This window comes from Triticum urartu, chromosome 7A, assembly GCF_056163025.1.
Source record: "Triticum urartu cultivar PI428250 chromosome 7A, HENAU_Tu73, whole genome shotgun sequence".
Lineage (NCBI taxonomy): Eukaryota > Viridiplantae > Streptophyta > Magnoliopsida > Poales > Poaceae > Triticum > Triticum urartu.
In genome coordinates this window covers 496,906,457-497,050,635 of record NC_141879.1, presented here as the reverse complement: position 1 = coordinate 497,050,635, position 144,179 = coordinate 496,906,457, and the positions used below count along the sequence as shown (strand labels likewise).

Genomic DNA, 144,179 nt, shown 5'->3' with positions numbered 1-144,179 from the left:
TCGCTTCACTCCACCTCCAGCCGCCTCGATGCCACCACCCGACGCCCCTCGTCGCGCTGCACCCGTAGAGCCCAGCCGCGCATGCTCTCGTCGCCAGAATCTCTCGGACAAGGAGCGCCGCCGCGTCCTGCTTAGCGCCGGCGACTAATTGCCGGTTAGGTGACGTGGCGGGCTCATTAGCACTAATCCCCGCCAGCTGGACCAGCCCTAGACACTGACAACGGGCCCCAAAGGGGGTCAAACTGCAAGTCAACGCGGGATTAGCCCTAGTCTCACTGACCGGTGGGTCCCGCTGGTCAGTTTTGACCCTGGCTGGCCCATTGACTCGCTGACGTAGTGCTGCCGTCATGCTGACGCAATTAATCTTTTCATGGGTTTAAATAATTCAGGAAATAGCAAAACTTCTAAAAATCATAGGATTTAAACCATAACTCCAAATGAAATAATTTATATGTGAAAAATTATCAGAAAAATTCAAGGAATCCATCTGTACCATTTTCATGCATGTTTGAGCAAGTTGACCTCATTGTTTAGGATGAAACATGATTAGGGCAAAATTCATAATAGGTTTGGAGTTGGAATTTGATGTAGTTTTGAATTCCACTTCAATTAAAATGACTTTCTGTTGCATTAGCCAAAATCACAGCATATTGCCATGGCATGATCATGCATCATATTGTTGCATTGCATTGATTGTATTCTTACTTGTTTGCCGGTAATTGCCCCCTCTCAGTAGACGATGTTCCGACGACGTGATCGATGACACCGATGAAGAGCTATACTATCTTCAGAAGTGCCAGGCAAGCAAAACCCCCTTGTTCATTCCGATACAATCCCACTCTCTCGCTCCTGCTCTCTTTTACTACATTAAGACAACAACGATTCAACTGTTACATGCTGCAGTAGTTGAACCCCTTTCCTTTGCATGACCTGTCATTGCTACAGTAAATAGATGAAACCCACTAGCACGAGTAGGAGTTGTTTGAGCCCTGATGTGCCTACTCATTCATGCTTGTTTGTCATGCCTGTTATTGCTTAGAGTTGAGTCAGGTCTGATTCATCGGGAATGAATTGGAATGGTGATGAACATGTCCTACTGTGTGTGAGCTAAGTGTGTGAACACGATTTGGTAAGGGTAGCGGTGAGAGGCCATGTAGGAGTACATGGTGGGTTGTCTCATTGCAGCCGTCCTCGGGAACTGAGTTCTGTGTTTGTGATCCATGAACAGTTATGACCACACATTGGGCTCCGGGCGCTCCAAGCTCTCTCGACTTATTAATCAACCTGATCTCTATCTAGGAGTTGCAACTAGTTTCTGGTGTTTGTAGGTAGTGTTAGTAGTCTACCAAGTGGCACCTGGTATAGGTGGGCTTGGGATAGACTAGGCACAGTGGCACGGTGTACCAAGTGGCACCCAGATGGTGGGCTTGGGAACCCTGCTCACATTGTTTGGGGCCGTGAGCGACACCCCGGTCGGATCTCCTTGCGGATGGAACCCGAATAGGCGATAAACCTGGACTAGAGACTTGTTGGTTAGTCAGGTCATGGCCGACTCCCTCGCCAGGCTTCCGCTTGAAGGTTGCCGAGATACACGATGTGTACATGGTGGTAAGTGGCGAGAGCGTGTGTGAAGAAGTACACCCCTACAGGGTTATCATTATCTATTCAAATAGCTGGATTCCTCGGATATGGAAACTTGGACCCCTTGCACCGTTCATAGAAAAGTGAAAGTGAATACTCTAAAATGCGCAAGATAAGCGTGAGTGCTATGGATGGCGTTCTCGTAGGGAAACGGGAGCGGATCCATAGTGGTGTATTGATATGGTGAATATGTGGACTCGTGTGTGCCACCTCAAAAGAGTTACTTGCAGTCATAGTAGAGGATAGCCACTGGGTCAAAGCTGGCTTGCAGCAGTTAAACCCCACCACCCCTTTGTTGATACCGATGCATATGTAGATAGTTCTGATGTAAGTCTTGCTGGGTACATTTGTACTCACGTTTGCTTATTTTATGTTTTGTAGAGAGACTTGAGTCTCGCTAGTAGTTCCGCGTGGACTTCAACGTTTAGCTTGTTACCTCAGCTACGATCTTGTACCCTTGGGAGGGTCTTGTAGATAGTCAGGCTTCTCAGCCTTCTTCATTTGTAGTTGTCTATACTCAGACAAGTTAAGCTTCCGCATGTGCTTGTTGCTTGTATGCTCTGTATGTTGGGTCATGAGACCCATGTTTGTAATATCTGACTCTTTGGAGTCTTATGAATAAATACTTTGAGTCGTAGAGTTTTGTTGTGATGCCATGATGTATTTACACATATCGAGCATATTGTGTGTATGATGGAAATGCTTGGTATGTGTGGGATCCGACAACCTAGTTGTTTATCCTTGGTAGCCTCTCTTATGGGGAAATGTAGTCTTGTGTTTCCATGAGCCATAGTAGTCTGCTACAGCCCGGTTCACCGGAGTCCTGCTAGCCCAGCACTACTGCTCGGGAACACTTGACTGGCCGGCATGTGATTCACTTCGTTCCTGTGTCTGTCCCTTCGGGGAAATGTCACGCGGTGACATCCGGAGTCCTGCCTGGCCTGCTACAGCCCGGTTGACCGGAGTCCTGTTAGCCCAGTGCTACAGCCCGGATTCGCACGCTGCTGACCGACATGCTCGATGTTGATTCATGTATGCCTGTCCCCGTAAGTTAGTGCCACTATGGGTTCACGACTAGTCATGTCGGCCTGGGTTCTCTGTCATATGGATGCTAGCGACACTATCATATACGTGAGCCAAAAGGCGCAAACGGTCCCGGGCCATGGTAAGGCGACACCTGTGGGAATACCGTGCGTGAGGCCGCAAAGTGATATGAGGTGTTACAGGCTAGATTGGTGTGACTTAGAATCGGGGTCCTGACATGACCAAGTCAAATGGGCCGGCCTTTTCACCGGAATGGGCCTCTGTTGGGCCGTGCCACGTGTCGACGTATCATAGGCGCCTCCTGCCCATCGAATGGATGACATCTGTCCTAACGGTGAACCAACACGTGTTTCCTCCGGCCAATGAGAATTTTACACATGGAAAATCCTCATTGGTCCGGGCTGTTAGGGGGTTACCGGATCCAAAACCGGACCCGATAGCTTAACAGCATTCCGTTATGGTGGATGGCACGTGTCGGTCATCCTTGACAAAAGCACTTCCATGACGCGCGATTTATCTTCATGGAAGTGGACACTTCCATGATGATAATTTTGGTAATGTCATGGAACACTTCTACGACAGCACGGGTATGACTATGTTGATTCCGTCATAAATTTGTATGGATGTACATGCATGACAGAAAATGTGACCTACTGTGACAAACATGTATCATCACGGAAGTGTATTTTTTTGTAGTGTCTTCGGTGGAGGTAATACCCTACTCCTGTGGTGCTCTTTGCAATTCAACCCTCAGCCTGGTGCCCTCCTCCCTGCTTATGTAGAGTGCGCTAGGAGGGGTGTCATAATAGGCTGGTAATAAGTGATATGGCTGGTCTAAGGCATGACCAGCTATTTTATGGTCATTACTTGTTAGTAACTGATGTATTTAACTAGATTACTCTATCGTCGGGAGTGCTATTGATGACATTGTGGAGGCTATGGAATCTGTTGGGGATATAACTTTGAGGTATGAGCCACCCAGGAGGGGCTGGGTCACACCGTTGGAGGCTTAAGGTGAGAAGGCCCAAGATGTCTGAAGACCCAAGACCTGGAGATGACCTAGGGCCCGAAGGTGTGAACCACCACATGATAGCTTGTTCTATAAGGCAGGTTTAGTTAGAAATCGAGCTGGTCATATTTGTGTGAGCCGGCCAGGACTCTGTAAGCCGCCGGGCATCAACATATATATAAAGGGGTGGCCCGGCGGTGAGTTAACTAGAGAAGGATACAATCGAGAACTAGGTCAAGCGTATTCGCTCCCTTGTAATCGAAACCCAAGCAATACAACTAGAAGCAGGACATGGGCTTTTACCTCATTGAGAGGGGCCGAACCTTGGTAAACTCCTTGTGTCCTTTGTCCCGTTCAACCCCTTTAAGCTAACCTAGTGTGATGGCTCCACACCTAAGTCCTCTCACTAGGACATCTGTCGTGTTAAATCCACGACATTTGGCACCCACCGTGGGGCCAAAGCACGATGGTTTCCAGTTCTTGAAGGGCAATTTCGCAGGGATCAAGGAATACGCCATGGGCCGGATGACCAAGAGCCACCGCGGCAAGCTCTACATCGACGATGTTGGCTGGGGCCCCAAGGCCGGCTCAATTGAGTACGGGTACCGGGTCCCCTTCGGCGGGATTCATGTCTTCATCAGCAAGATTGGGGGGTCGGAGCCTGAGCCGGACTTCCACACCAACACGATCGAGACGGCTCAGCACGCACGATCCGCAGATTCAACCCGCCAAGAGGCCGGCCTTTGTTGCTTTTGTTCATGGGGCGGATCTTGAAGAAGGTTATATGTCAGGTGGAGAGACAGTCATCTATTCAGGTGATGAGTCCTCAACCGGCGAAACTGAATCGATCTACCAATTGCAAGATGGTGGGATTGGGGGCTGTTCCGATGGTGACAGTATTCCGGACTCCTATGAGCCGCGAGCAGGGCTACTATTTCCATGGCTGGTACGAAACAAATAATGAATTCATCAACTGTTGCGGCTATAACTTCTGCTTCAACAGCTGCTGCGACGGCCGGGGCGAACAGCCCTTTGCGCCCGCCGGCTCAGGTTTTATCTGAACTTTTGGATGCTCTGGCAACTCTTTTAGCTGCAGAGGTGACTCTGGCGACTCAAGCACAGCACAACACTGATGTTGCAAAGCTGCTGGATGAGATAGCTCAGGCCAAGGAAGCACTTAGCGCTGAGAATGCTAGGATGGTAACAGAGCGAGCTGCACTAGAAGCTGAATCACAGCGAATCCAAGCAGAGTCTTTCCGGCTTACTTTGGACCAGAACGCTTCAAACGCCGTTATGAGGAGAAGGCACCAGATCCGTCTGCCCATAGAGTTTGAGGCAAGAAATCTTTTCAACACACCCGGGGCAGGAACGAGTAACCCGCCCGACATAACCCGGGTCACAAAACCGCCCGTGGCTAGGACGACGGCTCAACCGCACATAACAGACTTGCCTCGTTTGAATTTAACCCCGCCTCAGCAAGTGTTAACACCATTGGGTCGTTTTTACAACCCCCTGGATAATATGATTGCCGCTGCTTCGCGGTTGGCGGCTCTTCCCATTCAAGGTGAGTCTCCTACCGTGATGGAGATACGAAAGGCAGGGGAGCTTCTTCAGACAGCAGTAGCTCAGCAGGCAGCTTACTTGTATAGTCGTGATCGGATTCATTCAACCCTCGTCAAAGTCGAAGTTATAGCAGGCATATTGAGTCGCCAGCGGTTTCCAGCAGCGAGCGGCATCGGCGCCAGCCACGTGGGCATGACCTGCCGCGTGATGATAATGCCAGGCTTTATTAGATCATGCCAGAGCACGTCAACAGGCTGAGCTGGCGGCTCATCAGCAACTCCAACGTAACCCATTAGCATCTATAGAAGTCGGGATGACTTCTAGGATAGTAGGTGTGTCGTGCTCAGCGCCGGCTCTACGCAATGAACGTTTGACCAAGGATTTCAAGGGCCCTCGAAAGGTACCCAATTACACTACGGATCAGCCTCCGGATGCTTGGATTGAGAGCTACGAGCTGGCTATGGAGATGTTTGATGTCAACGATGATGTGTGCGCCAAATATTTCACCATGATGTTAGATGGGCCGGCTCGTACCTGGCTAAAAGGATTGCCCCCTAATTCCATCAACTCATGGACTGAATTAAAGACGTGTTTTATTCATAATTTTAAAGACACATGTAAGCAGCCTCTGTCAATCATTGACCTAGACACTTGCATCCAACGCGAGGATGAGTCAACCGCCCAGTGGGTTCACTGGGTCTCAACTATTATCCACTCGTCGGACAGCATCAATGTTGGTTCTGTTGTTCTAATTTTGGAGAAAAATTGTTGGTTTGTTCCCCTCAAACAGAAGCTGGGGCGGCTTAAACGTCATTGCAACAACATGGGAGAGCTCATGGCGGCTCTTATCAAATACACCGACTCAGACAACACTAAGGATCCTAATTCAGACGAGGAAAAATCTGGTAAGGCAAAGAAAAACAGCAAGGGGCAGCAGCAGAATACGGCAGGTCAAAGCCAAGGTAACAATGGTAAGCGCAAGCACGCTGACGGTGGGTCAAACTTTGTGGCTAATGCTAATGCACAGCACAATGATCGTCGCCGCAAGGGAAGTCCACAACACCAGTTTGAAGAGCCGAAAATTAACTTAGAAGCGATGTTGAATGCACCATGCCCCGAAGCATAGCCATCACGATAAGCCATCGACTCACCTGTGGAAAGATTGTCATATCATGAGGGAGTATAAGAATTTTATCTTTCTCCAGGACCACAATAATGGTAATTGCCCGCACGGCGGGTCAGGATCCGGCTCTCATGGGCCCGGTTTGGGAGGTGGTAGCTCAAACTCTGGTTTTCAAGGCCAGGGCAATCAAGGAGGTTTCAGTCAGCAGCCCGGTCAGGGCAATCAGCAGTAGTAGTCCGGGTATCAGAGTAATCCAAAGTAGTTGAATAGTGGCCAATATCATGTTTTTACCACAAGCCTGTGCAAAAGATATTAGAAGGTTCATAAACGAGCGATGAGCGCGGTTGAGCCGACAATCCCTCGATACTTACGATGGTCAGAGCAGCCCATTGTATGGAGCCGTGAGGATCACCTGCCCCGGATTAACAACCCAGGTCAGCTAGCGTTGGTGGTGGCTCCTCAGGTTGCAGGTTACAAGTTCACTAAAGTGCTTATGGACGGAGGTAACAATATTAATATCCTTTATTATGATACTTTTCGCCGGATGAAATTAACTAACAAAGATCTTAAGCCGTCCTCTATAGTCTTTCATGGGGTGGTGCCTGGTAAGTCGGCCTATTCGGTGGCAAGATAGCCTTGGAAGTGGCTTTTGGCAATGAACATGATTACAGGGCTGAGACATTAAATTTTTAAGTGGTTAAAATCAAGAGCCCTTATCATGCTTTGTTTGGACGGCCGGCTTATGCCAAGTTTATGGCGCGGCCTTGTTTTGTGTATTTGCAGCTGAAGATGCTGGGTCGTAAGGGAACCATAATGGTTCATGGTGATATGAAGATAGCCTTGGAATGTGGGGAAGGTGATGCTGCTTATGCTAACTCTGCTTGTGCGACGGAGGGGCTTAAGTTTTACAAAGACAGCATTGACCCGTGTAAGTGCATCTAGTGCCACCCCTAGTTGGTTTTGGAGTATTGACGACAAACCTAGTTGAGGGACTAATGTGTTTGTGAGAATTGCAGGATAACACAGGTAGAAGTCCCTCATTGATTCGGTTTTCCTACCAGAGATGACCCCTAAAAATGTATGAAGACATTGAAGTCAAAGGTGGTATATGAAGATATTCAAATTGAAGACTATGACAAGAGAAGACACCACATGAAGCCTATGGAGCTCGAAGACTTAGATCTTTCGTAGTTCTTTTTATTTTGTGTTGAGTCATAGGAACCACGGCACTGTTAAGTGGGGTCCAAGAGAACCAGTCAGAATGACTGAAGTGGTGCCTAACCAAAAACACCTATGTCTTTGAGTGAAGACTATGAGAGCGAATCTTGTCCAGAGTTGGACAAGTCAGCTTTGCTTGTAGCCCAAGTAAAGTTGCCGTGTGAGTTTGAAATCTGACTGTTGGAACACGTGTCAGTTCCTTAGTGACCCAGGGTCATTTCAGACAAATCAGGTCGGGTTGCCAAGTGGCTATAAATAGCCCACCCCCCACAACCATAAACAGTTGGCTGCTCAGATTGAGAGTACGGCTTTTGTCGTTTGAGAGCAACCCACCTCGAAGCCTTTGAGAGAGAATTCCTTGCGAGGATAAAGCCCTAACCACCCAGAGCCAGAGAGAATTGGGCATCACTTAAGTCTTCTTGTCTGTGTGATCTGAAGACTTATTACACTTGAGGACTGTGCATCCTCCAGCCGGTTAGGCATCGCGTTCTAAGCATCCAAGAGACATTGTGGATTGCCGGTGAATGAAGTCTGTGAAGGTTTGGGAGTCTACCTTGAAGACTTACCAGAGTGATTGGGCGAGGTCTGTGTGACCTTAGCTCAAGGGGAATACGGTGAGGACTGGGTGTCCTGAGCTGCGTGTTTAGGACTGGGTGTCCGGGACTGTGTGTCCTAAGGTTTAAATACCTAGCCGCCCCAACCAGACGTACAGTTGTCACAGCAACTGGAACTGGTCCAACAAATCATTATCTTCAACGAGTCACTGGTTTCATCTTCCCTTCCCTTTACTTACTGTTGCTCCTTGTGAAGTCATTGTATGTTTGCACTATCTTTTGTCTTCACTGAGTGACTGCATGTTCTGTATGGCTTCATAATATCTTCCTACTTGATCCTTACTACATTGCTGCTATTAAGTCATTGTGCTTTCACTTCATTGAATACTTGACTATGGCTTGCCCAGTGTAGTCTACCTTCCGCTGCATGGTAATAGGTTTATTTCTATCGTTTGTCTTCATAACTTCCACGTTTTGAAGACTTTCATAAAAATCGCCTATTCACCCCCCTCTAGTCGATATAACGCACTTTCAATTGGTATCAGAGCAAGGTGCTCCCTTGTTCTGTGTGATTCGGTTTAACCACCTGGAGTTTTAGCTATGTCGACTGCAGGGATAATTAAAGTCTCCGCTGCGTGCCCCGTCTTCGATGGAACTGAATATCCCTACTGGAAGAATAAGATGCGCATGCATCTTGAAGCCATTGACGTCGACCTATGGTATGTCGTCGAGAACGGCGTTCCCAAGGCTGGAGAAGGTGTCACTGCTGCTGATGTCAAGAAATTCGTTCAACTGGACTCTACTGCCAAAAATATCATCTGTGGTCATCTGACCAAAGGATAGTATGGCCGTGTGAGTGCTTTGAAGACATCTAAGCTGGTCTGGGACTGGCTCTCCAAGGTCAATGAAGGCATCTCAACCCAGAGAGATCAGAGAATCAGTGTCCTTCGCAACCGCTTCAAGCGAAATGACAATGAGAATGTCCAGCACACATTTGACCGACTCACTGACATCACAAATGAGCTTCAAGCCCTCGGTGCTACTGAGATCACCAAACATGAAGTCGTCAAGACACTACTGAGATCACTTGATAGTTCGTTTGACATCCTAGCCCTGATGATTCAAGAACGTCCTGATTTCAAGACACTCGATCCATCTAACATACCTGAGAGGCTCAATACACATGAGTTTCAGCTTTCTGAGAAAAGAGATATCTACGGTCCAAACTATGGGCGAACTCGTGCCTTGAAGGCAAAAGTTGTTTCCTCATCTGAAGAAGAATCTGACAGCAGTTCTGATGATCCTGAAGACATTGGAAGGGAACTTGCTATGCTTGTGAAGAAGTTCCAAAAATTCACCAAGAAGAAAGGCTTCAGAAAGTCTTCCCGATCAAGCTCAAGGAATGATGAAGCTTCTACTCGCAACTACAAGAAGAAAACATGTCACAAGTGCAAGAAACTTGGCCACTTCATCTCTGAGTGTCCACAGTGGGACAATGAGAACAAAAAGAAGAAGAAGAGCAAAGAATATGACTCTGATGACAAGAAGAAGAAGAAGAGATACTCAAAGTCTTCGTCCAAGTCTTCCTCAAAGTCTTCATCACACAAGAAGAGCTCATCTAGCAAGGCACGTGCGTTTGTTGGCAAGGAAATGGATTCAGAGGAGGAGTCCACTTCTGAGGAGGCGGAGGTGGAGTCTGAGGAGGAGTCCGATTCAAAACCCAGCTACAAAACACTTGCTAAAATTGCAACTGAACAGCAGAAAGCTATGGAACATATTCAAAAACTGTTAGACAGAAGCGATGATCTGTTAGGTGCTGAAATGACTCGATCTGAATCCTTAATTGAAGACATAAAAATCTTCACGTTAAGTATCAGGAACTTGAAAGTCGTCATGAAACTCTCTCAACAACTCATGAAAAGCTTTCCTATGATTATCTTCAAAGGAAGCAAGATCTTGAGAAATTGAGAGCGGTTCATGAAGATCTTCAAAAGGAAAACGAGTCACTTCACTCCAAACAGATCAGTCCCGCTCAGGAAGGATTTGAACCACCATGTCTTAAATGCATTGAGCGTGATAATGCTACTTCTGTTGCTGAATGTTCTACTGCTACTACTGTTGCAATATCTTCAACTGTTGATGTGGTAACTAACCCCTCTGCTGAGGATACCACTGCTATTGCTGATGAGAATGCTAGGTTGAAGACATTGCTTGAAACAGGGATGTACAAAAGTCTTAAAGGGCATCAGACACTATGTGATGTCCTCAAAAAGCAGATTTTGAACCGAAACCCGAGGAAAGAGGGTGTTGGGTTCGTAAGGAAAATGAATGCTGATGGCTCTTACTGGAACCTGAGCAGTACCCCAAAACCATGTGGGTTGGTGCAAAGGAACCTTCAGCAGACCCATCCAATCTATCTGGCTTCACCTATGCTAACCCCATTATCATTGATGAATCCTTTGATGCAAACTATATACTATTTAAGAATCAGAATGGTGAAGTGTTTGCCAGGTACATTGGTACTAACTGCAGGAATGGACCGCCTATGAAGAAGATCTGGGTTCCGAAAAGGTGTCTGGAGAATCTTCCTATGAATGTCATCATGACACCTCACGTGAAGAAGACAAACCTCAGACCAAAGGCTTCATACGGTCCAAAGGCTTCATACAGACAGAGGACTCACCTGAGTCGCACTAACGCAAATGTTTTGCAGGGAAACCATACTCAGGCATATGAATATGAGAGCGGTTCATCAAACCGCCATGTTCATAAGACCAAGAACTATTCTGCTTATTCTTATGAGTACTATTGTCCGCCTGCAAGACTGTTTGCTAGGGCTCCAAAGCCAAAATTCTCAGATGCTGCACTTAGACTTATTGCTTCTCAGCCACCCTTGAAGATGTGGGTGGCTAAGAAAGCCTAACTCTCTTTTGCAGGGAAAGGTCCCCAGTAGAAAACCAAAATCGTCTGACGCCATTGCTGGGGACCTTAAACATCTTGTAGGGCGCAAGATCAAATGCCCAAATGGTCTTACTATGTACTTCGTTCCTGAATTGCTTGCTACTCTCCCTATTAGTCCTAATATGGATCTAAGCTTTCATAACCCACTGGTTCGTCAAATGTTTTTGCTTCACAATGCTCTTGGTGAAGCCTATCCCCCTAACTGCACTGTAGGGTACAACACCAGCGTCTTCAGAATGGATTATTGATAGTGGGTGTACAAATCACATGACTGGCAAAAGAAGTCTTCTTATGGACTCAACCTTACGTCCATCCGACAAGAGCCACATCAGATTTGCTGACACTGGTAAAAGTAAGGTATTGGGTCTAGGTAGAGTTGCAATCTCAAGGGATCAACACATGGACAAAGTCATGCTTGTTGAATCCCTTGGCTTCAACTTAATGTTTGTCTCAATGCTTTGCGATTTGAACATGATCGTAATATTTGGAAAATATTGTTGCCTTGTACTAATGGAATCTGACAAGTCTCTAGTGTTTGAAGGGTATCGAAAAGATGATCTGTATGTAGTAGATTTCTCAGCAGGACCACAGCTTGTCGTATGTCTTCTAGAAAAAGCTTCAGAATGCTGGCTCTGGCATCGGAGGCTTGGGCATGCTGGCATGAGGAACCTCCACACCCTTGCGAAGAAGAAGCATGTCATAGGCATCGAGGGCGTCAAGTTCAAGAAAGACCACTTATGCGGTGCCTGTGAAGCAGGGAAGATGACGAGGGCCAAACATCCTTCAAAGACAATCATGACCACTACTCGACCCTTCGAACTGCTTCACATGGATCTTTTCGGTCCCACTCATTACTCAACTCTTACTACTACTGCATGCCTCTATGGCTTCGTTATTGTTGATGATTACTCTAGATACACTTGGGTGCACATAATCCTTTACAAGACTGAAGTGCAGGATGTCTTCAGACGCTTCGCCAATCGAGCTATGAACAATTATGGCGCCAAGATAAAGCACATCAGAAGTGACAATGGCACTGAATTCAAGAACACTGGCCTTGATACATATCTTGATACCTTGGGCATCACACATGAATTCTCAGCCCCGTACACGCCACAGCAGAATGGCATCGTCGAACGCAAGAACAGAACACTCATTGAGATGGCCAGAACAATGCTAGATGAATACAAGACCCCAAGAAAATTCTGGCCTGAAGCCATTGATACTGCATGCCATACAATCAATCGTGTTTATCTTCACAAGCTTCTGAACAAGACATCTTATGAGCTCCTTACTGGCAAGAAGCCAAATGTCAGTTACTTCAGAGTATTTGGCGCAAGGTGCTGGATCAAGGACCCACATCACACCACAAAGTTTGCACCAAAAGCACATGAGGGTTTTATGCTTGGATATGGAAAGGATTCGCACTCCTACAGAGTCTTCAATCTCTTTCATTACAATGTGGTTGAAACAGTGGCTGTGCGGTTCGATGAGACCAATGGTTCACAAAGAGAGCAACTGCCAAATGTGCTAGATGAAGTTCCATCCAGTGAATCAATCAAGCTAATGGGAACTGGAGAAATTATACCTTCTGAAGCTCATCCTGAAGAAGAACTTATCATCTCAGCACCTGATCAACATGAAGACAATGCTCAGCCTGAAGACATTCCTTCTAACAACGACAATGATCAGCAAGAGCAAAGTCTTCACCCTGTACATCCTCGCGTTGCCAATGAAGTGCAGATTGAAAGAATAATTGATAGCATCAATGCACCCGGTCCACTCACTCATTCAAGGGCAACTTAGCTAGCAAATTTCTGTGGGCACTTTGCATTCGTCTCAATAACAGAACCCAAGAAAGTTGAAGAAGCGTTCATGGAACCTGAATGGATTCAAGCTATGCAAGAAGAGCTTCAACAGTTTGAGCTGAATAATGTATGGGAACTAGTTAAGCGTCCTGATCCATGGAAGCACAATATAATAGGCACCAAATGGATATACCGCAACAAGCAAGATGAGCATGGTCAAGTTGTCAGAAACAAAGCTCGTCTCGTTGCTCAAGGATATACTTAAGTGGAAGGCATTGACTTCGATGAAACATTTGCTCCTGTGGCTAGACTTGAAGCCATACGCATACTGCTGGCCTATGCAAATCATCACAACATACTTCTATATCAAATGGATGTGAAGAGTGCTTTTCTCAATGGCAAGGTTGAAGAAGAAGTGTATGTTGCACAACCGCCTGGCTTTGAAGATCCAAAACATCCTGACATGGTATACAAGCTCAACAAGGCACTGTATGGCCTCAAACAAGCCCCTCGGGCCTGGTATGACACACTCAAATACTTCCTGAAGAGCAAAGGCTTCATACCTGGTTCCCTAGACCCCACTCTCTTCACGAAGACATATGATGGTGAACTATTTGTGTGCCAAATATATGTGGATGACATTATCTTCGGCTGCACCAATCAGAAGTACAGTGAAGAGTTTGGATATATGATGCAAGAGCAATATCAGATGTCCATGATGGGAGAGCTGAAGTTCTTCCTCGGTCTTCAAATACGACAACAACGCAATGGCATCTTCATATCTCAAGAGAAGTATCTCAAAGATTGCCTGAAGAAGTTCGGTATGCAAGACTGCAAAGGCTTCACAACACCAATGCCAGCCAAACATCATCTGGGTCCCGACGATAATGGTAAAGAGTTCGATCAAAAGGTATACCGCTCCATGATTGGTTCTTTACTTTATCTATGTGCATCTAGGCCAGATATTATGCTTAGTGTTTGCATGTGTGCTCGATTTCAAGCGGCACCGAAGGAGTCGCATCACTTAGCTGTGAAGCGAATTCTTCGATATTTGGCTCACACCCCAACTCTAGGATTATGGTATCCAAAGGGCTCAGAGTTTGATCTGGTTGGATTCTCGGATGCTGATTATGCTGGTGACAAAGTTGATCGCAAGTCTACATCAGGCACATGTCACTTTCTGGGACGATCACTTGTATGTTGGTCTTCAAAGAAGCAGAACTGTGTATCTCTCTCCACTGCTGAATCTGAATACATTGCTGCTGGATCTTGCTGCGCTCAGCTTCTGTGGATGAAGCAAACACTCAAGGACTATGGCATTCATCTGAAGCAAGTGCCACTTTACTGCGACAACGAAAGCGCCATCAAGATCGCCAACAACCCAGTTCAGCACTCGAAGACAAAGCACATTGAAATTCGTCATCACTTTCTCAGAGATCATGTTGTGAAGGAAGATATTGATATCATACACGTCAACACTGAAGAGAAATTGGCAGATATCTTCACCAAGCCCTTGGATGAGAAGAGATTTTGCAAGTTACGGTGTGAGCTAAATATCCTGGAATCCTCAAATGTCCTGTGATCAGGCACACATCCTAACCCTTATGCATATTGATGACTTAGATGTGCAACACACGAAGTAAAGTATATCTTCAATCAATGAAGACATACATTCTAAGTGTGAATACATTAATGTGGAATTTGACTTCGGAGCGCCACGATAATTATGCGTCGTGTCTGGGTCTAATACTTCCTATACGGTGGGTAACGCCACCACCAAATGTTCTATTTTGAAGTGTTTCACTCATGACGTTACCTTGCAATGTCTTCACATTTGGTTTGGCTTCAATCTCAACATATCTTCATGATTATCTTCACTATGTTGATTATATATATATATATATTAGTGTTCTGTCCTCTACAGCATTCACTTATAGCTATGTCTTCATTGTTGAATCTTTTGAACTAAGTGAATGTGATCGGACCCTAACCTCTCTATGCTTTCTATCTCAAATTCTATCTCTCCAAATCATATGCATTCTATTGAAACTATCGAATGTCTTCTCTGCGTCCTTGTCAGCAGAAGATACAGAGACAACCATTAAGTCCGTTTTCAATGCTCATTCCTCCACATGAAGTAGGAACGACCACCCGACAATCAAGGCGTGCGTGGGACGTGGAACAAACCCCAAAATTCTGCATAATGGCCACGTATTCCTCAGATGAGAATCGCGAGGGGCACCTGTGTAATAGCACAGTGCCTCCCATGTACCTATAAATACGCACTTCACAGCGGTCATTATCTCTTCTTCCACTCTCGCACGAACCCTAGCACCACCGCTAGCCCTCGATGACGCCGGCGACGAAGCGCTTCGCTGCCGCAACCTCTCCGACGCCATCTTCACGCCGACCGCGGACATCGTCCTCTCCGCCGTCGCCGTAGGTGTCCTCCATCGCCAAGTTAGGGCACGGAAGATCGAACTGCTCGGCCTCATCTTCCACTCCGTCTAGCAGTTCTTAGTGTGGTAAATAAAACTTCCTTTCTACAGCACTGTTGATCCTATGGATTTGTCACTTTCTACCACAAGCAGTTTCTATTCACACAAGTTAGATCTCTCTCATACTGCATCTCATAACATGCCTAGTATATTCACTTATGCTTCACAAAGTAGTTAGATTCCTCACTTGTACTGATCTGTGGATTCGTACAAATCTGGAACCAACTCCTTATCTATGAGTGAATGTCTTCGCAAAATGAGGTCAATGTCTTTTAAACTGATTTATCTTCAAAATCTTCTGAGAATGCATATGACCTCTTCCCCTTCCCTCGCACCTTAATGCTGTCACAGGTACATGTCCGTGGGAGAATCCTTTGGTTCTCATAGTCTGCATTCATTTGCAGAATTCTTACAGCATCACATTAATTCTCTCGAAGCCAGTTCCTGTTCGTCCAGCAAGCGAAAACCTTTGAAGCCTTTGAACGTGTTGAAGCCTTTCAAGTTAAAGTTTATGGCTTCAGAGAAAGCAGCAAGGAAGGGTGGCAGAAAGCGTCGTGGAGAAACATCCAGAGATCTGCCAAATGAACTCTCAGAAATGTACAAGACAGATCCTGAAGAGGATTACAATCAGCGCAAGACCCGAATCCAATGGATTCGAAGATATTGGGCAGAACAATGGTTCAAATACCGATTTGTAACCCAAGAATATGCTGAGAAAATGCCATCAAGAGACCGTGGGGAGACATCCAATACAAGAATCTTCTACCCAGGTCCAGAGATGAAGCCATTGCTCAAGGCTTCTATCCCTGCATGGTACGTGGGCCACAGCCAGCTGATGCACACCCATCGTCACTACTATGGTGTCGTGACGACAATCTGTTCAAGCGCAACTTCCAGTTTGCCCAGAACTCAGCGAAGCAGAACAAGAAGACTTTGGGGCTAGACTTCAACCCTGGTCCCTCAGCACCAAGGGCAGATGGCACACGAGATGCAGAACCCAATGTCATCGGTCCTTTCTCCAACCTTGAAGGCCTCATCACCCGCATCTTAGTTCAAGGGACTGCAGTGAATGAGCCTGCAGCTGACGCTGAATCAGAAGAAGCTCCTGCAGCGCTAAAGACAAAGAAGATGAAGAAGGCTAAAGCTTCAAAGCCTGCCCCCTCACCAAAAATCTCAAGGGCGAAGCCACTGGCAACTGCACCTCCTGAAGACAGTGTGCAGTCCGAAGACTTATCTCGCATCTCCAAGCCCCAGAAAGTCAAGATGCCTCTGCCTCACACCGGACAAGAGCTAACTGCTGCTGCCATTCTGCGCAATGACGACATTGATCTGTCAAGTGATGAAGATCTAGCAGATGACGCTCTTGAGCAACTCATCAAGAGCAAAGAAGAAGCAGAAATCTTCAATGATCTGCCTCTCTTTGATGTGACCATCATCCACAACTTCATTGACAAGTGGTTTGACATGCCAAACATCAGCTTTGAAGATCTGCAGCTACCAATTGGCCTTAGTGTCGCCTTCCAAGGCGCCATTGCTTCAGAACTTGCTATTGCCCAGCGCATTGTTGAACTGAAGCAAAAGATTGACTATGAAAAGGCTCAGTTCAAGAAGCATATGGCCAAGCTCAGCATGCAGGAAGTGAAGAACTTCAAGAGTATGATGCACAAGCTCAAGGAAGCCTTTGTGAAGAAGCGTGCAGAAGCTTAGGGTTCGCATGAGCGCATGAAGACTCTGGCTGACAGATGTGTGCAAGCCTATAATGAGGCTGAGAAGCGCAAGGCCCTTGGGCATCCTGGCATCGACCCCAGGATGGCCGCAAAGAAGAAGAAGAAGTCTGCTACGACTGAACCTGACGCACCAAGGCAGGAAGCAGTTCCTATTGTCTTCCCAACTAAAATGACTGGCTCGAAGCCAAAAAGCCGGTCAACAGCTTCAGAGCTCAAGAAGACAAGGACTGCTGAGGCTGAAGCTAGGAAGAGGAAACATTCTGAAGCCTCTCCAACTGCCCCCTCCAAGAAGAAGAGGAAGACCAAGAAAGATCGGGCAGCTCCCATAGAGCCCTTGATAGTTGAACCCATTTCTATGGTCTATCCTAAAGCTGAACGCCAACTGACCATCCATGAGCCTGCTTCCATAGAGGCTCATGAAGCTGAAGACTTTCCAGCAGCTGATCCCATCACTGCTGAAGACATTGGTCAACATGACAATGTAGAAGATGGTGCAGTCCTTCCTCAGAACAGCGAACTCATCAGCATTGGTCGTCCACTGACGCCAATTGCACAGGTTGCTTCATGGGCGGATCGCCCACAAGAGGAAGAAGACTTTGAGGCCCAGCCCACTCCAACTCCACAGGCGTCGCCCGCGTTGTGCAGGCTTCGCAAAGGTCCAAGGCCTCAAGTCTCTGCTGAAGACAATCCGGCTGCATCAGCCGCGGAAGATGAAGTCCCACAAGTTGCCACTCCACTGTCCCACCAAGAAGCAGTTCTCAAGGAGAACGTGCCTGTGACCGACCCTCCAGCTCGTCAAGTGGAGGATGAAAATCTTGCGGCTGCCACAACCACCAATGAAGCTAATGTGGAGCCCTCCCCAACGGAAGAAGAAGACAGCGAAGCCACTGATCCCGTCACTTCTATTCCTGAGTCTGCTGCCGGTCCCTAGTTCGACTATCATGTTGAGCACAGGCCTCAGGTACAGAAGCCAATCCCAAGATTGCCAAGGTTCCCAGGTCCTGCATCGGCACCTGGCTCCTTCAATATCAATGGCTTCAGGGCAGACAACACGTTCTTTGATAGCTCCAGGAACCCCTACTCAAGGGAAAGGATATCATCTGATCGGTTCTGGAGCTATCCTCAGCGAAGCTATTACTCATGCATTCTTTACAACCAAGGTCACATCTTCCCACACAAGCGCCTTGATATTGAAGCCATAGCTGGTCTGCCCTGTCTGGAAGAAGCTTTGGATTGCTTCAAGGAAGTTGGACTGCTGCCGTTCGTTACTGACCAAGAGCATTGGAATGAAGAGCTGCTGCTCCAATTCTATGCCACACTTCACATCCGCGGGTACAGCAGAGATCCGAAGACTTGGGTCCTGGAGTGGATGACCGAAAATGTTCATCACGAAGCCAATGCATTTGACATCATTGAGCTCACTGGTTTGCCCACTCCTGGCGATCTCTACGAGCATGGCTATCAGCTTCATAGTGAAGCTATCGAGAGCATCTTAAAGAGGCTGGAACCTGATATGAGTCAGATGCTCAGCATGATGAAGCCATTGCCCCGAGATGCTGCTTATCCAACGGAGTTCTTCGTTGAAGACCTTGAGTATCTGCCACGAACCATCTATCACATCATCAAGCGAACTCTCTGGCCCATCAAAGGGCACTCTCCAAATGCCAAGCTTGAGGGTGCAATGAAGACTTTGGTCTTCTATATTCTTCATGGAAAATGCTTCAATGCACAGGACTTATTCATCCGCCAACTTGCTGCCTCGGGCTCTGATCTGTTTGGCTTGAAGTTCTACGCCCCATGGGTAATGCGGCTAATTAAACTTCACTCCGATATCTCATATCAGCCATCTGCTCGCAATCATAGGGTTTTTCTGCCTGATGTGGATATCTCTACTGAAGCCATCTATCCTGAGCCTGCAAAGGAACCTCTAAGTCTTCAGAATGCAGAGCATCAGAGTTTCTCACAGAACATTGAAGGAGTTGAAGCAGTCACTCGGGTGTATCCTTTGGCTGGCACTACACGTGCACCACACCCTGCGTCTACTGAAGCCACTGATAGTACAACTGCTCCAAGACCCAAGAAGCGCACTCGTGTTCTCAACAACCGAGAGCTTCTTGTGGCTCTTCATCAGAAACAGGATAGGCATCATGACTGGCTGAAGCGTCAGATGAAAAGCCTCTTGGTGGAAGTTAATCGCATTCGCAATCTTGCCACCTTCGTTGCCCATGAAACCTGTCGCCGTACATGGGAAGGGCTAACGATGATGTGTTCTGAAGATGATCTCCAAGAGGATGGCTTCACTGAGCGATTCAAGTTTGACTCCACACCTCCTCGAAGAGCTGTGCTGCTAGGAACTCCATCCCTTGAAGACTCTGAGTTCTCTTCATCTGCTGCAACAGTGACTGCCAGAGTTATCGAGGATGAAGATGATGCTACTTCACCACCACCTCCTTCAGCACGCGTCAACTCTGCTCCAAGCTCTTCAGTACCGCCAAACACCACCAACGACCCTGCTACTTCACCTACTCCGCCTGGGAACGAGTAGATGCTCTATGTCTTCAAACCTTTTTGGTCCTTACTGATAAAAGGGGGAGAAGCATATGAGGTTGATAGTCTTCAAGCGGGTCCATATGGGCGGGTGCTTTATATTTTGCTTCGTGCTTACAACTCTCATTTTGCTACATTTGGTTCTTTGAGTTGTAACACTTAAACTCGATGGTCGTCTACTACTTATCTGCCACTTTGTTTTGCGATGATAAATTCCACATGTGCGACGATAAATTCCGCACTTAGATCATTCTGCAGATGTCCATTTTCCATTATGCATGTCATTATCTTCATATACTTTCACAAGCATAGTGGATTGTCATCATAAGTTGAAGTGGATCTCCACAAGTACAACCTGCCATGTGCATTTGCATTCCAAAAGCAAATTACCTATATGCACATCTTCAGGGGGAGCCCTTGCAACTTATGAAGACAATTCCTTATCCTTTACAATTTCACAGATTATATTCCCCGTTGAGAACTTCAACTAGTTTGTCATCAATCACCAAAAAGGGGGAGATTGTAAGTGCATCTAGTGCCACCCCTAGTTGGTTTTGGAGTATTGACGACAAACCTAGTTGAGGGACTAGTGTGTTTGTGAGAATTGCAGGATAACACAGGTAGAAGTCCCTCATTGATTCGGTTTTCCTACCAGAGATGACCCCTAAAAATGTATGAAGACATTGAAGTCAAAGGTGGTATATGAAGATATTCACATTGAAGACTATGACAAGAGAAGACACCACATGAAGCCTATGGAGCTCGAAGACTTAGATCTTTCGTAGTTCTTTTTATTTTGTGTTGAGTCATAGGAAACCACCGTACTATTAAGTGGGGTCCAAGAGAACCAGTCAGAATGACTGAAGTGATGCCTAACCAAAAACACCTATGTCTTCGAGTGAAGACTATGAGAGCGAATCTTGTCCAGAGTCGGACAAGTCAGCTTTGCTTGTAGCCCAAGTAAAGTTGTCGTGTGAGTTTGAAATCTGACCGTTGGAACACGTGTCAGTTCCTTAGTGACCCAGGGTCATTTCGGACAAATCAGGTCGGGTTGCCAAGTGGCTATAAATAGCCCACCCCCCACAACCATAAACGGTTGGCTGCTCAGATTGAGAGTACGGCTTTTGTCATTTGAGAGCAACCCACCTTGAAGCCTTTGAGAGAGAATTCCTTGCGAGGATAAAGCCCTAACCACCTAGAGCCAGAGAGAATTGGGCATCACTTAAGTCTTCTTGTCTGTGTGATCTGAAGACTTATTACACTTGAGGACTGTGCATCCTCCAGCCGGTTAGGCGTCGCGTTCTGAGCATCCAAGAGACATTGTGGATTGCCGGTGAACGAAGTCTGTGAAGGTTTGGGAGTCTACCTTGAAGACTTACCAGAGTGATTGGGCGAGGTTTGTGTGACCTTAGCTCAAGGGGAATACAGTGAGGACTGGGTGTCCTGAGCTGCGTGTTCAGGACTGGGTGTCCGGGACTGTGTGTCCTAAGGTTTAAATACCTAGCCGCCCCAACCAGACATACAGTTGTCACAGCAACTGGAACTGGTCCAACAAATCATTGTCTTCAACGAGTCACTGGTTTCATCTTCCCTTCCCTTTACTTACTATTGCTCCTTGTGAAGTCATTATATGTTTGCACTATCTTTTGTCTTCACTGAGTGACTGCATGTTCTGTATGGCTTCATAATATCTTCCTACCTGATCCTTACTACATTGCTGCTATTAAGTCATTGTGCTTTCACTTCATTGAATACTTGACTATGGCTTGCCCAGTGTAGTCTACCTTCCGCTGCATGGTAATAGGTTTATTTCTATCGTTTGTCTTCATAACTTCCACGTTTTGAAGACTTTCATAAAAATTGCCTATTCACCCCCCCCCCCTCTAGTCGATATAACGCACTTTCAACCCGGGTGATATGACTCTAATGAAGAATCCAACTACAAAGCATGACCCTTTGTTGAAGTTTAAATCAGTGGATGATACCAAACAGGTTGATTTTGTCCCTGGCGAATCATCTCAGCAGTTCATTATTAGTGCTAACATGGATCTGAAATAGGAAAGCGCACTCATCGAGTTCATCCGTGAGAACCGGGACATCTTTGCATGGAAGCCTTCAGACATGTTGGGTGTACCGAGGGAACTCGCTAAGTACACTCTCAATATTGATCCAAAGTTTAAACCGGTCAAGCAATTCCTTTGTCATTTTAATGAAGAGAGGCGCAAGGCCATTGGAGAAGAGGTGGCCCGGCTCTTAGCGATCGGGTTCATTGTTGAAGTTTTTCATCCTGAGTGGTTGGCTAATCCGGCGCTGGTTCTTAAGAAAAATAGCACTTGGCGTATGTGTGTGGATTACACAGACCTTAACAAGGCTTGCCCGTCTGATCCTTTTGCTCTTCCTCGTGTTGATCAGATCATTGATGCTACAGCTGGTTGTGAGCATTTGAGCTTCTTAGATGCTTATTCCGGTTATCATCATATCAAAATGGCAGTTAAGGACCAGGAGAAGACATCTTTCATCACTCCCTTTGGAGCCTTCTTATATGTGTCTATGCCTTTCGGGCTCAAGAGTGCCCAGGAGACTTATTAGCGTTGCATTCAGAAATGCCTTCACAGGCAGATAGGACGCAATGTTCATGCTTATGTGGATGATATCATTGTGAAATACAGGAAGAAGGAGACCTTGCTATATGATCTAAAGGAGACCTTTGACAACCTCCGGGTCTACAAGATGATGCTTAACCCAGCCAAATGCGTTTTTGGTGTGCCAGCAGGCAAGCTCTTGGGTTTTTTGGTCTCTGAGAGAGGTATCGAAGCTAACCCAGAGAAAATCAAGGCTATCACTTCATTGGCTAAGCCGGTTTGCTTTAATGGTGTCCAGTGTTTGGCGGGTCGTATTGTGGCCTTAGGCCAGTTTATAAGCCGCCTGGGAGAAAAGGCTATTCCTTTGTACCAGATGATGAAGAAAACAGACCATTTTGTTTGGAGCGATGCTGCTAATGAGGTGTTTGAGGCGCTTAAGAAACAGTTGGCTGAGCCGCCGGTTCTTGCAGCTCCTGTCGAGAAGGAGCCCTTACTCTTATATGTGGCGGCTAATAGCAAAGCAGTCAATGTAGCAGTTGTGGTAGAGAGGAAGGAAACAGGCAAGGAATATCCGGTTCAAAGGTCGGCTTACTATGTTAGTGAAGTGTTAATTGAGTCCAAGCAAAGGTATCCACATTGGCAGAAGCTAGTCTATGGAGTGTTCATGGCCAGTCGTAAGTTGAAGCATTATTTCCTTGGTCATCCTATTACGGTGTCAGTTCTGCCCCTCTAGGTGATATCGTTCAAAACAGAGAAGCTATAGGCCGGGTGGCCAAGTGGGCCATTGAGCTTGGACCTCACGGTTTGAAATATATGCCTAGGACGGCTATCAAGTCTCAGGCCCTTGTGGATTTCATCAATGACTGGACTGAGTTGCAGATGTTGGGGAACACAATAATTTCAAAAATTTCCTACGCACACGCAAGATCATGGTGATGCATAGCAACGAGAGGGGAAGAGTTTTGTCCACGTACCCTTGTAGACCGTAAGTGGAAGCGTTATGACAACACGGTTGATGTAGTCGTACGTCTTCACGATCGGCCGATCCTAGTACCGAAAGTATGGCACCTTCGCGATCTGCACATGTTTGGCTCGGTGATGTCCTACGAACTCTCGATCCAGCTAAGTGTCGAGGGAGAGCTTCCTCAGCACGACGGCGTGATGACGGTGATGATGATGCTACCGTCGCAGGGCTTCGCCTAAGCACTACGATGATATGACCGAGGTGGATTATGGTGGAGTGGGGCACCACACATGGCTAAGGGATCAATGATCAACTTGTGTGTCCATGGGGTGCCCCCTTCCCCCGTATATAAAGGAGTGGAGGAGGGGAGGGCCGGCCCTCTCTATGGCGCGCCCTAGGAGTAGGATTCCCCCCTTCCAAGTAGGAGTAGGAGAGGAAGGAAGGAGGAGAGAGGGAGTAAGGAAAGGGGGCCGGTCCCCCTCCCAATTCGGATTGGGCTTGGGGACGCGCCTCCCTCTTTTCCCTTCCCTCTCCTCTATTCCACTAAGGCCCAATAAGGCCCATATACTCCCCGGGGGGTTCCGGCAACCTCCTAGTACTGCGAAAAAATGCCCGAACCACTCCCATTCTGATGTCCAAATATAGGCTTCCAATATATCGATCTTTACGTCTCAACCATTCCGAGACTCCTCGTCATGTCTGTGATCAAATCCGGGACTCCGAACTACCTTCGGTACATCAAAACACATAAACTCATAATACTGATCGTCACCGAACGTTAAGCGTGCGGACCCTACGGGTTCGAGAACTATGTAGACATGACCTAGACATGTCTCCGGTCAATAACCAATAGCGGAACCTGGATGCTCATATTGGCTCCTACATATTCTACAAAGATCTTTATCGGTCAAACCGCATAACGGTATACGTTGTTCCCTTTGTCATCGGTATGTTACTTGCTCGAGATTCGATCGTCGATATCTCAATACCTAGTTCAATCTCGTTACCGGCAAGTCTATTTACTCGTTCCGTAATGCTACATCCTGTAACTAACTCATTAGCTACATTGCTTGCAAGGCTTATTGTGATGTACATTACCGAGAGGGCCCAGAGATACCTCTCCGACAATCGGAGTGACAAATCCTAATCTTGATCCATGCCAACTCAACAAACACCATCGGAGACACCTGTAGAGCACCTTTATAATCACCCAGTTAAGTTGTGACGTTTGGTAGCACACAAAGTGTTCCTCCGGTATTCGGGAGTTGCATGATCTCATAGTCATAGGAACATGTATAGTTATGGAGAAAGCAACAATAGCAACGAACTAAACGATCATCGTGCTAAGCTAACAGATGGGTCTTGTCCATCACATCATTCTCTAATGATGTGATCCCGTTCATCAAATGACAACACATGTCCATGGCTAGGAAACTTAACCATCTTTGATTAACGAGCTAGTCAAGTAGAGGCATACTAGGGACACTCTGTTTGTCTATGTATTCACACATGTACTAAGTTTTCGGTTAATACAATTCTAGCATGAATAATAAACATTTATCATGATATAAGGAAATATAAATAACAACTTTATTATTACCTCTAGGGCATATTTCCTTCAGTCTCCCACTTGCACTAGAGTCAATAATCTAGTTCACATCGTCATGTGATTTAACACCAATAGTTCACATCTTTACGTGATTAGTTCACATCTCCATGTGACTAACACCCAAAGGATTTACTAGAGTCAATAATCTAGTTCACATCGCTATGTGATTAACACCCAAAGAGTGATCATGTTTTGCTTGTGAGAGAAATTTAGTCAACGGGTCTGCCACATTTAGAGCCGTATTTATTTTGCAAATTTTCTATGTCTACAATGCTTTGCATGGAGCTACTCTAGCTAATTGCTCCCACTTTTGATATGTATCTAGATCGAGACTTAGAGTCATCCAGATCGGTGTCAAAGCTTGCATTGACGTAACTCTTTACGATGAACTCTTTGTCACCTCCATAACCGAGAAACATTTCCTTATTTCACCAAGGATATTTTTAACCGTTGTCCAGTGATCCACTCTTGGATCACTATTGTACCCTCTTGACAAACTTATGGTGAGGTACACAATAGGTCTGGTACACAGCATAGCATACTTTATAGAACCTATGACTGAGGCATAGGGAATGACTTTTCATTCACTTTCTATTTTCTGTCCTGGTCGGGTTTTGAGTCTTTACTCAATTTCACACCTTACAACACAGGAAAGAACTCCTTCTTTGACTTCTCTATTTTGAACTACTTCAAAATCTTGTCAAGCTATGTACTCATTGAAAATATATCAAGCGTCTTGATCTATCTCTATAGATCTTGATGCTTAATATGTAAGTAGCTTCATCGAGGTCTTTCTTTGAAAAACTCTTTTCAAACACTCCTTTATGCTTTCCAGAAAATTCTACATTATTTCCGATCAACAATATGTCATTCATATATACTTATCAGAAATGATGTAGTGCTCCCACTCACTTTCTTGTAAATACAGGCTTCACCGCAAGTCTGTATAAAACCATATGCTTTGATCAACTCATCAAAGCGTATATTCCAACTCTGAGATGCTTGCACCAGTCCATAGATGGATCGCTGGAGCTTGCACATTTTTGTTACCACCTTTAGGATCAACAAAACCTTCTGGTTGCATCATATACAACTCTTCTTTAAGAAATCCATTAAGGAATGTAGTTTTGACATCCATTTGCCAGATTTCATAAAATGTGGCAATTTTCTAACATGATTTGGACAGACTTAAGCATCGCTACAAGTGAGAAAATCTCATCGTAGTCAACACCTTGAACTTTGTCAAAAACCTTTTCCGACAAGTCTTGCTTTGTAGATAGTAACATTACTATCAGCGTGTGTCTTCCTCTTGAAGATCCATTTATTCTTAATGACTCACCGATCATTGGGCAAGTCAACCGAAGTCAATACTTTGTTCTCATACATGGATCCCATCTCAGATTTCATGGCCTCAAGCCATTTCACGGAATCTGGGCTCATCATTGCTTCCTCATAGTTCGTAGGTTTGTCATGATCTAGTAACATGACTTTCAGAAAGGATTACCGTACCACTCTGGTGCGGACCATACTCTGGTTGTCCTACGAGGTTCGGTAGTAACTTGATCTAAAGTTTCATGATCATCATCATTAGCTTCCTCACTAACCGGTGTAGAGATCACTAGAACTGATTTCTGTGATGAACTACTTTCCAAATTGGGAGAAGGTACAATTACCTCATCAAGTTCTACATTCCTCCCACTCACTTCTTTCGAGAGAAACTCCTTCTCTAGAAAGGATCCATTCTTAGAAACGAATATCTTGCCTTCCGATCTGTGATAGAAGGTGCACCCAACAGTTTCTTTTGGGTATCCTATGAAGACGCACTTCTCCGATTTGGGTTTGAGCTTATTAGGTTGAAACTTTTTCACATAAGCATCGCAACCCCAAACTTTAAGAAACGACAACTTAGGTTTCTTGCCAAACCATAGTTCATACGGTGTCGTCTCAACGGATTTAGATGGTGCCCTATTTAACGTGAATGCAGCTGTCTCTAATGCATAACCCCAAAATGATAGTGGTAAATTGGTAAGAGACATCATGGATTGCACTATATCCAATAAAGTACGGTTATGACGTTCAGACACACCATTATGTTGTGGTGTTGAAACTATTCCACATTGTTTTAGTTGAAGACCAAACTCGTAACTCAAATATTCGTCTCCGCGATCAGATCATAGAAACTTTATTTTCTTGTTACGATGATTTTCCACTTCACTCTGAAATTCTTTGAACTTTTCAAATGTTTCAGACTTATGTTTCATTAAGTAGAGATACCCATATCTGCTCAAATCCTCTGTGAAGGTCAGAAAATAACGATATCGGCCGCGAGCCTAAACACTTATCGGATCGCATACATCAGTGTGTATTATTTTCAATAAGTCAGTTGCTCGCTCCATTGTTCCGGAGAATGGAGTCTTAGTCATCTTTCCCATGAGGCATGGTTCGCAAGCATCAACTGATTCATAATCAAGTGATTCCAAAAGCCCATTAGCATGGAGTTTCTTCATGCGCTTTACACCAATATGATCTAAACGGCAGTGCCACAAATAAGTTGCACTGTCATTATTAACTTTGCATCTTTGGCTTCAATATTATGAATATGTGTATCACTACGATCGAGATACAATAAACCATTTATATTGAGTGTATGACCATAGAAGGTTTTATTCATGTAAATAGAACAACAATTATTCTTTGACTTAAATGAATAACTGTTTTTGCAATAAACATGATCCAATCATATTCATGCTCAATGCAAACACCAAATAACATTGATTTTAGGTTCAACACTAATCCCGAAGGTAAAGGGAGTGTGCGATGGTGATCTTATCAACCTTGGAATCATTTCCAACTCACATCATCACCTCGCCCTTAACTAGTCTCTGTTTATTTTTCAACTCCCGTTTCGAGTTACTACTCTTAGCAACTGAACTAGTATCAAATACCGAGGGGTTTGCTATAAACACTAGTAAAGTACACATCAATAACATGTATATCAAATATACCTTTGTTCACTTTGCCATCCTTCTTATCTGCCAAGTATCTAGGGAAGTTCTACTTCCAGTGACCATTTCCTTTGCAGTAGAAGCACTCAGTTTCAGGCTTGGGTCTAGCTTTGGGCTTCTTCATGGGAGTGGCAACTTGCACTACAAAAAAAGACACATCCGTGACATTTTAGGCCGAACGAAAAAAAATTATGTCATACATATGACACTTCTATGACGATAATTGTGACAAAACCCGGTATCATCATAGATGTGGTGGGCTCCTACTTCTATGACAAAAAATCATGACAGAAAATGGGCTTTTCGTCCTGGGCGGGCCAGAGACGCAGCTGCATGACATTCTTTGGGCCGTCCATGACGGAAAAAAATGTGGTAGAAGCGAGGGGGAGGAAAATTTCGGGGAGTTCCCGGTTACGGTGGGAGGTCGGGCGCCAAGCGATGCGCGTTTCTCTCGTACACGTACGCACGTGTGTGCGAGGCATTGGCTCTAACTGAACTCGAGCGAGGCGTTGGGCTCTAACTGAACCCGAGCGATTGCACTGCAAGCTATGCGTTACTGAACCCGAGCGATCGATCGATGGCTGTTAACTGAACCCGATCGAGCGATTCCTTCGCTACTGCTGCTAACTGAAGTCCATTGATTGGATGAACAGTGAGCGTTGTGGGGGGGTTTGGATGAACAGTGAGCGGTGGCGTTGCCTCTGGATGAACAGAACCCCGTGGTGTGGTGGAGGGCTGGATGAACAGTAGACGGTGGAGGGGTGCCCGTGGAGGGGTGGTTGAACAGGACCCCGTGGAGGGGTGGTTGAACAGGACCCCGTGGTGTGGAGGGCTGGATGAACAGTAGACAGTGGAGGGGTGGTTGAACAGTAGCCGGTGGAGTAGCGCGCGGTGGAGGCTGGATGAACAGAAGCCCGTGAAGGCTGGAGGAGGTCGACGGTAGCCCATGGAGGCTGGAGGAGGTCGACGGTGGAGATGAACAGTATCCCGTGGAGTCCCGTTTTGCGGTACGCCACACCCCTCCCGATCAACAGGACCCCCGTTTCGACCGTAGCGCTCCAACACAAGTCCGTTTCCTCTGTTTTGCGGTACGCCACACCCCTCCCGATCAACAGGACCCCCATTTCGACCGTAGGAGGTCCGTTTCCTCCGTTTTGTGGTACGCCAGACCCCTTCCGATGAACAGGATCCCGTTTCGAACATGGCCGGTCGAACACAAGGCCGTTTCCTCTGTTTTGCGGTACGCCAGGCCTCGTTTCCATCGCCTGTTCCATCCAAGCCCTCCCGATGAACACGACCACGCATTCCGTTCCGACCCAGCCGGTTGGCTCCCACGCGTTCCGTTGCCTCCCGATGAACATGATGCATTCCGTTGCCTCCCCATGAACACGACACATTCCGCTGCCTCCCCATGAACACGACGACGCTGTTTCTCCGTTCCGACCCAGCCATGTACACGAGCCCTGGCCGTACATATGCGCGAGTAGGCGTTCGAGACCCCGCCCATATGTACACATACGTGGCCGTATTTTTTTTCTTGCACCCTGGCCGCTGTACGTACGTGTACATGCTACGTGCGCACCTCTACTACGACACGTGTGCACCTCTACATCCACCAGTATATATGTACGTACAGGTTCGTGACCAGAATGACAATGCTACGTACGCTTCGACCAGGTGGGTCCCGACTGTCAGGCACTTCCTTGCGTGCGAAGATGTAGCTGGTGGGTCCCAGCAGTCAGGGGGGAAACATTTTTTCATGAAATACAGTGGCCCGTCCGATGGGTCCCCGCTGTCGGGTGGAGGAATAATTATTTTGCATGTAATAAGGAGGCACTTCCTTGCTGCGGCCGTGGACCCAGCTGTCAGCCTCTCCACGTACAGTCCACGTCCGATGGAAGCCGTTCCTTGACCACGTTGACCATGCTGTGCTGAGAGCACCAGGGCAGTGGATGATGGCGAGGCCTAGGAAGGGGACAACACGGAGCCGGGGAAGACGCGGCAGTGGATGCCCACGTGTAGAGGAGTACGAGGGTTCACTGGTTCACTGTGGTGTGAGGCTGCCGTCGCCGCAGAATAACAGGGGGTGTGGGTGAGTAGAGGGATGGCCTGCCCAGCGGTGGGAGTAGTAGGGGGCGGTGAGGCCTCCGCCGCATCGCAGCCGGCCACGGGAGGCAGGAGCATGAGGCACGACCGGTGCTGGTTTGGGCGGCTGGAGCAAGAAGACCAGAGGTTGAAGAAGCACTACGGCAGTTGGATGGACATCGTACGGTCAGTGGAGCTAGAATTGTGCATATTGACTAAGTTGACAAAGCCCTCCGTCCCCGTCAACTTAGTAGGCCCACAAGTCAGCCTGCCACTATACTGGGTCCCAGCTAACAAGGGGAGTATTCATTTTTTTGTGCGTAATAAGGAGGCACTTCCTTGCGTGCGAAGATATAGCTGGTGGGTCTGAGCTGTCAGCGGCGGTAACATTTTTTTGCGAAATACAGAGGCCCTTTCGGTGGGTCCCTGATGTCAGGTGGAGGAATCATTATTTTGCATGTAATAAGGAGGCATTTCCTTGCGTGTGGCCATGGACCCAGCTGTCGGCCTCTCCACGTACAGTCCACTTCACATGCATGTCGGTCGTTGACCACATTGACCAGGCCGCGCCAAGAGCACCAGGGCGGTGGACGACGGCGAGGCCTAGGAAGGGAATGGCATGGAGGCAGGGAAGACTGGCAGTTGTTTCCCACGCGGAGGGGAGTACGGCTGTACGAGGGTTTACTGGTTCATCTGCCGTTGCCGGAGAATAACAGCAGGTGTGGGTGAGTAGAGGGATGGCTAGGCCAGCGATGGGAGTACGATGGGGCGGTGAGGCCTGTGCGGTTTTACGTCTCCAACGTATCTATAATTTGTGATTGCTCCATGCTATATTATCTACTGTTTTGGACATTATTGGGCTCCATGCTGCCGCCCCATCTCTGTAATGTGCGTCAGGGGCAACGCCGCTGACGCCGACACTGACACGAGGCCGATGTACAGGTGTGTGGTCAGTGTTACTACCCCTCCGGGTCGCGTGGGCGGCGACACCGGCCTCATCGAATGGACTTGGACTCTAGGGAGCTGGGACTATCCCGCCAATGTGGACTTGGAAAACCCATGGCATCCTTTACCCGCCGACGCGGTGCACGGGGACTCCAAGGAGGTTCACCTGGACATACGCATTATCAAGTTAAATGTTGATCATTAGTCTTCGCTCAATGTAATCCGCTGTCTAAGCATGTGGAGACTTCCGTGCAGGATCTTGCTCTATTGGAGTATGGCGCATGAATAAAAGTGTATCCGTTTATGGTTTAGTCTAGAATCTTCCATGTATGAATTTTTACTATAGTACTGGTGAAAGACTTACGATGAACCATTTCTTACATCTCCTCTGCCCGCTTACAAGTCATCCTGATTTAATCCCTCCGTCTAGGTGTATAAGGGCATGGTTAATATTACTTAATAGTATAGCCAACTGTTGACTATAAGAAAGTGCCATGTCATCTGTAGCCAACATGTCTAACAATCGATACTCAAAAACTAATTCTTAAAGATCATTTCTTGCAAAGCACAATAAGTGTTATTTCTTCACAAGTTTTGGATGCAGGTTGAACAGTTGAACGCTTTTGTTTGCAAAAGATACCTTTTTATCTATTTCACCCGGATGTTTGTGAGCTCTAGAGATGAAATAATATCCGAAGAAACCTATCGATACCCGTTACACATGAGATGACCCCCACATCCTTTGTCAAAATAAACAACTCCCCGATCAATGCATTTCAATCTTCGGTGCAACGCACGGGCACCTTACTACTATAGATTAGTACGACCAAAAATTGAACTAACATTATATATAGTACGATAAATGCTGATGCATGTCACCTAAAATTATATCATTCAAAACTATGTTCAAATACGAATCCAACGATATAGTTTTTGTTGACATGCACTAACATTTTGTCAGTTAAATCTTCAGTAAAATTCAATGGGGGACTAATAAACCACGATCGATGTAGTACAAGTGTAGAGGGCGGTGCTGCACGGGAGTCTCACCTCTCACCCCTCTCGTGGCGCGGCAGTAAAGCCGTCATATCACAAAACCCAATCACTCCCAGTAATAAGTGGCCTGGTAAAATAAATAGACAAGCAACCATCACATCCCTCCGTCTTTTTTGCATTTCATCTCTCTGCATTTACTTTCTCCGGTTCATCTCGCACACTCGATCCCTAGCTACTACTCCTAGGGCCAGTTCTTTTGGCGGCTTCCCCAGCTTTTCCCACAAGACTAGTCAAAGTGGAGAATACTACTCATTTATTTGGGCTTCTAAACTACTACTCCATCCTGGTTTATTCCTCACCATTGTAATTTGTGCTAAATTTTGACCAAAGATTTAACTAGTTTATTCCTCACCATTGTAATCCCTCTGTCTAGGTGTGTAAGTCATCTTACGAAAACCAAATAATCCCAAAACACTTAGGCGTGGTGCATTAGCTTCTACCTCGTTTCTTGTTTCTTGACATATCAACCAATAAGAGATAAAGAGTGTGCATGCTTTTAATGACTTGAGATATCAAACACGACATGCAGTGGTTAGTTCATTGCATGCAATACTATTAATTAGCAAATAAACATTAACGTTTCTCGTTTTCTCCTCCTCCTTGGTCACGGTGCACAGCCTAAGATGACTTACTCACCTAGACGGATGGAGTAGTGCATGTGACATGCACTAACATTTCATTAGTTAAATTTATGATCAAAATTTGACACAGATTACAATGGGGACCAATAAACCAGGACGGAGGTAGTAGTTATGGGATTACTAATCTAGAAGCCTAAAAGAACTGGCCCCTGGTACTCCTACTACTAGTAGTACTCAAGTTGGAATTCCAATTGCACGGCACAACTTGTTAGGCAAAAAATTCGATACAGGGTGTAGGAAGCGGTTTGGGAATTTGCATGCCTTTCCAACCAGTGAGATACTCCGTACAAAGTACGACAGAGAAATAACCACAGAGAAGGAAGCTAAAAGTAAACAATCAAACGAGCATTTTTGCATTTGTTTTGCATTGAATCGTTTCACAAGCTTGACTAGTGTTGTTTTTCTACTTTTACAAAAACTACATCGTAATGTTAAAACGTGCATTTGCACGTACTCCCTCCGTCCGGGTTTATTAGGCCTAAAGACAACTTCTCTTAGACCAAGACACATAGTAATTTGCTCACATTAATTCTTCCATTCCACTCCCAATGCACTCTCTCACATGCATGCAGCCAATGAAAAAGCACACATGAAGTGTATTAACTTTTCAGCCATGGCACCAACAACAATAGCTTTCAATACAAGCAATGAAGTGGTTGCATGCATGCACCTTTCCAACGCCGGGCCTTATAAAAGTGGACATGCTTGTGATGCTGAGAGGCCTAATAAACCCGGACGGAGGGAGTACATAAGTAATAGTAGCACTCCCTTCGTCTAGGTGTATAAGTCTTCCCTCCTTCTTGGTCACGGTGCACAACCAAAGATGACTTATTGACCTGGACGGAGGAAGTAGCACAATCTGCAAGCATATATCCAGAGAGATGTGTAGTGCGATAGTATATAGTAAAGTTTGTGCTATATGCACGTACTTGCAAAATGTGTACGAATACACAAGGTTTCCAAACTTTCCCTTTTAGATACTTAATTAAGGACGCTAAAAAATTCCTAAATGTTCGGGATTTATCATTTGCGTCCCAAAACTAATGAGATCGCCTTACGAAACAAAAATTATACTCCTAAAAGCCACGGCGCTCGCAGGAGCGCTTGCGGCGCACCACGAGTGCCCTGGTGTGTGGCCGTTTCCCAGCGCGCCGACACAACGCCTCTTCCTCAGCCTCGCAACTCGCAAGGTGCTGATTGGCGGCTTGCCGGCGGGCGAGCGCGATCTCACCGGTGTGGTGATCCGGCGCCAACAGGTACTCCTCCTCGTTGGAAGCATGCACCCGGTCCACATACCGCCAAGCATAGATGAGGCGCTTGGGCCCGACTGCACTCAGGGCGTCGGCACGGGCGTCCTCCGCCACCCTCACGGCCCTCGCATGAGCCTTCTACCAAAGAGCCAATCGCCTGACTCTCTTGGACGCGACATAGGCCTCCCAGGCAGCTTGTTCCGCGGTGCGCTTCACTTCCTCGGCCTTCTTCTCCGTCTCTATTTTGGCGCGCTCTGCTGGAGGCAAAGCCTCCCACAAGGCGACATCCATTTCTTTCCAAAGCTCCTCAAGGCTGGGGGGGCTCGGCGGGCGGCGCGGCGTTCTCCTCATAGCGGGGAGCCGACGCATCCTCCGGCGCGCGTTCTGGCCAGATTGGGAACACCAACGCGTCCACCTCGACGCGTCGCGACAAGGAGCGGAACACCGACGCATACTCCTCGACTAGTGGCGGCGAGGAACGGAACGGTGACGCGTCGTGTCATGGCGAGGAGCGGAACACCGACGCGTCCTCCTCGACTAGTGGCGGCGAGGAACGAAACGGCGACGCGTCGCGTAGCGGCGAGGAGCGGAACACCGATGCGTCCTCCTCAACTAGTGGCGGCGAGGAACGGAACGGCGACGCGTGATCGTCCACGCGGTGCAGCGAGGGGCTCCTAGGGCTTGGGAGGGGCGATGCCATGGTGGTCGACGTGAGAGGGAGGGGGAGGAGATAGCGATGAACGTGAACGTGAGGGGGAGGAGATAGCGATGTCGTGGGAGGCGCAGTATCTATAGCGAGCAATGGCACACCTACGTAAGATATGGACTGAGCTGCACTGACTTAACTGCAGGTCCAGTTGCGTCACTGACATGTGGGCCAGACCCCTGTTGGGCCCATATGTCAGTGACCCAATGCACCTGTAGTTAAGTAACAACTACGTGGGCATATTTGTTGCAGTAAATTACGGGGAGCGAAGGGGTGGAAATATTGTTGGTCACAACGGATTGGACGAGCGTGGGGGGAGGAGAGTCATGCATGCACATTAAATTAGCCCCGCTAAAAACGATATTTTAAACGTGGCTACTCGATATGTGGCAACTAGCGAGCCACTGCGCTCCAAGTCGTTCACCTGTGGTCCCGACCATCAACTCCTACGGATCAAATTATCACGCGATCTGACTATTCATACAAAGGTGCTCCACCACGTACCCAGTACCCGCGAATGTAGCAATCATGCACCTAGGGTTTTAGGGTTTATTTGTTAACGTCGCCTTTACGTAACACTCATGTATGCGAGACAGCGAGAGGCCGACTGCGTGCGTGTGCCTCTTCTCTTCATATATGTACTCCACCGTTTGCCTGGTGTCCAAAAAATTATAATAACTACTAGCAATGTGCCAATGCGTTGCCACACGATCAAAGTAGATTAATACATATTCACCAATTTGATAGAAAAAAAGTCTAGTTTTGAAATACGTATATCACTAAAAATATGTTATGTTTCACTCAAAATATATTCCTTTGGCGGTTTTGATGAGATAAGGGAGGAATGTTGTTGGTTTCAAGATTCGAGAAGTGGTATATGTCTAATTTCTACTCTTACTAGCAAGATGCCCGTGCGTTGCACGGAACATCAAGATCTTGTGGGAGAAAAGGATGAACGAGGGAAGGCCTTATCTGCAAATGTGGTGAAGAGTGCGGGTAAATTGCCATATTTTCCTTCCTATCCGTCAGATATAAATTGGACGAACTACATTGCAGGATGGCAGGCCCACCATCATCACCAACTCTATTTTTTATCCCTACTCTTATAAAAAGCATTGTCTATGATGATCGTGTGCCTGTCATCCTGCAATATAGGCCGTCCGATCTATATCTGACGGATATGAAGGAAACTATGGAAATTTTGCAAAAAGATACCCACACCCCTCTCCACATTTGCAAATATGGCCTTCCCTCGTTCATCCTTTTCCCCCACAAGATAAACTACTCATACAAATGCATCTTGATGTTCCGTGCAATGCATGGGTATCTTGCTAGTTGTTGCAAAAAGCCCATGTGTGTGTGAGAGAGAGGGAGAGTGGAGGAGGACGGAGTGCATGTGTGACAAAGACACAAGGAGTGTGTGTGTGATAGGTATCAGCTTAAAATGAGGCGATAGTGTGTGTGTGCACGATCGAGAGGGCGTGTCTCAAGAAGGGAAGAAAAATCTACATAGATACAAGGAGCGGGAGAGAGACATGTATGCGATGGTGGAAGCACGAGTGTGCGGGTGTATAAACCTATCTAGAGGCTAGCTAGTCGATAAATGTTTGTGAGAGAAATACAAGTCGGGGTGCGAAAGCGAGAGTTTTGTGTGTGAGAGAGAGAGACGGTAGTTGGGAAGGGGAGTGGAAGCAGAAGTTGTGTGTGTGTGTGTGTGTCTGTGAGAGAGAGAGAGAGAGAGAGAGGAGACGGTAGTCGAGGTTGTCTGATCGGTAAACAAATGAATAATGTCAGTCTGGGATGGAGATGAAAAGGAGACCGCAACAAATGTTGTGTCTACAGGAGAGAGAGAGAGAGAGAGAGAGAGAGAGTAATTTTAGTGGTATGAGTCATATGTAGAGACATATAGGGTGTGTGAGAGAATCCCATAGAGAGAAAGACAAAGTGAAAGACGAGTGGAGACTGTGTGTGTGGCGGTGAAAAAGAAAGCTTAGGTACCGGGTGATACCAGAGAATAGTAGAGACGTGAGAGATAATGAAAACCGTGTAATGTATAATGATAGGGAGAGTGTGACACTTCTCAAGGGAGACGTCGAGAGACCATGTTTGCGAGGATAGGAGAAACATGAAGTGAGCGTGCGGGTGAGATGGAGAAAAGAGAATGATAGCTACCTGAAGGAGCATGCATGCGAGAGAGATGGGCGTGAAAGGAGTGAACAAAAAAGGGATTCAAATATTTGAATTCGAGATGATGATACATGTAATCCATACTCGAACCAAAATTGATCTATCAAACATGCATACTCATATGAATTCACGCACATCTATGTTATTTAATATGTAGATATTGCTGATCCATACATTTTAGTAGAACATAATTTGGTCAAATATTTTCGAATTCAACCTTAAGATTTCGAGATCGTTGTATTTGTAGATCATATTATACATATAAAGGAGCAGAATTCTTTGTTGTGTTTTGAAAGTATATATAAAAAATGATGTATATAGAATGTAATTCCAACTGAAAATGGATCCCGCCCGAAAAAAATAGAATACAAACGGGATTCGAATTGAGTTGGCACGGTAAACGTGCACTCTGCAAAATTTGAACAAAGCGGGGAAAGTCACAGTAACCGCCCAAAACCAAAATCTGCGAGATGGAAATCACTACTACCTATCCCTGCCACGCAAAGCCTATCTGCTGGATTTCTATAGGTTTCGATAGGGGTAGGTTTGTAATTTCACCCAAACGTGACGTAACCGCCTCTCATCCGGATTCATACACGGTGGACGCCAAAACACAGTGTGTCCTCGGCTGAAATCGACTCCCTCCCCGATTCATATTCATACACGGTGGGCGCCAAAAACAAACTCTCGTCGGCAAATATTCGGTGTATGCGAGATTACCGTCCTATCCCCAACCGACTAATGTTGCTGTGATGTAGTAGAAATTTGAAATAGGGGCTAAGTTTGTAAATTTCCTCGCATTTGAGACAAGCGCGCCCTGAATACATGGTTCCCCCCTTCCTCTCTACCTCCCTTTTCCCCATTCGTACTCCGTGGGCGCCAAAACACCCTCTCCACCCCACCCTCCTCTGTCCGCCGCCGTCCGCCACCCCATCCATTGTCGTCCTCCTCCACCATGCCGGAGCTGATACCCCGACGCCGCCGTCCATTACAAGAGATCGACCTCTCTCATCCATGGCTTCGGACCGGGATCCTTGTATCCCGTCTTCTCGCTTCATCCCCGTCGTCGTCCACCTTGTCGGCGCCGCTCCTACGACCATCTCGTCCACCGTGCCCCGCCGCCATCGTCTACCCTCCTAGACCTGCTTCCACGCCACCGACAGCCATCGCTACCGCAGCACTGTCAAATTCTCAGCAGATGCATACACGGCGCCGCACCAGAGGCGGTACTCTTTCGTATCTGCTCAACTTATTTATCGCAGCAAGAAAATAGATCGCCACTACTTTACTCTGATTTCTTGTCTTGGTTGCGAAGTTGCCTTTGTCCGGTTTGCACCTTCAGATCCGCCATGGCACGCTCAACACTATACTCCCAATGCTTATGGTTTTCCCCTTTTATATTCCACACTAGTTAAATCACAGTAGACTAAATTTCAAAATTGGGTCAGTCGATTTTTCAGAGCTCGTCGGAGTTCGCCGGTGCGATCGAAGGGGCTCGGGTGGTTGTGGGGCCTCGCCGAATGAAGAAAACTCAACGCGGGTGGGGGTTGGGGCGGGGGTGGGGGTGGGGGTGGCGGAGGAACACAGGCGGTGGGGGCCGGTGGTCCGGCCGGCGGCTCATGCGGTGTTCTGTATGGGAAGAATCAGATACGAGGAAGAATAAGGGTTAGGAGATGTAGGATCTTCATCCAACCGCCTGAAATGGTCGAGAGACAGCTGGGAGTTGCATTCTTAATGCGCTCTGGTTCATCATGTGTGGGCACTGCGCAACCAACATTTTATTATCCAAAATCTGCTTGCTCTTCTTTACCATGTTCCTCTTCTGTTCTTCTTTAATATGTACTCTCTCCGTTCCTAAATACAAGTCTTCGTATAGATTCCACCATGGACTACATATGGAGCAAAATGAGTGAATCTACACTCTAAAATGTATCTGGATACATCTGTATGTGATCCATAGTGGAAATCTCTACCAAGACTTATATTTTGGAACGGAGGGAGTATGATAGTAGTACAGTATGTTCCTTGTACTGAAGATGAGCAGGGACATTTGCAGTGTAGAGGTCTATACGGTCGGTTGTGATGGACACTTTGAGCCTCTTTGATTCGTAGGATCTTGTAAACATAGGAATAGGATTTGTAGTGGCCTGCCCACTTGAATCCTATAAGAATAGCAAGGAAATGCGGGGAGTTGTGTCGCCTTTGAGAGTTACACTGATATTAACAGTACCGCACCTTCACTTGAAGAGAGCTGGTATCTGAAGCCTTTCTAGCCATACCGGCAATACTAGCACATATATTCCAGCAAGATCCACTTTGCTGATTTTACTCTGATGCTTAAGGTTTTCCCGTTATATCTACACTATGATCTGTGTAGCTGCTTTGTGTCGCACTAGCAGCAATCCACTCTTGAAGCTAAACACAGCAATGACTTACAAAATTGGCACCAAGGCATTGAGTGCCATTCTGGATGCAATGAAACTCATACGCTCCCCGCCTGTTGATTCTTGTTCAGAATATGATCCTAATGACTATTCTAACCTCGAGGAGTCAAAGTCAGATGGCCTGTCCTGTTCACCCATCAAGGTGCCTGTTCTAATTTGGCAATGTTTTATTGATTGCGGGTATCTTGCATATGTTGTCTTGCATTTATTCTACTTTGTTGCACCGGCATCTGCTTAGTTTACTCATCATATATGTCTTAAGGTTGATGTTTCCTTGTACCAATAATGCAGCTAAGTATGAGGCCCTGCTCCATGGTCTTTGGATGGCTAAAGAGATGAATTTAAGCCAGGTGAGGTGCTTCAGCAACTCAGATTTAATGGCCCAGCAGGTTTCAGGTACTTGGGATTCTAAGGACCCGCTCATGGTGGCTTATCGCCAAGCGGTTGATGGTATCGCCGGCCATTTCAAAGGTTATCAAGCAGAAGACATTGATCGCAGAAAGAATGAGGCGGTTGATGCTTTAAGCCGGCTGGGGTCTCAGCGTAAGCCGATGCCACCCAATGTTTTTCTCGACATATTGCATAACCCTTCAGTTAAGCTACCAACGGAAGAGGATCTTACAATCCCTGACCCGGAGGCATAGTTGGTGGCGGCTCTTCATGCTCTTCCTGATTGGATGGTTCCTTATTTGGCTTATATGACCTAGGGAGTTGCCTGAGGATGAAACTTTGGCCAGACAAATAACCCGAAGGTCTAAGTCGATGATTATTATTAATGGTGAGTTGCACCGATGTGGTGTCACCGGTGTGTTCCAGCGTTGTGTTTCCCCTGAAGAAGGCCGTGAGATTCTAAGGGAGATTCATGGAGGAGATTGTGGCCATCACGCCGGCTCTAAGTCTCTCGTGGCTAAGGCTTTTCGTCATGGGTTTTATTGGCTGACGGCTCATGCGGATGCAGAAGATCTAGTTAGCAAGTGCGACAACTGTCAAAAAAATTCCAGACGGGCTCATGTGCCGACTCACGAATTAAGGATGATTCCAATCACTTGGCTGTTTGTGGTTTAGGGGCTGGATATGGTTGGACCTTTCAAGAGATCCAAGGACAAAAAGACCCACCTTTTGGTGGCGGTTGATAAGTTTACAAAGTGGGCTGAGACAGAGCCGGTCAGCAAGTGTGACGCGGCAACGGTGGTTCAATTCATTAATAAGGTGATCTTCTGTTTTGGTTGCCCGTATAGTATCATCACTGATAATGGCACTAATCTGTCTAAAGGCGCTATGAAAGAATTTTGTCAACGCGAGCATATTCATCTTGATGTTTCATCGGTGGCTCACCCCCATTCCAATGGTCAAGCTAAAAGGGCCGATCAAGAAATCTTGAGAGGCATTAAGCCCTGGCTTATGGTCCCTTTGCAGAGGATGCCAGGTTGTTGGGTTGAGGAGTTACCCTCAGTACTTTAGAGTATAAATACCACCCTAACATATCAACAGGTTACACGCCTTTCTTCATAGTTTATGGGGCAGAGGCGGTTCTTCCAAGGGATATCCGTGTTGGGGAACGTAGCATGCAATTTCAAAAAAAATCCTACGCTCACGCAAGATCTATCTAGGAGATGCAAAGCAACGAGAGGGGGAGAGTGTGTCCACGTACCCTCGTAGACCGAAAGCAGAAGCGTTAGCTTAACGCGGTTGATTTAGTCGAACGTCTTCTCGATCCAACCGATCAAGAACCGAACGTATGGCACCTCCGAGTTCTGCACACGTTCAGATCGATGACGTCCCTCGAACTCTTGATCTAGAAAAGTGTCGAGGCAGAGTTCTGTCAGCACGACAGCGTGGTGACGTTGATGGTGAAGTGATCTATGCAGGGCTTCGCCTAAGCACTACGTGAATATGACCGGAGGCGTAAACTGTAGAGGGGGGCGCCGCACACGGCTTGGAACAATTGATGTGTGTTAGAGGCGCCCCCACCCCTATATATAAAGGAGGGAGAGGGGAGGAGGTCGGCCCTAGGCGCACCCCAAGTAGGAGGAGTCCTACTTGGGTTCCTAGTAGGATTTGGCCCCCCTTCCTTTTACCGGAGGGGGAAAGGAGGAAGGAGAGAGAGGGGGAGAAGGAAAGGGGGGCGTCCCCCTCCCCTAGTACAATTCGGACTCCTCCTTGTGGGGGGCATGCCACACCTATGTGGTCTGGTGTTCCTCCCTCCTATGGCCCATATGGCCCATATCTTCCCCGGGGGTTTCCGGTAATTAACCCCTCCCCCCGGTACTCCAATATGTACCCGATACATTCTAAAACACTTCCGGTGTCCAAATATTATCATCCAATATATCAATCTTTACCCCTCGACCATTTCGAGACTCCACGTCATGTCTGTGATCTCATCCGGGACTCTGAACAATATTCGATCACCAAATCACATAACTCGTATAATACAAATCGTCATCGAACGTTAAGCGTGTGGACCCTATGGGTTCGAGAACTATGTAGACATGACTGAGACACCTCTCTAGTCAATAACCAACAGCGGAACCTAGATGCTCATATTGGTTCCCACATATTCTATGAAGATCTTTATCGCTCAAATCGTAATGACAACATACGTCATTCTCTTTGTCATCGGTATGTTACTTGCCCGAGATTCGATCATCGGTATCTTCATACCTAGTTCAATCTCGTTACCGGCAAGTCTCTTTACTCATTCTTTAATGCATCATCCCACAACTAACTCATTAGTCACATTGCTTGCAAGGCTTATCATGATGTGCATTACCGAGAGGGCCCAGAGATACCTCTCCGATACTCGGAGTGACAAATCATGATCTCGATCTATGGCAACCCAAAAAAAACCTTCGGAGATACCTGTAGAGCATCTTTATAATCACCTAGTCACGTGTGATGTTGGACAACACAGAAGGTATTCCTCCGGTGTTCGGGAGTTGCATAATCTCATAGTCAAAGGAATATGTATAAGTCATGAAGAAAGCAATAGCAATAAAACTTAACGATCATAATGCTAAGCTAATGGATGGGTCATGTCCATAACATCATTCTCCTAATGATGTGATCTCGTTCATCAAATGACAACTCATGTCTATGGTCAGGAAACTTAACCATCTTTGATTAACGAGCTAGTCTAGTAGAGGCTTACTAGGGACACTGTGTTTTGTCTATGTATTCACACATGTATCAAGTTTCCGGTTAATACAATTCTAGAATAAATAATAAACATTTATCATGATTTAAGGAAATATAAATAACAACTTTATTATTGCCTCTAGGGCATATTTCCTTCAGTCTCCCACTTGCACTAGAGTCAATAATCTAGATTACACTGTAATGATTCTAACACCCATGGACTCTTGGTGTTGATCATGTTTTGCTCGTGGAAGAGGCTTAGTCAATGGGTCTGCCACATTCGGATCCGTATGTATTTTGCAAATCTCTATGTATCCCTCCTTGACTTGATCACGGATGGAGTTGAAGCGTCTCTTGATGTGTTTGGTTCTCTTGTGAAATCTGGATTCCTTCACCAAGGCAATTGCTCCAGTATTGTCACAAAAGATTTTCATTTGACCCGATGCACTAGGTATGGCACCTAGATCGGATATGAACTCCTTCATCCAGACTCCTTCATTTGTTGCTTCTAAAGCAGCTATGTACTCTGCTTCACACGTAGATCCCGCCACGACACTTTGGTTGGAACTGCACTAACTGACAGCTCCACCATTCAATATAAATATGTATCCGGTTTGTGACTTAGAGTCATCCGGATCTTTGTCACCTCCATAAACGAGAAACATATCCTTAGTCCTTTTCAAGTACTTCAGGATGTTCTTGACCATTGTCTAGTGATCCACTCCTGGATTACTTTGGTACCTCCCTGCTAGACTTATAGCAAGTCACACATCAGGTCTGGTACACAACATTGCATACATGATAGAACCTATGGCTGAGGCATAGGGAATGACTTTCATTTTCTCTCTATCTTCTGGAGTGGTCGGGCATTGAGTCTGACTCAACTTCACACCTTGTAACACAGGCAAGAACTCTTTCTTTGACTGATCCATTTTGAACTTCTTCAAAACTTTATCAAGGCATGTGCTTTGTGAAAGTCCAATTAAGCGTCTTGATCTATCTCTATAGATCTTGATGCCCAGTATATAAGCAGCTTCACCGAGGTCTTTCATTGAAAAACTCTTATTCAAGTATCCTTTTATGCTATCCAGAAATTATATATCATCTCCAATCAACAATATGTCATCCACATATATTATTAGAAATGCTATAGAGCTCCCACTCACTTTCTTGTAAATACAGGCTTCTCCAAAAGTCTGTATAAAACCATATGCTTTGATCACCTCATCAAAGCGTCTATTCCAACTCCGAGATGCTTGCACCAGTCCATAAATGGATCGCTGGAGCTTGCACACTTTGTTAGCACCTTTAGGATCTACAAATATTCTGGTTGCATCATATACAACTCTTTTTTAAGAAATCCATTAAGGAATGCAGTTTTGACGTCCATTTGCCAGATTTCATAATCATAAAATGCGGCAATTGCTAACATGATTCGGACAGACTTAAGCATCACTATGGGTGAAAAGGTCTCATCGTAGTCAACTCCTTGAACTTGTCGAAAACCTTTTGTAACAAGTCAAGCTTTGTAGACATTAACATTACCATCAGCGTCAGTCTTCTTTTTGAAGATCCATTTATTATCTATGGCTTGTCGATCATTGGGCAAGTTAAACCAAAGTCCACACTTTGTTCTCATACATGGATCCCATCTCAGATTTCATGGCCTCAAGCCATTTCGTGGAATCTGGGCTCATCATCGCTTCCTCATAGTTCGTAGGTTCGTCATGGTCCAGTAACATGACTTCCAGAACAAGATTACCGTATCACTCAGGTGCGGAACATACTCTAGTTGACCTACAAGGTTCGGTAGTAACTTGATCTGAAGTTTCATGATCATCATCACTAGCTTCCTTACTAGTTGGTGTAGGCATCACGGGAACGGATTTCTATGATGAGCTACTTTCCAATTCAAGAGAAGGTACAATTACCTTATCAAGATCTACTTTCCTCCCACTCACTTCTTTCGAGAGAAACTCCTTCTCTAGAAAGGATTCATTCTTAGCAACAAAGATCTTGCCTTCGGATCTGTGATAGAAGGTGTACCCAACAGTTTCTTTTGGGTATCCTATGATGAAGAACTTCTTTGATTTGGGTTCGAGCTTATCAGGATAAAGCTTTTTCACATAAGCATCGCAACCCCAAACTTTAAGAAACGACAGCTTAGGTTTCTTGTCAAACCACAGTTCATACGGTGTCGTCTCAACGGATTTAGATGGTGCCCCATTTAACGTGAATGCAGCTGTCTCTAATGCATAACCCCAAAACGATAGTGGTAAATTAGTAAGAGACATCATAGATCGCACCATATCTAATAAAGTACGGTTACGACGTTCGGACACACCATTACGATGTGGTGTTCCACGTGGCGTGAGTTGTGAAACTATTCCACATTGTTTTAAATGAAGGCCAAACTCATAACTCAAATATTCGCCTCCGTGATCGAATCGTAGAAACTTTATTTTCTTGTTACGATGATTCTCCACTTCACTCTGAAATTCTTTAAACTTTTCAAATGTTTCAGACTTGCGTTTCATTAAGTAGATATACCCATATCTGCTCAAATCATCTATGAAGGTCAAAAAATAACGATACCCGCCGCGAGCCTCAACACTCATCGGACCGCATACATCGGTATGTATTATTTCCAATAAGTCAGTGGCTCGCTCCATTGTTCCGAAGAACAGAGTCTTAGTCATCTTGCCCATGAGGCATGGTTTGCAAGCATCAAATGATTCATAATCAAGTGATTCCAAAAGTCCATCTGCATGGAGTTTATTCATGCGCTTTAATTTACACCAATATGACCTAAACGGCAGTGCCACATATATGTTGCACTATCATTATCAACTTTGCATCTTTTGGCATCAATATTATGAATATGTGTATCACCATGATCGAGGTTCAACAAAAATAGACCACTCTTCAAGGGTGCATGACCATAAAATATATTACTCATATAAATAGAACAACCATTATTCTCTGATTTAAATGAATAACCGTCTCACATCAAACAAGATCCATATATAATGTTCATGCTCAACGGTGGCACCAAATAACAATTATCCAGGTCTAAAACTAATCACGAAGGTAGATGTAGAGGTAGCGTGCCGACGGCGATCACATCGACCTTGGAACCATTCCCGACGCGCATCGTCACCTCGTCCTTAGCCAATCTTTGTTTAATCCGTAGCCCCTATTTTGAGTTGCAAATATGAGCAAAAGAGCCAGTATCAAATACCTAGGCGCTACTACGAGCATTAGTAAGGTACACATCAATAACATGTATATCAAATATACCTTTGTTCACTTTGCCATCCTTCTTATCTGCCAAATACTTGGGGCAGTTCCGCTTCCAATGACCAGTCCCTTTGCAGTAGAAGCACTTAGTTTCAAGCTTGGGTACAGACTTGGGCTTCTTCCCGGGAGTGACAACTTGCTTGCCATTCTTCTTGAAGTTCCCCTTCTTTCCCTTTCCCTTTTTCTTGAAACTAGTGGTCTTGTTAACCATCAAAACTTGATGCTCTTTCTTGATTTCTACCTCCGCAGCTTTGAGCATAGCGAAGAGCTCGGGAATTGTCTTATCCATCCCTTGCATATTATAGTTCATCATGAAGCCTTTGTAGCTTGGTGGCAGTGATTGAAGAACCCTGTCAATAACACTATAATTTGGAAGATTAACTTCCACCTGAGTCAAGTGGTTATGGTACCCAGACATTCTGAGTATGCGTTCACTGACAGAACTATTCTCCTCCATCTTGCAGCTATAGAACTTGTTGGAGACTTCATATCTCTCAACTCGGGCATTTGCTTGAAATATTAACTTCAACTCTTGGAACATCTCATATAGTCCATGACATTCAAAACATCTTTGAAGTTCCGATTCTAAGTCATAGAGCATGGCACACTGAACTATAGAGTAGTCATCAGACCGCGTCTGCCAGACGTTCAAAGCGTCTACATTAGCGGGAGGGGGCTTGTCACCTAGCGGTGCATCAAGGACATAATTCTTCTATGCAGCAATGAGGATAATCCTCAAGTTACGGATCCAGTCTGTGTACTCGCTACCATCGTCTTTCAACTTAGCTTTCTCTAGGAACGCATTAAAATCCAAGGGAACGGTAGCACGGGCCATTGATCTACAACATAGATATGCAAAAACTATCAGGACTAAGTTCATGATAAATTAAGTTTAATTAATCATATTACTTAAGAACTCCCACTTAGATAGACATCCCTCGAGTCATATAAATGATCATGTGATCCATATCAACTAAACCATGTCCGATCATCACGTGAGATAGAGTAGTTTTCAATGGCGAACATCTCTATGTTGATCATATCTACTATATGATTCACGTTCAACCTTTCGGTCTCCAGTGTTCTGAGGATGTCTGTACATGCTAGGCTCGTCAAGTTTAACCCGAGTATTCTGCACGTGCAAACATGTCTTGCACCCGTTGTATGTGAACGTAGTGCTTATCACACCCGATCATCACGTGGTGTCTCGACACGACGAACTGTCGCAATGGTGCATACTTAGGGAGAACACTTATACCTTGAAATTTTTAGTGATGGATCATCTTATAATGCTACCGCCATACTAAGCAAAATAAGATGCATAAAAGATAAACATCTCATGCAATCAGAATATGTGACATGATATGGCCATCATCATCTTGTGCCTTTGATCTCCATCTCCAAAGCACCGTCATGATCTCCATCGTCACCGGCTTTACACCTTGATCTCCATCATAGCGTCGTTGTCGTCTCGCCAACTATTGCTTCTACAACTATCGCTAAGGCATAGTGATAAAGTAAAGCAATTACATGACGATTGCATTTCATACAATAAAGCGACAACCATAAGGCTCCTGCCAGTTGCCGATAACTTTTACAAAACATGATCATCTCATACGACAACGTATATCACATCATGTCTTGACCATATCACATCACAACATGCCCTGCAAAAACAAGTTAGACGTCCTCTACTTTGTTGTTGCAAGTTTTACGTGGCTGCTTCGGGCTTCTAGTAAGAATCGTTCTTACCTACGCATCAAAACCACAATGGTGTTTTGTCAAGTTTGATGTTTTAACCTTCAACAAGGACCGGCCGTAGTCAAATTCGATTCTACTAAAGTTGGAGAAATAGACACCCGCCAGCCACCTTTATGCAAAACAAGTTGCATGTCTGTCGGTGGAACCGGTCTCATGAACGTGGTCATGTAAGGTTGGTCCGGGCCGCTTCATCCAACAATATCGCTGAATCAAAATAAGGCGTTGGTGGTAAGCAGTATGACTATCACCGCCCACAACTCTTTGTGTTCTACTTGTGCATATCATCTACGCATAGACCTGGCTCGGATGCCACTGTTGGGGAACGTAGCATGCAATTTCAAAAAAAATCCTACACTCACACAAGATCTATCTAGGAGATGCATAGCAACGAGAGGGGAGAGTGTGTCCATGTACTCTCGTAGACCGAAAGCGGAAGCGTTAGCTTAACGCGGTTGATGTAGTCGAACGTCTTCTTGATCCAACCGATCAAGCACTGAACGTATGACACTTCCGAGTTCTGCACACGTTCAGCTTGATGATGTCCCTCGAACTCTTGATCTAGCGAAGTGTTGAGGGAGAGTCCCGTCAGCACGACGGCGTGGTGACGGTGATGGTGAAGTGATCCGCGCAGTGCTTCACCTAAGCTCTACGTGAATATGACCGGAGGCGTAAACTGTGGAGGGGGGTGCCGCACATGGCTTGGAACAATTGATGTGTGTTACAGGCGCCCCCACCCCCGTATATAAAGGAGGGAGAGGGGAGGAGGCCGGCCCTAGGCGCGCCCCAAGTAGGAGGAGTCCTACTTGGGTTCCTAGTAGGATTTGGCCCCCTTCCTTTTACCGAAGGGGGAAAGGGGGAAGGAGAGAGAGATAGAGAGGGAGAAGGAAAGGGGGGCGCCGCCCCCTCCCCTAGTCCAATTCGGACTCCTCCCTTGTGGGGGCGCGCCACCCCTAGTGTGGGCTGTTGTGCCTCCCTCCTATGGCCCATATCTTCCCTTGGGGGGGTTCCGGTAACCCCTCGGTACTCCGATATGTACCCGATACATTCCGAAACACTTCCGGTGTCTGGATAATATCATCCAATATATCAATATTTACCTCTTGACCATTTCGAGACTCCTCGTCATGTCTGTGATCTCACCCAGGACTCCGAACAACATTTGGTCATCAGATCACATAACTCATATAATACAAATCGTCATCGAACGTTAAGCGTGCGGACCCTACGGGTTCGAGAACTATGTAGACATGACCGAGACACCTCTCCAGTCAATAACCAACAGCGGAACCTGGATGCTCATATTGGTTTCCACATATTCTACGAAGATCTTTATCGGTCAAACCGTAATGACAACATACGTCATTCCCTTTGTCATCGGTATGTTACTTTCCCGAGATTCGATCGTCGGTATCTTCATAACTAGTTCAATCTCGTTACCGGCAAGTCTCTTTACTCGTTCCATAATGCATCATCCCGCAAATAACTCATTAGTCACATTGCTTGCAAGGCTTATCATGATGTGCATTACCGAGAGGGCCCAGAGATACCTATCTGATACTCGGAGTGACAAATCCTAATATCGAACTATACCAACCCAACAAACACCTTCGGCGATACCTGTAGAGCATCTTTATAATCACCCAATTACATTGTGACGTTTGATAGCACATAAGGTATTCCTCCGGTATTCGGGAGTTGCATAATCTCATAGTCAAAGGAATATGTATAAGTCATGAAGAAAGCAATAGCAATAAAACTTAACGATCATTATGCTAAGCTAACGGATGGGTCTTGTCAATCACATCATTCTGCTAATGATGTGATCCCATTCATCAAATGACAACTCATGTCTATGGTCAGGAAACTTAACCATCTTTGATTAACGAGCTAGTCTAGTGAGGCTTACTAGGGACACTGTGTTTTGTCTATGTATTCACACATGTATCAAGTTTTCGGTTAATACAATTCTAGCATGAATAATAAACATTTATCATGACATAAAGAAATATAAATAACAACTTTATTATTGCCTTTAGACCCATTGTATTCTGGACCGTACTCTTGATTGTCCTAGGCCTTAGGCTGGACCATATATAAGTATGAGCCTACCCCTTAGGTATAACCCCGTCAGACATGCTCTGGCCCTCGAATGCCCGTCATGCAACATCATCTTCCGTTGTTATCCTCTCACAATACGGAACAATGTACGCGAAAAATATATCATGTGCTCCTACTCCTCCCATGTTCCATGGTACAAGAGCTCCGGAGCCGTTGGATATAGGATCCATGAGCATCGGAGCCTTTGAACATGGCCGACATTTCAAGACTCTTCAGAAGAGTTTCTGCAATTTTTTGCGAGCTCTTCTTGTGGCGTTGGATCCACAATCCAGCGACCTAGGGGCGCTGATACAAGGGGAGCATGGGAGGGCCAGAAGCACATGATATTTTCCCCAATGTACAAGCCAAATGTATGTATACATTTATATATTTAAACGTGCTATTACCTCCATTCCAAAATATAAAACATTTTGGTAGCCTAATGGATGTAACTGGACTACCAAAAGCATTTTATATTTTAAAATGGACGTAGTAGCCTACCAAAAAGTTTTATATTTTGAAATGAAGATAGTAGTACTAGACTTTTTGGAATTTGACAATATACAGTCTCTCCAATTCATATTACTTATCACAGAAATGGGTGTATCTAGATGTATTCCGGTGTTACATACATTCGTTTGAGCAAAAGTAATCTATACCTAATAATAAATGGGCTATTGCTTCTACGGTACGTCACGGAAATTGCCCCTAAAGTTACAAAATATTACCAACCAATGCCACCTATCTTTCCCTAATAATAAAGCACGGATTGACTCCGTGGGTTCACCGTCACAATACGCTTCTTCCGATGAATTTACGCTTTCCGAGGTGGTACTATTCATGTGTCATAATACGCCTCCCGATACGCTATCTGTCATCGTTCCACCTAGATTTGTTTCTCCCCGTCCCTTGAGATCGATCCGGTCTCTCCCAGTCCCCGGGAATTGAGTCCCTCACGAGCTGGTCTCTCGCCTACCTTCGCTAGCCTCTTCCTTAAATACGTTTCCCGAGACAACAGACGGAGCCGTCGGATGAGCAGTGTAAACCAAGGCCGATCCCATGGACAATACATCCAGGTGCGAGCCCTTGCCGAAGCCGATTGTAGCAACAGCCGAAGCCAACGCCAACAGGTCCACATCTTCGGGAGGATTCGCGTTCTTTGGATTCGCTGCGCCGGCATGGTCATGGATGATGATCGTTGACAAAAATGGGGAGATCTCCAGACACGGCGCCCACGTGGTACGTTAACGACTGCAGGTTCCGTTGGCATGGGCCACCCTGTAGGCATGGTCGTTGATCGCGTAAAGCGCACGGGCTCATTGACCTGATGGCGGTGCCCGTCACAAAGTGCTGTCAATGGCTAAGAGATGCCGAGTGCGGCGGAGTGGAGAGCCGATCATAGGTGCTGGCGGAATCGCGGATCTACGCATCACCACCATGTGTCAGCGGCTACAGGGAGGGTTCCGCATACATGGTCGCCCCCACATCGTCACCTAATAGTTTACACCACCAAAACGATGAAGGCCGAGCAGCCCTCGATGAACAAACGCTGAGTTCATGTGGCCGCTCATCCTGATCCTACTCCACCAACTACTACCTCAACTTTAATCCCGTGAGTGGCTCTAATATCTCCCCTTTGCTTTGTCAATGCAAACCGCAACAGAGAGTTGGCGGCTGCCGGCCCAATGGCTAATCAGCTCAGATTTTGATCTGATTGGAAGATGGCATGAACGAGCTTGCATGTGACGACGCTGGGCGGCGGCAAGCCAACAGCAACATGCGAGTCTCTGATTCGGTCAAAACAGGTCAAAGCACTAGATGGTGTCAGGCAAGAACTAAAAGTATAGCGTTGCATGCTTTGCCTCTCCTTCCCTAACGAGGTATGTTTAGCTCTTGCAATGTCTTTCTGACAATACAGTGATCAAGCTTTCAAGCAATCCTTCAGTTCATGCCTTTGTTTTTTCAGACCTTATTATATAGGGCGAGCTACGCGTCCGCCGAAAGAACGGCCCGGTCGCGAGACGTTAGATCTAACGCCATCGAGCGGCTGACCGACACCCTTCACCATTGCAACAAAGCTAATGTTGCGTAAACTTTTGCAATATAAGTCGTGTTGTATTAATCTTTGCAACAGAGGTTATGTTTCAAAAAAATCACAAGAAAGATGATATTGCAAAAAAGTTTATGATTTTTTTGCAACAGAGATCATGTTGTAGAATTATTTTGCAATAAAATTTATGTTGCAGGAACTATTGCTGGTGGCACTGGTAGTTGAGCTCGAGGAGGCGGCAGCCATGGACACCGGCGCTACTCCAGGACGGCGGCGACATGGCGGGCGATGACGGACATGGCTCGCACGATGTCTTTTCTCATGGGGACGGCCGGTGCAGTCCGGTGGTTTCGAGCGTCCGCGCAGCCAGCACACCAACACCTGGGTTGCTGGCTTCCAACACAGTGCTCGCTGCAACAGCTAGAGGCAGAGCTAATGAGGTACTCATGATTTTTTTCAGGGAAGAATATGACTACTCAGAGGTGGAGAAATGTGTAGATTCCATTTTCTATGGATAAGGATGGGCAAGATAATGATGGGTAGACCCCATACGTGACACGCGTCGAGCATTGGAACCGGCAGATGCCCATGACAGATCGGTCGGGTGAATAGAATCGTTTCCCTTATTATTTACCTTTTAGTACACTATCTTTCCCTAATAATAAAGCACGGATTGACTCCGTGGGTTCACCGTCACAATACGCTTCTTCCCATGAATTTACACTTTCCGAGGTGGTATTATTCATGTGCCATAATACGCCTCCCGATATGCTATCTGTCATCGTTCCACCTAGATTTGTTTCTCCCCGTCCCTTGAGATCGATCCGGTCTCTCCCAGTCCCCAGGAATTGAGTCCCTCACGAGCTGGTCTCTCGCCTACCTTCGCTAGCCTCTTCCTTAAATACGTCGCCCGAGACAACAAACGGAGCCGCCAGATGAGCAGCGTAAACCAAGGCCGATCCCATGGACAATACATCCAGGTGTGAGCCCTTGCCGAAGCCGACGGTAGCAGCCGAAGCCATCGCCAATAGGTCCACATCTTCGGGAGGATTCGCGTTCTTTGGATTCGCTACGCCGGCACGGTCATGGATAATGATCGTTGACAACAATGAGGAGATCTCCAGACACGACGCCCACGTGGTACGTTAACGACGGCAGGTTCCGTTGGCATGGGCCACCCTGTAGGCATGGTCGTTGATCGCGTAAAGCGCACGGGCTCATTGACCTGATGGCGGTGCCCGTCACAGAGTGCTGTCGATGGCTAAGAGATGCCAAGCGCGGCGGAGTGGAGAGCCGATCATAGGTGTTGACGGAACCGCGGATCTACGCATCACCACCATGTGTCAGCGGCTGCGGGGAGGGTTCCGCATACACGGTCGCCCCCACATCGTCACCTGATAGTCTGCACCGCCAAAACGATGAAGGCCGAGCAGCCCTCGATGAACAAACGCTGAGTTCATGTGGCCGCTCATCGTGATCCTACTCCACCGACTACTGCCTCAACTTTAATCGCGTGAGTGGCTCTAATATCTCCCCTTTTCTTTGTCAATGCAAACCGCAACAAAGAGTCGGCGGCTACCGGCCCAATGGCTAATCAGCTCAGATTTTGATCTGATTGGAAGATGGCATGAACGAGCTTGCCTGTGGCGACACCGGGCGGCGGCAGGCCAACAACAACATACGAGTCTCTGATTCAGTCAAAACAGGTCAAAGCACTGGATGGTGTCAGGCAAGAACTAAAAGTATAGCGTTGCATGCTTTGCCTCTCCTTCCCTAACGAGGTATGTTTAGCTCTTGCAATGTCTTTCTGACGATACAGTGATCAAGCTTTCAAGCAATCCTTCAGTTCATGCCTTTGTTTTTTCGAACCTTATTATATACATGCTAATGTTGTAGAAGCTTTTGCAATATAAGTCCTGTTGTAGAAATCTTTGCAACAGAGGTTATGTTTCAGAAAAATCACAAGAAAGATGATATTGTAAAAAAGTTTATGATTTTTTTGCAACAGAGATCATGTTGTAGAATTATTTTGCAATAAAATTTATGTTGCAACAACTATTGCTGGTGGCACTGGCAATTGAGCTCGAGGAGGCGGCAGCCATGGACACCGGCGCTACTCCAGGACGGCGGAGACATGGCGGGCGATGACGGACATGGCTCGCACGGCGTCTTTTCTCATGGGGACGACTGGTGCAGTCCGGTGGTTTCGAGCGTCCGCGCAGCCAGCACACCAACACCTGGGTTGCTGGCTTCCAGCACAGTACTCGCTGCAACAGCTAGCGGCAGAGCTAATGAGGTACTCGTGATTTTTTCAGGGAAGAAGATGACTACTCAGAGGTGGAGAAATGTCTAGATGCCATTTTCTATGGATAAGGATGTGCAAGATAGTGATGGGTAGACCCCATACGTGACACGCGTCGAGCATTGGAACCGGCAGATGCCCATAACAGATCGGTCGGGTGAATAGAATCGTTTCCCTTATTATTTACCTTTCAGTACACTATTTTATTAAATGGCTCGTCAGTAAGGTTTGCTGTGACTTTGTGGTGTCCATCCAGTATAAAGTCTATCTCAGATATGTTTTAAAGTTTTAAACGGTTAGCATGTAGCACTACTCTTCACTGGCTACAATACTATAATTCTTTTGTTTTCACAAAATTATTGTTCATGTGCTTTCAGGGAAGTAGGGTCATCTATTCCAACTAGCAGGTAAGTTTTTAGGTAATGACAGTGACGTCGAAATTTGGCTCCATGGCCCATGTGTAAGTAAGGGCGGTGATGCCTTTTACTACACAAGGGGTTCAGAGGAGGTATGTCTATTTTTGTCGAGAAAAAACTATGAAGAAATATCACTCCGTTAGTTTGATATGTCAAACGTTTTAGTTCACTTTGACCTCTTAAATACAGATTCTTGAAGTTTGTCTTGTGAAGTTGTGATTGACCGGAACCTGGGGAAAGCTAAGGACTTTTTCAGTGGTAGTGAACATATTTTTATATCTATTGGCAATGATAAACATGATGAACATCTATCCGAAAACATGACAAACATTGTTCTAAAGTATGGTTTTGATTAATTATTTATTCTTTGGGCATTCTTCTTTTTCTCTTTAACAGAAGGTGGCTTATGTACATCTGTTTTTGGAAGGTGCTTCCGACAATAGAAAGTTGGCGGTGAAAAGACAAGAGCAACATCTTGGAGAGGAAGCTTCGACACGGAGGAAAGGGACACGTTGTGAAGAAGCATGGTTTGGTGAGGTCGACATCTCCCCTCTCCAATGCTAGCAGCATCGTTGCCCTTGCGCTCCCCCTATGCCACCATGCCCACTCTTGTTGTGTACAACATCAAAGGTATATAAATGTCATCGCGACTATCCTGTTGACAACTCCTTCGCATGCTATTTTTTTTACATTGCTACGCACGAGCACATGTGCTATGTTTATTAAAAATAAATGTAAAAATGATGCACAATGGCACATAAAGCATGTTATGCCCATTTTTTCGCCCGGTGCAATGCACGGGCATTTGTACTATTAATGAAAAAATAAATATCATATATGACTTTGTTTTTAACAAGAACCGTGATGAGCCCCAAACACTATTTTAGTACAATATTTTAAAATCTAGAAAATGTCCAAATATCAAAATATCCCCACACTAACAAGCCCAAAACTATAATAGTTGTTGCGAAGGTATGCTATCTCTCTCCGAATTTTGTGAGCTGTATTGGCTAAACTTTATCGAGTTCCTAATTTCCTTTAAGGAGAAGTTCCTAACTTTATTTTGTTTCATGGAGGAAAGTATGTTGATGTAGGTAAAGAAATATTCTATAAGATTAGCATGTCCTATTTTGATAATTTTGGATCTTCAAAAAAATTGACTAAAATTTGCATGAATGAATGTATTTTTGCACATATTATTATAAATAAACTTGAATATAAACTGTTTTCCCCGTTGCAACGCATGGGTATTTGTGCTAGTAAATGATAAAAAATGTTTCACACAGGGAAATCCTTCGCCTGGGCCGGCTCATGCAGTAGGGACCACCTATACTACGCTCTGCGCGCTGAAAGAAGACGCAGCGCGCCTATCTGGGCCGGCCCATGCCCGGACGACCTATTTCTTGATTTTTTTTCGTTTTCATATTCTTCTACTTTAAATAATTTGGGACTTAAAAAAGTTATTAAATTTTTTAAAAATGAGAATTTTGAAATAAAATGTTTAATAAATAATATTTTTTTGGATTCAAAAAATGTTATTGATTTTGTAAAAAAATGTTTGCTTATTCAAAAAATGGTGTAAATTTTAAAAATAAATGTTTGGGTAATCAAAAAATGTTCACGGTTTTTTTGAAAAGTTTATGTATTAAATTTTTTTCATGGAAATGTCCAAAATTTAGCCAATTCAAAAAATATTCATGATTGAAAAAAATATCCTATTAGAAAATTGTTCGTGCCTTATAAAATAGTTTATTCATTCATAGATTTTTTGATGATTCTAAAAATGTTCATTAAATAAATAAATGTTTGTGAATTTCAAAAATTGTTCCACCAATTTCCAGAAAAATGTTCATCGATTCTAGAAATGTCCGCCAATTCAAGAAAATTGTTTATTTTTTTTCAAAAAATTTATTTTCTTTTGCAAACAGTATAAAATTTTCATAAATTTTAAAAATATTCTTGATTCTAGAAAATGTTAGAAAATTAATAAAAGGGTTCACGAATTTGAAAAATGTTATGATTTCAAACGGGTTAAAAAAATGTTCATGATTTCCCGAAATTAAGAACGATAGTGTATCTCGATGATGCAGAAAATATGATCATGGCAATTAGAGATTATGATTTTTTTCTTCCCTTACAACGCACTGGCCCTTTTGCTAGTATGAACAGAAGGGAGTACCAATTGTGTTACGGCCGTCTAAAAAATACTTAAATCCGTTGCGTCCGTGCGTCAGAAAAATTCCGTTGCTGCCGTGGGTGGCTTTTCTGTGAAAAAAATCCGTTTGGCCTGGAGCTTGGAACATCTCGCAAGCTTCTCCCTCCTCTGTTCTCATCTGCCCCTCTCCCCTCCCCTCCCCTCCCTCCCAACCCACCAATCCACGTTGACTCGCCAACCAATTCCAGACGCGTGCCGCTGATGGACTCTTCTCCCACCGCCGCTGCCCGCCGCGCGGCGGCGATCGCCCGCCACCTCGCTGGCCTCCCCTTCGGTGCCGCCGCCGCCGTGGCGGGGCTGCAGTTCTCCCCGTGCCTGAGCTACGCGCCCCCGGAATCGTCCGGGGCCCCGCCGGCGTTCGCGCCGATGGAGCTCCGAGCGCTCCTCGACGGGCACCACCTGAGGGAGCGCGACTGGGCGTACGGCGCGATGGAGGAGAGCCCGCTCTTCTGCCCCCGCCGCGCCGGCGGCAAGGTGTTCGTGTCGCCGGACTACAACGAGGGGAAGGAGGGGCAGAGGGAGGCCACCATGCGCCGGATCGGGTACCTCACGCGCCGGGGCGTGTTCCGTGGCTGGCTCACGGAGCCAGGGCCCGACGCCGAGCTTCACAAGCTCGCGCTGCTCGAGTGCCTCGGCGTCTACGACCACTCCCTCGCCATCAAGGTCGGCGTCCACTTCTTCCTCTGGTACCTACTTCATTGCCACTTCTCCTCGCCATTAAACTTCATGTATTTTTTCATGCAAAATATTTCAAATCAACACATTTAAGACACATTGGGATTGATTTACAGTATGTAGAACGAAGCCCACACAACAGGCAGAGTACATAGAACAGATGGTAAGAATAGGTTCACACAACCAGATAGAAATAGTCATACGAAAAGGTTCACACAACCAGATAGAAATAGTCAGCTTACAGGGCGATCAGCCCGAACAGAGCACTGATGCTCAGCACACCAAAAGTCGCAACTACCCTAAGAGGCGACATGGAAGATCTGGCGATGCTGTTGATCTGACGGAGCTTAGCCATCGCCACCTGCAGGCATTCAGCGTCTTGACGCCTCCCCAGCGGAGCCCATTGCTGCAAAAACAGGATGCATTTAAAGATGCAGTCAGCTGGGTGCGACGGAAAGCCCCCCTCGATCGTTATCTTGTCACGGATATGCCAAAGTGACCAAAGCAATGCCCCAACACGGCTCCACATCACATGTTTAGAAGAACCATGCACAGAAGATAAGCAAGTAAGAAAATCGGCACAAGAAGCAGGGTTCCAGCTAACCCCCACGGCCTCCCTAACAGCACTCAAGCAAATTTAGCTAAATGACAGCGAAAGAATGTGTGGTTGGCATCCTCCTGTACCGAACACACAGGACATTGGCCCTCGAAAGGTCCATTGCGCTTGGCGACTTTCACCGGGGTAGGGAGGCGATTACGGAACATTTGCCACATTAAGATCTTGACTTTAAGGGGAATTCTAGCTTTCCAAAGCTCCCTGGCTACATTCAAAACAGGGCCGTTGGTAAGTTTGGCTTACAACGACTGAACCGGAAACTGCCCCGAGGAAGAGAGGTACCACTACACCTGGTCAGGATTATTATTCAAACTAATCGAACCCACCTTAGCGCACGGCAAGCCCAGCTGCCACGCTCGATGGGGAAGAGCTCATGGTGAAAGGCAATGGCCGGTGGTGAGGAACTCAAGGCCTCTGCCACCAAAATGTTTGGCTCAACCTCAGCGAAAACAGGGCCTGGAACTCCATCAAAAGCGGCTGACTAACCACTCATGAGTCGAACCAAAAACGATTGACCGCCGTTGTTAACATCAAACTTAGCCCCCAAGGCAAAAGCCAGTTGGATCCCATTCCAGAACGGCGAGCCGCGGGCAGCAGACTCGAAAAAGAATCCGTCGGGAAAATGTTTGGCTTTAAGAAGATCCACCCAAAGCCCTGAAGCATTTTGGGAAAGTTTCCAGATCCACTTGGAAAGGAGAGCTACGTTCATGAGTTTGGAGTTTATCACCCCTAGCCCTCCCTGGTTCTTGGGGTGACATATTGCTGCCCACTTGACCATGTGATGCTTACGCTTGGAACCGGCCCCTTCCCAAAAGAACCTGGAACAAGGCGAGTCCAGCCTAGCATGAACCCCATCGGCTAGGAGGAACATACCCATGGTAAACAGGGGCAGCGAAGACAAGCTAGAATTGGTAAGGATCAGCCTAGACCCGGAAGACATAAATTTGCCATGCCACGGGCAAACCCTGCCCGCCACATTGGCACACAGAGGTTCCTACTCCTCTATGGAAATGTTTTTGGTGGAGATTGGGAGACCCAGGTAAGAAATGGGAAAATTGCCTAGCTTGCAATTGAGAAGGTCCGCAACCCTCCTATCCTCAGTAATGTCCAACCCCATGGACACCACCTCGCACTTGTGGAAATTAATTTTCAGGCTGGACATCAACTCAAAACAAAGCTGCAGCAACTTAACAGTGGTGATCCTATGCTGATCCGCTAGTTTGGCCACATAGAAGAAAGAGCATCCACAACAAAACTATAGAGAAGCAGCGATAGGGGATCGCCTTGCCCTTACGAAACAGCACTTCCCACAAGAAGACCCAGTTAACCTGGTTGTAAGCCTTCTCAAAGTCCAGTTTGAGAATCGCTCGTTGTTTTGTGCATTTGAGCTCATGAACAATCTCCTGGAGCGCAACGGGGCCCTCCAGGATGAAACGGCCCTTGATAAATGCAGACTGGCATCTATGAATAACCCTATGTGCTATCAGGGCCATACGGGAAGCACATGCTTTGACACACAGTTTAAAAGTGCCGTTGATGGGAGCAATCGGCCTACACTGATGAATATTGTCTACACCTTGCACTTTCGGGATTGGCGAGAGAATAACAAAGTTGAGGCGCGGGATATCTACGGTTCCTAATGCAAACCCGTTGAAAATGGAAGAAAAGATGCCTACGCTAATGGAAAAAAGATGCCCACCCCTACGATGCCAGTACTGCTCCCCAGAGCGAACAATGGACAACACTAAATTTTCGATGGCGTATCGGTGCGCCCATTCAGCCTCAGAAAACTGTCTCTGATCAGCCTGGACATCCAGGGCAGCCAGTTCCGAGACCAGGTTAGCCCCGAGCAGCTTGTCGTCACGCCCCCGGTTGGCTCCCCAGCCTTGCAGCAACGCACGAAGCTGCAGCAGCAACCCACATGTCCAGGGGGGCGCGCTGCTACCCAACCCTGGCAGGGACTGCATCCCACTTATCTAAGAACATCTGGTTGAAGCCCTTCACTTCAAACCAAGCAGTTTCTCAAAGAAGAATCTAGCCGCAAACGGTCCTCCCCAGACAACAGAACAAGTGGGATATGATTCGAAACTATGCGAGTTTCAGCGATAAGGTTCCATAGGGGGAACAACATCTCCCACTCAGAGGACACAAACACACGGTCCAGAACGCTACGGACCGGAGCGAGCTGCTTGTTAGTCCAAGTGTACCATGCCCCTGATCTGGCCACTTCCCTAAGCACCATGGCCGCGATCGCATTGTTAAAAAGTGCCACCCGTGGCCAATAGATGTCGTTATTTTTGTCAGCACCGGAGCGAATCAAATTAAAATCACCGCCCACCACAGTGAGTAGGTGGGCCGCGGCAAGCGACAACTTTGGCCTGGATTTCTCCCAAGAAATCCACAGAACGGGTGTCTGCCGGACACCCTCGTCCCAGGAAACTATGTCACAGCAATCACGATTAAAACCAAGAAGCAGCCCACCAGAGTGCAGCGCCAAGCAAAGCGTTCTAGAGGGTCAATGAAGAGAAAATAGTGGTGCCTGAAATCAGACTTAATTGTCTCCTGGAGAGCAACAATGTCAATCGATTCATTATGCATGTACTCTTTCAGTTGCGTCTTCCTACCAACATGGCCGAACCCATAGATGTTCCAGAAAAGGTACCTCATCTAGATAATATGATTTCTAAGATTTGGCCACGCGCCTCACCGTGCCAGTACGGCGAGGAGAGGAAAGAGCAGCCGCCCCAGCCACCACCCCTTCTTCCATGGGCACCATTGATTTGGGAACGGAAGTCCCTGCTTCCATGCCAGCCGTCGCAGTCTTAGTCGCAGCTGCCTCCGCTAAGGCAGCTTGCGCCAGCTCCTTCGATTGAATGAGTGAAAGAAGATCAGCAGAGGAGCCCGCGCAAGGAGAATCAACCCCGCAATCATCCAAAAACCCGAGCATGTGATCATCAGAGAAAGCATCTAGAACGGAATATCTTGGAACTTTGTTACCTGTGAGCTCGAGGTTCTTCTCTGCTGTCAGCAGCTGCGCACGTTCGAGAGAGGAGAGATAGCCCTTGGGGCCCTTTGGCCTCACGCTCGAACGGCGGGGACCTACCGTAGGCGCCTTGGAACGCTTGGCCTTGGAGATAAGCGCCACAACCGCCACCTTGTCGCGTAGCGGGTCACCGGAGGGAGGGGTGGAGCGCTCCCCTCCCCCAGTCCCAGAGGCAGGATGAGGCGAGGCGAGAGCCATCACCACCGGACGGGGAGTTTCCGGCGCGCCCGTACCCTCCAGAACTGGCACTGCCCTGGACGCCTGCTTGCGGCCCGTCGTCTTATTAACTTGACCGCCAGAGTTGCTCTTGCTGAATTCCCACGACGCATGGCTAGCCCAGCCAATGTTTGCATGATCTTCAGGAGGTAGATTGAAAGCCTTACCAGTGGTCGGCGCCGGTGTGAGCGGCAGCGTCTTGTTGAGCACATTGGAGGGAGAGCTGCCACCCACGCTCATCGACAGCGGGGACTGGGAGAGCTGCACCGTGAGACCAGAGCCCTCGCATGACGCTGGGATGCCCTTAGGATGAGCCTCTGGCACCACCGGCACCAAAGGAACAAGCGGCGATAGCAAGTTAGAGGCACGAGCATTGCTTGGCCCACCCTTAGCCATGGCCTGTGGGTGCGAGGATGGGGCTGGGGGAGGCACCAAATCGACCGCCATGGCACTGGCCCCGTTAGAAGCACCGCCATCCTTTCCCTTGTCGCCCAACTTGTCCCAAGCTTCAGTGCCAATGGATTAGTCGTCCATTCTCTCTTCCTTGTCTTTGTCATCGCCATCAGGACCCTTGCCATTGTTCTGATTGGGAGGAGGCGGGCCTCCACTCTTACGCATGGGCTTGAGCTCCGGCTCCAACGTGATGTTGTATCCAATGTTGTTGAACCAGATCTTGACCGTGCCCCACAGCTTGGCTGGAGCACAGCACGCGAACTTCATCCTCACTGGCCCCGGACGAATGAGCGAGAGCTTGTCCACCACCAGAGGGAGGCCAATCATAGACATGGCAGCCATCAGCCTGTCCTCACGGCTGTGCTTCTTGGGCACTCCCGAGAGCCTCACCCACACCTCCGGCATCACTTCCCCTTTGGGCTCCTCCCAGACCAACTCGCGGATCCTTGTTGTGATATTGTTGAGGGGAAGGAACAACTTCCCACTGCGGGTGGCCATCCATAACATGTCCGGGGATGGGAAGACTACCGTGAACTCCGCCTTCGAGATTTGCACAACCTGCCAGTCCCAAGCCCCCTCGACAAGGTGCCTGAGCTCATCTTCCAGAAACCACTGAGAGAGGGTGCCTGGATCTGCCGAAATGATGGCCGCATTGCCCCCAAGCACCCCACTGTCTTCATCGTCTTCTTCCTTGAACTGTAAGCAGAAAAAGCCCTCCCCTGGGATCGCGTGGCCCATAGTTTGAAGCATCAGTAGCTTGCCACGGGAGGGGCAGTAAGCAGAAGCATGCCCATCTTCCTTGCACAACACACAGAGCGGCTTGAACTGGCGTTGCGACTGGAAGGGCCCAATGCGGCCGTACTTGAAGCACTCTGGCCGCTCCGCTTCCTCGACCAGGATGGGCGCCAAGGCCATGCCCTGCGAGGAGGAAGGCAGCGCCAGCTGCGCCTGGGCTGGCAGAGCCAGTGACCCAGATGGCTTATGCTTTGATTTCTTTGCAAAAGGATCTTCAACCTGGTCGCCGCAAAACTGGTGCTGCTTCTCCTTACGCTGCAGATCTTGACTCCGACGCCTTCGCTCCTTCTTTCTGTTCTGTTGCTTGTTCCGCGACGGCGGAGGAGGATCCAAATCCCCCTCGCGAGCCGGCCGCCGCTCTCGTTGCGCCTGCTCGCGTAGATCTTGCTCACTGCGGCGCTCCGCCTCTGGATCCAGCAGGTCCAGAGGCCGCTTGGTCGTGCGCTGGTCTTCGCGAGAACGCATGGCGACCAGCTCTGCAAAGGAACACACGAGTGGAGGAGGGGGAGGAGGGCGGAGAAGACGATGCACACCACGACCTAGCCGCCGCACTTCCGATTTGGTGTCTAGAAAACCTAGCGAGGGATCCAGCAAACCTTTACGCAGCCACATGAATTTATATGCGCTCCGGATGGGCTGGGCCTCCACGATCAGCGGGCTGACAGTCGACTGGACCAGCACCATCCGGTTATTTCAGCTGTCCGGCTTCTCAATATGGTTTCTTTTCTATGCATTTAATTTGTCTTTCTGTTTTGCTGGACTGGCAGCTTCTAATGTGTATACTGTAGCTCTTTTCACAATAAGAGTTATCCATACAGATACTGTGACGCTGTGGCGGCACTTAATTATGAAAGCTGGCTAAGTAGCTAACCACGTTGGTTTGTTCTTTTAAGATAAAGGAGTATAGGTATTTTCCTTTTTGTTACTATTTCCTCTGGATAACCGTTTGCTACCAATGGGGAATTGCTTCTTATTTCCATTTTTGATAGTTGGATTTGCACCACCGGGAAATGGTGCTAGCATTGGCTACCGGAACCTGGAAGCTTGTCACTTAGCATTCTAAAATTCCATGCCTGCCCGACGGTTGTAAATTGTGCCAAAATTTGGATTTTTCGTTCTGTTCTATTTATTGGATATCTTTGAATAGTTTTAAATCTAGGATATTTAGCGCACAACTTAAGGTGAACATGGTGTCAGAAATAGTGATGAAAATTGAAGACCACACCTATTTTGGTTCAAAGTTTAGTGCTTTCTTTTTTATTATTGTCCTCTTTTGTGATGATCTAGGGATATGCTTTTGGATATCAATTTTGTAGGGTTGTATGCTAGTATGTGACAAGCAATCTTGTCCAGAAAACTAGAATGATAATTTCTAAGATTTTCTTGTGATTTCTGGGATGTTCTGGAAGAAAACAGGTTCCACCTTTCATTGAGAATCTTCTGATGTTTACCTTTTTTTATGCGTGCATTTAAGGGGAGGCGCTGTCAAGTTTCTTGGAACGAAGCGCCATCATGACAAATGGTTGTTGGACACAGAAAACTATGTTATCAAAGGTTGTTTTGCAATGACAGAATTGGGTCATGGGAGCAATGTAAGTGGTGACGATGTCTTTTCTTGATTGAGTAACCTATGTTAGTTGTACTGATGAAGCTTTCCTTCTCTTCTATTGACGAACTTGAAGGTACGAGGAATTGAGACAGTAGCAACTTATGATTCCAAAACAGGAGAGTTTGTGATAAATACTCCCTGCGAGTCAGCTCAGAAATACTGGATTGGTGGAGCTGCTAATGTGAGATGAAATCTCACTTACCTTCTTGTGTACATATAGGCTTCACATTTCTTTATAAGCTACTATAAGTGTTTATGTCCTTTTACAGCATGCTACACATACAATCGTCTTTGCTCAGCTCCATATAAATGGAAGAAATGAAGGAGTCCACGCTTTCATAGCTCAGATCAGGGATCAAGATGAAAATGTGTTGCCTAATATCCATATAGCTGACTGTGGCCATAAGATTGGACTAAATGGTGTTGATAATGGTCGGATTTGGTGAGTCATTGTATTTGTAGATCCTTTGGTCTACTGTATCTGTATGGCATTTATTGTATGTCAACCATGTTTGACTGTCCTTTCAGGTTTAACAATATACGTGTTCCTCGAGAGAATTTGCTGAATCTGGTTGCTGATGTTTTGCCAGATGGGAAATATGTTAGCATGATAGATAACCCAGATCAGGTACCGGACCCCACCTATCCACCATTTCTCTCTCTCTCTCACACATACAGTTAGAAGAGGGGAGAGCTGTCAACAGAGCTTCAGTTTGCTACGTTCGTTTTATTCTTACTTCCAAATTAACAAAGTTTCTTATTTGCAGAGGTTTGCAGCATTTTTGTCCCCTCTTACTCTTGGCCGGGTAAATATTGCAGTTAACGCGGTTTATATTTCAAAGGTATGTTGGGTGGCCTTTCCTTTTCGGTAAATACATGGAAGTTATTCCATACTTTTTTCTTCATGAGTTCCATAGGTATAGAATATAGATGTATTTAACTCCATAAGCTTGCAGCAATAGGATGATTGAAATTGGACTCGTTAGTTTAGACCAGTGGAAGTTGGTAAAGGTAGTCTGGTGGTCTGTCTGGCTCAAATGAAGGGGAATATCATCATGGACAGGGACAGGTTATGAGTCTGAACTTTTGATCACCCAGATAAGTTTGGTTGAAATGTGAACATTGACCGTGTGTTGATGGAACCAGCTGGTTTCAGCTTTTTACCAGCCAACAATGGAACATCATGACATTTTTGTTTTGAGGAATACATTTGTCCTAGTACAGACTAGATAGTGCCAGCAATAAGCAAGTAGTCACTAGTCAGTACTAGTCACCCAGAGGAATTAGCTTTCGATCAATTTTCCATGCCTACATATTATTTTAACTGTGGTTATGCACTCTTTCTTTCCCATGCTTACAGGTAGGCCTAGCAATTGCTGTGAGATATGCTTTGTCAAGGAGGGCCTTTTCAATTACACCAGAAGGTCCTGAAATGCTGTTACTTGATTATCCCAGTCACCAGAGGCGCCTCCTACCTTTGCTCGCAAAAGTGTATGCTACTACCTCGTCTTGGTTTACAGTACTTTCAGTCAAATCAATATGATCATTTCTCATAAAAGGGTAGTTCTTGAATTTGTTGCGCTAGCTCGCCTATTTTTATGTCTTGCTAATCGTTTAACGTTACTGTTCTAATGTATGTGGCAATGGATTATATTTAAGTGTTCTAGTTATGAAATGCCAAATCTGTAATCATAGTTATGAAACTATAGGATCTATTAGCATTTTTTTCCAGAGAAAACGCAAAAGAGCTTGCGTTTCATTGTATTGAAAAGGGCGGTTACAGCTCGCGATGGTAGTCAATGGACGTCCCAGGTTTGCGGGATGATAGCTCTAAGCCCTAACGCGCCAGCGGTGGCCCAAAGGGTGGCCTCTTCCTTGATCTTCGTGAGCAGGTCAGCAACCAGGAGGCGGCCTTGGTTGAAAACACAGTCATTGTGGTGCTTCCATAGCATCCAAAGGACGAGTAGGACCGCAAATGCGAGGCCTTTGCGCATGGGCTTGGGCGCGAGCTGCCTTGCGGATTGCCACGTCATTGAGAGATGGCTCGTGAGCAGGCGGGGGGCATGGGACCCTAAGCCAACTAAACACCTCGTGCCAGGCCTCCCGGGCGAAGGGGCAGGCGAGGAGGAGGTTCATGGTCTCGGGTGCCTGGTCGCAAAGTGGGCAACGCGGTCTCGGGTGCGGCAAGCCGTGGCGGGCGAGGCGTTCCGCGGTCCAGCAGCGATCCAGGTGAGCTAGCCAGTGGAAGAACCTGACACGCGGGGGCGCCCAACACTTCCAGGTGAGCTTCCATGCGTCACAGGGGATGGAGCCGTGGAATGTGGCGAGGTAGGCTGATTTGGTGGAGTAGGTGCCGTTCGCGCTCCACTTCCAGGTTAGGCGGTCTGGCTCAGCGGAGAGAGTAGTGTGCTCAATCTTGTGCCATAGCTGCATGTATTGCATCTCCTGGACTCCCATGACACCCTGGATATCTTGCGCCCACCGGTTGGCGAGGAGGCCGTCCGCCACGGTTCGGAGCTTACGGCGGCGTTTGGGGATGCACGCGTACAGGCATGGCGCGATCTCGCGGACGGAGCGCCCATCAATCCACCGGTCCTCCCAGAAAAGGGCCCGCGTGTCGTTCCCAACCGACATGGTGGTAGAGGCGAAGAAGAACGCACGCTCGTCGTCACTGAACTGCAGGTCCAGCCCAGCCTAGGCCCTGCCTTGGTCCGTGCGGCTGAACCATAGCCACCGTGTGCGGAGCACGAGGCCTGTGCGCGCCAGATTGCGAACGCCAAGCCCGCCAAGAGAGATAGGCCTGGAGACGCGCTGCCAGTTGACGTGGCAATTACCGCCGTTAGCCTCCGCGCGCCCAGCCCAGAGAAAGCCTCTGTGGATCTTCTCAAGTTCGTTCAGGGTCTTCTTTGGAGGGGCAAGCACGAGCAGTTGATGGATAGGGATCGCCGTCAGGATCGCCTTGACAAACGCGAGGCGGCCAGCCTTGTTCATGAGGTGCGCCTTCCAGCAAGGTAGCATGCCGGTGACCTTGTCAACGACGGGCTGAAGTTGGGTAGCAGTGGGCCGCCGCAACGTGAGCGGGATGCCCAAGTAGGTGATCGGCATCTCTACAATGGGTGCAGCAGGTCGAGGGCCGGCGCGGCGCCCACCGTGTCGCCTCGGATCAGGGTGGCGGAGCTCTTTGAGAAGTTGACGTGAAGGCCAGATGCGCGCCCAAAGAGCTGCAAGACGCTCCTGACAGCGAATGTGTCGCTCAACGTGGGGTGGCAGAACAGGACCACATCGTCCGCGTACAGCGAGACGGAAGGGATCGAACACCGGGGGTGCAGCTGCTGCAGGATACCCAACTCGGTGGCGCGACGGAGCAGGCGGCCTAGCGTGTCCACCGCGAGAACAAAGAGTTGGAGCGACATGGGGCCCCCTTGTCGTAGTCCTTAGCGGTGCCAAATGGGCGGGCCTGGCTTGCCGTTCATGATCACCTTGGCGCTGTCCGACGAGAGCAAGATCGCTAGCCAGCCTAGGAATCTGGCACCAAACCCATATTGGCGCAGGATGTCAAAGAGGAATGGCCAGCTGATCAAGTCGGAAGTGCGAGTCAGGTCCAGCTTTAGCAGAACGCGCGGCATGCCTAGTTGATGTAACAGGCGCGCAGACTGCTGTACGAGGAGGAAGTTGTCATGTAGGCTTCGTCCCGGGATGAACGCGTTTTGGCTGGTGCTGACGAGGGCATTTAGCTTGGGCGCGAGGCGGAGCGAGAGGACCTTAGCAAAGATCTTGGCGACGAGGTGGATGAGGCTTATGGGCCTGTAGTCGCCGAGGTCCCTGGCATCCGCGCGCTTCAGGAGCAGCGTAAGGAGCGCCTGGTTGAGGCAGCTGAACCCGCGCCCTCTCAACTCGTAAAGTTGCTGGAAGACAGCAATGAAATCCTGCTGAACAATGGGCCAGCATGCGTGAAGAAACTCGGCGATGAAGCCGTCGGGGCCAGGGGCCTTGCGCGCGGGCAGGTGCTTAACATCGTTCCATATCTCGGCGTCGAAGGGGGCCTTGAGGTCGTCCAAGTTGAAGGGCGTGATCAGTGCCTCAAGCTCCAGAGCGCACTCACAGGGGGGCGTGAAGCCCAGGAGGCCATCAAAGTGCGCATACGCCGCAACGGCCATGTCGCAGGGGTCTGTGATCACTTGCCCGTCGACCACAAGGTTGTGGAAGGACGTGTTGGGGTCACCGTCCTTGAGTGAAGCGAGGCGGGAGCGCTACCGGGCAATAGTCCGCTCGAGCGAGACGAGGCCAAGGTAGGAGGCCTTGATTTGCCGGCGCAGCCAGTCCTCATGAGGAGACGAGGCTCTGTGATCTTACGCGGTATCGAACTTGAGGAGGAGCTCCTAAGAGATCGCAAGCTTGAGGCGCACATTACCCACCATTTGGCGCTCCAACTTGTGAGCCCGTGCGCGGTCGCTTGCATGCGCAGCATGAGGCGGCGGAAGGGGTCGATGTCACTCACGGATTGCCATGCAGCCTCCACGGTGTCATGAAACCCGTCCGTGTGCGTCCAAAAGTCCTCGAAGCGGAAGCGGCGATGCGTCGGTGGCACCGGCGAGCAATCAAGCAGCAAGGGACTGTGGTCGGAGACGACCGAGGCGAGGCAACGGAGGTGGCATTCGCCATGCAACTCCTCCCAATCGGCGGTGCAAAGGACACGGTCAAGGTGGACCAGTGTCGGGGACGACTGCTCGTTCGACCACGTGTAGCGGCGACCGTTAAGGTAAACCTCCTTGAGCGCTAGGTCGTTGAGGGTGCGCTGGAAGCGACCCATCATGCGTCGGTTGACGCTCCCGTTGTTCTTGTCTTCATCGCGATATATGAGGTTGAAATCCCCGCAAATCATCCAAGGCCCGGTGCAATCCATACGTATGTCGCGGAGCTCCTGCAGGAAGGCGATCTTGGCCTCGTCCGGCTGCGGTCCGTAGACCACGGTGATCCACCACGGTGTGCTAGCGCCGGCAGGAGTGGAAACACGGGTGGTTAAGGCGTTGGCGGTGAATAGGGGGTCAGTGATGACTATCTCCCTACTCTTCCGGGCCAACAGAATGCCGCCACGGTTTGCTAGTGCGGGCAGGTACACGTAGTCATCGAATTCTGAACTGAGGGCTTCGAGGACAGTCGACGAGCCGATCAAAGCCATCTTAGTTTCTTGCAAACAGACGAGGGATGCGTTGGCGGTTACAACAAGTGACCTGACAGCAGTACGACGTGCGTGCGCGTTGAGGCCGCACACGTTCCATATCAAGATCTTGGGGCTGTGCTCCATGAGGACGAGGTCGACGAAGGGCGTGGGGGCGCAGCTAGGCCTCGATCGGGCTGCCCGCGATCACCGTGGTGATCGGCGCGACGGCAGATCTACGGGGAGCTCGCGATCCACCAATGCAGCGATGGCCGATAGGACTGACAGGGGGATGGGCGCTGCAAAGAGGTCGTCATACGCCTTCATCTCAACGGCTATGATCCTCTGGTTGACTCCAATGACACCAAGGGTGTGCAAGATGTGAACTTGGGTGCGCCTCTCGGCCGGGGGGGGGGGGGGGGGAAGAGGGCGGCCTTACAAGCTACGGTCGAGGTCGATCGCCCACGGCATGGGGAGAAGTTGGGCGGGCATCTCCGTGGTCGCTTGCCAGGGATCGGGAGGGCTGCATCGATCTGTTTGGTAGCCGCAGCGAGGAAGTCGCCAAGGGTCCACGTCGTCGTGACAGCCGCGCTGAGGCGGGACCGGCGCATCGTGATGGGACGTGACGCAAAGCGCGTGGCAGGGCTTGGACTAGCGGGGCATGCCGCGTGGGCGGCGCCATCTACGAGCGTGCCATGTTGGGCCTCATGCCCCTCCTCGGCAGGCTAGGCCTCATGCTGGTCTTCAGGGGGCTGGGCCGCGAGGGGGCCCGAGGGTGCATCCTTGCTCAGCACGCCACAAGCGGGATCCTCCAAAAGGGCTTGGTCGCGGGCAGCTTGCTGGGTGGGCTCCAGTTGGGGGGATCTCTCCGTGGACTGGTCAGCAGGTGACGCGCAGGTGACGCGGGACGGGCAGGAGGGGGCGGAGGCAGAGCTCTGCTTTGCCCTGACAGCGGATCAGGCGCGGGGACCGAGGGCGGGGAATCTAGGACCTCGCTGTCCAACGACAGGCGGTCCGTGGAGCCATCCCGATCCACATGCGCGCTGGGATTGGCCACTTCTGGCGCAGCCGCAGCATGGGCGGGGTCATCCACGCATCGCGATGGGGGCGACCTGGTTGGTGCTGCAGTGTCGGGGCGCACAACCAATGAGCTAGAGCCAGCAGGCGTCGTGACGCGCGTGTCGGGGCACGCGGGTGGGCCAGTCGGCGAGGAAGTCATAGGGGGTGCAGCTCTGGCATGACTGGGCGCCCCTGCCGCCTTCCGACGATTTTCACCCCGCTTCCGCTTTCCCCTTTTGGAAAAGCGACGAGGGCGGCTTTGCCCGTTGGTAGAGGGCCAGGGGTCCATGGTACGGCTTCCCGAGTGCCTCGACGGCGGCGCCGCATCGACTGTACGGCGACGGGAGGCGGCCCAGCCATCATCGATGGCTACACCATCAGCCCGGCGGCGGTGGACGGGGGCGCGCCAGCCAGTGGAGTCAACGGCCATGCCATCGGCGCGGCCACCAGGGTCGCCGGAGGTTCGTCGTCGCTTGCGTCCGCGGCGGCGGCCCGCGTCATGCCCGCGTCCGGCATCCCCCTCGTACTCACCAGGTGCGTCGTCGCTCGGTCCACGGTCGCAGCGGGCAGGGAGCACAGCCGCTTGGCCGGCCGGAGCATTGACAATCGTGATGGACACGGGGTAGATGAGGGTGCTGATGGCGGGCGGGCCATGGTCGCGGGCGGGGACTGACTCCACGATCTCCAGGATGGCCGCCCGGCGGATGGCAGCAGGGTCGCGGGTGCGCGCCGTCAACCGGAAGGTGGCGAGATCAGCGGGGGAGCGCGTGCTCGGATGGAGCCGCTCAATCCAACAGCTGCTACCGAGGAGGTGTTTCGCCGTGGACAGGTGCCAAGCCTGCGCCGGGATGCCTCGGAGCTCCAACTGGACGTTGTGGTCAAGGGAGTCGACGACGGCATGGGCTAGCTTGTTCCATGGATGGATCGACAGGGTGAAGCCGGGTCCGTTGATGAAGTGGTCGCCGGCGAGGCGGTCCATGAGCTTGCCGGTGGAGAGGATGACGAGGAAATCCTCGGGGTGGTGCGCGTGAATGGCGAAGTCGCCGGGCTGGAGGCGGAGGGAGGAGTACATAACCTCCTCAACATCTCCAGAGGCGACCGCCGGCCCGGCTCCGGTGATGGAAACGACCATCCCACGACGCAGAACCACCTCGGCCTCCTCCATCTCCACCGAACGCGAAAGGATGATGCGTACCGGGTCGACAGGCGAGGCAGGAGGCGCGGGTGGGGTCGGCGAGTCACGGCGCGGCGCCTCCGGCGCCAGCACGGAGGGGGCAGCCACAACGGCGGGGGCAGCGCGCAGAACACCCTTGTGGTATTTCTTGCAGTCGCGCGAGCCATGGCCGGGGTAGAGGCAGCGACGGCAGCGGATGTCGTTGGTGCAGTCGCGCACGGGGTGGCCCGGGTCGAGGTAGCGAAAGCAGAGGCCGGCAGTCGCCTCCGGGGACGGGCTGCAGCGGCCCTACAGCTGGGAGCGCGAGGAGACGGCGCGTCGTGCGCTAGTTCCTGCGGCGCGGGAGCTGGAAGCTGTCCGCATCGACCTTCGGGGCGCCATTGACACGCTGGACCTTGGAACGAGGTCCTAGGCGGGACGCGGAGGGGGCATGGCCGGTCCATGCGTCGCCGACGGCATGGCCGCAGCAGGGGGCGGGCTCGGCGGGGGGAGGGTCCGAGCAACGTCGCTGTAGGACCGCGTCGAGGTTTCTCCGTCGGAGTCCATCCATCGGCGCGGGCTCACGGAGCTGAGGTCGAGGTCGCCGGAGCTGCCACTCGGGGGGCGCCATGGCAGGGGACGGGGGGCGGGGAGGGAGGGCTACCTGAGCGCTTGTCGGCGGCGGGGTTGGTGGGAGGTGCTGCGCTAGGCTAGGAGGAGCACGGGAGCAGCCATCCTCGGATCTAGGGCTACAGATTACAAATTGAGAGAATGTTCATCTATTAGCATTTTGATGCAAAAATATTCCACACTATGTAATTGGACTTGGGGATGCAAATGCGTAACCTGTAGGGTACCTTCCAACCCTCTTTAGTTCCCAACCAAATGAACTAAATTTCCAAAGTCACATCAGTTTTTGAAACTTTTAGTTCATTTGATTGAACTAAAGAGGGTCGGAGGGTACCTAGTCCTCAGAAATTTTCACCCCTAATTGGACTCTCTAATGCAAACCTTCCTTTTTTGCCAATGTTTTCACTGCTACTTAGCACAGACCATCATATGCTAAATACTTGTTCTTATTATGCAGGTGTATGATGAGCAGTGCTAGTAATTTTATGAAAAATGTGTATGTGAAAAGAACACCTGAAATTAGTAAAGCGATACATGTTTACTCTAGTGCTCTGAAAGCTACATTAACCTGGCAGAATATGACCACGCTTCAGGTATTGTTAAAAGGCTTATCAGCATTTTCTTCTCTATATTTGGATCAGTGATTTTCACTGGATTTTCCTTCTCTTGCGTTAGGAGTGTCGTGAGGCCTGTGGTGGCCAAGGTTTAAAGACCGAGAATCGCCTTGGAATTTTCAAAGCCGAATTTGATGTTCAGTCTACATTTGAGGGTGACAATAATGTTCTACTCCAGCAGGTTATTTCATTTATTGTTGTTCATTGTCCATGCATGTGTCTGGAAGATACTTCAAACTTGTCTTCATTGTACCTAATTTAATCTTGTTGACGCAGGTAAGCAAAGCCCTATACACTGAATTTTTAACGACGCAAAGGAAGAAGAAGCCATTCAAGGGATTGGGATTGGAACATCTGAATGGCCCTTGCCCTGTTATTCCCCATAGTCTGACAAGTGACATATTAAGGAGCTCCGAGTTCCAGGTAAAGAATTTTATTGCAGTTCGTTAGTGATAAGATTTCTCTGTCTGGAGTCCTGGAAACAGCCTCTTGCAGAAATGCAGGGAAAGGCTACGTACAAAAGACCCAAAGTGGTCGGACCCTTCCCTGGACCCTGCGCAAGCGGGAGCTATGTGCACCGGGCTGCCCTTCTATTATTAGTATTGTCATGGGATAAATCATGTTCTTATGTTGGCTATGTGCATATGGCTAGATGGATTTGTTCTGCTTGAGGGAGCGGGATTTACTGAAACAGTTCGCAGAGGAGGTAGCTCGCTATCTGGCACAAGGGGAGAGCAGAGAAAGGGCTCTGATGCTGGTAAATTTTACTTTCTACTGCATATTTTCTTGCTGATCTAAATTTCCATTAAGATTAACGTGAATGACATTCGCACAGAGCTACCAAATTGCTGAAGACTTAGCTAGAGCATTTACTGAGCGGACAATTTTGCAAATATTTTTGGAGGATGAGATGAATGCTCCTGCTGGTTCTTTAAAGGTATATTCACTTCCCACCGATGACTGGAATCATCAGAATGATGTGTAACTTCTTTTCTTGTAAAAGTAATCCTCATTATACCTTGAATTTGTCATTCACAGGATGTATTGGGGTTACTGAGGTCTATGTATGTAATGGTGTGCATAGATGAATCTGCATCTTTTCTGAGATACGGTTATTTGTCGCGGGACAATGTAGCCACCGTGAGGAAAGAAGTCATGATACTGTGCAGTGAACTCAGGCCCCATGCGCTTGCTATTGTCGATTCTTTCGGAATCCCTGATGCCTTTCTCAGTCCACTTGCTTTCGACTGGATCGAAGCAAATGCTCTATCTTCCGGGAGCGAATGACTATACACCTTCAGACCCCCAATGAGGACGTAGCCCCGCAAATGTTAAACTATTACAGATGGGGCAGCCAAATGCAGATTACTAAACAAAGACAGGTGCATAATGCATTTGGTGCTTCATGTGGTTTACACAGTTTATAATAATAGTTGTTGAAGTGTACAGTCGAAGATGCTGATCTGCGCAGAAAATAGGGAATTTGATGTATGCATCAGTTCATGTATTGTCTTGTCTAAATTACGCCAATAAAACTGAATAAGCTGATATGGCCCAGGGGCTCACAGCGTAAATAGTGTACACAATGTTGTTTGGTGTAAATTCTTTCTTTTTTGACAATATGTTGTTGAACCGTACACAAAGCAATAAGCCAGAGCCAGTGCAAAATCCGTTGGATTGGATTTCATGACATGCCGAATTCTACAGGAATCGAGTGAATGATGTGTTGTCTGGTTGTGCTAGAGCAAAAGCGCCAGAATGTTCCAAAAGATTACGTGGATGGCATATATGGTTATAATTGAAACAGAGAAATAAAATTTTGTACTATTCGACTTGATGGAAATTTTCATATAGAAATCCATGCGAAGTAGATCATATGAAAAATTCATATGGTTTCCGATTCTACAAACCAACAAAAAGTTCTTTAAGGGCATCTCCAATACCGACCCATAAATTTCCTCCCGCATATGTCGGCGGACACTGATCCTGGAGACCGCCATCTAACGCTGTCACATACATTTCAACAACTATTTGAATTATCCAGATGAACTTCTTACAAACCGGGCAGATTTTGATATAAACCAGATGAAGTTCATATAAACTAGGATAATTTTTACATAAAATTAGACGATTTTTTGTCCCATGAACTAAAAACCTAAAACAGAAACCCTAAACTACACTATACTTGACAGTGACCCGGCATGGCCGGCGACTCCTCCTCCGCCATTGTCGTCGGATCCAACGTCGGAGTCGTCAGAGTCGGGCTTCGGGCAGCGGAAGGGCGCGTGCAGTGCGGCCGCTGCTATCGAGAATCTGCGTTGGGGGAGAGGGCGGCGGTCCTTGGAGGAGGCAGCATTGGCGGCGACGATTCTCGCTTTGAGACCACTCCTCGCCGTACTTGGCTAAATTCTTGTACATTTTTTTTAGACAACTAAATTCTTGTACATTTTTTTGGGACTCTGCTAATGTCCAATTGTTCGGATTATTAGCAACAGATTCACACGGTTTTTCCTCTTTTCACTAAAGTAGGTGCATGCATGGGACTGATTTCTTTAAAAGAAACCGTGAACATATGGATTCTTTTTCTCCATTGTTGCATGCATGCATATAAAACAAAAATGATAATGTCAGCAGAGATTTCATTGAATTCAAAAATTCAAAATGTTTTGTAGCTCTAACCGTCGCTCCGGTTGAAAAACCGTTTTCATATAAAAGATTCATGACGACGAGACCTTCAAAACTAGACATATTGATATATTTCGACGACTTTTTTTTGGGTGAAAAGTTATCAGGCCCAGGCTGGGTAAGTTATCACATCTGTGAGAACTAAGTTACCATCTTATTTATATAGAAATTACCGGGGCATAAAAATGGTCCTTCAACCTTCTCCCCATGTGCAAATGAATTAGAGGACAGAAAAAATGACGTGATCCTATATCCCCCCTCCCCCTATTTCAAAACTTCAAAATGTTCTGTAAATCAAACGGTTAATCCAATCGAAAAATCGTTTTCACATAAAAAATCTGTCACGGCGAGAGCTTTGAGACTAGATCTCGTGTTGATATGTTCCGACAGCTTTTTTCTCGGATCAAAAGTTACCATGACTGGGCTACGTAAGTAATCACGCATGTACTACATATGTTACCATAATGTTTACACAGATATTACCGAGGTATAACCTGGTATCTCCAACCTTCCTATCATGTGTTGGTGCGTGAGTTATCACGTATACGATGCATAGAGTATCAAACTATTTACACAAAGGTTATCAGGTGGATGTTTTTAAAACAACCTCCTCGCCAAAGTTATCGAGACCGAGGCACATAAGTTATCATGTAAGCGGTGTGTGAGTTACCATGCTATTCACACAAAAGTTATCGAGAGGATATTTCATCAATCCCTCCCCCCATGTCAAAGTTATCAGAACCGAGGAATATAAGTTATCTGGTATGTGATGTCTGAGTCACTATGTTATTCACATAAATAGTTGCCAGGGGGATATTTCATCAACCACGGTGTATGATGAAAATTTTTTAGGGTCAAAAATGTTATCATGGTGTGTGTATGTGAGTTATCAACTTTGTTGTGCATACTTTACCATGTTCTTTACATAGAACTTACCTGTTATGTTTTCAAACACTTTTCCTCCAGAGTCATAAGTTATCACAGAGTTTGTAATTAAGTTATCAGGTATGTGGTGTGTATATTATCATGCTATTTTACTCAGAAGTTATCGGGTTGTGTGTTTTCAACACCCCCCCACTCCAATCAAAACTTTTTTTGACACAAAAACCTCCTCTTTATTAAGTTGCTACAAAAGTAGCATCAGAAACAATCAACAGGAGGATTTCCCTGGGGGGGGGGGGGATCCAACCATACATCAGGAGGTGAGAACTCAAGTCTAGCTAGTTCATGGGCTACACCATTGTTGTCTCTACTACAATGGTCATACAAGATATGAGTGAAATCAAGAGACATAAAAAAAAAGTCATCAAAGATGGCGCTGGCTACTGAAGATGAATAGCCCTCCTTCAATGCAGCTATTACCTCCAAGTTATCCGAATTAATTTCAATTATGTTGCAGCCTGCTATACGTGCCAAGTTCAAACCAAATCTTATAGCAATGGCTTCTGCCGTGAAAGCATCATAGCTTCTGCTACCCCAATCAAAACTTATTGTAATGTTTGTACGTAAGTTATTAGGGTTGTGATGCGTAAACTATCATCATATTTACACAGAAGTTATCGAGGTTATATCTCGTCAAAACCCCTCCCCCGACGAAGGGAAAAGTTATCATGTTTGCGGCGCGTAAATTATCATGATATTCACACAGAAATTACCAGGGGATACTTCATCAACTTCGACTGGTTTAGAAGATATCATCGTGTTTGCATGTAAGTTATCAAGTCCGCGGTGCATAAATTACCAGGCTATTCACATAGAAATTACTGATTGTTATATTTCAACAACTTTTTCCACATCGGGCTAAAATTATCACGGTGTTCAGATGTAATTATCACGTTTGCGGCCCAAAAATTACCGGCTTCAGAGACGACCTACCACCTTCTCTTCGTCAACATCTCCTACCTCTTGGACTGGATATTCTTTAGAAGAATCATTGATCACATCATCAAAATCATCCGCGCCGTCATCCGAGTGTTGGTGGAGATACCTACTTTCATCATAAAGTGGAACAACAAAGATAAACAAGAGAAAACTCATGGAATTAAAAATGGAAAATGTATGTTTTATAGGAGATGCAGTACTAAATATCATAATCAAATAGTTTAGCTTTATCTAACTTAACACCTACTACATAGATAGAGTAGAGTGGTTAGTGGATTGAGGTCTTCCTTAGCTACATGTCACGGGTGTTGAGTTCGAGTCCGCTAAAAAATCGTGATCGTGCGATCCAGATCCAACGACGCGCGGGTCGTTTGGATCTGTTTGCGAATTTCCAGTCGACTGGAAAATAGCTTTTTCGTTTTTTAGACTAGTAAGTATGCATGTGCAACGCACGTCTTAAACGTAAATCAGATGAGATTCACATAGTACAAAGTAAATTTTTTTTGCAAATATATATATATATATATATATCAAATGAAAGATAATATATATACTTTTCAGTTATGTGTACTGCCAAAATTACCTAATATCTACATAGCAAAATATATTAAATACTAATTTAGATCAAAATTATATATACTTTTCGGTTATATGTACTGCAAAAATTATATAGCTACCTATATAAGAGAGAGGCGTTTTGGAGGCCTTTAATTTTTAAAAATTCAAATTCAAATTTTTATGGTTAAAAAATTCTGAAAAAATATGCTTGTATGTAAGGATGTAATCCACGTGTGTGTAAAAATTCATGATGAAATATCTTGATTTGCAACCTGTACAAAAAAGACAAATTCATGGTCTCGTAGGATGAATAGTTTCATGTGTTAAACAGTCACAGATTTGTCTTTTTTGCATAGCCCTCAGTTCAATGTATTTTGAACTGAAAATTTACACACATGTGTGTTATGCTTACATGTATATCTGCATTTTTTTAGAATTTTTTAAATATAAAAAAATGAATTTCGATGAAATTTCAAATTTGAATTTGGAGGCCTCACTGGAGGCCGAGCTCCAAAAGGGATTTCCACCTATATAATCGATAATAGGAAATACAAGATGATATGTGACTAAAACGACAAAATAGAAGATGCTTTACAAGAACTAACTGAAATATAAAAGGACTAAAAAAATCCAATAATCATCATGATACAAAGTATTTATCTGTTTTTGTATATGTTTACACGCTGGCAACCAGACAAACCTACAACGCTATAAGACAGTTTGTACGTACATAAACTGAAATGGGATATGAATAAAAATAAAGAATGAATTATATATTCTGATTTCCAACCCCTTGACCTAGGCTCCACCCACCTTAATTCCAAGCTAAGGGACATCATCCGTAAACATAATCAGACCATAATAAGGCAATTCTAATCATTGTGATGGTGTTATCTCTTGATACGGTCCAGTTTAATGCATCTGGCAATAGAAATAACCCTGAGAAAGAGAGAAATGCATCTTCACTTCTTCAGTATCCCTCTGATCCTAAATTGTAATCCAAGATTGCTGCACAGTTCTTATGTACGCATCATATCAGATTATACATTTGCAGTACAAGCAGGCAACCTAAGATAATCCCAAATCTCGAATTTTAGATTGCTTGAAGCCCCAAAATTTTTGTTTAATCTGTAATGCACGTGCACTCACTGAACTATGTAGGTCTAAACAAATACACTCTTACAATCAGCCTCATCTCCTTCTTCATCTATATATGGGAATGGTTTTCATACTCCAGATAACATGTATTTGGAATTATCAAATGATTAATTAAACTCCAGAATAGCAATTCTTCCTTTCCCCAAAATGTTTCTACTACACATTAGAGGAGGATTGGCTGGTAGATGAAATTGCAAATCAAAAAAATTTGACCGACCACCAAGTGTCAAAGGTACAGTATTAGTCATGCAAAGCCCAAAATACCCCCAAATTGGTGCCCTTGACGGTGTACGTTGGTTGCGCCACGTCCGAGACCGACGCCGCCCTGGGGACCATGGCGGTTGGCGGCTTGTACTTGGAGGGCGTCGGTAGTGGGTGGTTGTCAGCGTGGGAGATGCGGACGGAGCTGAAGCCGACACCGCCGGAGAGCATGCTCGGGACATGGACGCAGTTGTCGCACTCGGACGGAAAAGCGCCCTGGCCCGAAGGCAGAAGACGATGGCGGCGACAATATTGCATATACTATGCCTGTGATTTAGTTTCCTAATAGGATGGATGCACCTCTGATTAGTTTCCTATATAATAGGACGCGCCCATGATTTGTTTCCTAATAAATGTGTCCATGATTATATTTTCCTAATTTATCGGGCGTGCAATTTCATCTGTGGTGGAGTACGGTCAGTCAATATAAATTACTAAGTGCACACAGAAAATGAGTTAGACTAAGGATAGCCGTTAGATTGAGTTTAGTGGGCCTGATCATGTGGTGGTAATGAGTCTGTGTTTGTTTTATGAGATGCGTTTAGAGAAGATTATGTTTGCTTTTTTATAAGTAGTAGAGATAGAGACAAACTAAATTCTTGTACTTTTTTTTTGAGACAAACTAAATTCTTGTACATGGGTGCAATTGCCTCTGCCCCAGGCTTTCCACGTTTCTGCCCCAGAGTAGCAGCCCATGAGCCCAACAGACTGGCTCTCTGACCCAGTCGATCCCATCATCCCCTATCTGCATCAGCTTCCCGCAACTCAGCCGGAGAGGCATCGATTGGAATGGCGCTCGCAAGGGTTTCATCTTCTTCCCGCCTCCTCCTACTCCCCTCCACCACCACCACCTCCTCCCTGCTCCATTCCTTACTGCGCCCCTTCTCTACCTCCTCCGTCTCGGCTCGTCGCCTCTCTCACCCAAGAAGCCTCCCCATCGATGCCAGTCTCACCCAAGCTTCTCCCCTCCTTCCTACTGCGAGGGAGGAGGGGGAGGTGGCGGGAGCCCCGAGGTCCACCTCCAGGCGGCCGTGGAAGCCTACGTGCTTGTACTACACCCAGGGAAGATGCACCATGGTGATTTTTCTTCCCGCCTCTTCCCCTGAGTGTCGCTTGCTTACCGGTTAGTTCCCCGTGCCGAGCCATCTCTGTGTTTGCGTAGGTAGTTATAAATTAGTTACATTTGCTAGCACACAAGAACTCAATAATGCCAGGAGAAGAAGTCTTTCATGGTTATTTTGGGGTGAGGCATTGGTGAAATCATGAGCTTGGAACTGTAAGGTTGTGCGTATCTTCTAATCCCTCCGTTCACAAATATAAGATGTTCTAACTTTTTTGTGAATCGGATGTACATAGTCACGCTTTAGTGTGTTTCTTTACTCATTTCAGTCCGTCTGCAGTACATACTGAAATATCCAAAACATCTTATATTTGTGAACAGAGGGAGTAGTTGTCGATGGTTATTTTGCGTTTTCCTTCAGTTACATGGCTGGCAAGGTGGTATGTGGTGTGGACGTGTGGTTTCATAAAGCAAACATTTGGGTCCAGATACACGCCTTTGCAATTCAAGAATAGCATGTGTTAGGATGGTAAATTTGATTTAGACTGTGTGGCTGTAGAACAGACATCATATATTTTAACTTGGTGAAGATTTAAAACATAGTATGCAGAACTATTTTCTGGACTAACTATAAGAAAAAAATTGTCTTTCTAAAGACTGAAGGTGTGCAGGATGCTAACAGCTTCCGACATGGTAGGCTAGCAATGGAAGTATCTCTGGTGAATTAAGTTGCTAATATAATCAAGTTGAGTGATGTATAAAGTAAAGAAAAAGAGGAGTTACTTATGGACTATGGAGTATTCACGTTGCCACTGTCCAAGTTTACACAATGAGATTGTTTTACGACATTTTGGTTTACTAGTTACAGCTAAATAAAACCTACACATGTCACCAATGTTTTTAGCAATTGAGTCGTTTTATGAGTTTTAATGGTAAAAACATGTTCTAGAAATTAGAGCTATGGAGACAAACCTTGGAATCGAAAGGTTTTAGACTTAGTAGAACTAAAACTGGAGTACATGAGGTGCAGTTTCAGTACTACCAGGCACGAGGAGGAGGAGGAGGTTAGCCTTGATGGGCAGGTGGTGCCTCAGAAGGAAACCTTTCGATATTCGGGGTCAATGCTGCAGAAGGATGGGGATATCGATGAAGATGTGAACCTTTGAATCAAAGCCGGATGGATGGAGTGGCGCCAAGCTTCTGGCATTCTCTGTGACAAGAGAGTGCCACAAAAGCTAAAAGGCAAGTTCTATAGGACGGCGGCGGTTCGACCTGCAATGTTGTATGGCGCTGAGTGTTGGCCGACTAAAAGGCGACATGTTCAACAGTTAGGTGTGGCGGAGATGCGCATGTTGGGGTGGATGTGTGGCCACACAAGGAAGGACTGATTTCGGAATGATGATATACGAGACAGAGTTGGGGTAGCACCGATTGAAGAGAAGCTTGTCCAACGTCGTCTGAGATGGTTTGGGCATGTTCAGCGCAGGCCTCCAGAAGCGCCAATGCATAGCAGACGGCTAAAGCGTGCTGATAATGTCAACAGAGGTCGGGGTAGACCGAACTTGACATGTGAGGAGTCCATAAAGAGAGATCTGAAGGACTGGAGTATCACCAGAGAACTAGCCATGGACAGGGGTGCGTGGAAGCTTGCTATCCATGTGCCAGAACCATGAGTTGGTTGCGGGATCTTATGGGTTTCACCTCTAGCCTACCCCAACTTGTTTCGGACTAAAGGCTTTGTTGTTGTATTAGTGTAGGTTGATTTTGGAGCTGAAACTTTTTGAGGTTGTACATCAAACATTGATGTATGCCTGCAATTTTTTTGAGTGTTTGAACATGTTTTGTATTTTCAAAAAAAAAAAATTGATCCCGTTGATCTCACCTATCCTATACTAGTCTCCCCCGTATTATCTGCTACTAGTAAAATTTGTTATGTAATATCACAAATTAGGTTAGGATTAATAAATCACGCAGAACAAATAGAAATAAAAAATAAATGATAAAACTAGTTCTAGAATTTACTGGGAAAGTTTCTAGAAGCCATGAGTTTTAGTAGTTTATATAGACATGTACTCCCTCCGTCCCAAAATAAGTGGCTTTGATTTAGTATAAAGTTGTACTAAATCAAAGCCACTTATTTTGGGACGGAGGGAGTATATGAGAAGAGCTGAACAGGATATTTAGTTATCCTCATCTGTATACAGTGGATGAGAGACAAGAATAGAAGGCTGGAATATGGATTGCTAGAAAATCTGGGTACGGTTCCCTAATAGGTTAAAGAACATAGCACTTGTGAACTCTTAGTCTTCTTAGAAGTTCAATAAATCTCGTGGCATCAATATTAACTGATAGTTTTGTTTTAGGAATGTACAATGTGGAAAGCTACTCTATTTTTAATTTAGTATTGACAGTATGACCTGTATCTGTTTAAACATATATGGATTCTTTAAAGCTTAATCAATACTTTATTCAGTGCATTTAGAACTAGTCTTGATGAGTACTCCAACTTTTATGTGGCGTGATAATCATATGAGTTTTCAAATTAGTAAATCTTTGGTTTGGCGAAGCAGTGTCCACTCCGTTTGAATGTCCTTAAACAGATTTGCAGCCCTTAATAAAAATACTGCACTAATACTTGATTATTTAGTGGAAGCACCATTTTAATTTAGATTTGTGTTTCCACAGATGGATGATGCTTTGCATCTTGAGAAGTTCAATCATAATTTGTCGGTGGACCTACCAGTGAATGCTTCAGCTGCAGATAAAGTGAAGCCTCAGAAACTGGATTATTTTTTAGTTCTTGATTTGGAGGGAAAGGTTGAAATTCTTGAATTCCCAGTTGTAATGATTGACGCCCACAGCATGGAGTTCATCGATTCATTTCACAGGTACAACTTATTTGTAAATCATGGAATATTAAAATTATTTGGTTCAGTCTATATGCTTATTTGAATGATTATCGAACTCTTTAGACCATAGATGACTCATGAGATTGCCAGCAATGTGTTACAAAAATCAGAGTTACTTGGCTGGGTACTTTTAACATGTGCCTCCACCGTGTTCTTAACATATATACTTAGTAAAACATTACTTGGGGGAGTGTATCAAGGGATCTATGGAGAACCATGACTAACTATTGAACTAATGATGAGCAGCACTACAGTTTCCCTGGTTATATACATATGCACTCGAGACTGAATCATGCTTTTGTGTAGCTAATTCTTTTTGAGTTTGGTATGTACTCAAAATGAAAGCCAGTTCTTGAATTCATCATTTTCTTGTTTTGTACAATCTGATAAAACCTAGGATATCAATACTTATGAACCATAATTAAGAGAATGTGACTGGTTGCTTCTTATATGTCGCCATAAGCTTGAATTCCACATTTAAATATATACATGACTAAGTAAATAAAATTCTGACACCAGAACATATGCCTCTTGTACAAGTTAGCTTCTCCTCTGCTGTGTTCGTCTTGGCTTATGCACAACTGTAGATTGTAATAGTTAATACATTTCTGGTATTTCCTTATTTCTTTTGACGTATCCTTAGCCAGCAGCCAACACTCTGCCCTCTTGTATGTTGATTGTAGATTTGTACGCCCAACTGCAATGAGTGAGCAACGAATAGAAGAATATATAGAAGGGAAATATGGAAAGTTTGGAGTTGACCGGTATGTGCAGCACTATTTTGCTCTCTTCAGAACTATTTATTTTATGATTTGAGTGTGAATTTACAGAAGTAGCACAACATTGACTTTATTCTGTTAACATGCGAGTTCAAGATTATTTGTTCAATCTTTATTGTGGATGTAACCTGTCACCTGGCTGATCATAGGCGGCATATGATATGCAAATTTGCAATCACCTAATGGCGGAGCTTGAATACAAATTAATACATTATTCATGTGAGGGTGCATTAAATAGCAACAAGGATGCATTAGTAGCCCTTTTGGAGGATGTATATGCAACAACTGTTGCAGCATGTCATTAGATTATCACACTAAAATAGTCTAGAAGCCTGATGTATTTATTTGCTCTCAATAATTTGGGTTACACATACTAACAACTTTGTCTGTCGTTCAATGTTTAAGTGTATGGCATGACACTGCTGTCCCTTTCGGGGAAGTTCTTCGAGAGTTTGAAGACTGGATTGGAGGTCACAAATTGTGGAAACAGAAACAAGGAGAATCCCTCAACAGTGCTGCATTCGTTACTTGGTAAGTTTGGCTTCGAATACTACATTTTTCTTAAAGAAAAACACTGTCATTTGTAAGTGTTTCATATTTTCTTCCAAATTTGGATCATTGAGTCCTGCAACATAAAATTTCATTGTCTAGTATTAATCGACATGCCTCTGGTCTAAGCGAATCTAGTAGAGTTAACATTCCCAGACCAGATCTTTAGGCAAGGGTTGGGATCATAGATATTAAGAACTGATTAGAAATGTTAAATGAAAATGGCAAAACGTGGAATTCCTGGCCGGAATTTCTTTAAGTTATCCACAAGTTCTGAGAACACAAGAGTGCCTACTAGATTTGGAGACCAAACCACATTACAAATTTGGTTTAACCAGGAACCAGTGGGTTTCTGCTTCTGGCTTGTTAGCAACCTAACAGTTCCTCTCTCGATCTATTGATCTAGCACACGAACTCAAGTAGCAATTTAGGGATTACAGTCTCTGGATACAAGAATTGGGGAAGGAGGAAGGGGAAGAAGCCGCCGCTGGTTCGTGCCGTGATCCACTGGATACCTGCTCTCTATCTTCTCCCTCGTACTTGTAGCTGTAGAGATGGGTCGCAGATGGGTCAAGTCCATGGGCTGGCCCAATGGCAAGTCCCCTGCCATGTACAGGTCAGGAGGGCTCCTAACATCCCTCCCTCCTTGAAATCCGGCTTGACCCCAAGCTGACGCCACCAAGAGCCACCCGGGTCCCATTGCACTCGATGGTCCTTGACTAGCTCAAATTCGCGGTGGCAGACGAAGGCGGGGTTGACTTGAACGATGTGGGAGTAGTAGTCGTGGACGATAGCGAGCCAGCCAAAGGAGGTGTCGAGGAAGTAGTTGTTGTTGAAGCGGATGTAGTACTTGTGGTCGATAGAGTCTTGCGCGAAGCGGGCAGCGATGACACCCCTCCCTCCTTGAGCATGTTCTTGATCGGAGCAGGTAGAGAACACCATACCACCATCATAATTGTCGGGCAACCAAGACAGTGGAGCCTGTGCTCTCTTGCTGATTACCTCCGCTATCATAATTGTCGATGGTTGAAGAGTAGAAGCTGGGAAGGTGACAAGACAGCAGGCAACCAAGATCATGGCGCATCTTCCTCCTTGAAAGACCTCCCGTTGAGTCCATTTCCTTACCAACAACAATGCAAGCCCTCCAGGATCCCAAGACATACCCAGATGGTAGATGGCCATTTCAAACTCCAGCTCCCTTATAGCAGAAATAAACTGAAGCAGGAGACAATGGTTGTTGTAGTCATCAGGTTGCAGCTTGGATATGTCCAGCGAAGGATGCAGAATTGTTGCCAGTTCATACGGTATAGCTCCAAACACAACAGCGAACATATAGCCAGACTGCACATAAGAGAAGCAGTAGGCACAAGGGACTCCTGGAATAAAGTCAGCAACAATCGAACTGGGATACCAAAGCAACTGCGGTTCGAGGAGGAACGGGGCTGTTGGAAGGAGCCCATTTGGGGTGCACCCAGATTGCAGATTGCACGTATGCTGAGCTAGCTATGAAACATGTACGAAGGATTAATAGATCACCAGATATTTGTTGAGGAGTGTGCGCCCGGACTCGAAAAGTACACCTGGGATCAAACACCTCTCTCTCTCAATTCCAGTGGCCCAAAACTTCTCAAACTGAATAAGGGAATGCCCCTGGCTGTCATTCCAAGAGGCACGGGCTGTGCCAGGTTTTGGATATGCTACAAGATGTCCATCGTCCAAATAATCAACCAAGAAAGGTATTGCTGCTAACACACATGTAGTACCCAATTGCACAAAATCCAAGCACCGTGCAATCATACGGCCATAAAGAGCGGAGGCACTGATCCAATCAAGAGGGAGGTAGGGATCACCTATAGGGCAAACAGCCAAGTAATGCAAACCTATAGGGTTGATTGTGTCGACAGTTACAAGACCATTTGTATCCATTACCCAGGATACCATCCATGGTCTATATGCCGAAGGCAAGGAAAAATCACAGGAGCAAGTTACCTTGGATACTTTCTCCATTGGCAGTCCCATTGATCTCCAGGCCAGTACTAGGATATTCCCAAAAAAACAAGTGTTGGTGCTATGTATGAGTGGAGTAATGACACTTACAACTGAACTACTTGGGCCATTGTTCTCTGCTGTAGCTGTACGTACGAGCCCCCTGAATATTACCACGGCAAGTACCATCCTCATATACATTGGGCAAATCATGAGTTCAATAACTGCAAGCAAACTATACCTCCCTTTTTGTTGTTGCGCAAACCTGTACTTGGTGCTCACCTGTAGACTATAACTAGGAGCAGTACACATAATCTCAAGCAGCTTGTTGTGCCACTGTAAAAGACACAAGCGAGATGCCCAACAGTGCTCTGATTTCCACATCTTCCTCACTAGCACAAGCATCTCCAAATACAATTCATAAGCATCAGTACCATGGATAAAATATTCAGGATCCCCCCATGGCTGCAGTCCATAACATGAATATGACAGCAAGCCCTTGTGGTGAATTTGCTTCCTATGTATCACCTCTGATCCCATCAATGCAATGTTGATAAAATCCATATAGATCAAATAACCATTAGGTAGTTCAGAACACAATTTCAGTTGGATATCGAGTAATCGCATGATCACAGAATTAGCTCTTGCCACTGTATGGATCCAGCAAACAACCTTCTCAGAGGAATATAGTTTCAGGTGCACACTTAGTAGATACCTGCAGGATGTTCTCATACTTGAACTGCTAACAAATTTCCAGTGCACTATGATGCCAGTTGGGCCAGAAGATTCAAATTGCCTTAACTGAAGACCAAAACTGCCGGATAATTCTGTGCTCAGAACACCCATTTTCTTCACGTGACAGAACAAATGCAGACTGAAATCTGAATCATCAGTGTCAGCTAGTGGCACACCGACCGGAGATGGCGGCCACGGAGTTGGTCGAATCTCCGTACCCTCTGCAGTACAATCCGCTAGAAACGATGGCCACGGCGTCGGTCGTAGCAGCAGCCCCTAATGCCTAGTGCGCGGTAAGACGTTCAGGTCATGGTCCAGGAATGGCTGCATTGCAGCAACATCATTGGTAGCAGGATGAACGAGGTCGTCGATGCGCGCAGGTGTGGCTGTTGGGAGTTGTGATGCCATCGTGACTGGAGGCGGAAGCGACTTGGCTCCAACTTGGTTCGAGCATTTTGTCGAACAGGTCCTGGGCGCAATGACAATGTGGTCAGGGGACCCATCACAGAGGACCTCAACGACCTTGTGCGTCCTTCCAGCAGGTGAATAGGTGTCGGGGAGGACTGCAGGCGTGGTGATAGTCGTCGCAGGGGTGGCGGAGCGGACGAACTTGTCGTCACAACCGGAGAAGACCGCGGCGGCGGTTGATGATGGGGTGAGCGCCACGGCCGCGAGGCGGCTATGGAGCGTGACGGGAGTATCCTGTGGGGTTGGGGTAGTGAATAAAGCAGCCGAATCGAGTCCATCCTCACCGAGCGGCGCCGAAGAGGGGGCGCGCTCCTGCTGCAGAGCAATGACATTCATGCCGTCAAGCTTGGCGTTGTTGGACCTGATGGTGTCCGTGCTGTTGCAAAGCTCGACTTGGATTTCCTCCATGCGGGAGAGGATTTTCTCAAAATAATCCTTGATAGATGGATCCATGGCTTCAAGTTGATGTAGACCTTGCCGCAAGCTTCACGTCCGCGGCAGATCGAGCGAGGGAAGGGTGGTGCCTGGCCTCTGATAACCTGGCTCTGATACCACTTGTTAGCAGCCTAGGCCTAGCTCCCGGTCCATCGGCATATGTTCGGACGTTTCCGGTGCGCATCCGACACTCCACTACAAGGGAAGAGCCCACTACATCCCAAAAGACCAGCCTAAAGGGAGTGTGGCAATCTCCCTTATAAGGAGCTCCTGGCCTCCTCCCATATCCGAGGTGGGACTAAAGTCACTAGCACTGCCCAAGGTCAGGTTCCTGACACCCCACCCCCCTAGGGAAGCCCCCCTTAGGGTGTTGTGGGGCCCAGCTCTGATATCATATGTTAGGAACCTCATAGTTCCTCTCTCGATCTATTGATCTAGCACACGAACTCAAGTACCAATTTAGGGATTACAGTCTCTGGATACAAGAATTGGGGAAGGTGGAAAGGGAAGAAGCCGCGGCCGGTTCGTGATGTGATCCACTAGATACCCGCTCTCTATCTTCTCCCTTGTACTTGTAGCTGTAGAGATGGGTCGCAGATGGGCCAAGTCCGTGGGTTGGCCCAATGGCAAGTCCCCTGCCATGTACAGGTTAGGAGGGCTCCTAACATGGCTTAATGGGGTTTTGCCCAATGCAAGATGTGCACCCTGTCTGTAGTACATCTTTTATTGACCCAAGCTAGGTTTCCACAGTAGAATTTGTTTTCTGTGCTTCAGGTTCTATAATGTGTCTGTTCTCATGTTTCTGTCAATATACCAGTGGTAATTGGGATTTGAAGACGAAGGTCCCTGAGCAGTGCAAGGTTTCAAAAATAAAATTGCCATCTTACTTTATGGAGTGGATCAATTTGAAGGATATCTACCTCAACTTCTACAATAGAAGAGTAAGCAAATTAAACCCATGCTCATTAGAATAGAGTTTCCGATTGTTCATGAGGTGTTTATCTTTGAACTAAAGTGTGCACTCCATGACCTGTGTTTTGCCAGGCAACTGGAATGATGACAATGATGAGGGAGCTTCAAATCCCAATTGTTGGAAGCCACCATCTCGGCATCGATGACGCGAAAAACATTACAAGAGTTGTTCAGCGCATGCTTGCTGATGGTGCTGTGATACAAATCACCGCAAGGAGGCAACCGGATACAAGCGATGTGAAATTCCTTTTCAAGAACAGAATCAGGTGATGGGATATTGTTACGTGCGGATTTTACTCTGTGCGGCTAGAAGATGAGAAGATGCACTCCAGTGAAAAAGCATGGGAGTTACTGGGTCCAATCTACCTTTTGAAAAATCTGGCGTTGACATACTTGCGTGTTACATGCGTACTGTAACACACCTAGTTGACATCGGCGTAAGCATCTGATTTTTAGACTAAAAAAGCAACGGCTTGCGGTGCACGGAGCTAGGTAGTGGCCTGTTAAGTGAGGGACCGAAGGACTGTGATATTTGGCACATGTGTGGTAGATAGCAAAACTACCACATCTCGTTTCTTCTATATAATTACATGCATGCATGTATTAGAGTGACTTAATCTTCATTCACGTTCTTTCATTTCTTTAATTACGGACATGCACTAGATGAAAAAAAACTGATGTCATCATAGATTCTCCCATATTCCAGAAATTCAAAATGTTTTGTAGCTTAAACCGTCAGTCCGATGCAAAAACCGTTTTTATATAAAAGATTTCTCGTGACGAGATCTTCGAAACTAAATTCCATGTTGGTATGTTTCAACAACTTTTTTGGGGGTCAAAAGGTACCATGCGTGGTGTACATAAATTACCACGCCTATTCTACGCAATTTATCATAATATTTGCACATAAATTACCAGGGGCATAAAAATGGTTTTTCCACCTTTCACCACATACAGATGCATATGTTTGCACCAGAGGAGAAAAGCTTACATCATCCTAGCTTCTTTCCTAATATAAAATTCAATTTTTTTGTGGCTCAAACCGTCAGTCCGATGCGAAAACGGTTACCAGGGTTATGTTTTTCAACAAGTATTTCCCTGTGGCAAAAGTTATTGCGGTGTTTGTACGTATGTTATTGGGTCAAAAGTTACCATCCGGGGGTATGCAACTTATCATGCTACTTTCACATAAGTTACCGGAGGTGTGTTTTTCAACAACTACCTTTTTCCCCTTAGTCAAAGTTACCGCGGTGTTTTTACGTAAGTTACCGGTTATGCAATTTCTACATTATCGTGATATTCTCACATAAATTACCAGGGGTATATTTTCAACAACAACTTTTTCCATTGGTCAAAGTTACCACGGTGTTTTGTACATAAATTATCGGGTACGCGGTTCGTATATTACCGTGCTATTTTCATATAAGTTACTGTAATTATGTTTTTCAACAACCTTTTCCCACTTGGTCAAAGTTACCATGATGTTTGTATGCAACTTGTCGGGTATGCAGTTCGTTTATTACCGTGTTATTTTCACATAAGTTATTGGGGGTATTTTTCAACAAATCCACCCCACCCCCCCTAAGTTACCGTGGTGTTTGAAACTAAGTTATTGACTATACGGTTCATTTATTACCGTGTTATTTTCACATAAGTTATCGGGGGTATGTTTTTCAACAACTTTTTTGCCTCCTTGGTCAAAGTTATCGCATTGTTTGTATGTAAGTTATCGGATATGTAGTGCGTAAATTACCGTGCTATTTTCACATAACTTACCGGTGTTATGTTTCCAACAACTTTTTTCTGGGGTAAAAAATTACCGTGGTATTTGCATGTGAGTTATCAACTCACTTGTGTGTATATTAGCATGCTATTTACACAAGTTACGGAGGGTATGTTTCAACTTCTTTTCTGGGTTAAGAGTTACCACCTTTGTTTGTATGTAAGTTATTGGATAAGTAATGCTTAAATTATCATGATATTTACACAAAACTTATCGATGATATGTTTTCAATAAAAAAATCCCATAGGTCAAAGTTGTCATGATGTTTGTGTATAATTTATAAGAAATGTACTGCATAAATTATCATGCTATTTACATAGAAGTTATCGTGGTGTTTTTATTTAGAAAACTCTAGTAAAATTTACCATGGTGTTGCAAGTAAGCTATCAAGTTTGTAGTGCGTAAATTATCATGAAACACCAACAGAAGTTACCGGGTATGTTTCAACAACTTTAAGAATGTTTGTATTCCTAGGTCCATAAAGTTATTTGGTCCAGTCTGCGTAAGTTAACGCACCAGCGGTAAGTAAAATTACCATGTTGTTTATCAAAAAGACAACACACCACCACCCTAGATCAACAACTGCTGATCTCTATCTCCTAACAGGCAAACTCCTTTTTTTTGCAGGGACCTAACAGGCAAACTCAACTCCAAGATAGAGAAAAAATAATGCAGGGGGGATCTCAAGAGAAATCTAACCATATCCCTCAAACTTTCTGCAAAAACACCTAAGGAAAGAACCTTCGGCAGATCAAAGAGGCTCGCACCAATACACTCAAGTAAAGTAATATGTATTTACATTCTTCAGTGGATGTTGCCGCTGTGATTTCCTCTCTTGCATTCTTGACAATTCTTTCTCTTTGACACAATGTTACATGCAGTTCTAGCTGATTATCTTACATTCTTGATCATTTTTTTTGCTTTGACACATGTAAAGGCGTTATCGCTCATAAAAGTCCTTTCTAGACCTTCAGTTATCCAAATGACATTTGGCAGTCAAACATTCAACGGACCGAACCAGAAGCTAGCCATGCGTGGCTGTAATGTTGTAGCAAACTAGCAAGACGAAGCTCCGATCCAATGGTGATGATGTGGTCAAACAAGAAAAATCTTTACATAAATCGTTGACACACACTGATAACTGAACTCAACTTACCTTGGGAATAGGATCCTCCCTTGGGACCTGGAGAATTCTCCATCAGACTTGCGAGGATCCTGCAAAACTAAGCATACCAAGCAAGCGCGGGTGTGCGGCAATGCAAACCACCGACTGTTGCAGTCCCTCGCAAACACTAGGGAAGGGGGAATGGTCACCACACCCAACTCGCATCTACACCACCGAGAGCAAGAGCAGGCAGGGTGGAGTGTGGCGGAGCTTAGCTCAGATCATCGGCGGCGGCTGGCTCGTCAGAGCAACACAGACACAGTTGGGCGTTGAAAGGAGTACAGAGGGAGGCCAGGAGGCGGAGCTGCATCCGTGCGAGCTCGGGCGTAGAGAGAGGAGGGAGGAGATGGAGAGGAAGAAGGGAAGGAGAAGGGGCTGACGTGGGCAGGGACGCCGGCGACCGACGGCTGCCGGCATGGCCGGTGCCGAGCACATCGCGCAGGTGCACGAAGCCTTCTTGGCGGCACGAGTGGAGCGGGTGAGGGAGAGAGATAACACGAGGCCGCCATGCGGGATCGATCGTGTCCGCTAAATTCAAAACGGACCTTGATGAGATCGTGCGGCAGTTTTGCAATCTGCCACACGGTTGCCAGATACATATTTCGTTTTGTATTTCGGAGAGATATATAATTCAGACTGTACGAAATAATTCCCAAAGGTAATATGTTTTGCAGAGGTTTCCTCTAATTGGTAGATTACCTGAAGCAACATCTATATCTATATCTATACCTCCATACCTACTAATAAAGGGGCTATTGCTTTTTACCACCGTAATTTCGTCCATCCTTTACCTGGTTTGGTACGTCAATTTTCGTCCGTCACGCTGCTCATATGCTTCATCCTCGATACAACTTTGCGTACAGGCTGAGCTAAATCGCCTGGGCCTTGCCCAAAATCGGCCCAGGAAAAAAATATGACGCAAAACCGAGATCAGGCAAAAAGTAAACTTCTTCACGTTGGATCGAACTCCCAACGTTGCACGCCAAGGCCCAAGGCTGCAACCAACAGAACTAAAGCATCTGTATGCAAACAAAAGGTTTGCTGCTTTACAATCCGTTTGACCGATTTATATATGTTTTCAATTCAAAATCAATAAGCAGCCTCAAGAATTATTGGCAACAAAGATGGCTGACATACGGCTTAGATTTCATGAGATGAGATGTGTGGCATGATTAGCGGGCATAAAATATGGAAAGAGAGTTTCGTAAAAAGAAAAAGGAAGGAGAGGATAATGACCATATAATACCAGCGTGTGATCCTTGGGCAAAAATAAGGAGGAAGGTGAGGATAATGACCATATAATACCAACGTGTGATCCTTGGGCAAAATAAGGAAGGCGAGCTCCTAAAAAAAGAGAGAACGGCCTTGCAAAGATACTACGTGGGCTTAAATAAGGAAGGATATAATAATATGTTGCAAAGGAATTATAATACAAGGGCATGATCAATATACATAAATAAGGAAGGACAGTTTGACAATTAAGAAATGACTTTAAGATTTGAAAATTAGGGGGTCCTTTAGGGTCAGAATTGTTGTACAAAAATTGTATCAAAAGTATTGTATGTGTAAAAAAGTATTGCATGCGTAACTAACTAGGGATTGTTTGTTCAAATGCGAAGGAATTATAATCCATTATTTCTAATGTACTGGAGATGGTCTAACAGAACCCTTTTTGTGAGATTTTTTTTCATGACAACTTACAAATAATGCCTTTAAGATTTGAAAATTAGGGGGCCTTTTAAAATCAGAATGGTCATACAAAAATCGTATCAAAAGCATTGTATCCAATGTGGAATTGGGAAAAGACTTCCTCGCCTGCGAGCGTTGCAATGCTCTGCAATGCATCTGGGGACGAAGCCACGTAAATCTCTTCTCACCCTAATTAATTTCTCTACCCCTGTGAATTCAAGGATGGGCCCACACTAATTAATCACCCCCAATTCAATTGTGGGGCCCACATTAACTAATTTCACCCACCTGAATTCGCGTGAATTAGCCATGCCCGTTGCGCGCCTTCCTGCCTTTGTCTGGTGGCATCATTCGGATGTTGTTGGGCCTTTCGATGAATACATCATTATATTTCCCGTTGCACCGCACGGGCATATGTGCTAGTAAATAATCAAGTATTGTTCTCTCTTCCTCCTCTAGTTGCTGATCCGCCTCACCTTCGACGGCCTTTGGGCCACGGAGGTGCGGAGGATTTCGCACCCCCCCCCCCTCGGTCGGTGGGAGGGATCCTATTCTTGTTTTTGTTAGGTTCAACGTCTTGGTTGGGACTGTGTGGCGGTGGCGATGTTTTCCAGTAGGAATAATGTCTCCCATGTCATACCCCCGTCTCGACAGTGTGAATAGCGCCGTCGGAGGATATGTGGAGGTGTATCTCTCTCGGATCTCGTGGGATTTGGTCGGTGTTGGTCTTTGGTGGATCTAGTTTTTGTTCATCTTCTGGTTACAGGTTTGATCTTTTCAATCTACAACTCTCCTCATCGGTGTTGATTGCTGCTCTGGTGTGTTGGTCCTTTGAGTCCTTAGCACGACGACTTTTCGACTGTCTGCTACAATAAGTTTTGCCCGGTTTCGGTGAGGGAGGAGCAATGACGGCGACGCGCCTTCGGCTCGCTCTAGTGCTTGTAGTTTTTGCTAGGTAGTTCATGGACTTGGTTGTAATTTTATTACCTCTAGTATTCTCTGTATTGCCATGATTAATGAATAGATTGGAAATTTTTATCAAAAAACATGCTTAGGAAAATAAACTGAATTTTTTTAAGTATCAACGCTTATTTCTATAGGATGAGTACCTAACTAAGCATCTATCTTCTACAAATAAGTGCTGACAATAAATGAAAAATTGATTTGTTTCTCTAAACATCTTCCCTAAACACCTTTGCATAGTATACAAGACCAAATGTAATCATGTTGTGGTGATGTTACTTTGGTAAGATGATTATGGTCCTCGAGATTTTCCTTGAAAAATAATAGCGCTCATGTATTAACAAAATTGGTTGTCACGGCTGGATGCCCAACCGCAGTAATCTCGTCCCCTTGAATTCGTCTGCTCCCATAGGGTTTACACCTACAATCTCTGGTACGACGTCCTTTGTTTGCTCCCCTGTTGTCCCTCTCCTCTCTCACCGCTCGGGCTGATCAAGAGAGTATTCTAGATGCTTGCCTTTGGTAGGTTTGGTGGCGACTGGCCTTTTTCTTTTGCGATCAAGGAGGCGATGAGGTCATCAATGCGAACAAGAGCATTGGTGTGTCACACAAAGAAGAGACACACACCTTTTTGCCCTTCCCTGCTCAGCAAGGGCAACCTTTTCCTCCTCGTCTGATACAATGCTAGGACTAGCAGGAAGAGACGCGGCGGCATGCCGTGCCCGTCATGAAGCCCGTGTGCATGACGGTATTGTTTTTCTTATCTATACTAATATAAAAAGACTCAAATAGGCAGATCCAAACCATCTCAACCATCAAATTATGTTATCTAGCGGTTTAAATCGCTCCAATGTTGAGCACCAAACACATTTAACGCTCTAATTATCCACCACTGCCATTGGTTATGAACATGTTTTGACTCAACGCTATCCCTTGAAATCTGTCATATAATTAATATCCTACCATTCCCGTGAAAAAGTAATTGATATCTTACCAAATACCAACGTGCAACATATATATCTTACCTAATATAACGTGCAACTAATATCCTACCTAATATAAACGTGCATTGCACGTACATTATTACTAGTAGAAGAAAAGAAGGCAGTTGATAATGTGCAAGCCAATTTAATTTATATAAATACCGAAAGATAACAAAAAACAGTTTATCCATGGTTACAAACACTTAGATATACTCCCTCCGTTCCAAATTACTAGATGTATTTTAGTTCTAGATACATCTATTTCTGCGACGAGTAATTTGGAACGGAGGGAAATACATCGAGTAATTTGGAACGGAGGGAGTATGTCTTAAATGTTTCAGCCAAAGCTGTTTCTATCAAGATAGTCACGGTTTAAAAATCGTCTGGTGCAATCAAAAGTTTTACCAAATGAAGATCCTTCAAATCGAAGGAAAATTGCTCCAGTATACATTTTAAAGATCACATTTCACAGGTAATACCCCATCCGCAACAGATGAAAAATTGTATTAGCGAACGAAACAAGATACATAAGAAGGAAAAACAGCAAAAAAAGTGAATTGGAAAATAGAAAGGATTAATCTTTATACAAAGGTCCGTTCTTTTAGGTTCACTGTTTGGCAACCAAGTAAAAAAAATCAACAATGTCATTGTTTCCTCTAATGCATGCAAGTTTTAGTTCACAAAACAACAAAAATTGAATGAAAATACTCTAATAAAAAGTTAGAACCTTTGGCACTATAGTGCATTGACGATTTCTTTATACACGATAGATTGAGTAATATTTGTTCCACTCCGTAACCCTCAGTCATGAAAAATAGCACGTATGAGCGACGGAATTAGAGATGTGCTATCAATCAAATCAAGTCTAATTCTCACTTTGATTTGCTTAACAATGGTGTCCTGCAGAAAAGAGTTGCTGGGTATCGCATCATAATGAACCTAACTTTATACAGAAGATAGAATGAGTAACAAATGCCGAAAATTTGATATGGGTCGTACTACTATATGCTCCCATTATCTAGACCGATGGTCTGCATGGGGATCTAAGCAAAGAGTTGTATTTTGTTATGTATTGCTGCAGGTGGCTATAATATCGTACAGTGCTTGTGGCCCACGACTGCCATGCATTAATGCTGGAGCTAGTTCAGTCCTCTACGGTCTTGCTGTTTGCTGATTTTCACGGACCGGCATGTCCGCATGTGTAACAGATGACAACCGAACAACACATTGTATTCAATCTGAACTTAGATAGCAACACCTTCAAACATCTCTGTCCGAGTTTAAAAAAACACATACATCTTGACAAACTAATGCTCTTCGTTCATGTGTCCGCTTATATTTTTACGCATCAACAGCTCATTAGCCCTGCATTCTAAGGGCATTACTTAGGCACCCATAAAGGAACAACAACTTCCTATTAACCATATATAACAGTACGTCTGAATACCTTACGGTCACTAAGTACAAAATCACTGAAGAAATATTCGATTCATTTTCATTTCAAGATTATTTGAAACATGTCATATATACATTCATACTTTGCTCAAACATTCAGACTCTGCACCCTTCCGGTGAATATACGACAATATTTCGTCGCGGCGGCCCACCAGGAATTAGCAAATGATGAATAAACTCTGACGCTAACCTCTTAATCCACCTTGACACTCAGGGATCACGTTTAACAGCAGATTCTCCTGACTTGGCCGGTCCGCTGTCCATGCTATTTGCATCCTCTGCAGCACTGTTTGAGTCGATGAGTCAAAAAAAAATCGACTCAACAACGCGTCGATGAGTCGCGACTAGTCGCAACTGTAAGGTCTACTATTCAGGAGACGCTGCCCCAAAACGACTCATTGACTCGAAAACCTTGCTCTGCAGTTCCCTCCTCCCCTTGCAACAATGCTGCCATCGAGGACACCCTAGCCGACGCCTCTCGCCAGCTCTATGGAGAACATGTACAGCTTGGGACGAAAACACATGGTGGCCTGGAGATCACAAAACTATATTGAAGTGCAGTGCTTTCAACAGTGAGGTGACCATTTGTTTGACCAGCACTTGACCGCCGCGTTGCCCATCCCTGCATTCTTCGATGAGGTTTTGTAGCTTCTAGGGAAGGTAGTTGTCCACTATGAGCTTCTTTGGTCAAGGGTGGTGCTCACAGACAACCTGGATTTTTGTAGCATAGTCACATATTATGTCTCACGTTGTACACGACAACATGGAACACTACAGTGATACAGAGTAACCAAAATTCCCGCCTTAGTTTTTATTAACCTAATTCCCAGCTTAATTTATCATGAGTGACCCAAAATTCTAGGCTTACTCTAAAAACGTTGTTGGCTACTTGACAAGTAGAATCACTCAACCATGAGAGAAGAGAATAAAAACCAAACCTTTATTAGTTTCAGCAGAGTCAAACAAGCAATAGCTTCTCGATGGTCAAGTCTTGCAATAAGCAATGTCATCAAACCATTGGTGGCTATTACAGTATTTGCCTGAGAAGATTTCCTGCAGTTACATTGCATACCATTGCAATTATCAATATAATCTGTCATTATAGAAGGGATAGCATCAAACAGGAAAGCTATCCTCTGTTCTTAAGTGATTATTTTGAGGAAAGCATTGAGTATGACATCTACTCGCCAGTGTGCCATCAATATGCTCGTGAGATGGCCAGTGCGCCATCTCTCCACAACTTCTTGCCATTACACGATTATGCTTCCCTCGATGCTCTGTTATGCACCATCCGTTGTCTATGGTCTGGAGCAGCCTAATCATCGTGGGACACTCACACCGGCAAGACCTTGTATTCTCTCATAATAGCTTCCCCTGTTCCATATTTTACCACCAATCATTAGTGACACAGCTAATTAATGCACACTTCATCAGCTTAAAACCAGCTGCAAAAATCAATACAGAAATTACAACGTACCGAGCATCTGCACACACAATTTCCTGCATGGTCTTCCTTTTTCTCTGGGTTCAGCCTGCTTTCCCCGTATCGGATTTCAAAACCATGTTCCCAGGAATATAGGTTGTAGAAGTCATACACCTCCGTCAACGAGTCAAAATTTGTTCCCAACTCTGGCTTCACAACTTCCTTATTGCTCGTCTCCGCAAAACCTCTAATTGACTTCTCAAGAGCCCCCATCCTATTGGTGCATGGTGCACACTCTGTAGGATTGGTACACATCCTGACCCTGCTTGTGTGCACAAAGCCAACATTCTATTTCCTGAGAGACACAACACGCCTTTTTTCGGCACAAAAAACACCATTGTGCATCCCAAAAACTACAAACAAGTCCAGATTTTAAAATACATGACAATTGTGAGACTGTCAAAAAGAATGTCACAAGCATTCAGCTTAAAAATCATAACAGAGGCAGAGCAGGAAAAATCAACAATTTTCCCAACACTTGGAACTGCAAGCTGTGGTCATTTTGCGCAATTATTTTTCTGATCAAAGGGAGTACCCAGCTCCATTTTCATATAGAAAACGAAACCAATACAAACCATTCACCGCCTGATCAAACAGTCAGGTTCAAGGTCTCAACCAAAACTAAAAAGCAAAGGAAAATCTGCGACTTAAGTTTTGCCAGTTACTTATTCGGCTCAGCATGTGAAAGAACAACATGCAACTATTTTTAGCACTGGCAAGATTTATGTACTCTTTGATTATGCGGAGCTAACATTTGCCCTATTTTTTTTAACTGGACAAGCCCACCACCCCTGCGCACAAACATTCTATGAGCTAACTTAGTTTTCCTTTCCCCTCTGTTTCATAACGGATACGACGCTCTACACATCTGTTTCCATTCTTCAGTTTTCTTTTTAGTAGCAGCACGCACGAGTAATCCACACAGAAATAATAGCACACAACAAGCAGGATTCAATACCTCTTAATTCGCCGTGGCGCTCATGGATCCGGCATCACAGTCGATTCACCCAATTCCGCAGGCACATTCTGTTCGTCTACCGCATCGCCCCACCATCTTGACAGCCCTGAACGAGCGCCGCCACAGAAGACTCCGGTGGCACCTCGTCCCGTCTGCTACCCACCTCGCCCCCTCCATCGAGATCCGGCGGCGAGGCGCGTATCACATCTTGGAAGATAGGCAAGCAGGCCACCACAGATCAGAACACACCGGCAACAAAGAGATTTTGCGGCAGGGGGGGGGGGGGGGGGGGGGGGAGTGGGGAATGGGAATGGAGCAGTGGAGCCGCCGCGTACCTGACCACCGGATCCACCGGGAAGTCCACCACAGCGCCGGCCTCCACTGCGCCGTTGACCGCCACTGTCGCCGGTGCCGCCGCCGTCGCCATGGACAACACCGACCCATGAGATAGCCACGCAGTTCCTGCAGTGAATGAGCTGACCGGAAAAATTCTGTACCGCCCGTCCAAGTACGAGGCAACTACTGTTCCCACGGTCCCGCTGTTACTTTCGCCGTCATTGGTGGGGGCCACCGCTCGTATCGTACTCAACAGTATTCGTCGGGTCGTTCCATCCCATACGGTCTAGCGCAATACGGTGATTTTCTAGCGCTCGCGCCAGCGCCAATTAAGGCGTAAGGTATGTGTGTGCATTCATAAGAATGATTGTATGTGCGTAAATGTGAGCATCTATATTGTATTGTGTTGGCATTGGTGATCGCATTTTCTTGGATTTATTTTAGGCATTTTGATGATATTTTTTAATGAGAGGAGACGTTTCTGTCGACTATGATGGCGCCTATGGTGACACTGTCAATCTCAAGATGTTGTACTGACTCAATACCTTAAAAATTATCAAAGGGTAGTATGTGCATGCGTGTATTTGTAGGGATGCATGTATATGCACATATATGAGCATCTGCGCACTGTGTTTAAATAGATAGCAAACACAAAAAGAAAACCAGCAATGAACCAAATAAGTAGCCAACACGTGTCAGTTAGAAAGACACTCACCCATAGTACTTCAAACGCTTGGGAGCAGCCGTAGCTTAGTAGTTTTAATTATTTTGCATGAGTTCGTAGAATGTGTATATATGCATATATGTGAGCATCTGTATTGTACTGTGTTAAAATAGATAGCAAACACGAAAAAATCCTTCCATAAGGTTCACCTGGTAGACATTGAAACTTATGAAGGTTGAAGAATAAATTTATAAAGATAGGGGACGAAAACGGAAATGAGCAGAATATTAACATCCAGTTTGCCCTCAATAGCATCTTCATTCGCAGTAGAGGAGTCTTGTTTGACATGGAAAGAGCCTGCTCCTAGTGGTTCTCTTAGGGCAAGGCGATTTACTATGTTATCAAGTCACACACAAATCGTATGATAAAAGAACCAAACATCGGGAGGGAAATAGTTGAAGAAACTATTGAATAATTAGGCATTTTTTTGATTAAATTTAATCCAGAAAAACAATAGGAAAAGCATGATAGTGAAGATAATCAAGACAAACAACAAATTGTTGAAACTAGTCATGTAATCAAAATCAATAGTAGTACTCCGAACACTAACCATAACAGAAAGGATAGAATGACATACGGAGCAGCAGAAGCGGAAGCATATGCGCTGTTCGTCATGTCGTGGAAGGGGTCATCGATGTTGGGGAAGAAGTCGTCATTGGGGAACTCGTCGTCGATCGTAGCCACTATATATGAACAAGGATCCAGCAATCGCGCAGAAGCACTCCCCAAAAACCTGATCGCCCCTCTCTCGTACCGGATCACAAGAGGCGGAGTTCAGAGGCCTGATGTCTCACTCCCCGGTGCACGCGGAGAAGCGAGATGGGAAAAAGATAAGCGGTGTGCTACTTGTGAGCTGCGTTGGGATTTCCTCGAAGAGGGGAGGATGAAGCAGTACAGTAGATATAAGTATTTCCCTTAGTTAAGAATCAAGGTTATCAATCCCGTAGGAGAACCACACAGAACCTTGTTAGCAGCAGCTGCACACATAAAAGTAAATAATTACACCTGACGTGAACAAGGGGGTTATCAATCCCCTCGGCTTGCAAGGATTCAATCTTGTGGTAGATAGATAAATAAATTGCAAATCAAAATAAAAGAAATAAAATTATAGCAAAGTATTTTTATGTTTTTATATATGATAAAAGTAGACCCGAGGGCCATAGTTTTCAATAGATGCTTCTCTCTCGAGCACACAGAATATTGTGGGTGAACAAATTAGTGTTGGGCATCATGTCCGAGACAATTAGACCGACTCTTGCCTACATCTACTACTATTACTCCACCAATCAAACTCTATCCAGCATGCATCTATGGTATTAAGTATAAAACAGAGTAACGCCTTAAGCAAGATGACATGATGTAGACAAAGTAAACACAATCAATATGAATAAACCCCATCGTTTTATGCTTAATGGCAGTAGAGTGATCAGTAGCACAGTAATATGATAGTTTGATAGCAGGGGTAACAGTAGAAATAGTAACGGTAACAGTAGCAGTTTCGTAGTGATTGTAACAACATCAGCAATAACTTAGCAAAGATCAATATATGAAAAGCGTTGTCATTGGTTCAGTGATGGATAATTGTGTTGGATGACATTCATCATATAACAGTCACAACCTAGAGCGACACGGGACTACCTCCAATTCATCAATGTAATATAGACATGTATTCCATATATAGTCATACGTGCTTATGATAAGAACTTGCATGGCATTTTTTGTCCTACCTTCCCGTGGCAGCAGGGTCCATAAGGAAACTAACGGATATTAAGGCCTCCTTTTAATAGAGAATCGAAACAAAGCATTAACACATAATGAATACATGAAGTCCTCAAATTACAGTAATCAGTGGAAAGAATCTCAATTATTGTCACCATGGGGTATGCGGATCATAACAGGTAAGAGGTGCGTATAACTTGCAAGATACGATGAGGAACTCAAATATATTTATGAAAACATAAGGGTTTAGATCTGAAATCATGGCACTCGGGCCCAGGTGACAATCATTAAGCATAACAAAGTCATAGCAACATCAATCTCAGAACATAGTGGATACTAGGGATCGGGCCCTAACAAACTGAGTCGATTACATGATAAATCTCATCCAACCCCATCATCGTCCAGCAAGCCTACCAAGGAATTACTCACTCTCAGTGGTAAGCATTATGAAACTAATGATGATGAAGGGTTGGTGATGATGATGGCGACGAACCCCCCCTCTCCGGAGCGTCGAGCGGACTCCAGATATAGCCTCCCGATGAAGAACAGGGGGTGGCGGCGGCTCCGTATCATAAACCGCAATGAAAACTTCTTCTCTTATTTTTTTCTCCAAAAATAGGAATTTATAGGCTTGAGATCAGGGTTAGCGGAGTCAGTGGGCCCCACGAGCCACATGGGCGCGCCTAGGGGGGTGGCCGCGCCCATGTGTCTCATGGGCCACTGGTGGGTCCCCTGATCTTCACTACAATATTTTTTATATATTGCATAAAAAATCTCCAAAAAGTTTCGTTCAATTCGGAGAACTTTTATTTCTGCACATAAACAACACCATGGTAGTTTTGCTGAAAACAACGTTAGTCCGGGTTAGTTTCATTCAAATCATGCAAATTAGAGTCTAAAACGAGAGCAACAGTGTTTGTAAAAGTAGATACGATGGAGATGTATCAACTCCCCCAAGCTTAACTCATTGTTTGTCCTCAAGCAATTCAGTTGACGAACTGAAGTGATAAAGAAAAACTTTTACGGACTCTTTTGTTCTTGTATCTGTATATAAGCTTAAATAGTACATAGGTTTTCAGGAAAGATCATAACTAACCATGCAAATGATAACTCTTAGAAATTATATTCACTGTTGAAAGGGTCGATATGGTTGACTAGAGGGGAGGGGGTGAATAGGCAACTACCAATTTCTAGCTTTTCTTAACAAATTAGGTTTAGAAACAAATAGGTTGACTAGATGTGCAACTAGGTGAACAACCTATATGATGCAAACAACAATAACAACAACAACAATAACAACAACAACAACAACAACAACAACAACAACAACAAGTGCAAGCAAAGGATACAACACGATAATAGCTTGCACCAAGTAAAGGGAAGAGATAACCACAAGTGGAGCAGGTGGAGACGAGGATGTGTTACCGAAGTTCCTTCCCTTTGGGGGAAGTACGTCTCCGTTGGAGCGGTGTGGAGGCACAATGCTCCGCAAGAAGCCACTAGAGCCACCGTATTCTCCTCACGCCCTCACACAATGCGAGATGCCGTGATTCCACTAGTTGTGCCCTTGAAGGCGGCGACCGAACCTTTACAAACAAGGTTGGGGCAATCTCCACAACTTAATTGGAGGCTCCCAGCGATACCACGGAGCTTCACCACAATGGAATATGTCTCCGAAGTGACCTCAACCGTCTAGGGTGCTCAAACACCCAAGAGTAACAAAATCCACACAATAAAGTATGGGGGAATCAAATATCCTTTGGTGGAAGTGTAGATCTAGGTCTCCTCCTTCAATCCCTAGCAAATCAATAAGTTTGAGTGGCTAGAGAGAGATCGGGCAGGAAAGCTTGAAGGGCATTAATGGTGAAGAGAGAGAGGCAAGGGGTAAGTGGGTAGGTGGAAGAAACCCCCTTTGTATAGGAAACCCTAAAATCCAACCACTACAACAGTTTTTACACTGCAACGCTACAACCGCTCCTCTCCCCGGTACTACCAGGAATCACGGATGAGCTATTGAAACCCTAACAACCGGACGCTCGAGCGGTAGTACCGGTTAACAGGAATAACTGGACCAACTGCTCCCCTACCGCTCAACAACCTCCTTGAAATCGAAAGGAGTCACCCCTATGGGCGGTGGTCGAGCAGTAGTGCTCCGGAACTACCGCCTGGCCCTGGTACCAGGGGTGGCTAAGTCCCAAGCGGTAGAACCGCTCAGGACACACGGTAGTACCGGTATGCATAGCACAACTGGGACAACCGGGCCACCACCACTCAAGTACCGCCCTATCACAGAAGCTAGTCCGGTGGTCGGGCGGTACCCAGCCGATACAACCGCCAATGATGCAACTCCAGAGTTCTTCCAGTGAATGGGCGGTACCACCGCTCGGGGGCAGTGATACAACCGCTGGGCAAGAACCTGGGAGGTGCAACCCTAGGGTATCACCCCTGGGGTGGTGGTTGAGCCGGTACAACAGGGTCAGCGGTACAACCGCCCTAGTGGGTGGTACAACCGCTGAGAGGAGAAGCCACTACAACAGCATGAATCAAAGGGACCTCTCGCTACAAGGAACGAAAGGTAATGGTGGGTGACAAGAAGTGTGTGCATGCAATGATTCACCCAATGCCTTACGATGTGGATTCCCTCTTAATAGTACGGGTTTCTTACGACCAAAGAACTAAACACGTAGAAAACTCCATCTTCGATCTTTTCCTTCCAGAGAGAATGTCTAATCGATGCGTACCTAAGAATAGAGAACCTGAAGAACTTATCACACGATTAGACCACAAGGAGAGTTGCCATCATCACCCAAAATAGAAAGATGGGAAATGTCCTAACAATCTCCCCCTTTTTGGTGGATGATGACAACAACAAAATTTGCACAAGAGGTCTAGAAAATATAGACGGGCTCCCCCTAGATGTGTCCACTATTTCGATTCTACTTTTGGAATGCAAAGTCACACATTAGGATCAAAGCTCCCCCTAGATTTTATAGACCCAACAGTCCTATTAACTGAGATAGATAAACAATAAGCGTATAAGTAGAGAGTAACGAACTAAGGATAAAACGATAAGATAGATAGAGAATGCATGTCTCACACCATGCAAGTCGAGTCTCACAACACAGGGTCCACAAACTAAGAAAGAGCAGATAGAAACTCGGGTTCAACTCTCAACTCGAAAAATAAAACACAACCCAAGCAACTCCCATGCAAATCCCGAGACCTAATAGAACTCTCTCCCCCTTTGGCATCAAGACACCAAAAAGGAAAAGAGCGATGCTAGTACCCCAGAGATCAGTAGTCCTTCTCTGAATCCTCGGTCTCATCTGGATCAGCATCGTCAGACTCCTCATCCTCATGCTCCATGATATCATCAGCAGCAGCAGAACTAGAGGTAGCAAGATGGCCAGGTGCCTCATCATCAGTCCAAGTGCTATGCTCAAAAATCCACTTGTCCTCCGCAGTGATGCTCTTCTCGAATCCACTCTTCATAGGCATGTTGAGGTGCTTCATCATAGAAATCAGACCTCGCCGAGCAAGCTTCTCATTGACACGAGCCTCATACATCTTCTTATGAATGTGAGTCTGAAGGCAAAAGGTCTTCTTGACTTTAGCAGTGAGCTTGGCCACCTAGGAGGGCTTGGCACCCGGCTCCATCTCAAAGTCATCATCATCTGAAGTGGCATAAACATGCTCGGGGTCATCCGCAGGAAAAAGGGCTCGGCATGCTTCTTCTTCTTAAGTTGCTTGACCTCATGCACAGAGAGGTTATCTGACAAAGTGAGAAGTTCTCCAGGACAGCGAATAGCCCAAACTGAGTTCAGAAAGCACATGACAAACTGTGCGTAGATGGGAACCTTTCTATAGATGACCATGTTGTACATTTCCTACCAAAGCCAGTTGGACACATCAAACGTAGCACCAGACCCCGCTTTGGTCTTCATAGCAACAAGCAAGTCAACAAGATACCCATAGATCTCATCCTGATTCCCAACCTTGGGCAGAAGCACATTGCGAAACACGCGATGCATGATATCATAGACCTTCTCAAGATCCTTGGACTCACCAATAATGCCTCGTCCACGAATGTACAGAGGAGCAAGTTTCTCCTTAGGCATGGAATGGGGATGGTCGTGGGGACGAATACCACCAATCCTTCAAGACCAGTATCCTCATAGCCAAGAGCATTGAAGAATGCCCTCCAGGGCACTTGAAAGAACTCATCACGGCACATGAAGGAGAGAATGCGAGCTTCATCTTCTCCAAAGTGAACGGTTGCATAAAACTAATGAATAAACTGAACATCAAAGTCACAGTTGACAGACATGAGTTTGACCAAATCAAACTCCTCACAAAGAGCCAAGGCCTCTCCAAAGTACTCCATGTTGTTCCTCCAATGATCAAGGTCAATGGTCCACTGCTTGGTGTACCGATTCTTGTTGTGCTCGAAAAGCTCATGAACAATCCTTACTTGCATCTCATTCTGGAACTGTGTAAGGATTCCTTCCCCGGAAAGCTTCCCACTCCTTGGCTTTCCACTTGTTTAGAGGAATGACCACATGTTGCTTGGTAGCGGCAGACTTCTCATGGCGGGATGGCTTGGTGGGAACCACAACCTCCTCATCTCCATCAGACTTGACCGGACGCTTGCATCTACGGGCTCTCTTCTTGGTCTTGGCACGAGGAGCAGAGCGAAAACTAGAGCCACCGATATCCATGGGAAGAGATCGGGAGGGAGGGGGCCTCCATGAAGAAAATTCAAGGAGGGCACACATATCCGGAGCGCCGGAGGACTCTTCGGGGTGAGGGCAACACTGGTGGCTAGGGCAAACGAGGGGAACGGGCACGAAGGGAGGAAGAAGATACCCCTTCGGCCCAACCCCTTTATATACCCGCAGATCGCGAAGGGGTAGTACTGCCCCGACGGGTGGTTGTACCACTCCCTGGTACATACTAGCGGTTGCTTGTGGTACTTCCATTGCCTGGAAGGCAGCGGTAGTACCGCCTGTGACTGACCGGTAGTACCGGCTAGGAGCTCAACCTGGGAAGTCAGCGGTAGAACCGCATAGACTGGCCTGGTGGAACCGCTGGGACGATACAACCGAATGATCTAGCGATTGAATTGCCAGGAGCACCGGTTGTACCGCCCAGTCAACATCACCCACACCAAGAACAAGCTTGCAATTGGATAAGATGGTGTAAGGGAGGAGAGGCTTGGGATGGAAACAAGTCACTGGAGTATGGTGAGGTAACCTCCAAGAGTGTAAGAAGCAAACAAGAAAAACCACCACTTGGAGGTCACACCACCTAAGACCTAAAGAACTGGCAAGGACGATCAAGAACCAAAGAAAAACAACCCCCTTTTTAAGAAAAGGGTGGTGGCTGGAGCCACCTATGTTTGAGTTAATTGGTATGGCAGCGCGAAGATTTTAACTTGGGCCCATGACAAAAACTCATATTTGAAGCACAAGTACCATAAAAAATGGCTAATGTGAAAGATTTTGATCACTTTATGCATAATGGGGGAGGGAGAGTTCATTGAGAGAACAACACCCCCCTTATGTCCATGCCTACATCTAGAGCAAGATATAATGCTGAGTGTGGTGGGGTGTGCCTAGATTCAAGCCACATTGCTCAAATCAATGATATTTAGCTCATGCTTTAACTCGCGAAATCTTGCTTCATCTAGAGGCTTGGTTAAAATATCCGCTAGTTGCTCTTGAGTGTTGATGTAGATGATATCAATATCTCCACGCTTGATGTGATCCCTAATGAAATGATGACGAATCTCAATATGCTTCGTCTTGCTATGTTGCACCGGATTGAGAGAGATCTTGATAGCACTTTCATTGTCACATAGAAGAGGCACTTTGTTACATGTGACACTATAATCCTTTAAAGTTTGCCTCATCCATAGAAATTGTGCATAACAACTTGCGGCGGCTACATACTCGGCCTCGATGGATGAGTGAGATATATAATTTTGCTTCTTTGAACACCAACTCACCAAAGAGCGACCAAGGAATTGGCACCCTCCGAAAGTTGACTTCCTATCCACACAATCTCCCGCCCAATCCGAATCCAAGTAACCCATGAGATTAAAGCTTGCTCCTTTGGGGTACCATAAGCCAAAGTTTGGGGTATGAACCAAATATCGAAAGATTCACTTGACCGCCACAAAGTGACTTTCCTTATGTGCAGCTTGAAACCGTGCACAAATTCCCACACTCAACATGATATCTGGTCTAGATGCACAAAGGTAAAGCAAGGATTCAATCATGGAATGATATACCTTTTGATTCACCGCTTTACCATTGGGATCACTGTCAAGCTTGCATTTGGTGGGCGTTGGAAACTTGACCGACTTGACATCATCCAGCTTGAATCTCTTGAGCATGTCTTGGGTATACTTGGTTTGGTTGATGAAAGTTCCTTATCTTCTTTGTTTGACTTCGAACCCAAGAAAGAAGTTCAACTCTCCCATCATGGTCATCTCAAACTTCTCGGCCATTAGTGCGGCAAACTCATCATTGAAAGATTTGTTAGGAGAACCAAAAATAATATCATCAACATATAGTTGGCATATGAACAAATCCCCTTTGATCCTCTTAGTAAAAAGAGTGGGATTGATTTTCCCAATTTCAAACCCACGATCTTGTAACAACTTGGTAAGGTGCTCATACCACACACGTGGGGCTTGCTTAAGGCCATAAAGTGCCTTTTTGAGTTTGTATACATGAGTGGGGAACTTGGGATCCTTGAATCCTGGAGGTTGTTTGACATACACCAACTCATTCAAAGGACCATTAAGAAATGCACTCTTCACATCCATTTGTTGCAATTTAAATCATGATGAGATGCATATGCAAGCAGCATGCGAATAGATTCAAGACGTGTAACGGGGGCAAAGGTTTCACCGTAGTCGATGCACTCGACTTGGGAGTAGCCTTGTGCCACCAATCTTGCCTTGTTTCGAATGACCACACCGTTCACATCTTGCTTGTTCTTGAAGATCCATTTGGTCCCAATGACATTGTGATTCTCCGTTGGCCTTGGCACTAATTCCCAAACTTGATTGCGCTCGAAGTTGTTGAGTTCATCATGCATAACTTCAAGCCAATCCTCATCATCGAGCACCTCATGTACCTTTTGGGGTTCAATACACGAAACAAATGCGTGATGCTCACAAAAGTTTGATAATTGTTTACGAGTAGTTACCCATTTTCTCAAGCTTCCAAGCACATTCTCCATGACATGTTGTTGATGCTTTAGCTTGGAAGCCACCTTAGCGGCACGATGCTCCAAAAGTTCCTCGATGGGCATTTGAGGATCATCTTGCACATGTTGAGCACCGTCTTGAGTTTTCTCTTGATCTTGATCTTGAGCATCGTCTTGAGCTTGCTCTTGACCTTGAGTTTGCTCTTGATCTTGAGCATGCTCGGAGGCATGAACTTGATCTTGGGCATCATTTGGTGCATCACCATTTCCATGGAGCTGATCTTGCCCTTGATCTTGTTCATTGGGTTAAGGGCCTTCATTTTGTTCTTCGGAAGCGTGTGGGTCTGGTGTAGGTGATGGATCCACTTGAGTAGAGCATTGTATTTCTCCTTCGGCTACAAGGGGTTCCTCAATGGGGAGTATTTGACCAATCCCCATTCTTCTTATGGCTTGGGGAGGAATTTCATCACCTACATCACAAAGACCACTTTGCTCCACTTGGGAGCCATTATTTTCATCAAACTCCACATTACACGTCTCCTCAATGAGTCTGGTGGACTTGTTGAGGACACGGTAAGCATGAGAGTTTGTAGCATAACCAACAAATATGCCCTCTTGAGCTCTAGGTTCAAATTTAGACAAACGAACACCTTTCTTGAGAATGAAACACTTACAACTGAACACCTGGAAGTACTTGAGGTTGGGCTTGTTGTCGGTAAGTATCTCATATGGAGTCTTGTTCAAGCCTTTGCGGAGGTATAGCCTATTGAAAGCATGACATGCGGTGTTGATGGCTTTGGCCCAAAAGTTGTACGGAGATTTGAATTCCGCCATCATGGTCCTTGCCACATCCATCAACGTCCGGTTCTTCCTCTCTCAACATCATTTTGTTGAGGGGTATAGGGTGCGGCATATTGGTGCTTGATCCCCTCATCACTAAGAAACTTATCCAAGGTGTAGTTCTTGAACTCGGTGCCATTTTCACTTCTAATCTTCAAGATCTTTGCTTCATGTTGATGTTGAGCTTCATTTGCAAAGTTGATGACAGTTTGTTGAGTCTCACTCTTCCTCTTGAAGAAGTATACCCATGTGTATCTTGAGTAGTCATCCACAATCACCAAGCAATATTTTCTTCCACCAAGACTATCAAAGGATGGAGGACCAAAGAGATCCATGTGAAGGAGCTCCAGGGGCCTCTTTGAATAGATGATAGTCGATGGTCGGTGAGCCGTTTAATGAAGCTTTCCTTCGATACAAGCACTGCAAGCATGGTCTTTGGCAAAACTCACATTTGTTAGTCCACGCACATGGTCCCCTATGAGGAGACTTTGCAAAGATATCATGTTGACGTGGGCTAGACGGCAATGCCAAAGCCAACCCACATCAACTTTAGCCATTAGGCAAGTCGCGGTCTTAGTGGGTCGCTCCGAAAAGTTCACCACATAGAGACCGTTCTCGGCATGCCCAACAAAGGCTACTTTAAGAGTCTTGCTCCACAAAAGGGCCACGGTATCAAGATCAAAGAATGTTGCAAAGCCCATAAGTGCAAGTTGACGAACGGAAAGTAAATTGTATGCAAGGGACTCAATAAGCATGACCTTCTCAATAGATAAATATTGAGAGATGACCACCTTGCCAAGCCCCAATACCTTAGAAGTTGAAGCATCACCGAATTGGACATGGGTGGGCATAGATGGAATTGGATGCACATCCACCACCAACTCCTTGATCCGGTCATATGATTTGTTGCTCCACTATCAAGCAACCATGACACCCCACCGGAACCAAACTCCTACAAGAGATCAATCTTGGATTTAGGTACCCATTTTTGAATGGGTCCTTTGATGTTAGTAACAAGGGTCTTAGGTGTTGGGTTTCGTAGTAATTTCAAAAAATTTCCTACGCACACGCAAGATCATGGTGATGCATAGCAACGAGAGGGGAGAGTATTGTCTACGTACCCAACGCAGACCAACTGCGGAAGCGCTGACACGACGTAGAGGAAGTAGTCGTACGTCTTCACGATCCAACCGATCAAGCACCGAAACTACGGCACCTCCGAGTTCGAGCACACGTTCAGCTCGATGACAATCCCTGGACTCCGATCCAGCAAAGTGTCGGGGAAGAGTTTCGTCAGCACGACGGCGTGGTGACGATCTTGATGTTCTACCGTCGCAGGGCTTCGCCTAAGCACCGCTATGATATGACCGAGGTGGAATATGGTGGCAAGGGGCACCGCACACGGCTAAGGAACGATCTCAATGATCAACTTGTGTGTCTAGAGGTGTCCCCTGCCTCCGTATATAAAGGATCCAAGGGGGAGGGGGCGCCGGCCAAGGAGGAGGGCGCAGGAGGAGTCCTACTCCTTCCGGGAGTAGGACGCCCCCCCCCCAATCCTATTCCAATTAGGATTCACAAAGGGGGAAAGAGAGAGAGGGGGGCCGGCCACCTTCTCCTAGTCCTAATAGGACTAGGGGAAGGGGAAGGTGTGCAGCCACCTTGGGCTGTCCCTTTCTCCTTTCCACTAAGGCCCATGAAGGCCCATATGGCTCCCGGGGGGTTCCGGTAACCTCCCGGTAATCCGGTAAAATTCTGATTTCACCCGGAACACTTCCGATGTCCAAACATAGGCTCCCAATATATCAATCTTTACGTCTCGACCATTTAGAGACTCCTCGTCATGTCCGTGATCACATCCGGGACTCCGAACAACCTTCGGTACATCAAAATGTATAAACTCATAATATAACTGTCATCGTAACCTTAAGCGTGCGGACCCTACGGGTTCGAGAACAATGTAGACATGACCGAGACACGTCTCCGGTCAATAACCAATAGCAGGACCTAGATGCCCATATTGGCTCCTACATATTCTACGAAGATCTTTATCGTTTAGACCGCATAACACCATACGTTGTTCCCTTTGTCATCGGTATGTTACTTGCCCGAGATTCGATCGTCGGTATCCAATACCTAGTTCAATCTCATTACCGGCAAGTCTCTTTACTCGTTCTGTAATACATCATCCCGCAACTAACTCATTTAGTTGCAATGCTTGCAAGGCTTAAGTGATGTGTATTACCGAGAGGGCCCAGAGATACCTCTCCGACAATCGGAGTGACATATCCTAATCTCGAAATACGCCAACCCAACATCTACCTTTGGAGATACCTGTAATGCTCCTTTATAATCACCCAGTTACGTTGTGACGTTTGGTAGCACCCAAAGTGTTCCTCCGGCAAACGGGAGTTGCATAATCTCATAGTCATAGGAACATGTATAAGTCATGAAGAAAGCAATAGCAACATACTAAACGATCGGGTGCTAAGCTAATGGAATGGGTCATGTCAATCAGATCATTCAACTAATGATGTGACCTCGTTAATCAAATAACAACTCTTTGTCTATGGTTAGGAAACATAACCATCTTTGATTAACGAGCTAGTCAAGTAGAGGCATACTAGTGACAGTCTGTTTGTCTATGTATTCACACATGTATTATGTTTCCGGTTAATACAATTCTAGCATGAATAATAAACATTTATCATGAAATAAGGAAATAAATAATAACTTTATTATTGCCTCTAGGGCATATTTCCTTCAGTCTCCCACTTGCACTAGAGTCAATAATCTAGATCACATCACCATGTGATTAACATCGATAGTTCACATCATCATGTGATTAACACCCATAGTTCACATCGCCATGTGACCAACACCCAAAGGGTTTACTAGATTCAGTAATCTAGTTCACATTGCTATGTGATTAACACCCAAGGAGTACTAAGGTGTGATCATGTTTTGCTTGTGAGAGAATCTTAGTCAACGGGTCTGCCACATTCAGATCCGCATGTATTTTGCAAATTTCTATGTCAACAGTGCTCTGCATGGAGCTACTCTAGCTAATTGCTCCCACTTTCAATATGTATCTAGACCGAGACTTAGAGTCATCTAGATTAGTGTCAAACTTGCATCGGCGTAACCCTTTACGACGAACCTTTTTCCACTTCCATAATCGAGAAACATATCCTTATTCCACTAAGGATAATTTTGACCGCTGTCCAGTGATCTACTCCTAGATCACTATTGTACTCCCTTGCCAAGCTCAGTGGTAGGGCATACAATAGATCTGGTATACAGCATGGCATACTTTATAGAACCTATGACTGAGGCATAGGGAATGACTTTCATTCTCTTTCTATCTTCTGTCGTGGTCGGGCTTTGAGTCTTACTCAACTTCACGCCTTGTTACACAGGCAAGAACTCTTTCTTTGACTGTTCCATTTTGAACTACTTCAAAATCTTGTCAAGGTATGTACTCATTGAAAAAACTTATCAAGCATCTTGATCTATCTCTATAGATCTTGAAGCTCAATATGTAAGCAGCTTCACCGAAGTCTTTCTTTGAAAAAACTCCTTTCAAATACTCCTTTTATGCTTTACAGAATAATTCTACATTATTTCCGATCAACAATATGTCATTCACATATACTTATCAGAAATGCTGTAGTGCTCCCACTCACTTTCTCGTAAATACAGGCTTCACCGCAAGTCTGTATAAAACTATATGCTTTGATCAACTCATCAAAGCGTATATTCCAACTCCGAGACGCTTGCACCAGTCCACAGATGGATCGCTGGAGTTTGCACATTTTGTTAGCACCTTTCGGATTGACAAAACCTTCTGGTTGCATCGTATACAACTCTTCTTTAGTAAATCCATTAAGGAATGCAGTTTTGTTTATCCATTTGCCAGATTTCATAAAACGCGGCAATTGCTAACATGATTCGGACAGACTTAAGCATAGATACGAGTGAGAAACTCTCATCGTAGTCAACACCTTGAACTTGTCGAAAACCTTTTGCGACAATTCTAGCTTTGTAGATAGTAAGACTACTATCAGCGTCCATCTTCCTCTTGAAGATCCATTTATTCTCAATTGCTTGCCGATCATCAGGCAAGTCAACCAAAGTCCATACTTTGTTCTCATACATAGATCCCATCTCAGATTTCATGGCTTCAAGCCACTTTGCGGAATCTGGGCTCACCATCGCTTCTTCATAGTTCGTAGGTTCATCATGATCTAGTAGCATGACTTCCAGAACAGGATTACCGTACCACTCTGGTGCGGATCTTACTCTGGTTGATCTACAAGGTTTAGTAGTATCTTGATCTGAAGTTTCATGATCATTATCATTAGCTTCCTCACTAACTGGTGTAGGTGTCACTGAAACAGTTTTTTGTGATGTACTACTTTCCAGTAAGGGAGCAGGTACAGTTACCTCGCCAAGTTCTACTTTCCTCCCACTCACTTCTTTCGAGAGAAACTCTTTCTCTAGAAAAACTCCGAATTTAGCAACAAAAGTCTTGCCTTCGGATTTGTGATAGAAGGTGTACCCAACAGTCTCCTTTGGGTATCCTATGAAGACATATTTCTCCGATTTGGGTTCGAGCTTATCATGTTGAAACTTTTTCACATAAGCATCGCAGTCCCAAACTTTAAGAAACGACAACTTAGGTTTCTTGCCAAACCATAGTTCACACGGTATCGTCTTAACGGATTTAGATGGTGCCCTATTTAACGTGAATGCAGCTGTCTCTAATGCATAAACCCAAAATGATAGTGGTAGATCGGTAAGAGACATCATAGATCGCACCATATCTAATAAAGTACGGTTATGACGTTCGGACACACCATTACATTGTGGTGTTTCAGGTGGCATGAGTAGTGAAACTATTTCATATTGTTTTTAACTGAAGGCCAAACTCGTAACTCAAATACTCTTCTCTACGATCAGATCGTAGAAACTTTATTTTCTTGTTACGATGATTTTTCACTTCACTCTGAAATTCTTTGAACTTTTCAAATGTTTCAGACTTATGTTTCATCAAGTAGATATACTCATATCTGCTCAAATCATCTATGAAGATCAGAAAATAATGATACCTGTCGCGAGCCTCAATATTCATCGGACCACATACATCAGTATGTATGATTTCCAACAAATCTGTTGCTCGCTCCATTGTTCCGAAGAATAGAGTCTTAGTCATCTTGCCCATGAGGCATGGTTCGCAAGCATCAACTGATTCATAATCAAGTGATTCCAAAAGCCCATCAGCATGGAGTTTCTTCATGCGCTTTACACCAATATGACCTAAACGGCAGTGCTACAAATAAGTTGCACTATCATTATTAACTTTGCATCTTTTGGTTTCAATATTATGATTATGTGTATCACTACGATCGAGATCCAACGAACTATTTTCATTGGGTGTGTAACCATATAAGGTTTTATTCATGTAAACAGAGCAACAATTTATTCTCTTACTTAAATGAATAACCGTATTACAATAAACATGATCAAATCATATTCATGCTCAACGCAAACACCAAATAACACTTATTTAGGTTCAACACTAATCCCGAAATTATAGGGAGTGTGCGATGATGATCATATCAATCTTGGAACCACTTCCAACACACATCGTCACTTCACCCTTAACTAGTCTCTGTTTATTTTGCAACTCCCGTTTCGAGTTACTAATCTTAGCAACCGAACTAGTATCAAATACTGAGGGTTTGCTATAAACACTAGTAAAGTACACATCAATAACATGTATATCAAATATACTTATGTTCACTTTGCCATCCTTCTTATCCGCCAATCACTTGGGGTAGATCCGCTTCCAGTGACCAGTCCCTTTAAGTAGAAGCACTTAGTCTCAGGCTTAGGACCAGACTTGGGCTTCTTCACTTGAGCAGCAACTTGCTTGCTGTTCTTCTTGAAGTTCCCCTTCTTCCCTCTGCCCTTTTCTTGAAACTAGTGATCTTGTCAACCATCAACACTTGATGTTTTTCTTGATTTCTACCTTCGTTGATTTCAGCATCACGAAGAGCTTGGGAGTTGTTTCCATTATCCCTTGCATATTATAGTTCATCACGAAGTTCTACTAACTTGGTGATGGTGACTAGAGAATTCTGTCAATCACTATCTTATCTGGAAGATTAACTCCCACTTGATTCAAGCGATTGTAGTACCCAGACAATCTGAGCACATGCTCACTAGTTGAGCGATTCTCCTCCATCTTTTAGCTATAGAACTTGTTGGAGATTTCATATCTCTCAACTCGGGTATTTGCTTGAAATATTAACTTCAACTCCTGGAACATCTCATATGGTCCATGACGTTCAAAACGTCTTTGAAGTCCCGATTCTAAGCCGTTAAGCATGGTGCACTTAAACTATCAAGTAGTCATCATATTGAGCTAACCAAACGTTCATAACGTCTGTATCTGCTCCTGCAATAGGTCCGTCACCTAGCGGTGCATCAAGGACATAATTCTTCTGTGCAGCAATGAGGATAAACCTCAGATCACGGATCCAATCCGCATCATTGCTACTAACATCTTTCAACACAATTTTCTCTAGGAACATATCAAAATAAACATATGAAAGCAACAACGCGAGCTATTGGTCTACAACATAGATATGCTAATACTACCAGGACTAAGTTCATGATAAATTGAAGTTCAATTAATCATATTACTTAAGAACTCCCACTTAGATAGACATCCCTCTAATCCTCTAAGTGATCACGTGATCCAAATCAACTAAACCATGTCCGATCATCACGTGAGATGGAGTAATTTCATTGGTGAACATCATTATGTTGATCATATCTACTATATGATTCACGCTCAACCTTTCGGTCTCCGTGTTTCGAGGCCATATCTGCATATGCTAGGCTCGTCAAGTATAACCTGAGTATTCCGCGTGTGCAACTGTTTTGCACCCGTTGTATTTGAACGTAGAGCCTATCACACCCGATCATCACGTGGTGTCTCAGCACGAAGAACTTTTGCAACGGTGCATACTCAGGGAGAACACTTCTTGATAATTTAGTGAGAGATCATCTTATAATGCTACCGTCAATCAAAGCAAGATAAGATGCATAAAAGATAAACATCACATGCAATCAATATAAGTGATATGATATGGCCATCATCATCTTGTGCTTGTGATCTCCATCTCCGAAGTACCGTCATGATTTCTATCGTCACCGGAATGACACCATGATCTCCATCATCTTGATCTATATCAATGTGTCGTCACATGGTCGTCTCGCCAACTATTGCTCTTGCAACTATTGCTATCGCATAGCGATAAAGTAAAGCAATTATTTGGCGCTTGCATCTTATGCAATAAAGAAACAACCATAAGGCTTTTGCCAGTTGCCGATAACTTTAACAAAACATGATCATCTCATACAACAACTTATATCTCATCACGTTTTGACCATATCACATCACAACATGCCCTGCAAAAACAAGCTAGACGTCCTCTACTTTGTTGTTGCAAGTTTTACGTGGCTGCTACGGGCTTAAGCAAGAACCAATCTCACCTACGCATCAAAACCACAACGATAGTTTGTCAAATAGACTCCGTTTTAACCTTCGCAAGGACCGGGCGTAGCCACACTCGGTTCAACTAAAGTTGGAGAAACAGTCACCCGCAAGTCACCTATGTGCAAAGCACGTCGGGGAAACCGGTCTCGCGTAAGAGTACGCGTAATGTCGGTCCGGGCCGCTTCATCCAACAATACCGCCGAACCAAAGTATGACATGCTGGTAGGCAGTATGACTTATATCGCCCACAACTCACTTGTGTTCTACTCGTGCATATAACATCAAACCATAAAACCTAGGCTCGGATACCACTGTTGGGTTTCGTAGTAATTTCAAAAAATTTCCTACGCACACGCAAGATCATGGTGATGCATAGCAACGAGAGGGGAGAGTGTTGTCTACGTACCCAACGCAGACCGACTGCGGAAGCGCTGACACGACGTAGAGGAAGTAGTCGTACGTCTTCACGATCCAACCGATCAAGCACCGAAACTACGGCACCTCCGAGTTCGAGCACACGTTCAGCTCGATGAAAATCCCCGGACTCCGATCTAGCAAAGTGTTGGGGAAGAGTTTCATCAGCATGACGGCGTGGTGACGATCTTGATGTTCTACCGTCGCAGGGCTTCGCCTAAGCACCGCTATGATATGACCAAGGTGGAATATGGTGGCAAGGGGCACCGCACACGGCTAAGGAACGATCTCAATGATCAACTTGTGTGTCTAGAGGTGTCCCCTGCCTCCGTATATAAAGGAGCCAAGGGGGAGGGGGCGCCGGCCAAGGAGGAGGGCGCAGGAGGAGTCCTACTCCTTCCGGGAGTAGGACTCCCCCCCAATCCTATTCCAATTAGGATTCACAAAGGGGGAAAGAGAGAGAGGGGGGCCGACCACCTTCTCCTAGTCCTATTAGGACTAGGGGAAGGGGAAGGTGCGCAGCCACCTTGGGCTGTCCCTTTCTCCTTTCCACTAAGGCCCATGAAGGCCCATATGGCTCCCGGGGGGTTCCGGTAACCTCCCGGTAATCCGGTAAAATTCTGATTTCACCCGGAACACTTCCGATGTCCAAACATAGGCTCCCAATATATCAATCTTTACGTCTCGACCATTTCGAGACTCCTCGTCATGTCCGTGATCACATCCGGGACTCCGAACAACCTTCGGTACATCAAAATGTATAAACTCATAATATAACTGTCATCGTAACCTTAAGCGTGCGGACCCTACGGGTTCGAGAACAATGTAGACATGACCGAGACACGTCTCCGGTCAATAACCAATAGCGGGACCTGGATGCCCATATTGGCTCCTACATATTCTACGAAGATCTTTATCGGTCAGACCGCATAACACCATACGTTGTTCCCTTTGTCATCGGTATGTTACTTGCCCGAGATTCGATCGTCGGTATCCAATACCTAGTTCAATCTCGTTACCGACAAGTCTCTTTACTCGTTCTGTAATACATCATCCCGCAACTAGCTCATTTAGTTGCAATGCTTGCAAGGCTTAAGTGATGTGTATTACCGAGAGGGCCCAGAGATACCTCTCCGACAATCGGAGTGACAAATCCTAATCTCGAAATATGCCAACCCAACATCTACCTTTGGAGATACCTGTAATGCTCCTTTATAATCACCCAGTTACGTTGTGACGTTTGGTAGCACCCAAAGTGTTCCTCCGGCAAACGGGAGTTGCATAATCTCATAGTCATAGGAACATGTATAAGTCATGAAGAAAACAATAGCAACATACTAAACGATCGGGTGCTAAGCTAATGGAATGGGTCATGTCAATCAGATCATTCAACTAATGATGTGACCTCGTTAATCAAATAACAACTCTTTGTCTATGGTTAGGAAACATAACCATCTTTGATTAATGAGCTAGTCAAGTAGAGGCATACTAGTGACACTCTGTTTGTCTATGTATTCACACATGTATTATGTTTCCGGTTAATACAATTCTAGCATGAATAATAAACATTTATCATGAAATAAGGAAATAAATAATAACTTTATTATTGCCTCTAGGGCATATTTCCTTCATTAGGAACCCCAATAGACCATTCAATGTACTCATAAGAAGAACCAACAAATTTGGCATAAAAAAATGCCCATCACTAGCACGACACAAAACATAAGAGGGGTTGAAATCGCCGGCTTTGTTGCTAGGAGCGGTTTTGCCCTTCTTGGCATTACCACCCACTTCCTTGTTCTTTATCTTGTTTTCATGAGCACCCTCACCCGCCTTGACAAAGGTGTCCTTGAGAGGGAGAGATTGCTTGGTCTTGGGTACAAACCCAAGTCCTTCCTTTCCTACAACTTCCTTTTGATTGCTCAAAAGGTCATTGAGGTTCTTCTCGCCTTGTATGCAAGTCACAAGGCCCTTCTCAAGTTGCTCTTTCAACTTAGCATTTTCCTCCATGAGATGCACATACTCGCAACAAGGGTTAGTAGCATGGGCATTATCAATTAGAACGAAGGGAGGAAAGAGGAAATCTCCTTGGTTAGTGTCGTGGTATTTTTGCGGGAGTGGCCAAGGGGCACCGCGTCACGGCAGATTCCACTGGGTGGCTTGAGGTGAGGGAAAGACTGAAGTGGAATGTCCGGGACGGGTATGCGAATAGCACGTGGAGGTTTACCCAAGTTCGGGGCTCTCCAGAGAGATAATACCCCTACTCCTGCATATCTGTATATATGTGGAGTATACATCTGGTAGTACAAAGTTGCTCCTGGAGCTGTATCATGTATGTGTGAATCAGTAGCAGAGAGCTAGCTGGCTAATGTGGTGTGGTGGCATGAGAGCCTCATGCTCCCGTGAGAGTGTGTGGCGTGGTGTGTGAGCCTGCGTGAATGAGTGAGTGGGCATGGTGCCCTTTTATAGTGTGGTGGTAGGCATGGTGGGTGGTGGCCCACCCACCAACTATGCTATTCCAGATGTCATGCGAGGTGACGCGTGATGCAGGCTATAGTGCACCACTATTGCTCAGCAGTGCCAGGTACAACTGTCTCGTCCATGTCAGGTCGCATGTGATGTCGCGGTTGACTTCGGGCAACTGATCGACTGGTTGGCGCAGTCGGCCCGGGCGGGCAGGCACCCCATCCGACTGCCGTCTTTGGGGTACCCGGGGGTTCGAGTCGGGCGGAGGGTTTTCACAGTCGTCGTTGTTGTTGTAGAAGTTTTTGATGAAGGCCGGCTGTGGGCGTGCAGCCAGAGCGGCTTGCTTCCAGCGGGGGCGCGCTAGCGCACCCGCTAGGTGTAGCCTCCGAGCCTCCGTGTGACTCGAAGAGTCGGGCGGAGGTCTTAGTTGTTGTTGGAGAAGACGGTGGCGTCGAGGACCCCGGTGGCAGGCCTGCAACCGGCGTGGCATTTTTTCAGTGGGGGCGCGCAAGCGCACCCATTGGGTGTAGCCTCCAAGCCTCCGGGCAACTTCGAAAAGTGGGGCGGAGGGTTTTAGCTATTCTGTCTTGTCCTACGAGGTCCGCGCCGCCTGACAGGCGTGGAGCACCACCAGGCGCGGATGCCTGCTGGTGGGTGAGTGGCACTGCCGGGCACAGACGCAGGGTCCGCCTGCCGATGTTGTTGGGCACGGACGCGGAGTCCGTCGATTGATGCTATTGGACGCGGACGAGGGGTCCGCCAACTGATGCCATCGGGCGCGGACGTGGGTCCGTTGACTAATGTTGTCGGGCACGGACGTGGAGTCCTCCAACTGATGCTATCGATGACAGCCGGCTGTGGGCTGTAGCCGGCGTGGCTTGCTTCCAGTGGGGGCGCGCCAGCGCACCCACCGGGTGTAGCCTCTGAGCCTCCGGGTGACTCGAAGAGTCGGGCGGAGGGTTTTTGCCGTTGATGTAGTAGATGGTGGCGTCGGAAATGCCGGTTGCATCCGACGTCGGGGCTGCAACTAGCCTCCAAGCCTCTGGGTGAGGAGGCGGCCCCCCGAAGATGATCGTGCAAAAGGAAAGATTACTTACGCAAATATATTGAATGCTTGCTTTTAGCATTGCAAGTTTTATGCGAAGGGTGTCGACTCGGTTTCGTCCAAGCCCCCTTCAGTCTTTTTCGTGTCCCCTCTGCTCTTTGGCCCGTGCTCTCGCTAGCCGGACAGCCATGCAGTGGTCTGTGGCTGAGAGTGGGCCGCGGAGTGAAGCATATAGTACTCGGACTTTCGAGAGTAGACTCGACCAAGAAGATATTCATAAAGCAAATGGCCGGGTCGCCCGAACCGTTTTCTCCTCGAACGTTTTTCGCGTGGGTGGCCTGCAACGTTTGCTTTTGCTAGCCGGACAGCCGTGCTGCGGTCTGTAGCTAAGACGAAGAGTGAGCCTTCGGTACCATGCACACTACTAAGCCGTCTATGGGAACGAACGTCTCAAGTCAAACGACTGGGCCCAGGGCAAACAACTAAGCAACTGGAGAAAAATGCGGAGACAACCTCCGAGGGTCACTCGGGGTCATCCGGCATGCGTGCGCGGTGCAAAAGTAATGCGGGTGAGGAGCTCACATTGCTTTGGCGCAGATGAAGCCGAGGTGGTCGATGACAGTCGGCTGCTGGCTTGCAGCCAGCGCGCCCCGCCAACTGGGTGTAGCCTCCAGGCAGTCGAATGGTGCATCGGCCGACCGGACCCGACCGGCCGGGTGTCGAAGAGGATGCTCAGCTGGGATGGCTCCCTAGCCGACTCGGCATAGCCGGCCAGCCAGCAAAGCGGGAGGCGGTGACGCAGGCAAATGAACACGGTCGTTACTTGTGTTCTTTCTTTTCCAGCAGGCGGCATCGTTTTTTTAGCCGGCACCCTTGACTTTTCTCTTCCCAGCTGGCAGCAACCTTGCCCCGCGGGCAGCCGGCACAGCAGAGGCCAGCGGCGGGAGGGCGGCAGCCGGCAGCAGGGGAGGCCGGCTATGGGAGTGCGGCAGCCGGTAGCATGGGAGGCCGGCTGCGGGAGGGCGGCACCTGACGCTGGGGTGTGCACGGCCACGGGTGCGGGGCGCACAGCCGGGCGTGGCGACGGTCATGGGGACCTGTCGTGGGGTGCAAAGGAGGCGTGGCCGAGCGGCCGTGAAGGAGCAGCAAGCTCCGAGAGGAGGAGCGGCGAGTTCGGGGCGATGTGGAGGCGGGGAATATGAGCGCGGGCGAAACCGCGCGTGGGGGTGGCCGGAGATGATGGTGTTGGTTGTCACGGGGCTCGCAAGAGCGCCCGATGCTACGTGACGGGCGAGGAAGTGGCGGACGGGTGTTGGTGAGAGGGGGGCGCTGGAGGGAGCGTGGGCGCGGGGCGCGCGGTCGACATGGGGAAGCATGGACGGAGGCGTGCAGACGCGCCGACGCAAGCGTAGCAACGCGCGGTGGTGCTGCAGCGGAGGCGAGGCAGCACAAGGCGAGCAGGTAGCAAGAGAATCGGAGGCTGAGCGTGGGGCCGAGCCGCTGCCGCGCACACGAGCGCAGACGGAGGGGATGGGGCTCAGGGCCCAGCAATGGTGAGGAAACACCGAGCAGCAGGCAGCGGGGGAAACGGGGGTGAAGCGGGGGTCACCGCCCGGTCGCAGTCCGAGCGCGGGGTCGGGGCAGCGCGGCCGTTCCGGTGCGCACACGTGTGGAGGCACGAGACGAGGGACAGGAGGAGATGAGCCGAGCGGGGCTGCTCCTGCGCTAACTATGGTCAGGGAACGAGGTAGGGGAGAGAGTGTCTGCCCGCGTGGAGATTTCATGGAGAAGGGGAGAACGAGGGAGCGGGAGAACAGAGCTTGCTAACAACGAGCTCGCCACCGCCGGCCGCGACGGAGCGGAGCAGGAGGGGCTCGGGAAATGGCCGGGCGGAGGAGTGGCGACGCGCTGCCGAAACGGTCAGAGGGAGATGTAGCACGCGGATGCGCGAACGACGACGACGCCACGGTGGTGGCGACGCGATGACGAGGACGCGCCGTCCCACGCGGTAGTTCCGGGGGCGGGTCGATGTCGAGCCCCCGAGCGCTACCGGAGAGACGGCGCGACGCCATGGTGATGATGTTGAAGATGGTCCCGTCCGGACCGCGGTCCAAGCGTCAGCTTGCCCCATGGTGGGCACCAACTGTCGTGGTATTTTCGCGGGAGTGGCCAAGGGGCACCACGTCACGGCAGATGCCACAGGGTGGTTTGAGATGAGGGCAAGACTGCAGTGGAATGTCTGGGACGGGTGTGCGAATAACACATGGAGGTTTACCCAGGTTTGGGGCTTTCCGGAGAGATAACACCCCTACTCCTGCATATCTGTATATATGTGGAGTATACATCTGGTAGTACAAAGTTACTCCTAAAGCTGTATCATCTATGGGTGAAGCAGTAGCAGAGAGCTAGCTGGCTAATGAGGCGTGGTGGCATGAGAGCCTCATGCTCCCGTGAGAGGGTGTGGCGTGGTGTGTGATCCTGCGTGAATGAGTGAGTGGGCATGGTGCCCTTTTATAGTGTGGGGTTAGGCATGATGGGTGGTGGCCCACCCACCAACTACACTATTTCAGATGTCATGCGAGGTGATGCGCGATGCAGGCTATAGTGCACCACTATTGCTTAATAGTGTTAGGTACAACCGTCTTGTCCGTGTCGGGTCGGATGTGATGTCGCGGTTGACTTTGGGCACTCGGCTGGTTGGCGCAGTCGGCAGCCGGCCAGGTGGAGGAGCCAGCCGAGGGAGCAGTCGGCCCGGACGGGCGGGCACCCCTTCCGATTGCCGTCTTTGGGGTACCCGGGGGTCATCGCCCCGACAGTTAGCTTCACTTGGAGTTGATCATGAGACTCTTTGAGATAAGCATGAACAACCTTCAAGACCTTGTGAGCCTTGCCAAGTGTATCTAATTCTTCCTCGAGTGTATCATGGCCAACCCCAAGTGCGGCTTTCTCGGATTTAAGCACACGAGTAAAAGCAATAGCATGATCAAGAACTTTTTCCAATTTAGCATGATCAACATTGTGTGACTCCTCAAGAGTCAAACGAAGATCTCGCTCTTCCTCTAGAGCAATGAAAAGGTCCACAATCTCATCGCCATAGTCACGACTATGCCCCTCCAACTTGGAGATAGTATCCTCATGCGACTCAATGATATCATTGGCCTCACCAAGTTGTTCCAAGAGAGCAACTACGTGCTTCTTGGACTCACCCTTGAGTTTGCTCATAAACTTGGTGAACTCATTCTCATCAACTTTCTCCACCTCACTATCATCAACACAATCTAACAATGAAGGACTAGTAATGATGGTGGTTTTGCTGTTAGGAGTTACATTGTTGATACCTTTTGCCATGAGATACCTGGCAATGGTGTTTTCGTTGGGGGCGCCGAAGAGAGACACCTTGGAGGGGGGAGATGTGGCAATGGCAATGGTTGACGTTGCCATTCCTTCTCCACTTGTATCTTCCTCATCATCATCGGAGGGGTACTCTTCATGTGCCACCATGCCCTTTGGAGGTGATTTCTTGGTGAAGTTGTTCTTGCTAGGGAAAGACTTGGCTTTGTCTTTGCGAATGAGTTTGCCACCATTGTCTTCCCTCTTCTGGTAAGGGAACTCCGCCACAAAGTGACTCACATTGCCTCAATTGTAGCAAGTACTTACTCGTTGCTTGTTCTTTGACCCACTTGAGTTGTTCTTGGTGAATTTGGGCCTTGAGTTCCTCTTGTTGCTCCAAAATTGCCTTGATGTAAGAGCCATGTGCTCATGGTAGGCATATTTGATGTCCTCAGGGCAACCCTCCTCTTCTTCTTCCTCTTCATCTTCCGGAATGGCCTTGGCCTTCAAAGCAAGAGTGGGAGTGCTTTTCTTTGACCGGACATGAGAAAGAGCATTGTCGGCGGTCTTGTTCATGATGTTCATGGCAATAAACTCATCCAACACTTCACTTGAGGTTAGGGTGTGAAAGTTCGGCCTTTGACTAATCATGGAATACATTGCTTTGTTGAATGGCATGATGGCCTTGAGGAACTTGCACTTGATCCAAGTTTAATCTGTATCCTTGCTTCCATGGTCTTGGAGAGCAACCGCAAGAGTCATCACCCTCCAGTAAAGATCACACGGATCCTCATCTTCAGGCATCACAAATTCATCGGCCTCATCAAGGACCACTTCAAAGTTGGACCGTTGGATGCTTCAGCTCCCCCTGTACATAGACACAATGTGCTCCCAACAATCCTTTGCACGAGTGAAAGGTCGTAGGTGTGCTAGGTCTTCGGGAGGGACCACTTCTTCAAGGATGAACAATGCGGAGTGATTGTATTGATTGTCCACTTCTTCTCTTGGGATGAAGTTGTTTGGATCATGCGGGTAGAAGCCTTGCTCAATGATTCTCCAAAGGTTAGTTGAGAAATGATTCAAATGAGACTTAATGTGGAAGACCCAACTAGCAAAATCACCCTTAACAAGCTTGGGAGGAGGACCATGAATATTAATGCGAGCTGTGGGGACCGGTCCTCCATAGACCGAGGGAGGGGGAACCGAGGCAAAGGTTCCCGTCCTATTCTTGTCATGAGGGGAAGGAACATGAGTACCTTTAGCTGCTTCCTTGGCGGAATTGGCCTCCGACTTCGATGCCATGGGATTAACCACAAGCAAGGGATCGGGAGTGGATTTCATCCCCTCAAGTAATTCTTTAATCATGGACTTGACTTCGGTCATCATAGACTTCTGAAGTGAAGCCATAGCATCATTTAAGTCATCTCGAGTGATCGAAGTCAACTCCACGGCCTCGGGCACTTCCTCCTTGGTGTCAACCATACTCTTCGGGTGGTGAAACCCTTAATAAAGAGATGAGGCTCTGATACCAATTGAAAGGATCGATATGGTTGACTAGAGGGGGGGGGGGATGAATAGGCAACTAACAATTTTTAGCTTTTCTTAACAAATTAGGTTTAGCAACAAATAGGTTGACTAGATGTGCAACTAGGTGAACAACCTATATGATGCAAACAACAACAACAAGTGCAAGCAAAGGATACAACACGATAATAGCTTGCACCAAGTAAAGAGAAGAGATAACCACAAGTGGAGCTGGTGGAGACGAGGATGTGTTACCGAAGTTCCTTCCCTTTGGGGGAAGTACGTCTCTGTTGGAGCGGTGTGGAGGCACAATGCTCCCCAAGAAGCCACTAGGGCCACCGTATTCTCCTCATGCCCTCACACAATGAGAGATGCTGTGATTCCACTAGTGGTGCCCTTGAAGGCGGCGACCGAACCTTTACAAACAAGGTTGGGGCAATCTCCACAACTTAATTGGAGGCTCCCAACGATACCACGAAGCTTCACCACAATGGAATATGGCTCCGAAGTAGGAGTGGAAAGTGGTAGCGGATAATCCAAAATATTCGATATTCGTATTTGAGAAAATGCCTATTCATATCCGAAACATCCGCATCCGAACCAAAATGGAAATGGAAATTATCTGTATCCGAATTTATTGAACAAATAAAAAATAAAATACGGCATGAGATTTTGACACAAATATGGATATGGAAGTGGATATATCCGTATCCGAATAAGATTATGGGAGGTAATTTTCAAAATTGTTGCCCCAATATTCCAATTATCCAACATAAAAGCCAAATAACTGGTCAATTTTTACTCTTTATATGATTGCATTACAATAGTATTTATGCATAAAACTATTTGTCATTGACTTATTGTATGTCACAAGTTGAATATTTCATGTCACATAGCTACTGACTGATATACTTAAGCAATATGTCACTATTATTTGTATCCGTTCTGAATCAAGAAAACATCTGATACGTATCCGTATTCGAATAACGTCCGAGCCGCATCCGTATCTGACAACATCCGTATTCGCATTCGTATTCATTTTGAAAATATGAAAACAGAAGTGGTAAGAGCACTATCCGATCCGTTTCCACCCCTACTCCGAAGTGACCTCAACCATCTAGGGTGCTCAGACACCCAAGAGCAACAAAATCCACACAAGAAAGTATGGGGGAATCAAATATCCTTTGGTGGAACTGTAGATCTAGGTCTCCTCCTTCAATCCCTAGCAAATCAACAAGTTTGAGTGGCTAGAGAGAGATCGGGCAAGAAAGCTTGAAGGGCATTAATGGTGGAGAGAGAGGCAGGGGGTAAGGGGGTAGGTGGAAGAAATCCCCTTTATATAGGAAACTCTAAAATCCAATCGTTACAGCAGGTTTTTACACTGCAGCGGTACAACCGCTCCTCTCCCTGGTACAACCGGGAATCACGGGTAAGCTGCTGAAACCCTGACAAGTGGTACAATCGAACGCTCAGGCAGTATTATCGGTTAACAGGAATAACCGGACCAACCGCTCCCCTACCACTCGACAATCTCCTTGAAACCGAAAGGAGTCACCCCTATGGGTGGTGGTCGAGCAGTAGTGCTCCGGAGCTACCGCCTGGCCCTGATACTAGGGGTGGCTAAGTCCCAAGCGGTAGAACTGCTCAGGACACACAGTAGTACCGGTATGCAGAGCACAACCGGGATAACCGGGCCACCACTGCACCGCCCAAGTACCACCCTATCACAGAAGCTAGTCTGGTGGTCGGGCGGTACCCGGCCGGTACAATCGCCAATGATGCAACTCCAGAGTTCTTCTAGTGAATGGGTGGTACTACCGCCCGGGGGCAGCGGTACAACCACTGGGCAAGAACCTGGGAGGTGCAACCCCAGGGTATCACCCCTGGGAAGGTGGTTGAGCCGGTACAACAGGGTCAGCGGTACAACCGCCCTAGTGGGCGGTACAACCGCTGAGAGGAGAAGCCACTACAACGGTATGAATCAACGGGACCTCTCTTTACAAGGAACGAAAGGTAATGGTGGGTGATGAGAAGTATGTACGTGTGATTCACCCAATGCCTTCCGATGTGGATTCCCTCTTAATAGTATGTTTTTCCTATGACCAAAGAACTAAACACGCAGAAAACTCCATCTTCGATCTTTTCCTGTCAATATCACGACTGAGAGTTTTCAATATCTCCCATGCTAAACACATTTGCGGCGGTTCCCAAGCGAAAAGGTAAAGTTTACCCCCCCCCCCTCAGCCAACAAACACAAGCCATGGCTAGCTGAATCCTTGGGTGCCCTCCATACCAGCAATTTTTCGGGGGAGTTTGTTTCATTATTTTGCGATTTGATCATGGGACTGGGCATACCGAATAGCAGCCCCTCTCGTGTAAGGACAAGTGAATAAACACTTACATTAGAATAATCCGCTTAGCATGGAAGATATTGACCGCCCCCTGTCGCTCCATGAGTGGTACAGGCACACAAAACAGATGCTTATTTGAATGTTTAGATGTGGCACATGCAAATTTACTTAGAACGACAGAGTAATACCACATATAGGTAGATGTAATGGACTTATCTGGAATAACTTTGGTTTTGGATTTGGATGCACAAACAATATTCCCGCTTAGTACAGGCGAAGGCTAGCAAATAGATTGAGAAGCGACCAACTAGAGAGCAACAATGGTCATAATCATGCATTGTGAATAATTAACATTGAATACTAGCATGCGTAGGACAACACCATGAACATAAATATCATGGAGGCTATGTTGGTTTTGAATCAACTACATGCGTGAACATGTGCCAAGCCAAGCCACTTGAAACATCTAGAGGAGGATACCATACTATCATACCACATCATAACCATTTTAATGCATGTTGACATCCAAAATAAATCATTATCCATTCATAGCTACTTAAGCATGGCATGAGCAACTATAATCTCTAATTGTCATCATAAAAATGTTTACTCATAATATGCTGAATCATGGATACCGAGTTAAACATATTTACAAAAACAAAAACAAGTTGAGTTCATACCTGCTTTTCCTTGCCACAATCACTTCATCAAATTATCATCATTATTGCCTTTCACTTGCATGAGCGAATAATATCAAAATAATAATAGTGCAAGAGTGTCATGGACTAAGTTGGATTCTGCAAACATTTTATTCAAAGGAGAAGACAAGGTAATATGGGCTCTTCATTAAATCAACAATAATGCATATGAGAGCCACTCAACAATTTCATCGTGGTCTTCTCCTTACGACGACTCAACAATAAGAAAAGAATTTCAGAGAAACACACTGAAATATTTTTGGAGTGTTTAGTTTTTCTGAAGAAAGCAAATTAATGAAGGAAAAAACAAAAACAAGAAAAAAAGATTTACATGGGAAAGCTCCCAACAAGCAAAAGAAGAAACGAGAAATCTTTTTGGGTTTTCTTTTGATACTACAACTAATTAAACAAGAAAGAAAACCGAAAAGAAGAGAGAAATATTTTTGGATTTTCTCAAAAAATTTGAAAGACACAAAAGCAAAGCGAAAAATAAAAACTAACATGGATTATACAATGAAAGAGGATGAGCACTGCCAATTGGAATGAAATGTGTGAACATGAATGTAATGTCAGTGAGAAAATATACTCCCCCAAGCTTAGGTTGTTGCCTAGCTTGGTAATCACCTTCGCTGGTCTGGGTAATAATCGAAGTGGTAGCTCGTGGAGGTTCTCCGTGCAGCCTCCTCAGCCAGACAAGCAACTTCTGCTGTTGCGTTGTACTCACGTGCCTCTCTGTGCAGCCTCCTCATGGAGGTTTTTCATTGTATAACAAGCAAATAATAAACTTTAGGTACTATTGTAAACCCATTCATATTTTATTATTTCATAATACCTACTATATTCGAACTTCTCCATGATTTATACCCCCCGATATAATCCATAGATTCATCAAAAAAGCAAACTATGCAACGAAAACAGAGTCTGTCAAAAACAGAACAGTCTATAATAATCTTAACAATCACCATACTTCTCTAACTCCAAAAATTCTGAAAAATTAGGAAAACATGGGAAATTCGTATAATAATGTGTAAAAATTCAGAATTTTATCATGTTCGAGTGAATTTTAAAAATTCCAGTACTAGGTGCAGAAGTTTCTATTTTTTCACAGAATCAAGTCAACTATCAAGCAAATCATCCCAAAGGATTTACTTGGCACAAACACTAACTAAAACATAAAAACACAATCATAACGGTAGCATAATTGTGTGAACAAAAAATATAAATGATAACTATTGGGTAGTCTCCCGACAAGCTCTTCCTTTATAGTCATTAAGATAGGCTTTGAGATTTCAATGATGCTCACATGAAAGACAAAAACTAAAGCACAAAGAGAGCATCATAATACATGCGACAACACATTTAAGTCTAACATACTTCCTATGCGTATGAATTTTAGAAGCAAACAAATTATCAAGACAATAAATATCTAGCATATGCAATGGAGAAGAATAAAACATTGACAATCTCAACATAACGAGAGGTAATTTAGAAACATGAAAATTACTAGCACTACTGCAGAATGGTGCTAACTCCACACTACAATCAGAGACCCTTCGACGAAACTGTGTGCGATGCATTAATCGCAAACAATGATGTAATAAAATCGTCAAAAATGATATGAAACATTTGCGATGGCGGAGGCATCAAACATGATTCAGATTATAGTTGCATGCACGATGCGTGACATATAGTTCACTCGAATGAATTGTTTACAATGAGCTTAACAAGAAAAACAGTTAGCCAGATGAATGTGTGTGCGATATACATTATACAGTTCATCTGGATGAACTGTTTGTGATTAGGCAACACAAAAGAAATGGTCAGCCAGATCATGGTGCGTGCGATAGAGGGCATATAGTTCACTAGGACCAACTGTTTGTGTTGAGCCAAGAGAACAAAAAAAGGTTCAACTTAACAAGATGTGTGTGATACGCGACAAACAGGTCCGTAATCATAAATGTGTGCGAAGACCAATAATAACATAGACGATTGCTGCTAATAAGCCATGTGTATTGTGGGCAAACGCCTGCTGGTATAAAATTGTCATGGATTGATGAATTCATCACCAATGGTTTCCCTAGTATGGTCCATGTGCGATGTGATTGCATATAGAACAACAACATGTATACTTATAAGGACATGATTGCATAACCAAATTAAACATCCAATTACATAGGTGGTTAGTACACACATGACATTTGCACACACCAAAGTAAACTATTACATACATAATTAACTAGGATAAATGATCATCTGATCATCATCTACTTCTTATTGTGACGCTTTCCGCCATTGCTATGCTAGTGGCTCGATCCCTCATTCAATTACGGGAAAGAGGCACTCCCTCATGTGAACGATTCGACTATGCATCCCATAGCATGTGTACACGTCCTTAGCCGCGAACTTGAGGTGAGCTTCATCCAGTTTCCGCATCCAGGCCCCGTGCCAGGATACATGATTTATTCTATTGGCATCCTACTTCATATTTTCATAGTAGGGGTCGATGATAGCTGAGGCGAGTTCAATTAGGGAGTCCTTCATGCTGCCCCATACCTTGTAGTGGCCACGGATTTCGACAAGGTTCTTGCAGGCCAAACCCGTAACCTTGAGCGCTTTTACATCGTCGGTAGTTTCCACCGTAGAAAACTTGTAGTCGGTGCTATTGACAAACCTAGCAAAACGGTCGCAAGGCTTTGTGGTCATGTAGTAGTGGTAGATTAGGACATGATGGCATGCACACAACTAGGCGACAACAACCTTTTGATCTATCACAAGATGACCGCCGGTGTACTGGAGGTCGATTCCGACCAATTTCTACTTGTGCCAAGCAAGCAAGTGCTCCACGGTGTTCATGTACTCCTCCACCATGGCCGGGTCGATGGTGTACACCACCGAGAGATTCGTCTCCCTTGCGTGGGTCTCCACTTGATGCATGCTACTTGTGATCTGTGTTGGGATTTCACCGAAGAGGGGAGGATGATGCAATACAATAGAGATAAGTATTTCCCTCAGTTATGAAACCAAGGTTATCAATCCAGTAGGGGAACCAAGCAATGACTCATTAGCAGCACCTGCACACAAACAACAAATCCTTGCAACCCCACGCGAACAAGGAGTTGTCAATCCCTTGACGGTTACGAGCAAGATTAAATTGTATAGTTTTTGATAGATAGATCAAAAAAATACAAAATAAAATAAATAAAAGAAAAATGCAACAAGATATTTTTGGTTTTAATATATGATAGAAGATAGACCCGAGGGGCATAGTTTTCACTAGAGGCTTCTCTCTTGAAAATAACATATGGTGGGGAAACAAATTATTGTTGGGTAATTGATAGAAAAGCAAATAATTGTGACGATATCCAAGGCAATGATCATATATAGGCATGATAACCCACAAGTATAGGGGATCGCAACAATTTTCAAGGGTAGAGTATTCAACCCAAATTTATTAATTGGACACAAGGAGAACCAAAGAATATTCCCAAGTATTAGCAGCTGGGTTGTCAATTCAACCACACCTGAAAGACTTAATATCTGTAGCAAAGTATTTTGTAGCAAAGTAATATGGAAACAACGGTTATGGTGGCAAAAGTAATAGTAACAGTTTTTTAGTGATTGTAACAATAGTAGCAATGAAAGTAACTTGGCAAAGATCAATATGCAAAAAGCTCATAGGCGATGGATCGGCAATGATAATCGTGTTGGATAATATTCATCATGTAGTAGTCATTAACTAGGATGACACAGAACTAGCTCCAATTCATCAATGTAATGTAGGCATGTATTCCGTATATAGTCATACGTGCTTATGGAGAAGAACTTGCATGACATCTTTTGTCCTACCCTCCCATGGCAGCGGGGTCCTAATGCAAACTATGGGATATTAAGGCATCCTTTTAATAGAGAATCAGAACAAAGCATTAGCACTTAGTGAATACATGAACCCCTCAAACTACGGTAATCACCGAAAAGAATCCCAATTATTGTCACCTTGGGATATGCGGATCATAATTCATAATAGGTGTCTACAACTTGCAAGATAGGATCAAGAACACAAATATATTCATGAAAACATAATATGTTCAGTTCTAAAATCATGGCACTCGGGCCCTAGTGACAAGCATTAAGCATAGCAAAGTCATAGCAACATCAATCTCATGACATAGTGGATACTAGGGACCGAAACCCTAACAAAACAAACTCGATTACATGATAAATCTCATCCAACCCATGACCATCCAGCAAGAATACGATGGAATTACTCACGCACGACGGTGAGCATCATGGAATTGGTGATGGAGGAAGGTTGGTGATGATGATGGTGACGAATCCCCCTCTCTGGAGCCCCGAACGGACTCCAGATTAGCCCTCCCAATGAAGAACATGAGGCAGCGGTGGCTCTTTATCGTAAAACATGATGAATCTTTCTCTCTGATTTTTTCTCTATGAATAGGTACTTATAGAGTTGGAATTAGGGTCGGAGGAGCTCTAGGGGGCCCACTAGCCTGCAGGGCGCGCCCCCAGGGCTTGTGGCCTCTGAGTGCCCCCTCTAGTTGATTCTTGCGCCAATATTTTTTATATATTCCAAAAATATTCTCTGTAAATTTTCAGGTCAATTCGAGAACTTCTATTTCTGCACAAAAATAACACCATGGCAATTCCGCTGAAAACAACATCAGTCCAGGTTAGTTCCATTCAAATCATGCAAGTTAGAGTCCAAAACAACGGCAAAAGAGTTTGGAAAAGTAGATACGATGGAGACATATCAAGGCATCACATCCGAGACAAGTAGACCGAAATGATTCTATATCTACTACTATTACTCCACACAACGACCGCTATCCAACATGCATCGAGTGCATTAAGTTCATGGAAAAATAGAGTTACACCTTAAGCAAGATGACATGATGTAGACAAGATAAACTCATGTATAAATAAACACCATATTTTTACCCTTAATAGCAACGATACATATATGTCATGCCATCTTCTGTCACTCGGATCGAGCACCGTAAGATTGAACCCATTACAAAGCACCTCTTCCCATTGCAAGATAAATCAATCTAGTCGGCCAAACCAAACCAATAAATTAGAGAAGAAATACGAGGCTATGGTAATCATTCATAAAAGAGTTTAGAGAAAACTCAAATAATATTCATTGATAGATCTGATCATAAACTCACAATTTGGATCACAACAAACACACCGCAAAAAGTCATTACATCAAATAGATCTCCATGAACATCGAGGAGAACATTGTATTGAAGATCAAATAGAGAGAATAAGCCATCTATCTACTAACTATGGACCCGTAGGTCTGTGGTAAACTACCCACGGATCATCGGAAGGGCAACAAGGTTGATGTAGACCCCCACCGTGAATGATTCCCTCTTCGGCAGAGTACTGGAGAAGGCCTCCAGATGGGATCTTATGGTTCTAGAACTTGCGGTGGAGGAAAAAGTATTTCGGGTGTCTCTATGGTGTCATGGGAATATTTGCCTATTTATAGAGGTGGAATTAGGGTTGGATGTGCCACTGATAACCCACAACTATAAGGGATCGCAACAGTTTTCGAGGGTAGAGTATTCAACCCAAATTTATTGATTCGACACAAGGGGAGCCAAAGAATATTCTCGAGTATTAGCAGCTGAGTTGTCAATTCAACCACACCTGAAAGACATAATATCTGCAGCAAAGTATTTAGTAGAAAAGTAGTATGGAAGTAACCGTAACTATAACAGTAGCAATTTTGTTGCAATTGTAACAGTGGCAACGACAAAGTAACTTAACAAAGATCAATATGTGAAAAGCTCGTAGGCAATGGACCGACAATGATAATTGTATCGGATGATATTCATCATGTGGCAGTCATAACCTAGAGTGACACAGAACTAGCTCCAATTCATCAATATAATGTAGACACATATTTCGTATATAGTCATACGCACTTATGGAAACAAACTTGCATGACATCTTTTGTCCTACCCTCTGATACGTCCATTTTGCATCATGTTTTCTTACTGTTATTTATGATGTGTTTATCCATAATAATGCTTTTTGGAGTAATTCTAATGCCTTTTCTCTCATAATATGCAAGGTATACACAAAGGGAGAATTCCGGCAGCTGGAAATCTAGACCTGGAAAAGCTACGTCAGGCCACCTATTCTGCACAACTCCAAACAAGTTGAAACTTCACGGAGATTTTTTATCAAATATATGAGGAATATTTGAGCAAATAACTACCAGAGGGGCCCTACCAGGTGGGCACAACCCACCTGGGCGCGCCAGGGAGCCCAAGCATGCCCTGGTGGGTTGTGCTCACCCAGGCCCACCTCCGGTGCCCATCTTTTGGTATATAATTCATTTTTACCTAGAAAAAATAAGGAGCGGACTTTCGGGATGAAGCGCCGCCGTCTCGAGGCGGAACTTGGGCAGGAGCACTTTTGCCCTCTGACGGAGCGATTCCGCCAGGGGAACTTCCCTCCCGGAGGGGGAAATCATTGTCATCATCATCACCAACAACTCTCCCATGTTAGGGAGCGCAATATCCATCAACATCTTTAACATCACCATCTCATCTCAAACCCTAGTTCATCTCTTGTGTTCAATCTTGTTACCGGAACTATAGATTGGTGCTTGTGGGTGACTAGTAGTGTTGATTACATCTTGTAGTTGATTACTATATGGTTTATTTGGTGGAAGATTATATTTTCATATTCAATATGCTATTTAATACCCCTCTGATCTTGAGCATGATTATCATGTATGAGTAGTTACTTTCGTTCTTGAGGTCACGGGAGAAATCATGTTGCAAGTAATCATGTGAAATTGATATCTGTTCGATATTTTGATAGTATGTATGTTGTGATTCCCTTAGTGGTGTCATGTGAACGTCGACTACATGACACCTCACCATATTTGGGCCTAAGGTAATGCATTGTGGAGTAGCAATTAGATGATGGGTTGCGAGAGTGATAGAAGCTTAAACCCCTGTTTATGCGCTATTCCGTAAGGGACCGATTGGATCCAAAAGTTTAATGCTATTGTTAGAATTTATTCTTAATACTTTTCTCGTAGTTGCGGATTCTTGCGGGAGGGTCAATCATAAGTAGGATGTTTTTTCAAGTAAGAACAACAGCTAAGCACCGGTCCACCCACATATCAAATTATCAAAGTAGCGAACACAAATCGAATCAACATGATTGAAAGTGACTAGGTGAAATTCCCGTGTACCCTCAAGAACGCTTTGCTTATCACAAGAAACCATTTTGGCATGTCCTTTGCCTCAAAAGGATTGGGCTACCTTGCTGCACTTTTGCTACTATTATCGTTACTTGCTTGTTACAAATTATCTTGCTATGAAACTACTCTGCTACTTACAAGTTCAGCACTTGCATACATTACCTTGTTGAAAACCACTTGTCATTTCCTTCTGCTCCTCATTGGGTTCGACACTCTTACTTATCGAAAAGATCTACAATTGATCCCCTATACTTGTGGGCCATCAAGGCTATTTTCTGGCACCGTTGCCGGGGAGTGAAGCGCCTTTGGTAAGTGGAATTTGGTAAGGAAACTTTAATATAGTGTGCTGAAATTTATTGTCACTTGTTACTATGGAAAACAATCCTTTGAGGGGTTTGTTCGGGGTATCTTCACCTCGACCGGAACCTACCCCTCAACCTACTGCACCTACTGAAAATATTGAATTTGAAATTCCTTCGGGTATGATAGACCAACTGCTAGCTAATCCTTATGCATGAGACGGAACCGAACATCCCGATATGCACTTGATATATGTAGAACAAATTTGTGGATTGTTTAAGCTTGCACGTTTACCCAAAGATGAAGTTATGAAGAAGGTTTTCTTTATCTTTGAAGGGAAAATCATTGGCATGGCATAGGCTATGCGATGATATTGGATCCTGGAATTGGAATCGATTGAAATTGGAGTTCCATAAAAAAATTTATCCTATGCATCTAGTTCATCGTCATCGGAATTATATATATATAATTTTTGGCCTCATGAAGGACAAAGTATCACTCTAGCTTGGGGGAGGCTTAAGTCAATGTTGCATTCATGCCCCAATCATGAGCTCTCAAGAGAAATTATTATCCAGAATTTTTATGCTTAGCTTTCTCGTAATGATCAAACCATGCTTGATACCTCTTGTGCTGGTTCTTTTATGAAGAAGACTATTGAATTCCGGTGGGATCTTTTGGAAAGAATTAAACACAATTCTGAAGATTGGGAACTCGACAAAGGTAAAGAGTCAGGTACTAAACTTAAGTATGATTGTGTTAAATCTTTTATGAACACTGATGCTTTTCAAAAGTTTAGCACTAAATATGGACTTGACTCTGCGATAGTAGCCTCCTGTTGGGAATCATTTGCTACACATGTTGATCTCCCTAAAGAGAAGTGGTTTAAATATCACCCACCTATTAAATAAGAAATTAAAAAACCGGTGCTAGTTAAAGAAGAAACTATAATTTATAATATAGATCCAGTTGTTCCTACTGCTTATATTGAGAAACCACCTTTCCCTGTTAGGATAAAGGAACATGCTAAAGTTTCAACATAAAGTAGAACCCAGTATTGCTATGGTTAAAGATCTCTTGGGAGAAGATGTAGATGGGCATGTTATTTACTTCTGTGAAGAAGCTGCTAGAATTGCCAAACCTGATAAAAAGGATAAACATAGACCTGTTGTTGGCATGCCCGTTGTCTTAGTTAAAATAGGAGATCACTGTTATCATGGTTTATGTGACATAGGTGCTAGCATGAGTGTTATTCCTTACACCTTATATCAAGAAATTATGAATGACATAGCACCCGTAGAGATAGAAGACATAGATGTTACTATTAAACTTGCTAATATGGACACTATATCACCAATTGGGATTGTTAGAGATGTTGAAGTCTTGTGTGGGAAAATAAAAGACCCTACTGATTTTCTTGTTCTCGGTTCCCCATAAGATGACTTCTGTCCTATTATCTTTGGTATACCTTTCTTGAACATTGTTAATGCTAGAATAGACTGTGAGAAACAAATAGTCGGTGTTAGTTTTGGTGACGAGTCTCATGAGTTTAATTTTTCCAAGTTTAGTAGAAAGCTTCATGAAAAAGAATTGCCTAGTAAAGATGAATTAATTGGTCTTGCTTCTATTCTTGTGCCACCTACTGATCCTTTAGAACAATATTTGCTAGACCATTAAAATGATTTACATATGCATGAAAGAAATGAAATAGATAAGATTTTCTTTGAACAACGTCCTCTGCTAAACACAATTTGCCTATTGAAACTCTAGGAGGTCCTCCTCCACCTAAAGGTGATCCTGTGTTTGAATTAAAACAGTTGCCGGACACTTTGAAATATGCTTATCTTGATGAAAAGAAGATTATCCTGTTATTATTAGTGCTAACCTTTCAGAACATGAAGAAGAAAGATTATTGAAAGTTCTAAGGAAGCACCGAGCTGCTAATGGATATACTCTTGATGATTTAAAGGGCATTAGTCCCACTCTATGTCAGCACAAAATTGATATGGAACCTGATGCTAAACCCGTTGTTGATCACCAACGTCTGTTAAATCCGAAGATGAAAGAAGTGGTAAGAACGGAAATATTAAAACTTCTGGAAGCAGGTATAATCTATCCTATAGCTGATAGTAGATGGGTAAGTCCTGTTCATTGTGTCCCTAAGAAAGGATGTATTACTGTTGTTCCTAATGATAAGAATGAACTTATTCCACAAAGAATTGTTACAGATTATAGAATGGTAATTGATTTTAGAAAATTAAACAAAGCAACTAGAAAAGATCATTACCCTCTGCCTTTTATTGATAAAATGCTAGAAGGATTATCTAAGCACACACACTTTTGCTTCCTTGATGGATATTCTGGTTTTTTTACAAATACCTGTTTCTCAACCTGGTCAAGAAAAGACCACTTTCACTTGTCCCTTTGGAACTTATGCTTACAGATGTATGCCTTTTGGTTAATGCAATGCACCTGCTACCATTCAAAGATGTATGACTGCTATATTCTCTGACTTTTGTGAAAAGATTGTTGAGGTTTTCATGGATGATTTGTCTGTTTATGGGAAGTCTTTTGATGATTGTTTAAGAAATCTTGATCGAGTTTTACAGAGATGCGAGCAAACAAATCTTGTCTTGAATTGGGAAAAGTGCCACTTTATGGTTAATGAAGGTATTGTCTTGGGCCATAAAATTTCTGAAAGAGGTATTGAAGTGGACAAAGCTAAGGTTGATGCAATTGAGAAAATACCATGTCCTAAAGATATTAATGGTATTCGTAGTTTCTTAGGTCACACTGGTTTCTATAGGAGATTTATCAAAGACTTATGTAAAATTTCTAGGCCTCTTATGAATCTTTTGCAAAAGGATATTCCTTTTGTTTTTGATGATGATTGTTTAGAAGCCTTTGAAACACTCAAGAAACCTTAATTTCTGCATCTATTGTTCAACCACCTGATTGGAACTTGCCTTTTGAAATTATGTGTGATGCTAGTGATTATGCTGTTGGTGCTGTTCTAGGATAAAGAGTTGATAAGAAATTGAATGTTATTCATTATGCTAGTAAAACTCTAGACAGTGCTCAACGAAATTATGCTACTAGTGAAACAAAATTCTTAGCAGTGGTGTTTGCTTGTGATAAATTTAGATCTTATATTGTTGATTCAAAAGTAATTGTTCACACCGATCATGATGCTATTAAATATCTTATGGAAAAGAAAGATGCTAAACCTAGACTTATTCGTTGGGTTCTCTTGCTACAATAATTTGATTTACATATCAATGATATAAAAGGAGCTAAGAACCCCGTAGCTGATAACTTGTCTAGGCTTGAAAATGTGCTTGATGACCCACTACCTATTGATGATAGTTTTCCTGATGAGCAGTTAGCTGCAATAAATGTTGCTCACAATACTCCTTGGTATGCTGACTATGCTAATTACATTGTTGCTAAATATTTACCACCTAGTTTTACATATCAACAAAAGAAAAAAATTCTTCTATGATTTAAGACACAACTTTTGGGATGACCCACATCTTTATAAAGAAGGAGTAGATGGTATTATTAGACGTTGTGTACCTGAGCATGAACAGGGATAAATCCTACGGAAATGTCACTCCAAAGCTTATGGAGGGCATCACGCTGGACATAGAACTGCTCACAAGGTATTGCAATCTAGATTTTATTGGCCTACTCTCTTCAAGGATGCTCGTAAGTTCATCTTATCTTGTGATGAATACCAAAGAATAGGTAATATCGTAAGCGTCAAGAAATGCCTATGAATTATTCACTTGCTGTTGAACCATTTGATGTTTGGGGATTTGATTACATGGGACCTTTTCCTTCTTCTAATGGGTATACACATATTTTGGTGGTTGTTGATTATGTTACTAAAAGGGTAGAAGCTATTCCAACCAGTAGTGCTGATCACAACACCTCTGTTAAAATGCTTAAGGAAGTTATCTTCCCAAGGTTTGGAGTCCCTAGATATTTAATGACTGATGGTGGTTCACACTTTCATTGTGCTTTCCGTAAAATGCTTGCCAAGTATGATGTTAACCATAGAATTGCATCACCTTATCATCCTCAGTCTAGTGGTCAAGTTGAACTTAGAAATAGAGAAATAAAATTAATTTTACAAAAGATTGTCAATAGGTCCAGGAAGAATTGGTCTAAGAAATTAGATGATGAACTTTGGGCTTATAGAACAACATATAAAAATCCTATGGGTATGTCTCCTTATAAAATGGTTTATGGAAAAGCTTGTCATTTGCCTCTTGAGTTAGAACATAAAGCATATTGGGCAATCAAAGAACTCAATTATGATTTCAAACTTGCCGGTGAAAAGAGGTTATTTGATATTACATTGGATGAATGGAGAACCCAAGCTTATGAAAATGCAAAATTATTCAAAGAAAAAGTTAAAAGATGGCATGACAAAAGAATCCAAAAGCGTGAGTTTAAAGTCGAAGAATATGTTCTTTTGTACAACTCTTGTTTCATATTCTTTGCAGGAAAACTCCTCTCAAAATGGGAAGGCCCCTATGTCATCGAGAAGGTTTATCGTTCTGGAGCCATCAAAATAAATAACGCCGAAGGTACTAACCCGAAGGTTGTTAACGGGCAACAAATAAAACATTATATCTCAGGTACCCTCATTAATGTTGAAAGTAATATTATCCAAACTATGACACTGAAAGAACACATAAAAGAGTCCATTCAGAACACTCCAGAATCGTCAAAATAAGGAGGTACATGATACGGTAAGTAAACAGACTCCGAAAAATCCGCAAAAATATTTTTTGTCGGTTTTGGAATATTTAGAAAAATAGGAAAATAAGAAACTTCCAGGAAGCGTACCCTGGTGGGCACAAGACACCAGGGCGCACCCCCAGGTGGGTTGTGCCCACCTGGGGTACCTTCCGGACTCCGGTTTTCTATAGTTTGCTTGTTTCCCAAGATAAAAAAAATCTTTATATACCCCCTGAACCTGTTGATCACCGTATCATGGAGAAATCCTCTGTTTTCTTTTCTTGCTGTTTTTGGTTAGATCTGTTGAGTCAGGCATCATGTCTTTCTCGTCCTACGACAATGGAGAAGGGGACGCAAGGGTATTTTAGGAGGATCTAAGGGGAGAGGAAGCTGAAGAAGTTGCTATGGAGGAAGAATAGGAAAATACTTCTGGGGTTCACCCTCCGACTTCCGATAGAGGGATATTGGCTAGCATCTCCATTCATCCGAATCCTCATCAAGCTATGATATTGTCAAATAATCAAGAGAGTCTCGAAGTGCAAGAGGAAGCCCCACCAAGAAGGCCTTTACACAGGTTACATCGTAAAAAAATTCGCAATTTGATTCATAACTATGGGTTCGAGAATACTCCTCGTAGGCACATACCATCCAATTGGGACATATCTCGCCCGAGAGAAAATAGTGCAAGAGCAAATCCCTAGGGCCCGGAAAATAAGCACATAATGGTTGAAGTGAAGAAAAATAGGGAGTTACTTAATCAAGCCCTTTGGGAGATCCAAGGTTTGAAAGATCTACTCATGGTTATATTGGAGAATACATCACCACCACCTTCTTCTTCATCACCAAAAGAGAATTGAGTATCGGGTATGGGCACTCCCCTTGGCTTCTGCCAAGCTTGGGGGGGGGGGGTGCCCCGGTATTGTGTCATCCCCACTATCTTTTGCCCTTACTTATTTTAGTTCGATCTTTTGCTTTAGATGAATAAAAGTTTAGTTCGATCCTTTCTTTTCGAGAGTTTTCTTAGTGATCTATCCTTGTAATCGTCTGCGAGATATATAATAAAGTTTAGTTTGAGTTTTTGTTTTCTTTATTTTCATGTTGCATTTAAAAGAAAGGAAACAATAAAAAGAAAGGAAATAAATGAAAAAAGATCATATGCTAATCTTATGGTAGGTGATGACACCACATAAGGAAAAGTATAAGTAGAAAATTTTATTAGAGATTGACAAACATAGCATTAGTCAATGATGCAACTCATGAAAGAATTAATAAAGGAAGGGAAGATTCATATATAAATATACTATCCTAGAAATCTTTTGTGATTGTGAGCCCTCATCAAAATATTATATGCCAAAATTGTTGACGTTGGACAAGGAAGACAACCTAATGGTTTATGTTTGTTTATATTCACATAGAAGTCATATTGTCATAGATCCTTTAACATGTGGTGCTTTCCCCTACCTTTGCTAGCCAAAAAATCTGCACCAGGTAGAGATACTACTTGTGCACCCAAAAACCCTTAAATCCAAATCTTATTTTCAAGAGTCCACCATACCTACCTAGGGATTGAGCAATATCCCTCAAGTAAGTTGTCATCGGTGCAAAAAGGCAATACAAATTGCTTCTAAAAGTGTGAGATCATTTAGTGTAAGAGAAAATTGAGCGTTGCACGAACTTGTGATGTTGAAGAATAAAAGCGACAAACTGCATAATAAAGGTCGCTATCACAAGGGGCAATGCAACGTGACGTTCTTTTGCATTAAGGAGTTGAGCATACAAACAAATAAGCACATGACAACCTCTGCTTCCCTCTGCGAAGAGCCTATCTTTTACTTTTATGTATTTACTTTTATGCAACGAGTCAAAGTTTTCTCTCTATTACTTTTTATTTTCTCCTTTGGCAAGCATCATGCGGCGAGGAAAGATCTAGGCACATATGTCCAGTTGAATGTACAAAGCATGAGTTATTATTGTTGACATGACCCTTGAGGTGAATACGTTGGGAGGCGAAATTATAAGCCCTATCTTTCTATGTGTCCGGTTGAAACATTTTGCTCATGGGTATGCGGTGACACTACTGCAGGATGCTGCTAACGCGACACTACGATCAGAGACCCTTCGAGAAACTATGTACGATGCCGTAATCGCAAACAGTGGTGTATAAAAACCGTAAAAAAGGTGAAAAATGTTTGTGATGGAGGATGCATCAAACACGGTTCATATTTTAGTAGCTTGTGCGATTCAGGCCACACGGTTAACCTGTTCGAATTATT

General features: G+C 45.5%; 5 protein-coding genes, 1 long non-coding RNA gene and 1 pseudogene across 13 annotated transcripts; 3 read left to right on the top strand and 4 right to left on the bottom strand.

The window, feature by feature from the left end:
- Nucleotides 1-56,571: 56,571 nt before the first annotated feature.
- LOC125521772 (acyl-coenzyme A oxidase 3, peroxisomal) lies at nucleotides 56,572-74,157 on the top strand. The gene is made up of 13 exons (XM_048686836.2): nucleotides 56,572-57,132; nucleotides 63,719-63,836; nucleotides 63,927-64,034; nucleotides 64,123-64,295; nucleotides 64,382-64,481; nucleotides 64,621-64,695; nucleotides 65,214-65,344; nucleotides 72,311-72,446; nucleotides 72,529-72,648; nucleotides 72,744-72,890; nucleotides 73,120-73,224; nucleotides 73,303-73,404; nucleotides 73,506-74,157. The coding sequence occupies exons 1-13, from the start codon at nucleotides 56,648-56,650 to the stop codon at nucleotides 73,752-73,754; spliced, it is 2,049 nt and encodes a 682-aa protein (XP_048542793.2). The 5' UTR covers nucleotides 56,572-56,647; the 3' UTR covers nucleotides 73,755-74,157.
- Nucleotides 57,195-61,443, bottom strand: LOC147960120 (uncharacterized). Of its 4 annotated transcripts, none has more exons than XR_015610900.1 (2): nucleotides 60,400-60,794; nucleotides 57,195-57,527 (listed from the first exon to the last, which is right to left on the bottom strand). XR_015610900.1 is itself a non-coding variant. In XM_087535620.1 (2 exons), the coding sequence occupies exons 1-2, from the start codon at nucleotides 61,441-61,443 to the stop codon at nucleotides 57,493-57,495; spliced, it is 744 nt and encodes a 247-aa protein (XP_087391746.1). In that variant the 3' UTR covers nucleotides 57,195-57,492. The 4 variants fall into 4 exon arrangements, 1 of the variants encoding a protein (XP_087391746.1); XR_015610901.1 differs by having other exon boundaries at nucleotides 60,445-60,794; XM_087535620.1 differs by having other exon boundaries at nucleotides 60,735-61,443.
- LOC147960119 (uncharacterized) lies at nucleotides 61,519-63,703 on the bottom strand. The gene has a single exon (XM_087535617.1). It carries the CDS (start codon nucleotides 62,926-62,928, stop codon nucleotides 61,519-61,521), a length of 1,410 nt encoding a protein of 469 aa, XP_087391743.1. The 5' UTR covers nucleotides 62,929-63,703.
- Nucleotides 67,858-69,159, bottom strand: LOC147960118 (uncharacterized). Its single transcript, XM_087535619.1, has one exon. The coding sequence runs from the start codon at nucleotides 69,156-69,158 to the stop codon at nucleotides 68,028-68,030; it is 1,131 nt and encodes a 376-aa protein (XP_087391745.1). The 5' UTR covers nucleotide 69,159; the 3' UTR covers nucleotides 67,858-68,027.
- LOC147960117 (uncharacterized) lies at nucleotides 70,027-71,841 on the top strand (annotated as a pseudogene).
- Nucleotides 74,158-79,735: 5,578 nt separating the features above from the next.
- On the top strand, nucleotides 79,736-91,659 carry LOC125521397 (Polynucleotidyl transferase, ribonuclease H-like superfamily protein). 3 transcript variants are annotated; one of them, XM_048686455.2, is made up of 7 exons: nucleotides 79,736-80,087; nucleotides 82,756-82,958; nucleotides 83,663-83,743; nucleotides 84,164-84,289; nucleotides 88,749-88,872; nucleotides 88,976-89,169; nucleotides 91,314-91,659. In XM_048686455.2, the coding sequence occupies exons 1-7, from the start codon at nucleotides 79,800-79,802 to the stop codon at nucleotides 91,354-91,356; spliced, it is 1,059 nt and encodes a 352-aa protein (XP_048542412.1). In that variant the 5' UTR covers nucleotides 79,736-79,799; the 3' UTR covers nucleotides 91,357-91,659. The 3 variants fall into 3 exon arrangements, with proteins under 3 accessions (XP_048542412.1, XP_087390824.1, XP_048542413.1); XM_048686456.2 differs by having other exon boundaries at nucleotides 79,882-80,133; XM_087534698.1 differs by lacking the exon at nucleotides 91,314-91,659 and having other exon boundaries at nucleotides 79,737-80,087; nucleotides 88,976-89,520.
- Nucleotides 91,660-96,959: 5,300 nt separating this feature from the next.
- Nucleotides 96,960-99,900, bottom strand: LOC125523823 (uncharacterized). 3 transcript variants are annotated; one of them, XR_007290443.2, is made up of 5 exons: nucleotides 99,718-99,896; nucleotides 99,383-99,589; nucleotides 98,419-98,777; nucleotides 97,880-98,315; nucleotides 96,960-97,652 (listed from the first exon to the last, which is right to left on the bottom strand). It is a non-coding gene; the product is annotated as an uncharacterized LOC125523823 (long non-coding RNA). The 3 variants fall into 3 exon arrangements; XR_007290441.2 differs by having other exon boundaries at nucleotides 98,419-98,686; nucleotides 99,718-99,891; XR_015611385.1 differs by having other exon boundaries at nucleotides 98,419-99,589; nucleotides 99,718-99,900.
- Between the last annotated feature and the right edge of the window lie 44,279 nt (nucleotides 99,901-144,179).

Excerpts from the sequence above, each read along its gene's own strand:
- LOC147960119 (XM_087535617.1), bottom strand. The coding sequence starts at position 62,928 with ATGGTGCTGGTCCAGTCGACTGTCAGCCCGCTGATCGTGGAGGCCCAG.
- LOC125521397 (XM_048686455.2), top strand. The coding sequence starts at position 79,800 with ATGGCGCTCGCAAGGGTTTCATCTTCTTCCCGCCTCCTCCTACTCCCC. Across the intron at positions 84,290-88,748 it reads AGTGCTGCATTCGTTACTTG|TGGTAATTGGGATTTGAAGA; the intron begins GTAAGTTTGGCT and ends TCAATATACCAG. Across the intron at positions 88,873-88,975 it reads TCAACTTCTACAATAGAAGA|GCAACTGGAATGATGACAAT; the intron begins GTAAGCAAATTA and ends GTGTTTTGCCAG.
- LOC125521772 (XM_048686836.2), top strand. The coding sequence starts at position 56,648 with ATGGACTCTTCTCCCACCGCCGCTGCCCGCCGCGCGGCGGCGATCGCC. Across the intron at positions 57,133-63,718 it reads GGCGTCCACTTCTTCCTCTG|GGGAGGCGCTGTCAAGTTTC; the intron begins GTACCTACTTCA and ends CGTGCATTTAAG. Across the intron at positions 73,405-73,505 it reads CTCCTGCTGGTTCTTTAAAG|GATGTATTGGGGTTACTGAG; the intron begins GTATATTCACTT and ends TGTCATTCACAG.
- LOC147960118 (XM_087535619.1), bottom strand. The coding sequence starts at position 69,158 with ATGGAGCACAGCCCCAAGATCTTGATATGGAACGTGTGCGGCCTCAAC.
- LOC147960120 (XM_087535620.1), bottom strand. The coding sequence starts at position 61,443 with ATGGCGGTCGATTTGGTGCCTCCCCCAGCCCCATCCTCGCACCCACAG. Across the intron at positions 57,528-60,734 it reads GAAGAACCTCGAGCTCACAG|CAATGGGCTCCGCTGGGGAG; the intron begins GTAACAAAGTTC and ends CTGTTTTTGCAG.